Source organism: Sorex fumeus, unplaced genomic scaffold (assembly GCF_029834395.1).
Source record: "Sorex fumeus unplaced genomic scaffold, SorFum_2.1 ptg000226l, whole genome shotgun sequence".
Classification (NCBI taxonomy): domain Eukaryota; kingdom Metazoa; phylum Chordata; class Mammalia; order Eulipotyphla; family Soricidae; genus Sorex; species Sorex fumeus.
In genome coordinates this window covers 1,594,572-1,713,118 of record NW_026606283.1, presented here as the reverse complement: position 1 = coordinate 1,713,118, position 118,547 = coordinate 1,594,572, and the positions used below count along the sequence as shown (strand labels likewise).

Genomic DNA, 118,547 nt, shown 5'->3' with positions numbered 1-118,547 from the left:
GCTTGGCCAGAAATACCCTCTGACGGCGGGGACTTTGCTTGGGGACCCAGCCCAGAACTTGTGCTCTGGAGATGGACGTCCAGATGTTTCTGCTGACCCCAGGGGCTTGGAGACGCACCGGAGGAGCGGGTGGGCCTCTTGGCAAAGGAGGCCCAATTTGGATGCGGGATGAGGTCTAATTAGGAGCAAAGAGGAAAGGGAAGGACCTAAGATACGAAGCGGAAGTTAGAGGTGATGGCCTGGTTTTCTTGCCCAGAAGCAGCAAAGGTGGAAAAAAAAAAAAAAAAACGGGAGCAGCCCAAGGCCTGGGATGAAGTCAAGTTTGCAACGCGTGTTCTGTCATTTCTGGAAAAAACCTGGGCCTGGCTCACGCGGGGTCTGGGTTAGATTTGCCGCTTCTGAGCATTTCCAAGCAGGAAGTTTGGGGTTGGGTCACCTGTGTCAGGGTTGATGATTACGGGAGGGCCCCCAGAAGATTCCGATGTCAAATGTAGGGGCGGCTTTGCTCTCTCTCTCTCTCTGACTTTCTGGGGTTCCGGGACAGTGGAAGGGGGGCCGGGGTCAGGGCAGGGGAGGGGAACCAAGCATTTCAGGAGAGACAAACATTGAACTTGAGTTCGGGTCAACATGCGGTTTTATGCAAATCTTCCTCTTGTCCAAGATCACGCAGGAAAGTCCCTCCTTCCTTTTTTTTATTTTATTTTATTGCTTTTTGGGTCACACCTGGCGATACTCAGGGGTTCCTCCTGGCTCTGCACTCAGGAATCACTCCTGGCAGTGCTCACGAGAATATATGGGATGCTGGGAATCGAACCCACGTCTGCCGCATGCAAGGCAGACGCCCTCCCCGCTGTGCTATTGCTCCAGCCCCAAGTTCCTCCTTTCTTAGTCTTTATTCCTCAAAGTCAAATGATGCAAATCACCTTAGATTTTTGGAGAGAACGAGGGAGACTTAGTGTGGAAAATGACCCAAATAAAGGTCTTCTATAATTCTGATCCCTTCAATGAAAGAGAGCCAAGATGCACCCCCGAAATGCCATTTGGACAGAGCTCCCCAAAGTGGGTAGGTCAACCCCAGCCCAGTGCTCAGGGAACTCTCCAGAAATCTCTCTTCGGGAGAGGCTGTGTGTCTGTGTGTCGCATGGCTGTTCATGTTTGGGGATGCATACAACTTACACCTTATACCAATGTCCTCCAGAGCAGTGTAGGAACTTTCTAGAGAATCGGTATCTCTCTGTGGAGAACACAGGCCCACAAAAATATTTTTCAAAAGGGCCAGAGCAATCGCACAGCAGGGAGGGCATTTGACTTGCACGCAGCCGACCTGGGTTCGATCCCCGGCATCCCATAAGGTCCCCTGAGCACCACCTGGAGTGATTCCTGAGTGCAGAGCCAGGAGGAACCCCTGAGCATCGCTGGGTGTGGCCCAATAAGAAAAAAATAGAATATTTTTCAAGCTTTACCACAATAAGTGCTGGAGCAATAGCACAGCGTGGAGGGCATTTGCCTTGCACATGGCCGACCCGGGTTTGATTCCTCCGCCCCAGCCCAGCAAGCTACTGAGAGTATCTCGCCCGCACGGCAAAGCCTGGCAAGCTACCCTGGATGTATTCGATATGCCAGACACAGTAACTACAAGTCTCATGATGGAGACGTTACTGGGCCCGCTCGAGCAAATTGATGAACAACAGGAGGACAGTGCAACAATGCTACCACAATAAGGGGCACTCACTGAAATTAGAAAAAAAAATATGCAGATGGGGCTGGAAAGATAATACAGAGGTTGTGGTGCTTACCTTGTAAGCAGCTAACCTAGACTCCATCCCCAGCACTGCACAGAATCCCCTGAACCCACCAGGAGTGGTCACTGAGCACAGAGCCAGGAGCAAGCCCTAGGCATCACCAGGTGTGACCCAAACACCAAAACCAAGCACTGTAGCAATGTCCTCCCATTGTTCATCGATTTGCTCGAGTGGGTCCAGTAACGCCTCCGTTGTGAGACTTGTTGTTGCTGTGTTTGGCATCTTGAAGACGTCACGGGGAGCTTGCCAGGCTTTGCCGTGCGGGCGAGATACTCTTGGTAGCTTGCCGGGCTGGTCCGATGGTAGTGGGTTATCAGAACTTATTAACACTAGGATCACCAAAACCAAAATGTAGGCAAAATGATCAAGGGGGTGGGGGGAAGAAGGATAGTTATTTATATAACTTTGAAATTTTTTCGGATCACGGATCACGGTCCTCCCGTTGTTCGTCGATTTGCTCGAGCGGGCCCAGTAACGTCTCCATTGGAGACTTTGTTGTTACTGTGTCTGGCATATCGAATACGTCACGGGGAGCTTGCCAGGCTCTGCCGTGCGGGCGAGAGACTCTCGGTAGCTTGCCGGGCTCTCCGAGAGGGGCGGAGGAATCGAACTCGGGTCGGCCAGGTTGGCTGCGTGCAAGGCAAACGCCCTACCGCTGTGCTAAAATTTGAAGTTTTAAATTTTTTTTCTTTAAAATTCAGAGCCCCCAAAAGGAACACACTACAAATCTTGCAGAAGTTATTTTTTCTCTTTTTCCTTTTTTTTTTATTGAATCACCATGAGCTTGGAGGTTCTAGCAGCGATAGCACAGCGGGTAGGGCGTTCGCCTTACAAGCGGCCAACACGGCCGACCCGAGTTCGATTCCTCCGCCCCTCTCGGAGAGCCCGGCAAGCTACCGAGAGTATTCGATATGCCAGACACAGTAACAACAAAGTCTCCAATGGAGACGTTACTGGGCCCGCTCGAGCAAATCGACGATCAACGGGAGGGCCTTTTACCTTTACCACCATGAGCTATAGCTACAAAACTTTCACGTTTGAGTTTCAGTCATACGATGATGGAACACCCGTCCTTCCACCAGGGCACATTCTCCACCGCCAAAGTCCCTAGTAACCCCCCCATCCCACCCCTCCCCTTGCCTCCATGGCAGACATTTTTTTCTCATACTCTCTCTCTACTTTTGGGCATTACGGTTTGCAATACAGATAATAAGAAAAAAGAAATGACTTGTCAAATTCTTTTTTTTTAACCTTTTTTTTTAATTGAACCACTGTGAGACAAACCCTTACAAAGCTGTTCATGTTTGGGTTTCAGTCATACAATGATCAAACACCCGTCCCTTCACCAGGGCACATTTCCCAGCACCAGGGTCCCCAAGTTCCCTCCCATCACCCTCACCCCAGCCTGCCTCTATGGCAGGCGCTTTTCTCTCTGTCCTTCTCTCTATCTCTGTCTCTGTCTGTCTCTGTCTCTGTCTCTGTCTCTGTCTCTCTCTCTGTCTCTCTCTCTGTCTCTCTCTCTCTCTCTCTCTCTTTGGGCATTGTGGTTTGCAATACAGATACTGAAAAGGTCATCAGGAATATCCCTTTACCTACTTCGAACCCTCAGCTCTTGTCCAGCGTGACCCTTCCTAGCTTATTACTGTCATCCTGGTCCCTTCTCTCTGTGACCCGCCCTCCACCCCACACACACTCGTGGTTGATTCCAACCACTGACCAGTCCTCCTAGCCCTTGTTTGCCCTGGTCGTGGGTATTAGTCGTCTACTATATATTTATATTGTGTGTATAGGGTTCTCTGTAATATTCCCTGTTACTTTAAAAATGCACGGCAGAGCCTGGCAAGCTTCCTGTGGCGGATTCGATACGCAAAAAAAAAAAAAAAAAAAACAGTAACAAAGTAACAATAACAGGTCTCATTCCCCTGACCCTGAGAGAGCCTCCAATATGGCAGCGTTGGGAAAGACGAGTAAGGAGAGGCTGCTAAAATCTCAAGGGCTGGGTGAATGGAGACGTTACTGGTGCCCGCCCGAGTAAATCGAGGAACAATGGGATGACGGTGGTCCCACAAATGAGTGCCGTCATTCTACATCGGTCCGTCTCCTTCTGTCTCATTTCACTCAGCACTATCCTCTCTGTGTCTCTCCATTCATAAGACGTGCCACATTCTGAAGAAAGAGAAAACCCGAACGATCTGCAAGCCTTAAAGAGTTGGAATCGAACGTTAAAACTCATTTTTAGGGGGCTGGAGCCAGAGCACAGCGGGGAGGGTGTTGGCCTTGCACCGGTCAACCCGGGTTCGATCCCCCGCATCCAGGGGTGACTCCAAAAAACCAAAACAAAAAAATAAAAATCCAACTCATTTCTACCACCGCTTTCCCCCCAAATAGGCAGCATTGTTAGAAGTGGAAAACAAAGGATTTTTTTTCTTTTTCTTTTCTTTTTTTTCTTCTTGGGTTTCATCCAGCAATGCTCCTGGCCCTACACTCAGGAATCACTCCTGGCAGTGCTCAGGGGGGACTATGGGATGCCACGGATCGAACCCAGGTCGGCCGCGTGCAAGATTCCAGCCCCAACCCCTGCCTCTTGATTTTTCTTTGAAGCCAAAATATTGGGTGGGTCGTTTACTTGAATTATCCATGAGCTCTGGGGAGACTAGCCACAGCCAAGCAATTAGTCTCTGAAATCCTTGTGCCCTGGGGGTTATTCAGACCCTGAGATTCTAGTTCAGTTCAAAAGAAAATCCTTCTGGGGCTGGACGATAGGACAGCAGGTAGGGCATTTGCCTTGCCCGCGGCTGACCCGGGTTCAATCCCCGGCATCCCATAGGGTCTCCCGAGCACCGCCAGGAATGGTCCCTGAGCATGGAATTTGGAGTCAGTCCTGAGCACTGCTGGATGTGGCCAGGAAGAAAAAAAAAGGCAAGTTACCATAAGCACCAGAATATCTCCTGGGCCCCAAGTTTTGGGTGCTTTTGTTTTTGTGTTTTGGGTCACACCCGGTGATGCTCAGAGGTTACTCCTGGCTCTGCACTCAGGAATCACTCCTGGTGGTGCTCAGGAGACCAGATGGGGTGCCAGGGATCGAACCCGGGTTGACCGCATGCAAAACACCCTATCTGGGTGCTACTTTTTCTTTTCTTTTTTTTTTTTTTGGCTTTTTGGGTCACACCTGGCGATGCTCAGGGGTTCCTCCCAGCTCTGCACTCAGGAATTACCCCTGGTGGTGCTCAGGGGACCATATGGGATGCTGGGAATCGAACCCGGGTCGGCCGCGTGCAAGGCAAACGCCCTACCCGCTGTGCTATTGCTCTAGCCCCATTCTTTTGCTTTTCTTTACTTTTTGTTTTGTTTTGTTTTTTTGTTTTTGCTTTTTGGGTCACACCCGGCGATGCACAGGGGTTCCTCCTGGCTCTGCACTCAGGAATCACTCCTGGCAGTGCTCGGGGGACCCTATGGGATGCTGGTAGTCGAACCCAGGCCAGCTACTTGCAAGGCAAACGCCCTCACCACTAGGTGCTTCTTAAGTTTAAGCAGGACCCAGGGGTAACCCTGAACTATGACCAGGAGACAGGACTGCTTTTCAGGCTGCGTGGAATGGGGGGGGGGTCTGGCAGGGGGTGAAGTTCAAAGTAAAATTTCTGAACCTTCCCGCACCCAAGAAATGTAACTCGGGCAAGCACTGCCTGGGCCCCCCAAACCCCCACAAGACCCACAATGGGGATGGTTCTGAGCTGGTGATGTGCCTTTGTGCCTTCAGAAATCTTTGAGAGGGTCAGCCTTTGTGTGACGAGACCCCACGTGTGGCGGTGAACCCCGGCTTCAGAACCAAGGTTCTAGCCCGACCCTTTTCCTAGGGAGCAAGATAAAAAGACGTTGGATTCCCCGCTAAAGCAGGTTTGTTTCGGTTTTTTTTTCCCATGATGACCTGCATCACTAGGGGAACATGAGAAGGCACAGGGGTGGGGTGGGGTGAGTATGAGCCACCAAGTTTGCCCCCACGGTTGTTGTAACTGATTTCCTGTGAAATTCCCCTGCAGCTCACGGGAAGTGCCTCCGAGCTGTGCCCAGATTAAAACTGAGGCTGGTGACATTGTTTTAATTGATGTCTGGACACCCCTCCCCCGCCCCCTGTTCCTTATCACCCTCTGTGTCCACTCCCATCCTGAAGGACGGCGCCTGTGAGTGGCACTCTCTTCACTCCGGCTCTGAGTTCACCCACCTAGAAGTGATTGAGCTGGGGATGGAGCGGTTGCCATGGTTTCTCCCATCACTAATTCCCTTTTCCGGGTGGGAATCATGGATTCCCGCGCAGGAAACTTTGTACAGAACAGCGTGTTCTTGTCTCAGAGATACTCGGAAATCAGTGTCTCAAGGGGAAGCGTAAGATTGGACCAATCTTGGGGCTGGAGCGATAGCACAGCGGTTAGGGCGTCTGCCTTGCACGCGGCCAACCCGGGTTCGATTCCCAGCCTCCCATATGGTCCCCTGAGCACCACCAGGGGTGATTCCTGAGTGCAGAGCCAGGATCAACCCCTGTGCATTGCCGGGTGTGACCCAAAAAGCAAAAAAAAAAAAAAGAAAAAATGATTGGACCAATCTAACGAGACAGACAGGGCCTTGGGGAGAATTTGACTTGTGTCTCAGGATGAAGAACGACTTGTAATTCCATAGCAAAGAACCAAAGGGGTCTTTGACATCCCTGCCTTCCTGTGAACTGGGGGGGAGTCGGTAAAAGTTTCTGTGCACATATACGTGTGTGTGCGCGTGTGTGCGTGTGTGTGTGCATGTGTGCGTATGTGTGTGTATATGTGTGGTCTGTTAAGTGACTCTTTGTTGAAGAGTTCCCCTATCTTTCTGAGTCTACCACAGTCCTGCTGATGGGCAAGACAGGGTTTTGGGGGATTTTATGGGGTATTGGAGATAGAACCAAGTCAGTCTTATGCAAGGCCTGAGCCCTGACCTCTGTACTTTCTCGCTGGACCCAAGATGTCTGTCTATTCACGGGAGCATGGTTTTTGTTGTTTTGTTTGCTTCTTCAGTCACATCCGGCTATGCACAGGGGTTCCTCCTGGCTCTGCACTCAGGAATTACTCCTGCCGGTGCTCGGGGGACCCTATGGGATGCTGGGGATTGAATCCAGGTTCACCGCATGCAAGGCAAATGCCCTACCCACTGTACTGTATCTCCAGTGCCCAGGAACATGTTTTGAATATATGGTTGGCCACGAACCATATATTGCAAAAATGCCAAGAATAAGTCTTGAATCTGTTTTTGCTGGAAATGCCCATAGAAAGCTAAGCATGGATACGACACTTCTGAGCGGTCGGATAATCATGATATTGATTATATTGATATAATATAGATAATCATGATCTTGGTTATATCGGGTGATCTTTTTTTCTTTCTTCCTTTTATTTTGGGGACCCACCCCAGCTCCCCACAAGTGCTGTGCTCTGATCCCCAGCCACATTTGTGTCTCTCTTTGTTCTTTTTGGCTTCAGTCTGATTTATAAGAGACTATAGGACTGGACTGGAGCCATAGTACAGCAGGTAGGGCAGTTGCCTTGTATGCGGCTGGCCCGGGTTCGATTCCCAGCATCCCAGAGGGTCCCCCAAGCACCGCCAGGAGTAATTCCTGAGTGCAGAGCCAGGAGTAACCCCTGAGCATCGTCGGGTGGGACCCAAAAAGCCGAGAGGAAGAGAGAGAGAGAGAGAGAGAGAGAGAGTATATAGGACTTTCTTGATTCTATTTGGGCAAAAGATTCCCCTGCTTCCTTGGGCAAATTTGTTTCTCTGAATCCCATCCAGACGTCACACGGAGCAAACACCAAACTCCAGCTCCAGAAAGAGAAGAACTCTGACTCAGCACAGTTAAAGCATAAACAAGACCATCCTAAATCACTTTGTTTCCTTTCCCGGTCTCTCTCCATTGTTGGAAGGAAGCAAATTCTCAGGAGTCTCTCAAGCCTCTTCACAAGACATTTCCCTTTTTTAAATTTTTTTCAGGAGCCAAGATTAGAGAATTATTTGCAGATTGAAAATGAAATAAAACATTGGATTTGATTTCTTCCCGCGAACTGACTTTGTGCATCTGTAATCATTTTTTTAAATCTTTGTTAAATTTGTTTGCTTTTTGGGTCACACCCGGCGATGCACAGGGGTTCCTCCTGGCTCTGCACTCAGGAATTATCCCTGGCGATGCTCAGGGGACCATATGGGATGCTGGGAATCGAACCCGGGTCGGCCGCGTGCAAGGCAAACACCCTACCCACTGTGCTATCGCTCCAGCCCCTGTAATCATTTTTAATGCCTCTGTAAAGCTAAGCTGGATACTTTTGATACAGTTTGATAATAACGATATAATGGGCGATCTTTCTTCCTTCCTTTTATGGTTAGGAAACACCCAGCTTATCACCTCTCTAACTATATTGACACTACTGCCACTAATCCCTTGTTTATTCGTTTATTTATTTTGAACTTGGAGCGATAGCACAGCGGTAGGGCGTTTGCCTTGCACGCGGCCCATGTGGCCGACCCGAGTTCGATTCCTCCGCTCCTCTCGGAGAGCCCGGCAAGCTACCGCAAGTATCTCGCCCGCACAGCAAAGCCTGGCAAGCTCCCCATGACGTATTCGAGATGCCAAACACAGTAACAACAAGTCTCACAATGGAGACGTTACTGGGCCCTCTCGAGCAAATTGATGAATAACGGGAGGACAGTGCTAACTTTTTATTGAATCACAGTGAGATCCTTACAAAGCTGTTCATGGTTGGGTGTCAGTCCTACAGTGCTCCAACCCCCGTCCCTCCATCAGGGCACATTTCCCAGCACCAGGGTCCCCAGGTTCCCTCCCATCACTCTCATCCCCTGCCTGCCTCTATGGCAGGCATTTCTATTCTCTGTCTCTCTCTCTCTCTGTGTCTCTCTGTCTCTGTTTCTCTCTGTCTCTCTGTCTCTCTCTCTCTCTCTCTCTCTCTCTCTCTCTCTCTCTCTCTCTCTCTCTCCCCTTTTGGCCATTATGGTTTGCAGTACAAATACCAAAGAGTTATCAGGAATATCGCTTTGCCGATTTTAACCCTCAGATCTTGTCCAGTGTGACCCTTCCCACCTATTATTGTCATCCTGGTCCCTTCTCTATCTTACTCATCCTCTGCCTCACACATCCTTGTGGTTAGTTCCAACCACTGACCAGTCCTCCTGGCCCCTGTTTTCCCTGGCCATGGATAATAAGATATTATTTTTTTACTATAGCTCTGGAGTACTGTCCTCCCGTTGTTCATCGATTTGCTCGAGCGGGCACCAGTAATGTCTGCATGGTGAGACTTGTTACTGTTTTGGGCATCTCCAATATGCCATGGGGAGCTTGCCAGCCTCTGCCATGCGGGCGGCATACTTTCGGTAGCTTGCCTGGCTCTCCGAGAGGGATGAGGGAATTGAACCCAGGTCGGCCAGGTACAAGGCAAACGCCCTACCCACAGTGCTATCGCTCCAGCCTCTTTTACTATATATATATTTTTATACACCACAAGTGAACACAGTCATTCTACATCTGTCCCTCTCCTTCTGACACTTTTCACTCAGCACATGATCCTCTATGTCCATCCATTTACAGGCAAACTTCGTGACTTCATTTTTCCAGTTGCATAGTATTCCATTGTGTAGACATGCCATAGTTTCTTCATCCATTCGTCTGTTCTTGGTACTCATAATCCCTTGTTTAATGTCACAGCTGGTGTGTGTGTGTGTGTGTGTGTGTTTGTGTGTGTGTGTAGGGGGCTGAGGGTTCTTGAATATTTTTTGATTCTCCTCGACTTGTTCTCCAATGTGACATTGGGTCATGGTAGCATGACCAGGCCTCTGAACGGAAGGAGCTTCTGTATAGCTGGACAGGCACAAGTGGTCAGTGAAGAGAGGCAGGACCCAAGGCCCCTGCCACCGGCTGGACACTGAGCATCAGGGAACACATATAGAGCCGCCGCCTGCATGGCTAAGCGTGGACCTTGTATCGAAGACATAAACGGTCATCCAGGGTTTACTGTGTCCAGCCCCAAGTGACAGGGACGGTGCTGGTCAGTCCAGCAGGCCGTGGCTCCGAAGCAAAAGCCAGTGGGCAGTTCCCTCTGTCCCCATGTCTCTGTCTTATGCCTGTGTGTCAGGTTCTACCAGAAATACCATTCTTTTTTTTATCTGATGTCATGCTAATTCCTACTTTATTAAGTTTCTGTTTCAGGGTTTAGTTATAATTGTTATTATTATAGCTTGAGTGATAGCACAACCGGTAGAGCGTTTGCCTTTGCACGTGGCCGACCTGGGTTTGATTCCTCCGCCCCTCTCCGAGAGTCCGGCAAGCTACCGAGAGTATCCCACCCGCACGGCAGAGCCTGGCAAGCTCCCCGTGACGTATTCGATATGCCAAAAACAGTCACAACAAGTCTCACCATGGAGACGTTACTGGTGCCCGCTGGAGCAAATTGATGAACAATGGGAGGACAGTGCTACAATGCTATTATTATTATTTTTTAAAGATTTTTTAGTGAATCACCCTGAGATGCAGTTACAGACTTACAAACTTTCGTGCATACATTTTAGTCACACAATGATTGAGCACCCATCCCTCCACCAAGTGCCCATTCTCCACCACCAATGTTCCCAATATCCCTCCCATCACCCCAGAAATGTCATTCTTCTTTCACGCAGTGGACCCCAACACCTGGAATACCACTCCTGACCCCATGAGGACCCTGCTGGCCCCCAACTCCCAAACCCTTTGGCCACTTTCACTTTCCAGAACAAAGTAGGTATTTTCGTTATTTTGCTTTTTTTTTTTTTTTTTTTTTTTTGCTTTTTGGGTCACACCCGGCAATGTTCAGAGGTTACACCTGGCTCTGCACTCAGGAATTACTCCTGGCAGTGCTCGGGGGACCATATGGGATGCTGGGGATTGAATCTGGGTCGGCCGCAGGCAAGGCAAGCACCCTACCAACTATACCACAATTGCTTGTGCCTGGAGATACTTAATTTTTTTAGCCGCAACTAGAAATGCTCTACGCTCCAACAGTATCACTCCTCGGAATTGATTTGAGGACGACGAAAATGCTCATTTGAGGGCCTGGAGCGATAGCACAGTGGGGTAGGGCATTTGCCTTGCACGCGGCTGACCCTGGTTCAATTCCCAGTATCCCATAAGGTCCCCCGAGTACCTCCAGGAGTAATTCCTGAGTGCAGAGCCAGGAGTAATCCCTATGCCTAGCCCGGTGTGATGCCCCTTCCCCCCCCAAAAAAAGAAAATGCTCTGCTAAAAGTAGTCTATAGACCAAACATGATTGCCACTCAGTGCCTCTCTTGCAAAACACAGTACCCAAAAGAAGAGAGAGAGAACAAGGGGGAATGCCTTGCCACAGAGGCAGGGTGGGACGGGGGGATGGGGGGTGGGAGGGATGCTGGGACCCGTGGTGGTGGAGGATGGGCGCTGGTGGAGGGATGGGTACTTGATCATTGTATAACTGAAACCCAAGCACCAAAATTTGTAAGTCTACAACTGTACCTCATGGTGTTTCACTAATAAAATAAATAAATAAATAAATAAATTTTAAAAAATGCTCATTTGAAAAGTGCCCTTGGGTCACAGCAACAGACACGGATTGGATCTGGTGCCCTCTGAGGACAAGGGAATGAAGGGTTGGTGAACTCCGAGGAAAGCCACAGAGTGAAGACAGAGAGGAAATGGTTCTTGGGCAAGAACATGGCCAGAACTGGATAGGATTAAGTTACAGGAAATAAGTCCAAAATCCAAAGGTCGGATCACAGCAATTGTCCAGCAGGGAGGGCATTTGCCTATCATGTGGCTGACACGGGTTCGATCTCCAGCATCCCATAGGGTCTCCCAAGCCCCGCCAGGAGTGATTCCTGAGTGCAGAGCTGGGAGGAATCTCTGAGCAATGCCTCCTACCCCCCCCCAAAAAAAAACGAAGATCCTGGAGGAATGATTTCTCCGCTACGGAAACAAAAATCACTACAGCAAATAAACAAGTCATCCTGAAGGCAGCTGTTGGGTCGAAGCTATGACAGCCCTTGGCCATCAGTCTGAGCCGGTCACCTGTCTTCGAGAAGGAGTGTCCTTCCATGCCCACACGCTCGTCACCAGCTCTCTTGGGGACAGGTCCACTTTGACTCACCTCTGGGGCCCACAGCACGGCTCAGCCAACAGCTTTGAGTGGGTGCGCCTCGAATGGAAAGGAGAAATCCGGCGATCTGGGAGTGGGGTGGGCTGGAGGTGGTGGTACATGGTCATAGGTAGGGTCACGGTGTGTGTGTGTGTGTGTGTGTGTGTGTGTGTGTGTGTGTGTATGAGTGTGTGCACGTGTATATGTGATGCCCATGCCTTCTCTATTTTTTCACTTTTTAAAAAATTTATTTTTAATTTTTTAATTGAATATCCATGAGAGAGATCATTACAAAACTGTTCATAATCGGGTTCCAGTCATAGAATGATCCAGCACCCACCCTTCCACCAGTACACATTTCCCATCACCAATATCCCCACCCAGTATTCCCACCATCCCCCAAGTCCCCGCCCACCCCCACCTTCCAGCCTCCCTCAGTGGGAGACACTTTTCTTGGTTGCTCTCTCTCTTTGTGCATTATAATTTGTAATACAGGTGCTAGGAGGTCATGGTGTTTGTCTGGGGCATTCGGTACATTTTTTTTCTCTTTGGGTCACACCCAGTGATGCTTAGGGGTTTCTCCTGGCTCTGCACTCAGGAATCACCCCTGGCAGTGCTTGGGGGACCCTACGGGATGCTGTGGGAGTCGAACCCAGGTCGGCCGCGTGCAAGGCAAACGCCCTCCCCACTGTGCTATCACTCCAGCCCTGGCATTTGGTATTTTTATCTGGACCATAAGGCTGGAGTAGCTTTTCAATTGGGTGGCCTCATTGGGGTGTGGATGTGACTGCCCAGGCTTCGGGAAGTACAGGGAGGTGGGGGGAGGTAGCCCATTCCAACCCCAAGAAAGCCTGGAGATTTCAGTCACAAAACCCACATACCCAAATTTTCAGCACATCTTATCTTGGTGAGGTCCATCCTGAGACGGTGCAGTCAAGCAGTGATTTTGAATTATTCGTGCCTTCTCCTTCGATTAGGTTTTCTGAAAGTCTGTGTTTACCTTCTGAAATCTTTGCCAAAATGACAAATTTCCTTGGCTTTTCCTCCCTGCAGATCCCTGGAGTGCCGAGACAGAGAGGAACAACAGCAGAGCGTCACCCCACAAACAGTTCCCGAAGCTTGCAGGGGTCACAAACAAACATCTCCATCCTGTGCCCATCAGTTCTGGGCCAGACGCTTACGCCCCGGTGCCCCTGGTCTTGAAGGTTCGGAGAGGGCCATGTAAGCTGTGGCGAGGCTGGTTTTCACCTTCATTAGCACAGTGGGTAGGGCGTTTGCCTTGCATGTGGCCGACCTGGGTTCGATTCCTCCGTCCTGCTCGGAGAGCCCGGCAAGCTACTAAGAGTATCCCGCCCGCACAGCAGAGCCTGGAAAGATCCCCATGGCGTATTCAATATGCCAAAAACAGTCACAACACGTCTCACCATGGAGACGTTACTGGTGCCCGCTGGAGCAAATCAATGAACAACGGCATCGTGAAGGGAAAGGCCAGATGATGAGGGGTGGGGGACTATTTCCTCACCCGAGGCATTTTCCCCTCCTCTTGTGCGCATACAAACTCTCTATTTCATTTCCTTGCAAACACAGACTAACAATGGGAGGAAAGGGTCTATGTTTTCTCTCTTTTTACAACCCGGCCTCATCACAAAGGGACACTCTGCCTCATTCTCTGGTGTTCCTATTAGATTCCACAACATAACTGTTTTTTTTTTCTTTTTGGGTCACACCCGGCGATGCTCAGGGGTTACTCCCGGCTCTGCACTCAGGATTCACTCCTGGCGGTGCTCAGGGGACCCTATGGAATGCCGGGGATTGAACCCGGGTCAGCCTTGTACAAGGCAAACGCCCTCCCTGCTGTGCTATCGCTCCGGTCCATAAAGCCCTTCTTGCTCTTAACAAACTAAGTCGGTTTGAGTCATCACTTTTTTAAAAAAAATTTTTATTAGTGAAACACCATGAGGTACAGTTGTAGACTTACAAATTTTTGTGCTTGGGTTTCAATTATACAATGATCAAGTACCATCCCTCCACCAGTGCCCATTTTCCACCACCACGGGTCCCAGTATCCCTACCACCCCCCATCCCCCCATCCCACCCTGCCTCTGTGGCAGGGCATTCCCTTTTGTTCTCTCTCTCCTTTGGGGTATTGTGGTTTGCAAAAGAGGCATTGAGTGGCAATCATGTTGGGTCTATAGTCTACTTTCAGCATGCTTCTCTCATCCTGGGAGGATCCTCCCAACACCCTTAATTTGGTGCTCCCTTCTCTATCTGAGCTGCCTTTTCCCCTAGCGTGTGCGGCTGGCCTCCAAGCCATGCAGTGAACCTTCTGGTACTAATCTCGGCCACTCTTGGATGTTAGTCTCCTATTTTGTTACTTTATGTTCCCCAGATGGATGCAATCTTTCTATGTCTGTCCCTCTCTTTCTGTGAGTCATCACTTCCAAATCACTTCACGATCCCTTCCCCTTCACCACAGACACCTCTCTACCCATAGCTTTTGTCCTGGCCTCCCTAATTATTTTTCACGGCTATATATATTTTTCTTTGGCGGGGGGCGCTTTTTGCTCCAAACCTGGCAATGCTCAGGGCTGACTCCTGCCTCTGCCCTCAGGGATCACTCCTGGCTGGGCTCCGGGGACCCTATAAAATGCCGGGGATCAAACCCAGGTCAGCTGCATGCCAGGCCAACACCCTCCCCACTGTGCTATCACTCCAGCCCCATTTTGGTGTGTGTGTGGCTTTTTTTGGCCATTTGTCTCCAGGAGCAAAAAGTACAGCCCCGACCCCACCCCCTTTCCTTCGTCTGTTCCCTAGTTAAGTGTTTATTCAGGGACGTTTCACAATGCTGCAAAGAAGTGATTAAGACTCAACCCATTTCCAGCGGCCGGATCCCACCACCCCAGCCTCTCAGCCCACTTGCAGGAAGCTTGTCTGCCACCCGCTCAGCCTGGAAAGTCCAGGAGTGATTCACCAACCAGGCTCCAGCAGGGACCCTTGGAAGCCACTGCCCTGCGATCCTTCAGCGACACAGTTCTCCTCCTCAACCAGTTTCATGCCTGATTATCAGTGTCCTGGTGGCTTTCTGGGAAACGGAGAGGAAGTGACCTTTCCAAATGCCCCCGACAGCTACACATATAAGCACACCAGGACAGGAGGTGAGAAGGACCAACCCGGGGCAGAGATGGTGAGTGTGACTTTCTCTCTCTTCTCAGGGACATGGCAGAGTTGGGGCAGGTGGAGACGCAGGTGGGGATGCCAGGCAGCCCGGGGAGTTTGGGATACCCCTAACCCCAGCTTTGCTGGAATCTCCCCAATCACCGTGTGCATTGAATTCTCTCTCTTCGCTTTTGCGACACAGAAACTGTGTTTTGGGGGGCCAAGGGGATGGGGATGGGTCGCTCTTCTAGGTTTGCTGTTTGGGGGACCTCATCTCTTTGACCTTTTTCCTCTGAGAACTCCATCCATCGCCGTCTCTTCAGATGATGGTAAAACGTCCTTCTTCTGCCCGATTTCTCTTCTCTTGGGTTGAATTCTAAGGCAGAGAACTTGGGGCTCCCATTTATCTCCCCCAGATCTCTGATGGGGCACACCGGGACACTGAGGTTCTCATCTCTGCCCTCCGTCCTGGTACTATTAAGGACTCCGTTTTCTTACCTGCCAAATGGAGAGATTTTGACCCTGAGTGTCCCTGGGACACATTTGTAGAAAGTCGCTCTGTCAGGAGGATTGTCCCACGGCTTGGAAGCCGATCTCATGTGCTGGGGGGAAAGGCAGCTGGGATGGAGAAGGGACCACTAAGTCAATGATGCTTGGAGGGCTCGCTCGGGATGGGAGATGTGTGCTGAAAGTAGATGAAGGACCAAACATGATGGCTGTTTAGTGCCTATATTGCAAACAATAACACCCAAAAGGATAGAGAGAGAGAGAGAGAGAGAGAGAGAGAGAGAGAGAGAGAGAGAGAGAGAGTAAGAGGGAATATGTCTGCCACAGAGGCAGGGGGTGGGATGGGGTGGGGGTGATGGGAGGGATACTGGAAACCTTGGTGGTAGAGAATGGGCACTGGTGGAGGGATGGTACTAGAACGTAATCATGAAAATTTGGAAGTCTATAACTGTATCTCACAGTGATTCGTTAAAATAAAAAAAAATTAAAGAAAACAGATAAAAAGTGGCATTGAAAGAAAGATGGCATTTGGGTCTAAGCACAGGGGGTATCAGTCTGTGTCAGTTATTATGGCCATGAGAAAGAGAAGCTTCCTGGGGTTCCATGGGATTTTGGAACCAGGGGACAGACTTGGGAAATTAGGCACTCTTGAACTCGTGGACGATATTCTAGAAACAGTGCATGCTGCTTGTTCCGGGAATATCTCACGGGGATGCAGGCTTCAGAATCCCACCCTCTCGCTAGATGCAGAGTCCCTAGGAGGGACCGGATGGGAGAAGGAAGTCAGCCACGTGTCACTCTCCGGAGTGGTCATTGCAGTGCTCGGGGGTAGGCTGATCTGTGCTGGGGAGAAGGGATGGGAGGGTGGGAGGAGCAAAGTCTCTGAGCTTGTCCTGAGTTTGAACCCTGTGTCCCAAGAACAAGAATCGATCCCCGTCTTATCTTTTGCATCTCCTACTTCTTCCGAATTGGCCAACTTCTGGATTTCTCTCCCTGGTTCCTCTTCCCTTTGGTGAGACCCCTTCATGTCAGGCTATGTTTGACATACTACAGGAGGGAAAATCTGGGTGGTTCTGAGGAAAGATACAGCTTCTCTTCCCAGATGAAAATGCAAAAATGTGGGGCCGGAGCCATAGCACAGCGGGGAGGGCGTTTGCCTTGCACGCAGCTGACCCGGGTTCGACACCCAGCATCCCATAGGGTCCCCTGAGCACCGCCAGGGGTAATTCCTGAGTGAAGAGCAGGAATAACCCCTGATCATTGCTGGGTGTGACCCCCAAAAAAACCCAACCCCCATATTCTGGTGTATATATATAACAAGTGTATATCGAGACATTTTCATGAGCCAATTTATGTTGTTGGGTCTGGTATATCAGCTTTCTGAGGAAGGTTGTTGCAAAATAATAAGGGCAGAATATGCATGTGCTTGGCATTTTTCTTGCATAAAATATATTGGATCAGGGGCTGGAGCAATAGCACAGCAAGGAGGGCATTTGCCTTGCATGCAGCCAACCAGAATTTGATCCCTGGTATCCCAGCTGGTCCCAAGCACTGCCAGGAGTAACTTCTGCAGAGCCAGGAGGAACCCCTGAGCATTGCTGGGTGTGGGTCCCCAAAAAAACAAAATAAATTAATAAATTTTATTTTACTTTTACTTTTATTTATTTATTTTTTTGCTTTTTTGGGTCACACCTGGCGGTGCACAGGGGTTCCTCCTGGCTCTGTACTCAGGAGTTACTCCTGGCGGTGCTCAGGGGACCATATGGGATGCTGGGAATCGAACCTGGGTCGGCCGCACGTAAGGCAAACGCCCTGCCCACTGTGCTATCTCTCCAGCCCAATTAATAAATTTTAAAAGTTCTAATTTTTTTTGGCTTTATGGGTCATGCCTGGCAATGCACAGGGATTACTCCTGGCTCTCTGCACTCAGCAATTACTCCTGGCGGTGCTCAGGGGACCCTATGGGATGCTGGGAATTGAACCCGGGTCAGCCACATGCAAGGCAAACGCGCTACCTGCTGTGCTATTGCTCCAGCCTCAATTTCTAAAAATCTTTTTATAAGAATAAAATAAATTGTATGAAAAAAGAAAATACCAGTGGCCCTAAGTATTCATTCAATAATTATTCACTGGCAGCATGAAGACACAAACCCCTGTCCTTTGCAGCCAGGGTCCCAGAAGGGGAGTCTTTCCATGAGAAAGCTAAAACATTGGGTTCCCTCTTCTCCCCATGGAGAGAGGCCAGGGAGGACCTCAGTGAACTCAAGCACAGTGACTAGAATATTCCAGGCCACCGTGATTGCGCAGGGATACTTCCTAGGACGCCTTCTTTGTTGCAGGCAAGCTGTCTGAGAACCTTCTGGAACCAGAGACAGCAGCGGGTGTTCTTCAGAGCTGTTCAAGCCCTCTGTTTCACGGCCCTGATCTCAGGTAAACGTTTCGCTCTGCCTGGCTCGGGGGTGGGGTGGGGGGCCTGGGTTGAGGCAGATGCAGATGTCGGTGTTCCAGCTCCACAGTTAGGAAGGGTTTGGAGAGAGAGTACTGTGGGGAAGGTCAGCCCCATCCCTGACACTGCATAAGGCTCCCGGGAGCACCACCAGACGCAGGTAGACAGTTACCACTATGCTTTGTAACTTGGGAGTTGACTGACTCCCAGTGATATTCACCCCTGGGCATCTGTTCTCCCGACTTAAGCTTCAGTTGCCCTTACTTCCTTGTACCCCAAAAGCAGGGTCTGACGAGGGATTGGATGGACCCAGGGCAAGCTGTGAGTGACCCTGGCATTGAAATGGGCCTGGCCACAGCGCCTTAATACTTAACTATAAGTTAAGAGCATGGTCCTGGCCACAACATCCAAAAGGAGAGAGAGAACAGGGAATGCCCTGCCACAGAGGCAGGGTGGGATGGGGGGATGGGGGTGGGAGGGATACTGGGATCCATGGTGATGGAAAATGGGCACTGGTGGAGGGATGGGTATTTGATCATTTTATAATCAAAACCCAAGCACAAAAATTTGTACGTCTACAACTGTACCCTGGGGCTGGAGCGATAGCACAGCGGGTAGGGCGTTCGCCTTACACGCGGCCAACATGGCCGACCCGAGTTCGATTCCCCCGCCCCTCTCGGAGAGCCCGGCAAGCTACCGAGAGTATTCGATATGCCAGACACAGTAACAACAAAGTCTCCAGTGGAGACGTTACTGGGCCCGCTCGAGCAAATCGACGATCAACGGGAGGGCCTTTACCTTTACCTTTACAACTGTACCCCATGGTGTTTCACTAATAAAAATTGGGGGAAAAAAAGAGCACGGTCCTGGACAAATTCGGTCATGATCCAGAAAGTAACATCTAGAATAGGACCCTGCTAGGGTTAGGAAAGATTAATCTGGCCTGAGCACTGTAGTCTGAGATTTATAACGAGATGCCCCCAGGAGAGCCACCCTGTACAAGCTTCATGTATGTATTCCTGTGTCTATACAAAAAGGACATTGCTCTGAATTAAGTGTGCCAAGGACTTAAAGGGCAGAGAAAAGCAATATTTGCAAAATCAGAGATTTCTGAGGAATTTGACCTTTACAAATCACACAGGTACTACTTAGGGGAAAATGGTGATTAACTGGTTGGGGAAGAGAGCACAGAGCACAGAGAAGAGGTTACAGACAAACACAGATGAACGGGAGCACTGTGATGGGAGCAGCCCAATAAACCTAAGCTCCCTGTGGCAAGGCAGAAAGGACAAACCAATGTTATCCTGCGTACACCCACCCCCAACCCACATAGTTCTTTCAGAATCCTTTTCTCCAAAGAAAACGCGTCACCAGGAAAGCGCGAAGCACCCCGTGTCATTTGGGCATTGCCGGTGTACAATAGCGTTTCTAAGATGTTACAAGGAGGGGAGGAAACCAGAGTCCCGGAAGGCCACTTGGCAGAGGCCACCAGTGCCAGGAAGCTGTAGAGCAAACATTTGGGCAGGGCGGAGGTGTTAGAGAGGAAGAAATAAAACTGTCCCCTAGGACCCATGAGAGAGGGCCGGTCAGGAACCTGCGACTCAGACACAGGAAAGGGAACCGGCTAGGCCCGAGCAGCTGGTAAGCTCCTTTCTGCTCTGGGGGGCTTCAAACTCCCGCTGGCTCTGATAACAATGTCATTACCCCCCGCCCCGTGCCCTCTGTTCTTCGGGAGGGCACATTCTTGACCCGATTTGCTACTCAAACACTCCCCAACGAAGGGCTCTTTTTTTTTTCAAAACATAATTTATTTTTTTTCTTTTGGGGTCCCACCCGGCGATGCTCAGGGCCGACTCCTGGCTCTGCACTCAGGAATCACTCCTGGCGGTGCTCCGGGGACCCTATGGGATGTCAGGGATCAAACCCGGGTCAGCCGCTTGCAAGGCAAACGCCCTCCCCGCTGTGTTATTGTTCCAGCCCAAAAAGACTCTTTGGGACGCTATTTTAATGAGCGCTCTGAGACAGAGGAAGTAGGGGTGATTCAAGAGCAACAGGGTAGGGCTGGAGTGATAGCACAGCGGGGACAGCATTTGCTTTGCACGTGGCCGACCCAAGTTCGATCCCCAGCAACCCAAAGGGTCCCCCGAGCACCGCCAGGAGTAATTCCTGAGTGCAGAGCCAGGAGTCAGCCCTGAGCATCGCCAAGTGTGACCCAAAAAGAAAAAAAAAGAATCAGCAGGGTAGAGGAGAGGAGTGGAAGGTAAAGACCCCCAGAGGGTCAGAGAGGAAGGACGGGGGTTGGTACTCGCTTTGCATGTGGACAACCCAGCACTGTGATCCTTGAGCACAGAAGCAGGAGAAAGCCCTGAGCAATTCAGGTATGAGACCTCCAACGAAAAAAAAAACACACACAAAAATATAATTTAAAAAAATCTTAATTAGGAATCAAATAATTATACTGAGGGGTGGTCCTCATCTCCTGGGCAGGAGTTCGTCATGTGTGATTCAAGATTTGTACATGCTGTTAACTGCATAGCCAGGAGGCCGCCTGGTCTCAGGGAAGGGACCGCTTAAAGTCCCTTGGTGTGCCTATGATTGCAGTTTCCTATCAGATGATGTCTGAGGAACCCCAATATCTTCCCTGGACTTCATGCCAAAGACTGTTCTATCTGACTCATGCTAGATAAGAAAGCCTCCAAGATGGTCGCTAAAGGTGCTCTTGGAAACCTCCCCTTCCTGGGGCCAATCGCTTTGGGTACTTTGCCCAGGTCCCCCTGGCCGGAGCAGCTGGTGTAAATGAAGACCCCCGTTTTCCTGCCCAGTTCTCCGCTTTGGTTCCATAAACTTTGGTTAGAAACCTTGGTTCCATAAACATTGGTACTCCTACACAATGGAATAGTATGCAGCTGGTAGAAAAGATGAAATCATGAAATTTACATATAAATGGATCAATATGGAAAGTATCACGCTAAGTGAAATGAGTCAGAGAGAGAGGGACAGACATAGAAGGACTGCACGCATCTGTGGAATATAAAGTAACAGAATGGGAGACTAACACCCAAGGATAGTAGAGATAAGGGCCAGGAGGATCGCTCCACGGCTTGGAAGCCAGCCTCACATGCTGGGGGAAAAGACAGTTCAGACAGAGAAGGGACCACTAAGGGAAGGATGCTTGGAGGGCTCAATAGGGATGGGAGATGGGTGCTGAAAGTAGACCATGGATCAAATATGATGTCCACTTAGTACCTGTATTGTAAACAATAACACCTAAAAGGAGAGAGAGAGAGAGAGAGAGTAAGAGGGAATGTGCCTGCCACAGAGGCAGAGGGTGGGAAGGGGTGCAGGTGGCGGGAGGGATACTGGGAACATTGGTGATGGAGAATGTGCACCGGTGGAGGGATGGGTGCTCGATCATTGTATGACTGAAACGTAATCACGCAAGTTTGCAAGTCTGTAACTGCATCTCACAAAGATTCGTCAAAAAAAATATTAATAATTTTTAAAAAAGGTTTCTAACAAACTCACCAGGCGTGGCAGACTGGTCCTTGGATGGCCAGTTCCCGGCTGGGGGGGCTGCCAACCTCCTGTTTCTGTCCTCAGAGCTGACCCATCACCCAGGGGTGTCCGCCTGGACCTACCACTATAGCACCAAGGCTTACTCCTGGAACGCCTCCCGCGCGTTCTGCAAGAAGAGCTACACGGACCTGGTGGCCATCCAGAACAGGCAGGAGCTCGAGTACCTCAACAAGGTCATCCCGCCCTTCAGTTCCTACTACTGGATCGGGATCCGCAGGGTCAACGACACCTGGATGTGGGTGGGGACCGGGAAGGCCCTGACGCAGGAGGCGGAGAACTGGGCCGACAACGAGCCCAACAACAAGAAGAACAACCAGGACTGCGTGGAGATGTACATCAAGCGGCAGACGGCGCCCGGCACGTGGAACGACGAGCCCTGCTGGAAGAAAAAGCGCGCGCTGTGCTACACAGGTGGGTAGAGCGCGCTCCGCGCTCCCATTGGTTGGGCTTCAGGACTCGCCTCCTCTGATTGGCCAGCATCACCGCCCGCGGCCCGCCTCCCTGCCTGCATCCCTCCTGCCGCCCAGGAAGGATGTCAGAATACTGGCCTTGGGAAGGGGAAGAGCAATTTGCCTTTTAATTATAGGTTATAACAACCGCAACAACAATAATTTTATATATTCATATAAGAATAATATTTTTTATTTATTATTCTCTGGTTCTTGCTCTCAGAGAACCTGCCACGCTACTGAGAGTATCATACCCGCATATATGCCTGACTGGGAACACCTGGAAAGGTGATGAGAGGCTGCCCCAAAAGCTTCCATCCCTCTCGGAGAGCCCGGCAAGCTACCGAGAGTATCCCGCCCGCACGGCAGAGCCTGACAAGATACCCGCAGTGTACTCGATATGCCAAATACAGTAACAATGAATGGTCCTCATTCCTCTGACCCTTGAAGATCCCCCAATATGTCATCGGGCTACGCTTGCACTTGACAGGGACGAATAGAGACATTATTGGGCCCGCTCGAGTGAATCGATGTGAATCGATGAACAACAGGGTGATAGTGATGTTATTATTATTATTATTATTATTATTATTATTTGCTTTTTGGGTCACACCCGGCGATGCTCAGGGGTTCCTCCTGGCTTTGCACTCAGGAATTATTCCTGGCGGTGCTCAGGGGGCCCTATGGGATGCTGGGAATCGAACCCGGGTCGACCGCATGCAAGGCAAACGCCCTTCCCACTGTACTATCGCTCTACCGCCTATATTTAATATTATTATAGGTCCTGGAGGTCTCAGTTGCACGCTTGTAGAGTCCTAGAATACCATTCGTATTTCAAGATCCCCAACCACTATCTCACACCCTTCCTCTCCCGTTCTTAGGTCTATTGATCATGTCTCAGGATCAATACAAGGAGTATTGAGGGACTGGAGCGATAGCGCGACAGGGAGGCATTGGCCTTGCATATGGCTGACCCGGGTTCAATCCCCGGCTTCCCATAGGGTCCCTTGAGCACCTCCAGGAGTGATTCCTGAGTGCAGAGCTAGGAGGAACCCCTGAGCATCACAATATCACAATATCACAACCATCCTGTTATTCGTCGATTGCCTCAAGCAGGTCCCAGTAACGTCTCCTTCGTACTAGCCCTGAGATTTTTTTTAAAAGTGCCATATTCAAGGCTCTTTCAGAGTTAGGAGAATGAGACCCTTCATTATTACTGGTATTTGGCATATTGGATACGCCACGGGGAGTTTGCCAGACTCTGCCGTGTGGGCAGGTTACATTCGGTAGCCTGCCAGGTTGTCCAAAGTAGGAATGAGATGATAAGATGTCACGCGGCCGCATTTGCGGCCGAGCGCTTCTGGGAGCTGAGTGTGATAATCTCTGGATCCTAGCCATTGTTGGGGTTACACGGCAGTTGGTGGGTGTAACTGGATAAATAGATAGATAGATAGATAGACCCACAACTAGGTATAGAACACCCCTACACCTGCCTGGTTTCATGCTGTGCTAGTATCCCAACTGCTTCTGGAACCTTCTGGAACCATCCAATCTACTGGCCTCCTCCCAAGCTTCCTCTCTCTGCCGGCATTTGTTCTCTTGAGCTCCCAGAACCCCAAGTGTTCTGTGATGTCGTGCACGAGACTTGGGGCTGGCGACTCAGACGCGAACCCCACTTTTCTTTGGGGGCTTCCTGAGTCTGATGTGGGGGTGTCTCTGTCCTGGTCAGCCTCCTGCAACGAACTGTCATGCAGCCGGCAAGGCGAGTGTGTGGAGACCATCGGGAACTACAGCTGCGCCTGCTACCCAGGGTTCTACGGTCCAGAGTGTGAATTTGGTGAGATTTCCCCCCCCTCCGATTCCCCATCTGTGGTGTGGAAAGCGGGGTGGCCCCCGGCCGGCCACTGGAGGCCAAGTCCTCTGCCGGAGGAAAATTAAAAGCTAGAATAAAAGACTGGAGCAATAGTACAGCAGAGAGGGCGTTCGCCTGGCACACAGCCGACCTGGGTTCGATTCCCAGCATCCCACATGGTCCCCTGAGCACCACCAGGAGTAATTCCTGAGCATAGAGCCAGGAGGAACCCCTGAGCATTACTGGGTGTGACCAAAAAAGAAAACACACACACACACACACACACAAAGAAAACCACCTAGAATAGAGAATAGAGAGTGGACTAATGAAGGCTAATACCATTCCTGCGTCCTTGGATGCTAATCCTTAGCACATTCGATCACGATCACGACCATCCTGTTGTTCGTCGATTGCCTCGAGCAGGCCCCAGTAACGTCTCCTTCATCCTAGCCCTGATTTTTTTTTTAAAGTGCCATATTCAAGGCTCTTTCAGGGTTGGGAGAATGAGACCCATCATTGTTACTGGTGTTTGGCATATTGGATACGCCACGGGGAGTTTGCCAGACTCTGCCGTGTGGGCAGGTTACATTTGGTAGCCTGCCGGGTTGTCCAAAGTAGGAATGAGATAATAAGATGTCGCTTCCAGGAGCTGGGTTTTATAGTCTCTGAGTCTTGGCCGTTGATAGGATTACACGGCGCCAGGGGGCAGTTGGTGGGTGTGACCCCCGCCTACTGGAATTTGGAGGATCTGGGTGGAGGATGCTCAGCCCTGATCCAAGCAGGCTTGGAGATCTCAGCCCCGGGACCCGCATGCCTTTGTCCCTCTGCCGGTACCTTCATGCATCGGAGCTGTTGGAGCCCTGGTCGGGGTGGGGAGGGAAACTCAACCCGCTCCCCTCCAAGGGGCCCCAGCGAAGACAGCCAGGCGCGGGGGCTGGAGACTCCTTAGCACATTAGCTCAGAAAAAATCCCAATGGTGCGGGAAAGAGAGTAGAACAGGAAAGCGATTTGCCTGAACACAGAACCAGGAGTAAGCCCTGAGCACAGCCAGGTGCGACCCCCCCAAATCCAAAAGATAAAAGTGCAAACCACACCCCAAACAGAGAGAACTCCACCAGACTCCCTTGGGTTTGGGAGAAAAGCCAATGAATGCTTCCAGCAGCCAACCCAGGTTCGATCCCCAGCATCCTATCAGGACCCCCGAGCACTGCTAGGGGTGATTTCTGAGCCATGTCCAGATGGACAGGTGGGACAGGTTAGGGGTCTGGGAAGGACATATCGGTCCAGCGCCACCAATCTTGAGCTTGTCTCTGAGTTCTCAGTGGAACTGACTCAACATCCCGTCCCCGCAGTGAACGAGTGTGGAGAACCGGAACTTTCCGAGCACGTGCTAGGAAACTGCAGCCACCCGCTGGCAAACTTCTCCTTCAACTCCAAGTGCAGTTTCCACTGTGCTCCAGGGTACACACTCAGGGGGCCCAGCGAGTTGCAATGTTTGGCCTCTGGAATGTGGACAAGCACCCCCCCAGAATGTGTAGGTACGTATCCCCCCTGCTTCCTGGAAGCTAGACTCTCAGAGGAAAAAACATTTTCTGCAGGAGAATCAAAGTCAAGGGCTTGGGGTATATTTGACTGGAATTCCAGGTGAAACATGTGCAAGGCAAACACCCTCCCTGCTGTGCTATCTCTCCAGTCTGTTAGTCTACATATTTTTTAACTTTTTTTTTTTTGCTTTTTGGGCCCCACCTGGCAATGCACAGGGGTTCCTCCTGGCTCTGTACTCAGGAATTACTCCTGGCGGTTCTGGGGGGCCATGTGGGATGCTGGGAATCGAACCTGGGTCGGCCACGTGCAAGACAAACGACCTCCCCACTGTGCTATTGCTCCAGCCCTTGATAGTCTACATTTGGGGGCCCAGAAGGAGTTGGTGAAAAGTATTAATACCTGTGGGGCTGGAGCAATAGCACAGCGGGTAGGGCGTTTGCCTTGCATGCAGCCAACATGGCCGATACAGGTTCGATTCCCAGCATCCCATTGGGTCCCCTGAGCACCGCCAGGAGTGATTCCTGAGTGCATGAGCCAGGAGTAACCCCTGAGCATCGCCAGGTATGACCCCAAAAAGCAAAAACTAAATAAACAAATAAAATTTTTAAAAAAGTATTAATACCTGTGTGCAAAACTGCCTCCCATCATCTGAGCTGGAGTGATGGGGAGGGCATTGGCCTTGTATGCAGCCGACCCAGGTTCGATCTCCGGCATCCCAAAGGTTCCCCCGAACCCCGCCAGGAGTGATTCCTGAGTGCAGAGCCAGGAGGAACCCCTGAGCATCGCCGGGTGGGACCCAAAAAGAAAAACAGACAAGGCTGTTGTAGAAAGGGGCAACGGGCGGAAGTTGGCGTGTCTCACCCCCGGCTTCTCTCTCCTCAGCCCTGCGGTGCCAGGACCTGTCGGCCCCTGCCAAGGCACGGATGAACTGCTCGCACCCCGATGGGGACCTCCGGTTCCAGTCCACATGCAGTTTCTCCTGTCTCGAGGGCTTCGTCCTGGTGGGCGAGCCCGTGTTGCACTGCTTGGCCACGGGGGGCTGGAGCGACCCTCTCCCCACATGCCAAGGTACCTCGAAAACTCACCAGGGAGTGTGTCTGTTTTTTTTTTCTTTTTGGGTCATATCCAGTGATGCACAGGGGTTTCTCCTGTGCTCTGCACTCAGGAATCACTCCTGGCAGTGCTCAGGGGACCGTAGGGGATGCTGGGAACCGAACCCAGGTCAGCCGCGTGCAAGGCAAATGCCCTCTCCACTGTGCTATCGCTCCAGCCCCACGTGTCTGGTTTTTTATTCGGTTTGGGATTCACTCCCAATGGTGCTCGGGAGACCAGCTGGTACTGGGGGTCAAAATGGGGACTCGCCCCTGCAAAGCCATCACTCACAGGCTGCATTTGGGGGTGTTGGAAATGGACTGGGAGGTTCAGAGAGACGGTCATGGGGCTGGGGAGACACACAACACAGCCTTGCACATGGCCGGCTCAGGTTCAATCCCCGGCACCGTGTAAGGTCCTCAGAGCCCCACCAGGAGCGATCCCTGAGCACAGAATCAGGAGTCAGCCCTGAGCACTGCTGGCTGTGACTCCCAAGTAAAACCAAAATGTTTCATGGGGAACCTGCCACTCTCCCGCGCCCCCCCGGGTCTAAAGTTTCCCCTAGGGAGATGGGAAATGACAGTGCAGGATGGATGTCCCCTGGCTGAGAGACTCCTTACTCCGAGAGCCCCGGGGTCCCCTGGTGGGACAGTGATTGTGGTGCGTGGGGGTCTAAGTCCCAGGTGCCCCGTGCCAGCCCTCTTCACCCACTGCTGCGGGCAAAGGGAGACGGGGCTGTTTGCCTTGTTGCAGCCAACCTGGGTTCGATTCCCGGCATCCCATAGGGTCCCCCGAGCACCATCAGGTGTAATTACTGAGTGCAGAGCCAGGAGTCAGCCACGAGCATCACCAGGTGTGACCCAAAAAGCAAAAAATAAAATCAAATCAAATATGAAGCCAATTTGTTACATGCCTGCAGAGCCCAGAGCTTCTGAGCACAGGGGACCTTGTTCGTTTGGTCTTGCAGCCATCACATGTCCAGAACTTTACGCCCCCATGGAGGGCAGTCTGCGCTGTGCTGGGCCCCCTGGACAGGCCGTTGTGGGCACCACCTGCTACTTCTCCTGCCATGAGGGTTTCCAACTGGAGGGCTTCGACCACGTGGACTGCACCGCGGCCGGGAGCTGGACGGCCCCACCACCCACCTGCACAGGTAAACTGAGGCAGCTCCCCTTCTAGAACCTTCTGCCCGCAGAAGGCACCAGCTGGTCTTCATGCAGCCCTTTCTCGCCGCAGGCATAGTGTTAAGGAGGACCCCGGAGGTGCGCTGCCCGGTCCCCCGCATCCCCGCACAGGGCACCATCTCCTGCAGACACCATCTGGGGCGGTTTGGGCTCAATACCACGTGCTACTTCGCCTGCCAAGCGGGGTTCAGGCTGATGGGCCGGAGCGAACTGAGCTGCAGGGACCCGGGACAGTGGACGGCGGCGACGCCCACCTGCAGAGGTAGCGGGGCCGGGAGCAGGTCCCTCCCCCGGGGTTCTCATTCTGCGCCCACGGGGCCAGGGTGACCCCGGGAGATGCCCAGAGATGCTCAGTGGACCTTGAGGGGCTGACGATGAAGAAGCGTTGGGAGCGCGTTACGCGTGATGGGGTGATGGAGTGTTTAGGCCACTTCTCAGCTCCTTCCTGAGGGTGGCAGCTGTCCTGCTGTGTAGGATGCTGGGAGGGCCAGCAGGGGAGCTGGACGTGAGGCAGTGTCCTGTCTGATCTTGGACAGCAGGACCCTTCCCCCTCCTTCCTCCTCCCCTCCTTTTTTCCGTTGTGGAATGCCCACCTCTCTCTCTCTCTCTCTCTCTCTCTCTCTCTCTCTCTCTCTCTCTCTCTCTCTCTCTCTCTCCCCCTCTCTGCTTTTTTGAGTCCCACCCAGCATTGCACAGGGGTTCCTCCTGGCTCGTGCACTCAGGAACCACTCCTGGCGGTGCTCGGGGGACCCTATGGGATGCCGGGGATCGAACCCGGGTCGGCTGCATGCAAGGCACACACCCTATCTGCTATGCTATCCCTGCAGCCCCACTGGGCCTCCAATTTTCACTCTGAAAGGGTTCAGTGACCCCCAAGCTATTTTTTTTCTATTTGGACCACATCCGGCGATGCTCAGGGCTGACTCGTGGTTCTGCACTCAGGGATCACTCCTGGCAGTGCTCGGGGGACCCTATGGGATGCTGGGAACCGAACCCTGGTTGGCCGCGTGCAAGGCTAATGCCCTCCTTGCTGTGCTATTGCTCCAGCCCTCCCCCCCCCTCTCTTTCTGCAGCTGTGACCTGCTCCGAGCTGCAGGTGGCTGGACCCCTGGTGGCCAACTGTTCCAACCCCTGGGGCAACACCAGCTACGGCTCTTCCTGCTCCTTCCACTGTCCTGAGACACAGTTCCTGAACGGCTCGGCAAAAACAGTCTGCCAGGCTGATGGCCAGTGGTCCGCCCCGGTGCCCCTCTGCCAAGGTACCTCCCCTCCCCCGCCCTCCGCTTCAGGAAGTTTCCCGGAGAGATAGAATGGGAAAACAGAATTTCTCTGACTTTTTCTTTTTTCGCTTTTTGGGCCACACCCGGCAATGCTCAGGGCTGACTCCTGGCTCTGCACTCAGGAATTACTCCTGGTGGTGCTCAGGGGACCCTAGAGGATGCCGGGGATCGAACCCGGGACAGCTGCCTGCAAGGCAAACACCCTCCCCGCTGTGCTATCGCTCTGAATTTCTATCTTCCGGGTTTCCCCTGTGTGTGGTTCCACAGTGGATCCCAGCTGACTTCCTGGTCACTAGCAGAGCCTTGGGGACTTAATCAGGAGCCCCCCCAGAAGCCCCTACCATCCTTGAGGGGTTTCTGAGCTCTCCTCTGCGAATCTAACCCTCCCATTTCTTCCCCCTCCTGGGCAAAATGCCAGAGAGTTTTCAAATAACTAAAAGGATATTTCCTCTTTTTTTTTTATTTTGCTTTTTGGGTCATACCCGGCAATGCACAGGGTTCCTCCTGGCTCTGCACTCAGGAATCACTCCTGGCGGTGCTTGGGGGACCCTATGGGAGGCTGGGAATTGAACCCGGAATCCGGGTCGGACGAGTACAAGGCAAAGCCCACCCTGCTGTGCTATTGCTCCAGGCCCCAAGGCCACTTCCTCGAGGCCTAACTTATGTCTCAAAAGAACTTGACTCTGCAAAACCTTTTCAGCGCACCCTCAATCTGCATCCATGAAGCCCATCTCCCTTCAGGTTTATTTCATTCGTATCCATAACACTTTCCCCTCGTCGCTTATTAAAACTACTTGTTGGGCTGGATAGAGGAATAGTCCAGCAGGTTGGGCCCTGGTGCTAAATGCAGCGAACCAGGGTTCAATCCCTACTACCCCTTAGGGTCCCCTGAACCCCACCAGCAAACAAAAACAGAAGGGCTTAGTGGTGTAGAACTGAATTTGCAAACGTCCTCCCTGCTGTGCTCTGGCTTCCGCCCCAATTTTCTTTTTCTTTTCTTTTTTTCTTTTTTGGGAGCAAACCCTGAGCTTCAAATGTGTGGAGCTCTGTTGCTAAACTGAGGCAGGCAGGTAGATGGGTGAGGGCCCGCGGCAGTGGGATTTCTGAGGAGTCATAAATTCACTAACACTGAAGCTGCAAGAATGAAGACTTAGGCCTGAGGGTTGGACCCCCATCGAGACACAAACTGAATCAGAGAGAGAGAGAGAGAGAGAGCAGTTAAGGACCTAAAGGAGATTCATGACACCTGAAAGACCCCTACCTCTGCCAGAGAAACTCCAGACCAAGGCAACCGCCCTTGGCAACCAACCTAGCAGCGAACTCTTACCTAGCTAGAAAGCCCCACATGGGGGCAGATTGAAGAAACTCTATAAAGGCCACCTTGAACAAAGGAAGGGCACACAGATACTTCCTGAGCCCATGTGCTGCCTTGCACGTGGCTGACCAGGGTTCGAATCCCAGCATCCCATATGGTCTCCTGAGCACCGCCAGGAGTGATTCCTGAGCGCAGAGCCAGGAGTAACTCCTGTGCATTGCCGGGTGTGACCCAAAAAGAAAAGGAAAGGAAAAGAAGAGAAAAGAAAATTGGGTTCCACCGCCAGTTCTCTTGATGCTTTCTGACTGGGCTTTTGGGGGCTGCTAGCACTGTCAGGGATGGAGTGATAGCACAGCGGGTAGGACACTTGCCTTGCATGCAGCCGACCTGGCTGACCCGGGTTCAATTCCTCCGCTCCTCTCAGAGAGCCTGGCAAGCTACCAAGAGTATCTCGCCCACATGGCAAAGCCTGGCAAGCTGGTGACGTATTCAAGATGCCAAACACAGTAACAACAAGTCTCACCATGGACACGTTACTGGTGACCACTTGGGCAAATCGATGAACAACGGGAGGACAGTAACAGTGACAGGACCTTGGATGACCCTGCCTGACCTCCTAGCTCAGGACTCCCCAAAACCTTTTGGGCAGAGGGCATTTCGGCACAACCCAGCACTCATCTTTTTTTTTCTTTTTGGGTCACACCCAGCGATGCACAGGGGTTCCTCCTGGCTCTGCACTCAGGAGTTACTCCTGGCGGTGCTCAGGGGACCCTATGGGATGCTGGGAATCGAACCCGGGTCAGCCGTGTGCAAGGCCAACGCCCTCCCCACTGTGCTATCGCTCCAGCCCCCCCCCCAGCACACATCTTAAGTGGCACCTTCTCCGTGTCTGTCTCTTGCAGTGGGACCGCTCACCACCCAGCAAGTTCTGGCTTACGTGGGGGCGGCAGTGGCCCCCACGGCTGGTCTGCTGACGGGGAGCCTATTCCTGGTTCTGCTCCGGAGACGCAGAAGACAAAAAGGTAACTAAGAAGACACCTTCTCCCTCCGCCTTCTCCACGGGAGCTGGTGTCGAACGATGGGACCACAGCATTTGTCGCTCTGGTTCCAAGACATCTGTATCAGCGGGGGTGGGGAAGATTCACCCCTTTTTACTCCCTTTGGTGTTCGGGCGACCACGCATTTGGACAACGTCAAGATGGGTGATTTTTTTGGGGGGGGTCACACCCAATGATACTTAGGGGTGACTCCTGGCTCTGTGCTCAGGAATTACTCCTGGTGGGGCTTGGGGGACCCTATGGGACGCTGGAAATCGAACCCAGGTCAGCCTCATGTCAGGCAAACGCCCTCCCTGCTGATCTATCACTCTGGCCCTAAGATGGGCGTTCTTGAGTGACGGTTGCTGCTCTTGGGGGATGCTTCACCCCGCCCCAATAAAATAAAATAATAAAGCTTCTGCTCTGGAACTCTGCCGCGCAGATGGAACCGGAAGTGATCCCTCCCAAGCACGCCTCCTCCTGGTACTGGTTTGCTGGTGCAGTTGGTGATTAGAGGAGGTGATGGGTTAGCTGGAGGCTGGATTATCAAATGCAGTTCCCCCCCAAAAAATGGGTTTGGAGAATCCACCATGGCAATCACCCCACCAAGATAATATTAGCGCTGGAGGCAGGAAGCCGGGATGGAAGGAGAGGTTCGCAGGGAGAGAAAGAAAAAGGGAGGAGGAAGCGGTGAACTCGAAGCAACATTTCATTCTGGCCAGACACAGGTGAGGTGGTGGGGAGAGACACTTCCCCAAGCCTGCAGTGAAAGTCACCTGCCAATCAGCCTGCTCGGTGCTCCCTAGCCCAAGAGACCTCCTTCCCCATCTCGTTTGCTTCTGTGAAACAATCGTGTGTGTCTCTGACTTGTTTCAGATGATGGAAAAAGCCCCCTGAACCCTCATAGGTAAGAAGGGATTTTTTTTAAATTTCTATTCCTTTTATTGGTTGTCACTGTCACTGTCATCCCATTGTTCATCGATTTACTCAAGCGGGCAACAGTAACGTCTCCATTCGTCCCAGCCTTGAGTTTTTTTTTTTTTTTAGTTTTTATTTTCATTAGTGAAACACCAGGAGGTACCGTTGTAGACTTACAAACTTTCGTGCTTGGGTTTCAGTTATACAATGATCGAGTACTCATCCCTCCACCAGTGCCCATTCTCCACCACCAATGAACCCAGTAGCCCTCCCACCCCCCCACCCCATCCCCCCCACCCTACCCCACCTCTGTGGCAGGCCAGCCCTGGGATTTCGGCAGCCAATCCTTACTCGTCTTTTCCAACGCTGCCTTATTGGAGGCTCTTTCAGGGTCAGAGGAATGAGACCCGTTATTGTTACTGTTTTTGGAATATCAAATACGCCCCGGGTAGCTTACCAGGCTATCTAAATTAATATTATGTTATATATTATATTATATTATATTATATATTGGCTATCTACAGATTATTATTGGCTATATAAATTAATTTGATTTTTTAAGTTTCATTTATATAGTCATTAAATAGTAACCAGATATCACTATAAATTTAACAATACTATATTAAATAGTAATCGGAAAGGGTGGATGTGGCAGAGTTATAATTACTTCATATTCATTCCACTTTTTTTTTGCTTTTTGGGTCACACCTGGTGTTGTTCAGGGGTTTCTCCTGGCTCATGCACTCAGGAATTACACCTAGCGGTGCTTGGGAGACCATAAGGGATGCTGGGAATCGAACCCGGGTCGGCTGTGTGCAAGGCAAATGCCCTTCCCGCTGGACTATCATTCCAGTCCCCTCATTTCACTTTCATATCAATAAAGAATTATTTTCCCCTGGTGTTTTGGGGGACACACTTGGCAGTGCTTGGGGGGCCTTTGGCAGTGCTCAGGGGACCATGTGATGCTGGGGATGGAATTTGGGGCTCTCTGAAGCAATGGCACAGCAGGGAGGGCGTTTGCCTTGCACGCAGCTGACCCGGGTTCGATTCCCAGCATCCCATAGGGTCTCCCGAGCACCGCCTGGAGTAAGTCCTGAGAGCAGAGCCAGGAGGAACCCCTGTGCATCGCGGGGTGTGACCCAAAAAGCAAAAAAAATAGAAAGAGCCAAGCCCGTGATCCAGCCCTCTGAGTCATTTTCCCAACACTGAGATGGGGGATGTGTCTGATGCTCAGGGTCTTCTTCCTGTTCCATGCTCTGAAGGTTCTTAGGAGACCTAAAAGGGGTTTCAAGACCCCACCTGGGGCTCCTACGTGCAAAGCAGGACTCCCATTTGAACTGCCTCCCCGGGCCCAAGCTGGGAAGGCTTCATGACTGCGTCCATGTTCTTTCTTTAACTTTTTTCTTGGCTCTGTGTGTGAGGATCATTATACTGGGGACTCCCTGCTTTAAGAACAAATCTTGGGGCCTGAGCGATAGTACAGCGAGGAGGGCATTTTCCTTCTATGTGGCGTATTCGAGATGCCAGACACAGTAACAACAAAGTCTCCAATGGAGACGTTACTGGGCCCGCTCGAGCAAATCGATGAACAACGGGAGGACAGTGACAGTGACAGTGGCCAACCCAGGTTCAATCCCCGGCATTTCATAGGGTCCCCCGAGCCCTGCCAGGAGTGATTCCTGAGTGCAGAGACAGGAGTCAGCCCTGAGCATCGCCGGGTGGGACCCAAGAAGCAAAAAAAAAAACCAACAACAAAAACACCAAATCTTCACTCATATCTCCTTGACTAACACGAATGCAGAAATGCAGAGGGAATAGGTCCTAACTGCAATAGATACAATAGGTAAGGTAGGTAAAGGTAAAGGCCCTCCCGTTGATCGTCGATTTGCTCGAGCGGGCCCAGTAACGTCTCCATTGGAGACTTTGTTGTTACTGTGTCTGGCATATCGAATACTCTCGGTAGCTTGCCGGGCTCTCCGAGAGGGGCGGAGGAATCGAACTCGGGTCGGCCGTGTTGGCCGCGTGTAAGGCGAACGCCCTACCCGCTGTGATACAATAGGTAGATAGTAAATGTCACATTAGAACACTGCAGGAAAGCGATTAAGAACAGAGACGAACACAAAGGGAGCACTGTTTGTGCGACAAGAAGACGCCGAGTCACGCAGCTCTGGGCTGGCAAATGCTGAGAGAGAGTGAAGCTTGTGTGTTCCAAGAGAACCACCATGGAATGTAGGTTGCATGTGGCCAACCCCAGTTAGACCCCCTGACATCACGTGCGGTCCCCCGAGCACCACCAGGAACAACCCCTGAGCACAGAGCCAGGAGTATTCCTAAGCACCAAAAAAGCCCTTCCCTTGGGGCGGGAGAGATAGCAGGTGAGGCGCTTGGCTTGCATGCAACCAAACCTGGTTCGATCCCTGGCATCCCATATGGTCCTCTGAGCACTGCTGGGAATAATTCCTCAGTGCAGAGCCAGGAGTAAGCCCCGAGAATCAGCAGCTGTGGTCATAAAATAAAAAACAAAAACAAATAAATAAAAAAACACCACGCCTACTCTCAATTAAATTAAAATAAAAAGGCAGCAGGCAATATTGTATTAGTCACTCAAATGGTATCAGAGACTCTGCCAAACAACAGCCTTATTTTTTTTTAATTTAATTTTTTTTTATTAGTGAAACTCCATGAGGTACAGTTGTAGACTTACAAGTTGTTGTGCTTGGGTTTCAGTTACACAATGATCGAGTACCCATCCCTCCACCAGTGCCCATTCTCCACCACCACGGGTCCCAGTATCCCTCCCACCCCCCATCCCCCCATCCCACCCTGCCTCTGTGGCTGGGCATTCCCTTTTGTTTTCTCTCTCTCCTTTTGGGTGAACAGCCTTATTTTTTGGTCAAAATACTCTAGCAAAGAGTTGGAAGCCCTACAAGTTTTCCCTCCATCATGAGGCAATTCTGTTTACAGCAACTCATCACATTTCTATTAAAAGCTGTCAGATGCCAGGCTTGGAGAATTTTCACTGCACGAATGCTTCCACCAAAACCCAGACAGCAGGTTGAAATTGCACAGACACAGGATAATTCTTTGGGGGGTCCAGAGCCAACTCAATGTGATAGCACTGTAGCACTGTCCTCCTGTTGTTCATCGATTTGCTCCAGCGGGCACCAGTAACGTCTCCATCGTGAGACTTGTCACTGTGTTTGGCATATGGAAAACGCCACGGGGAGCTTGCCAGGCTCTGCCGTGCAGGCGGGACACTCTCGGTAACTTGCCGGGTTCTCCGAGAGGGAGGGAGGAATCAAACCCTAATCAAGGCAAACGCCCTACCCGCTGTGCTATGTAATAAACCCCGTTAAATTCAGTTGAGGAATACTCAGGATAAAAATTTTTTAAAAACGCCACTAGGGGGCAGTACTGCCATTCTTGGAAAATCTTGCAGTAAGAATGGGCTCAAGTGGTGAATCCCATCCACCCCTTCCTCTCCCCGCCCAGTGGGGCAGGAAGAAGGTTCTGGGGCTTAATGGTGGCACTGCATAGCCCCCTGAGCCCAATGTATCCCCCACAGCTAACCAAAAGTCAGTAACTTCCTGTGGGGGGTAAACTGGAACTGAGGGCTGGACAGTTCCGCAGGTGAACTGAATTCCATCCCCAGCACCGCCTAGGGGACCCTCTAACCCCGCAAGCATCACCAGGTATGATCCCTGAGCACAGACTCAGGAGTAACCCCCGACCCCCAAATCCAAACAGTGGAAGCAAAAGAAAGGAACGAGGGGCTGGAGTGATAGCCCCTTGAATGAGGCCGACCCGGGGTTCGGTTCCCAGCATCCCATAGGGTCCCCCGAGCACCGCCAGGAGTGATTCCTGAGTGCAGAGCCAGGAGGAACCCCTGTGCAGCGCCGGGTGTGACCCAAAAAGCTAAACAACAACAACAAAATAATAATTAAGACGTGGGGGCCAAAGTGATAGTACAGTGGAAAAGGCACTTGCCTGACACAACAGCAGACCCGGGTTCGATCCCTGGCATCCCATAGGGTCCCCTGAGCACCGCCAGGACTGATCATTGAGTGCAGAGCCAAGAGTCAACCCTGAGCACCGCCGGGTATGACCCCATTAAAAACTATTAACTTAAAAACGTGAAGCACAGCATTGGTTGGTCAGAGTTGTTACGGGGAGTCTCATTTCTTTTTCTTTCTGTTTTTTTTTTTTTTTTTTTTGCTTTTTGAGTTACATTCGGCGATGCTCAGGGGTTCCTCCTGGCTCTGCACTCTGGAATCACTCCTGGCGGTGCTTAGGAGACCATGTGGGATGCTGGGGACCGAACCCCGGGTCGGGCCGCGTGCAAAGCCAACACCCTCCCTACTGTGCTATCACTCCAGCCCTGAGGAGTCTCATTTCTTGGTGATCTTTTTTCTTGCCCATTTGAAGCAGATTTCCCAGGCTGGAGAGACAGGGCAGGGGTTCGGGCATTGACCTTGTCTGCAGCCAACCCTGGTTCCATCCCCAGCCCCACACAGTCCCCCAAGCACTGAGCCAAGAGCAACCCCTGAGCACTGTGGGTAGAAAGCAAACCCGACCCCCCTTCCTAAAAGCAAGCAGGAGACAGGGTGGGGACAGGATAGGTGATGGTCATCTTGTGTTTCTCTTCTTCAGCCACCTAGGAACAGACGGGGTGTTCACGAACGCGGCGTTTGACTCGAGCTCTTGAGGTAAGGAACTCATATGAGATTTTAATTAATTTATTTATTATTATTTTATTTTACAGATATAAAAGTACAGAAGCAGAAACTCATATAATTGATACTATAACAGAGGGCTGGAGTGATAGCACAGTGGGTAAGGCCTTGCACACGGCCAACCCGGGTTCAATTCCGCCGCCCCTCTCTGCACAAGCTACTGAGAGTACCTCGCTTGCAAGGCAAAGTCTAGCAAGCTCCCCGTGGTGTATTTGATCTGCCAAACACAGTAACAACAAGTCACACAATTTGTTGTGCGATGTTACTGGTGCCCGCTCGAGCAAATCGATGAACAGAGGGAGGACAGTGCTACAGTGCTATTTTATTTTTTAGTGTGTGGGGGGGTCATATCTGGTGATGCTCGGGGCTGACTCCTGGCTCTGCACTCGGGGATCACTCCTGGCAGTGCTCAGGGGACCCTATGGGATGCCGGGGATCGAACCTGGGCCGGCCGCGTGCCAGGCCAACGCCCTCCCCCGCTGTGCTATGGCTCCAGGCTGCTCAGATGAGATTTTTAAACACAGTTGTGGAGAGAGAAAGCAGGAAGAGGGTAAAACTGGATTCCTTCATTTTTAGAAGCAGGAGATCGATTTTAAATATTTTAAGCCAGGAGGGGAACTGAATGGCCAGGAGGGGCCGGGGTGACCATGGAGGGGTGCTGGGCAGGGGACCTCACTTCCTTAGGCACTGAAATGTTCTGATAAGACAAAACTTGCTTGGAGACAGGATCTTTGCAGAGCCCCAAGGAAGGCTGTGGTGAGCCTTGGAAGGTTGGCCTTGCTGGAGACTCCCCAGGTCACACCAAGTGGGGGGAATTTTTCCAAACTCCCCTGGAGGCAATCTTAAGGAGCTCGAGAGAAATCTGATGCTTTCTTTCAGAGCAAAATAGCCTCCAGGGCAGCCTCTCTGGATTCTAGAAAGATCTTCTGTTAGCGGGTAGGAAGCAAGAGAGACGCTTGCTCTCAGGAAAAAGATTTTTTTTTTCTTTCTGGGTCACATCTGGCGATGCTCAGGGCTGACTCCTGGCTCTGCACTCAGGAATCACTCCCGGCAGTGCTCAAGGGACCCTATGGGATGCTGGGGATCAAACCCGGGTCAGCCACGTGCAAGGGCAAACACCCTCCCCGCTGTGCTATTGCTCCAGCCCCCCAATGAGTGTTTTTATGGGGTTCTCCCAGGGCACTGGGGGCTCTAGCTGGGCCCCATCACTTGGGATGCAGTTCATGGCCTTCTGAGGTTGGTTTTGGTTGGTTGGTTGGTCTTGCTTTCGGGTCACACCCGGCGATGCTCAGGGCTGACTCCTGTCTCTGCACTCAGGAATCACTCCTGCCAGTGCTCAGGGGACCCTATGGGATGCTGGGAATCGAACCCGGGTCAGCAGCATGCAAGGCAAGCATGCTTCGTGCTGTGCTACCACTCCTGCCGAGGAAAGAGAATTTATTTCCTGCCCTCTTGGCTTGTTTCAGAGAAATGTCCGTCCTCCCTCGCCTCCCCCAACTCCCCGGGGCCCTGGTGGCTTCCTTCCCTGGACGTGCGACAGCGTCACCCAGGAAACCACTGCAGGTGCATGAGGCCCCGCGGGATCCCGGAGAGAGACTCTCAGCCTGAACACCTCAGCCCTCGGCACTTAGATCCCTGGGTGGCAACGGACAGCGGCCAGACCTGGCCAGTAAGCAGCGAGCTCCGTGCAGACACAGTCTCTGGGGATTCTGCTCTCCCCTCTTCTGACTTGGGGGGGCTTGTAATAATCTCGGGGGTCTCCCCTAGCTGCTATTGACAAAACCCAAGTCCCTCCCCCTCTGCCCACGGACTCCCACATGGGCCCCACGGGGGCTGAAGAAACCCAGGAGTCAAGACAGGAAGCATGTGACGCCGAAGACCCCCCACTTCCGGCCACCCCTCCCTCCGATGCCCCCAAAGACCCCCAGACCAATACCCCACATGCATCAAGAGAAGACGCACAGCTGCCCACGACACGTCACATTAACACACTGGAAGTTTTACTGCATCAAAATCACGTGTCCACTTGGTTCAAGAGTGTGTTTTGGTTTTTATTCTGTTTTTGTTTGTTTTTTTTTTTCTTTTTGGGGTCACACCCGGCGATACACAGGGGTTCCTCCTGGCTCTGCACTCAGGAGGTGCTCAGGGGACCTTATGAGATGTCAGGGATTGAATCTGGGTGGGCCAGGTGCAACGCAAACGCCCTCCCCGTTGTGCTACCTCTCTCTGATCCCACCAAATAACTATTTTATTTCTGCGTTTTGGGTCACACCCGGCGATGCACGGGGTTCCTGCTGGCTCTGCACTCAGGGATCACTCCTGGCGGTGTTCAGGGGACCCTGTGGGATGTCGGGAATCTAACCTGGGTCGGCTGCGTGCAAGGCAAACGCCCTCCCTGCTGTGCTATCACTCCAGCCCCTTGGTTTTTATTCTGGCCAGCAAGGGACATGGGGAGCACGCCAAGTGGTCACTCTCCAACACGGAGCAGCCAGGAGTACACACGGTCCTCGTGGGGAGAAAGTGGCCAGTGGCCACCCAACTGAGTTGGCTAAGTGGGGTTGGAAGGGACCTAGGCATTCTGGTGGCTGGGGGGGGATGGCTGGAGTACTCCCCAAACAGTGCTCTGGACAGTGCTGTAAGCTGCAGGGCCTCAACCCTCAATCAAAGGAGACATTTTACAAAAAAAAAAAAATACAGGGGCTGGAGTGATAGCACAGTGGGGAGAGCATTTGCCTTGCACATGGCTGACCCGGGTTCGATCCTCGGCATCCTATAGGGTCTCCCGAGCACCGTGAGGAGCTCTGAGCATTGCTGGCTATGACTCCGACCAAAAAAAAAAAAAGCAAAAAAAAAACCCCAAAAAGCAAAAAAAACAGTCCAGATACCTGGGAAGGGGCGGGGGGCAGGCACAGATTAAAATCTGTCTCAGGGTCACTGCAACCGTGATCACTGTATCTAAGATTATGGATAGGGGGGTGAGGGAATGAGTGAGTTTTTACAAGGGAAAGAAAAAAAATGATTGCACTTATATATGGGATATAAGAACACAGTAGGAGACTACTACCCACGGACAATAGAAGAGGGCCCGGAGGAAATGAGCACAGTTGGAAATGAGCATTCTGGACAAGAACTGAGTAGTGCTGGAAGGAGGAAAGGGATTTGCAGGATAATCTGACAGTGCCTACACTGCAAAACACAGTGCCCAAAGGGGGGGGGGAGACAGTGGAAGGGAGGGAGAAAGAGAGGGAGAGGGAGGGAGGGAGAGAAGAAGAGAGAGGGAGAGAGAGGAGGAGGGAGAGGGAGAGGGAAAGAGAGAAAGGGAGAGAGGGAGAGAGAGAAAAGAGAGGGAGAGGGAAGGAGAAAGGGAGCAGGAGAGAGGGAAGGAGAGAGAGAAGGAGAGAGAGGGAGGAAGGGAGAGAGAGAGTCTGCCATAGAGGCAGCCCGGGGACGGGGGTGGCAGGAGGGAACCTGGGGACTCTGGCGGGGGCAGATGTGCCCGGTGAAGGGCCGGATGTTGGAACATTGTCTGACTCAAACTCAGTCATAGACATCTCTGGAACTGCATTTCTCCGGATGATTTAACTTTAAAAAAAAAAAAAAAAGATTAAAAAAAATCTAAAGAAATCTATCAAAGTTAAAAAAAAATGGAAAAAAAAACACAAGAAATTAAAGGAAGTCGGGGTTCATCTCCATGAGAATAGAAAGGGACGCGGGCTAGCAGGGGGTCGCCCACCCCAACCTAGTCCCCCAGCCTGGAGGGTGCCAGGGCCAAGCCCCCTCCCCCATCTCCCCGCCCCAAGGGCGCAGGTGTGGCTGCAGGTGATGGGCCCCGCCCCCCCGCCCCTGACCCCTGCTCTGCAGTGACCTCACGGCCAGCGTCTGGCCAACCCCGGGGACACGGGGGCGGGGTGAGGGCCACCCCTGCTGCTGGCCGCGGTCACTCCCGCAGAGCCGGAGGCCCTGGCCAAAGCGACATGACCGTCCTCTGCCCGGCCGTCTGGCTGCTGGTGGTCCTGGCCGGGGGCTGGGGGCGCGTCCAGGCGGCCCAGCTCCGGCAGTTCTATGTGGCCGCCCAGTCCATCAGCTGGACCTACCTGCCCGAGCCCCCGGAGCCCAGGTAAGGGGGGCGGACGGGCTCCTCCAGCTGCCCAGGGCCCCCGAGGGCTTTGCTGGTGGCCCCAGCAGGTGACTGGCCCCCGGAGAGGAAGGAGAAGAACTTTGGGGGGCGCAAGCCGGACCCCCCAGCCAAGCAGTCTGAGCCAGCCAAGCAGGCTAAGACCCTCAGTGACTGTTCACTGCCTTCCCGGGGGAGTGGACTGCTGAGCGCTGGTGCCTGGCCCTGGTGGGCTGCCAGGTTCTGCGCCTCCGTTTCCTTCCTTCCTTCCTTCCTTGCGGACTGGCCTTCAGGGTTTTCAGCTCTCTCCCTCCTTCCCTCTCCCCTCTCTCTCCCTCTCTCTTCCTCTCTTTCCCTCTCTTCCTTCTTTTCTCCCTCTCTCTCTTCTTCCCTCTCTCCCTCCCATCTCCCTCTCTCTCTCCGTCTGCCTCTCTTGTTCCCTCTCTCCTTCTCTCTCTCCCTCTCTCTTCCTCTCTTTCCCTCTCTCTTCCTTCTTTTCTCCCTCTCTCTCTCTCTCTTCTTCCCTCTCTCCCTCCCATCTCCCTCTCTCTCTCCGTCTGCCTCTCTTGTTCCCTCTCTCCTTCTCTCTCTCCCTCTCTCTTCCTCTCTTTCCCTCTCTCTTCCTTCTTTTCTCCCTCTCTCTCTCTTCTTCCCTCTCTCCCTCCCATCTCCCTCTCTCTCTCCGTCTGCCTCTCTTGTTCCCTCTCTCCTTCTCTCTCCCTCTCTCTTCCTCTCTTTCCCTCTCTCTTCCTTCTTTTCTCCCTCTCTCTCTTCTTCCCTCTCTCCCTCCCATCTCCCTCTCTCTCTCCGTCTGCCTCTCTTGTTCCCTCTCTCCTTCTCTCTCTCCCTCTCTCTTCCTCTCTTTCCCTCTCTCTTCCTTCTTTTCTCCCTCTCTCTCTCTCTCTTCTTCCCTCTCTCCCTCCCATCTCCCTCTCTCTCCCCGGCTGCCTCTCTTGTTCCCTCTCTCCTTCTCTCTCTCCCTGTCTCTCCCTCCCTCTCTCCCTCCTTCCCTCTCTCTCCCTCTCTCTCCCCATCTCCCTCTCTCTCTCTGCCTCTCTTGTTCCCTCTCTCCTCTCACTCTCCCTCTCTCTCCTTCCTTCCCTCCCTCCCCTTCTCTCTCTCCCTCCCTCTCTCCCTCTGTCTCCCTCTCTCCCTCCCTCTTTCCCTCCACCTCTCTTTCTCCCTATCTCTCCCTCTCTGTCTCCCTCCCTCCTCCATTTCTCTCTCTCTCTCTCTCTCTCCATCTGCCACACTTTTTTTGGGGGGAAACTTATTCTCTATCTTATTTATGCCATTGTTCACTTATGCTCTTGGGGGGTGGATACACCCAGGGATGCTCAGGGCTTCCTCCTGGCTCTGCACTCGGGGATCACACTGAGTGTGGGGAGAGGGACCCTCTGGGATGCTGGGATCGAACCCTGCCGCTGTTCTGTCCTTCGCAGACTAACTTTCCTGGCTGACTTTCCCAAGCCCCTTCTCTGTCCTCGCCAACGCCCCCCTCCCCCCACCACACCCCACCCCTCCTTTTTCTTCTCCTCCTTCCCTCTTCCAGAGACTCTTGTTTTTCTGCTTCTCCATCACCCCCTGGAAAGTTGGAGCCGCCCAAGCCAAGCTACTTGGGTGATTAAAAAGCCAACGTGAGTAAGAGGAGTTCCCAGGAATAGAACCGGATCTCGGAGCTGTGAGTTTTCCTCACGAAAAGTTAAAAATAAGGGTGTGCAGAAAGCCAAATATTGGTCTTTTCAGTATTTTCCAGTCAGCTGTCTTCTTGTTTGTTTTCGTGTGGCTCAACTTTTTTTTGTTTTGTTTTGTTTTGCTTTGCTTCACTTAACATCACGGTTAAAATGATTGTGAAAGACGTGTTCCTCTTTTTCTATTACAAAACCACAGTGATGTGCCAAGAAATCATCTCAGAGTTGAAGAGGCTTTGAGGGTATTCAGACCAGTCACACCCCATTTAAAACGTCTTTGTCACTGGGTGACTAGGGAAGCTCTAAGGTGCCCTCTTGGCCTTATAATAAACATCTAAGACCCTTCTTTAAAAAAATAATAATTCAACATTGCATGTGTGGGGTGAACACGATAGTCACTACTCTACGGAAGCTGACATGCAACATTGCATGTGAAGGAGATATCTCTAGTTCACTCATCATACCCATGCCCCTGTCAACCACCCATAATCGAAATCCCCAAAAGATAATAGTCTTTCCTGCTCTAGAAGAAACCCAAGGGTGGGTGAACTCTTTGGCTCTTTTTTTCTTTCTGGGTCACACCTGGCAATGCACAGGGATTCCTCCTGGCTCTGCACTCAGGAATTACCCCTGGCGGTGCTCCGGGGACCACATGGGATGCTGGGAATCGAACCCTGGTTGGCCGCGTGCAAGGCAAACGCCCTCCCTACTGTGCTATTGCTCCAGCCCCATCTCCTTGGGAGTTAAAGGCAAAAACATAAGTCGATTCAAAACGGATTAGCTCCCTACTGAGATGTCTCTGGACTCCAACCATTTACAATTTTAGAATTCCAGAGAGGTCCGGAATTATGACCTCTCATCAGATTCATAATAGGCAATGGAAAATAAATGATCTAGCATCTGCCCCTGGCAAGGAGAGCTGGAATGGTCGTGGGAAAATTCAAAATAGTGGTGGTGGGAAGGTGTCATGGTGGTGGGATTGATGTTGGGATATGTCGTCAATTAATGTGAACACCCTTGTGAAAAGAACATTTTTAAGGGGGCCGGGAGTGATAGCACAGCGGAGAGGGTGTTTGCCTTGCAAGCAGCCGACCTGGGCTCAATCCCCAGCATCCCATGTGGTCCCCCAAGCACTGCAGGAATAATTCCTGAGTGCAGAGCCAGGAATAACCCCTGAGCACTGCTGGGTGTGACCCAAAAAGCAAAAATAATAATAATAACAATAATAATATTTTTTAAAAATGAAGAAAAATTGAAAAAAAATAAGTAGACATCTAGAGGCAAAAGTACCCGAAGTTTAAAAAAAAACTCACATAATTCAGTCTCTCCAGGGCTGGGGTAGATAGTCCTATGCCCTGGTTCCATGACTCAGTTTCTCTGTTTCTGCAGTGGCAACCAAAACAGAGTCTAAACCTCGAAGGGGAACCCAGGGTTCCTCGTGAACTTTTCCATCATTCAATCATCAGAGCTGCAATTCTGGCTGCTCACACCAGGAACTTGCTAGAAGTTCCCTTGCCCTGCTAGCTGATCGCAGTTTACCCCAAGGAAATCAGTCCATCTAGAAAATTCTACGCTTGCCTGAGTTGAAGTGGCTTTGGACATATAACTGACATCCCTCCACTTAGTTTATCCAATCACCTCAGGACAACGCTTCTGAGAGTTGATTTGTCTTCTAGAGTTACGCAAATGATCTGGCCGGTAGGATGTTCGTGGTGATACTAGAATAATTGAGATAGAGAACTGATTGAAATCAGAACTGTGTCTGTTGCCATTGTGGATGTCACTGTCACCGTCACTGTCCTCCCGTTGTTCATCAATTTGCTCGAGCGGGCCCAGTAACGTCTCCATTGTGAGACTTGGTTGTTACTGTGTTTGGCATATCGAAGACGTCACGGGGAGCTTGCCAGGCTTTGCCGTGTGGGCGAGATACTCTCGGTAGCTTGTCGGGCTCTCCCAGAGGGGTGTAGAAATCGAACCTTGGTCAGCCAGGTTGGCCGCATGCAAGGCAAATGCCCTACCCGCTATGCTATTGCTCCAACTCATCGTGGATGTCCGGTCCGGTCCTCCCATTGTTCATCGATTTGTTCGAGCGGGCCCAGTAACGTCTCCATTGGAGACTTTGTTGTTACTGTGTTTGGCATATCGAAGACGTCACGGGGAGCTTGCCAGGCTTTGCCGTGTGGGCGAGATACTCTTGGTAGCTTGTCGGGCTCTCCCAGAGGGGTGTAGAAATCGAACCTTGGTCAGCCAGGTTGGCCGCATGCAAGGCAAATGCCCTACCCGCTATGCTATTGCTCCAACCCATCGTGGATGTCTGGTCCGGTCCTCCCATTGTTCATCGATTTGTTCAAGCGGGCCCAGTAACGTCTCCATCATGAGACTTGTTGTTACTGTGTTTGGCATATCGAATACGTCACGCCAGGCTCTGCCGTGCGGGCGAGATACTCTCGGTAGCTTGCCGGGCTCTCCGAGAGGGGCAGAGGAATCGAACTCGTGGATGTATTATAGATTATTTAATAATGCATCTATTATGGACTGGAGCGGTAGCACAGTGAGTAGGGTGTTTGCCTTGCATGCGGCCGATCCAGATTTGATTCCTCCGTCCCTCTCAGAGAGCCTGGCAAGCTCCCCATGGCATATTCAGTATGCTAAAACCACTAACAACAAGTCTCACTTCATGTTCCTAGAGCGAGCACACATCATTGGGCTACGCTAACATGCAACAGGGATGAATGGAGACATTACTGGTGCCCGCTCGAGCAAATCGATGAACAACGGGCTGACACTGCTATAGTGCTACAGAGAAATGATTGAAATCAGAACTGTGTCTTTTACCATCATGGATGTATTATAGATTATTTAATAATACACCTATCATGATTGTTCCAGGCTGCAGGAAAATGGTTTCTGATATTTTCCAAAGGAAACTTGTTCAATCATCTGTATGTATATCATGATAGATTTTTTTTCCCTCTAGGGTTCAAGCCTTATGAATTTATTAATTATTTAGTTAGTTTTTGGTCCACCTCCAATGATGCTAGGGAGTAACACCAGCCTCAGGGTACTTTCCCTGCAGTGTTTGGGGAACCGTATGCCAGGCATAGAACCAGACTAAACCGCGTGCATGGAAACTGCCTTCACCCCTGAACTATCTCTACAGTAAATTTCTTTTTAAATGTGTGATTTTTATTGTGCATAGCTTATCTAAATAGTCCTCATAAGTGGACAGTTCACCTTGAAATTGTTTCACTTCCCATCCTTTGAAACTTTCTGTTCCATTTATATTCCAACAGGGCTGGAGCGATAGCACAGCGGTAGGGCGTTTGCCTTGCACGCAGCCAACATGGCCAACCTGAGTTCGATTCCTCTGCCCCTCTCGGAGAGCCCGGCAAGCTACCGAGAGTATCTCGCCCGCACGGCAGAGCCTGGCAAGCTCCCCGTGACGTATTCGATATGCCAGACACAGTAACAACAAAGTCTCCAATGGAGACGTTACTGGGCCCGCTCGAGCAAATCGACGAACAACGGGAGGGCCTTTACTTATATTCCAACAGCAAAGTTGGTTGTTTGCATTTGAACCCACCTGTCTCTCTGCACCCACCATCCCTTTACACGGTGATACCTGTTTACACAAGCACATCTATAAGCCCACAACTCCAGCCTCCTTTTTCTCAGTAACAATTCTTCGTTATCACCTATATTTCACTGTCAGGGTGAAGAGGAGGTGTGTTCTAGATGAACTGAAAACACACACACACACATACACAAACACACAAATAATACAGATTTCCACAAAAGGAACCCACACTAACCTAGACCCCAGGATCTGGCCTCCCAGTGCTCTAAAAGGTCATTTAACTCCTTTTCAAGGTCCAGCTTTTATTTATTAGGGAGGGTGGAGGGGGTGGGGTCACATCTGGCGATGCTCAGGGCTGACTCCTGGCTCTGCACTCAGCAATCACTCCTGGTGGTGCTCGGGGGACCCTATGGGATGCTGGGGATCGAACCAGGGTCAGCTGCTTGCAAAGCAAATGTTCTTGTCTCTCTAGCCCCTCAACCCTCTGCTTTCCTGACACCTGACACCAAACCCTCTGTTTGCATGTGATCCTGGTGGCCATCCCTCCAAAATCTTCCTCAGTTCCCCCTTTTACTCTACTCTCAACATTCACGTAACGTTAAGAAAAGAAAAGCACCATCAGGAGTGATTCCTGAGTGCAGAGCCAGGAGGAACCCCTGAGCATCGCTGGGTGTGACCCAAAAAGCAACAAAACAAAACAAAATTTAAAAAAAAACACAAAATTTTTTTAAAAAGCAAGGAAAGCATCACTGTCACAGCCCACTGGAAGACAGTGAAGACTGAGTTCCAACTTGCTATGTTTTGGGCTCACACTCAGTGATGTTCAGGCCTCACTCCTGGCTCTGTGCTCCGGGATCACTCCAGGAGTACCCAGGAGTCTTACGAGATGCCAGGGATTATGCCTAGGACAGCCACCTGCATGGCAAGAGTCCTACCCACTGTATTGTATCTGAAGACCCTGAAAACCAAATTCTGTGGCATCTTTCTTCTGGCTAGCTGGCAGGCATTGAAGATTCTGCCAAGCCTTGGAAGTGTGCGTCCGCTGAATACTGTCTGTGGGAGGGAGACGTTCTTATTTTCATCTCACGAGCAGAGAAATGGAGGGACCCACATGAACTTTGCGAATAAGTGGATCCACATGGAAAGTATCATGCTAAGTGGAATGAGTCAGAAAGAGAGGGACAGACTTAGAAAGATCACACTCATCTGTGGAATATAAAGCAACAGAATGGGAGACCAGCACCCAAGCGTAGTAGAGATAAGGACCAGGAGGTTTGCTCCACGGCTTGGAAGCCGGCCCCACACTCTGGGGGAAAAGGCAGCTCAGATAGAGAAGGGACCACCAAGTAAAGGGTGGTTGGAGGACCCTCTTGGGATGGGAGATGCGTGCTGAAAGTAGACTCTAGACCGAACATGATGGCCACTCAGTGCCTCTCTTGCAAAACACAGGACCCAAAAGAAGAGAGAGAGAACAAGGGGGATGCCCTGCCACAGAGGCCGGGTGGGATGGGGGGGGACAGGGGGGTGGGAGGGATACTGGGATCAGGGGTGGTGGAGAATGGGCACTGGTGGAGGGATGGGCACTAGATCACTGTATAACTGAAAGCCAAGCACAAAAATTTGTAAGTCTACAACTGTACCTCACGGTGATTTACTAATAATTTTTTTTTTTAAAAAAAAGGAGAGACCATGGCTGGAGCAATAGCACAGCGGGTAGGGCGTTTGTCTGGCACGCGGCCGACCTGAGTTCGATTCCCAGCATCCCATATGGTCCCCTGAGCACCACCAGGAGTAATTCTTGAGTGCAGAGCCAGGAATAACTCCTGTGCATTGCCGGGTGTAACCCAAAAAGCAAAAAAAAAAAAAAAGGAGAGACCCAGTGAATCCTGCTCAAATTTATTTATTTATTTATTTATTTTGCTTTTTGGGTCACACCCAGCGATGGTTAGGGGTTCCTCCTGGTTCTGCACTCAGGGCTCACTCCTGGCGGTGCTCGGGGGACTCTATGGGATGCCGGGGATCGAACCCGGGTTGGCCACGTGCAAGGCAAATGCCCTCCTTGCTGTGCTATCGCTCCGGCCCCTCAGATTTTAATTTATTTTTTTAATCATTTCAAACCTAAACTTTAGCTTCCCATTGTCATCTTGAAGGCTGGAGAAAGTTGGCCCCAAGTCAGAGGATTAGTTGCGGGCAGCCTCCGTTGGTGAAAGAACGCTAATTGCAACAGAATGTTCTCGAAAGAACCAATACCTCTTTTATTCATCTCACTTATAATAAAAGCTGGGGTCTCTGCCCGGCAGTGGAACAAACTGTCCTTCCTATCACCAGTCCGGGGCCGTGGGAAGCTATTATTCTTGTAATGTGAGACTTTCATGTCAGAAACCTTTCACACAAACTTTTTTTGTTTGTTTTTTTTTTTGCTTTTTGGGTCACACCCGGCGATGCACAGGGGTTCCTCCTGGCTCTGTACTCAGGAATTACTCCTGGCGGTGCTCAGGGGACCACATGGGATGCTGGGAATCGAACCTGAGTCGGCCGCGTGCCAGGCAAACGCCCACCCCGCTCTGCTATGGCCCCAGCCCCTCACACGGTTGAATTTTATTTCCAGTTTGAATCCTGTTGCCACTTCCTTTAAGAAGACCGTTTTCAGAGAATATGAAGCATATTTTAGGAAAGAGAAACCACGATCTAAGACTTCAGGTAAGCCTAAAACATGCATTTATTATTATTTTTTAGGGGGGCCCACCCCCAAGGGTGCTCACGGCTTACCCCTGGCTCTGTGCTCAGGGATCACTTCTGGTGCGCTCAGGGGGTATCAGGGTTCGAACCCTGATCCGCCACGTGCAAGGAAAGCACTCTACCTGCTGCAGTATCTCTCTGGCCCCGATTTTGTGATTTTTTCTTTAGCACGGGTAACATTACTCGTGAGGCTGGGTGCTTTGGGGGTACCTTTGATTCAGGTTATTGGGGTTCACATTGGTGCCCACCAAGCCGGGCAGGGAATTCTGAGCTCTGCAACTGCAGTTAGTTGCGTGGTCATGAAGCAGCTGGGTTGTTTTGTTTTGTTTTGTTTTTGAATCACCGTGAGCTGCAGTTACAAAGCTTTCCTGTTTGAGTTTCAGTCACACAGTGATCAAACGCCCATCCCTCCACCAGTGCACATTCTCCATCACCAAGGTCCCCAGTACACCCCCTCCCTATCTAACCCACCCCTTGCCTCCATGGCAAACAATTTCCCCCAGACTCTCTCTCTCCTTTTGGCCAGCATGGTTTGCAAAACAGACACTGAGAAGCCATCACGTTTGGTCCTTGATCGACTTTCAGCACACACCTCCCATCCCGAGCGACCCCTCCATCCATCACTGACTCAGTGATCCCTTCTCCATCCCAGCTGCCTTCTCCCCCAGCTCATGAGGCAGCTGCCAACCATGGGCCAATAGAAGCAGCTGTTTTATTTATTTATTTTTTATTTAAAAGTTTTTTTCGATTTATTTTACTTTTAGTCAAAATAAAAAATGAATGCAATATGTTATAGGTAAAGGTAAAGGTAAAGGCCCTCCCGTTGATCGTCGATTTGCTCGAGCGGGCCCAGTAACGTCTCCATTGGAGACTTTGTTGTTACTGTGTCTGGCATATCGAACACTCTCGGTAGCTTGCCGGGCTCTCCGAGAGGGGCGGAGGAATCGAACTCGGGTCGGCCATGTTGGCCGCTTGTAAGGCGAACGCCCTACATATGTTATAGAACATATCAAAACAAGTGTGTATTTATATTTTGTTTGGATTATACACTTCTTTCTGATAGATATAAAGAAGTCTATAATATATGTCTCTGTCCTCCCATTGTTCATCGATTTGCTCGAGCGGGCCCAGTAACGTCTCCATTGGAGACTTTGTTGTTACTGTGTCTGGCATCTCGAATCCGTCACGGGTAGCTTGCCAGGCTCTGCCGTGCGGGCGAAATACTCTCGGTAGCTTGCCGGGCTCTCCGAGAGGGGCGGAGGAATCGAACTCGGGTTGGCCATGTCGGCTGTGTGCAAGGCAAACGCCCATATATAAAGTTTGTTTATAATCTTTTGGTTAAAGTATTGTTTAAAATATTACTTTATAGAATCAATGTAATTTTTTAAGTAAAAGAGCAAGCGTAATTTTAATTCTTTAATATATTTCTTTGTTTCAAATGTTGGCGAACTTTTAATATAAAAGAATGGACTCTGGTTGCATAGAAGAGCATTAATAATCACAAAAAACAGTCAAGTTTTATCACTTTTTTAAAAAATATTATTTTATCCATTTCTGGTTTCTTGCTAAGAATTGCTAAAATATGATAGCAATTTGTGAAAATGCCAACATGAAAATGCCAACAGCTTTCTTCCTGTTCACATTTTATAGAATAGTATAATTTATTTTCCTTTTTCAGATTGCCAAAATAAAATGTATCCAGAGATTTTTTTTTCTGAGTGAAAGTTTGAATCATTACTTTTTCTTTTTCTTTCTTTTATTTTTTAATTTTTAGTAGTGAAACACCATGAGGTACAGTTGTAGACTTACAAATTTTTGTGCTTGGGTTTCAGTTACACAATGATCGAGTACCCATCCCTCCACCAGTGCCCATTTCCCAGCACCACAGATCCCAGTATCCCTCCCACCCCCCATCCCCCCCCATCCCACCCCGCCTCTGTGGCAGGGCATTCCCTTTTGTTCTCTCTCTCTCTCCTTTTGGGTCCTGTGGCTTGCAAGAGAGGCATTGAGTGGCAATCATGTTTGGTCTATAATCTACTTTCAGCATGTAGGAGCAGCTGTTTTAAATCCTGATCCCAAAGCGAAATAAGACCACATGATTCCATTTTCTTTCATCGTCTATAAGTGAGTGCTGTTGTGGGCAGGACACAGAACGGGTACCAAGAATGGTGGACATCACTGGGGCCAAACGGTAGACAGGGCAGCCTGGATTAATTTGAGCTCATCAGATGTTCTAGGGCAGCTGAACAGAATGAACAATTCCCTTTTTTAATTTTATTTTCATAAAGTTGTTCACGATGATTTATTACATTCAATATTCCAACACCAATCCCATCACCATCACACCTTCCCGCCACCATTCTTTCCGATTTTCCCAACCACCACCCAAGCCTGTCCTCATAGCAGGCCCTAAATAATTTATATTGTATTGCTTATTATGAATAATTTGCTAAACATGATCAAAAAAGATTTCCTTAGAAGACAGTGTGTGAAGATTGTTGTATCTCATTCTGGAGCCATTAAGCCTTTGTATGAAAGATTACTAACATGTTACAGGTTATGGCTAGTGTGTTAATATTTTCTTTCTTTCTTCTTTTTTCTTTTTGGGTCATACCCAGTGATGCACAGGGGTTCTTCCTGGCTCTGCACTCAGGAATTACTCCTGGCGGTGCTCAGGGGACGCTGTGGGATGCTGGGATTCAAACCCAGGTTGGCCGCGTGCAAGGCAAATGCCCTCCCCGCTGTGCTATCACTCCAGCCCAATATTTTCTTAATTAAGATTGATTGTCTTCTACTTTATATCCCATCCAATGTGGTGTGCTACTCTTGGAATATCAGTGGCAAAGAGTATTCGATGTTGCACCCATGTGCTCCAGGAATTCCAAAATTTTGAATGGGGTGATACAGCTGGAAGTTAAATTTTTAACTGGGTGGTGACTTTGGGGTCCAGAAGCATCTCTGCAGCCTGTTGATCTCTTTTGAGATTTATTTATGAGTCTCTGGATCATGGCCAGTTAAATGAGCTGATATGGTGACAGAGGCAGTTCGTGGGTGTGACTGCCAGGCTCCCGGAAGAACAGGAAGATGGGGGGGAGGTTGCCCATGCCCGACTCTGTGAGAACCTGGAGATTTCTGTCACAAAACCCACACACCGGAGTTTTTCAACAGATTCATTCCTGGATGAGGCTCATCGAGCCTGTGAAGGCATGAACAATTCAAGGCAAACAATCCCAGGCTGACTCCCTGGGTCCAAGTGAGGGGTGGTAGAAGCCTGGTTCTTTCGCACGGCCATCGCTTAATCCCTGGAATGGAGTGTGAGCTACACAACAGTACTATTGCTACAGAAAATCTCCCCTTGCATTCCTCCTCAAGGAGGGAGAAAATTGAACGGGTTTCTAAACTGGACTACCGCTTCAGTCTGAGGTGATTCAGCAGCAAGCAGGGCACCCACGGACCCAACTGGACATGGGTACAGGGAAAACAGCCCAGAAAACGCATTTTCCAGGCTTGGGAGAAGAGGGAGCTGGCAGGGCTCTGAACCCAGGGAAACAGAATCCGAAAGTTGGCCGTGTGTTGGACGTTGGATGGGGTCCCCTCGCACCCATGCCAAAGGGGAGGGTTTTTTATTTATTTGGGGGAATTCACAAGGCAGTGCTCAGGAGGCCTGGGGTCCCACCAGTGATCGTGTGTGTGTGTGTGTGTGTGTGTGTGTGTGTGTGTGTGTGTTCTGGGTTTTTTTTAAAAAACCCTTTTTATTTTTCATTTCTTTTTTTTTAATTTTTTTTTAATGAATCACCATGAGATGGGCTAGAGCAATAGCATAGCAGGTAGGGCGTTTGCCTTGCACGTGGCCAACCTGGTCGACCCGAGTTCGATTCCTCCACCCCTCTCAGAGAGCCCGGCAAGCTACCGAGAGTATCTCGCCCACACGGCAAAGCCTGGCAAGCTCCCCGTGACGTATTCGATATGCCAAACACAGTAACAACATGTCTCGTGATGGAAATGTTACTGGGAGATGCTGGGAATCGAACCTGGGTCAGCCATGTGCAAGGCAAATGCCCTACCGGCTGTGTTATTGCTCCAGCCCTAATCTTTGATGCTTACATTTTAGTCATACAATGATCGAGTACCCATCCCTCCACCAGTGCCCATTCTCCACCACCAATGTTCCCAGTATCCCTCCTGCTACCCCCAACCCACCCAACCCCCCCTTTTTTTTGCTTTTTGGGTTACACCTTTTTGGGTCAAACACTGGGGTTTCCCTGGCGGTGCTCAGGGGACCATATGGGATGCTGGGAATCGAACCCGGGTCGGCCATGTGCAAGGCAAACGCCCTACCCGCTGGTCTATCGCTCCAGCCTCAACCACCAGCAACTCTTGATCAGTCAAGCTGGTGGTTCAATGCTTGGACCCTGGGGGGGGGGGTGACCCCAAATACCCTCCAATACTTCTCTGAGTTCACCCATGGGTCACGCCCACATTCTAGTTTCTGATGAAGTTGTCGGTCTTTTAGCAGCCAGTTTCAGGCACTTTACTGGGGTGTCCACCCTCCATGACACCCATTCCGTGTCCTGCCCACAGCACCCAGTTCTAGATGGTGAGAGAAAAGTAAAATCGTGGTCTTTTTTTTTCTTTCTGGGTCACACACGGCGATGGACAAGGGTTACTCCTGGCTCATTCACTCAGGAATTACCCCTGGAGGTGCTCAGGGGACCCTATGGATGGTGGGAATCGAACCGGGGTTGGCCACATGCAAGGCAAAAGCCCTCCCCACTGTGCTATCGCTCCAGCCCCGATCACAGAGTCTTACTTCTCCATCACCTCCTCTCCACCTCACCCTTTCAGCAGACACCATTCTAGAAGGTTCTGGCAGAGTCACGTGCCACTGGCTTGCAGGCTATGGCTGGTGCTTGAAGTGACCTGTCCAGCAAGCTGTGGCAGACATGTGGGCAGGCTGTGAGCTGTCCTTTCTTTCTTGGGCTATCAAGAGCTGCCTTTACATGGGGTGAGGCTTCGGGACCAGTCCTAACTCAGTAAAGACAATGCGAATAAAATCTAGAGGCTGGCTTCAAGCCTCTCTGCCTTTTTTCAAGAAAGATTAATGAGGGGCTGGAGCAATAGCACAGCGGGGAGGGCGTTGGCCTTGCACGCAGCCAACGGACCGGGTTCAATCCCCGGCATCCCATAGGGTCCCCTGAGCACCACCAGGAGTAATTCCTGAGTGGCCGACCCGGGTTCGATCCCCGGCATCCCATAGGGTCCCCTGAGCACCAACAGGAGTAATTCCTGAGTGCAGAGCCAGGAGTAACCTCTGAGCATGGCTGGTTGTGACCCAAAAAGCAAAAAAAAAAAAAAAAGAAAAGAAAAAGAAAGATTAATGAACTGTGTCCCCAAAGGACTTTTGAACAGCCCCAGGAAGTCCTGTGGGGCTTCCTGGAACCAGAGCCAAGGGGTGGATTAGCAGATCTCTTGGACCTTTTAATGTTCCCCCATCCCTGGGTTGCCTTTCTGGGACCCCCCCCCCCAAAAATAACTCCGCTCAGTTCTGGGAGCCGAGGAGAGCCTGAGAGAAAAGGTCTATCTCAGATGCTGAAGGGATGCGGACCCCTTTTAGGAAAACACACTTTTGTTTCGCTTTTATCCACGAACCACAGGTTAGGCCAAGCAAACACCCCAAAGCAGCTCTTGGCCTGAGAGCTTTTGTTCCTGAATGGCTAAGTCAGCGGGTAGGAACTGTGTCCAGGAGTCAATGGCACAGACCGCCTCTGGGCTCCCCCATGACGCTGAGCAGGTGGGGTGCAGCCCCTGGGGGGGCCCTGGGGATCCGGGACTTGAGGCTGGCAGCCTGGGCTCAGGGTCCAAAGAGCTGGGGCCAGGGGCTCCCTTCCGGGACCAGCTCAGGACCAGACCTCCTGCCCCCAGTCCTTATGGGCTGGCAGACCTCAGAGCTCACCACCAGGCACCCTCGAGTGACAGGCAGGACAATGGCGTTTTTTCTCCTGAGTCATCCCAGACAATGACAGTTTTTGTTTTTGTTTGTTTGTTTGGGGGTCACACCCGGCGATGCTCAGGGCTGACTCCCCAGTCTGTACTCAGGGATCAATCCTGGCGGTGGCTCTGATGACCACTGGGGATGCTCGGGATGGAGCCTGTGTTGGCAGCGTGCCAGGCAAGCTCTTGGACCCCGCCCCGGTGACTTCTTTGTAATGCTCTCTCCAAAGGGCTCCTGGGACCGACGCTGTTTGCTGAGGTTGGGGACACCGTGAAAGTACACTTCAAGAACAAAGCCGACACGCCCGTCAGCATTCACCCTCAAGGAATTCAGTACAGCAAATTCTCAGAAGGTACGAGAATTTCCCCTCCTCTGCCCCGTCTCCAGTTCCGAGACCCATGTCAAACGAGAAACCCCACGAGAGAAAAATCGCCGTCCCTGAGAACTCCAGAAGGTTCCGGAGCCATCTAGATCTCTGGAAATCCAGAAGGTTCCGGAACCATCTACATCTCTGGAAATCCAGGCAGTTCCAGAATGATGTAGATCTCTAGAAATCCCGAAGGGGTTGGAACCATGTAGGTCTCTGGAAATCCAGAAAATTCTGGAACCATGTAGATCTCCAAAAATCCAGGAGGTTCTGGAACTATGTAGATCTCTGGAAATCCAGAAAGTTCTGGAGCCACGTAGATCTCTGGAAATCCAGAAGGTTCTGGAATCACGTAGATCTCTGGAAATCCAGAAGATCTAGAGCCATTTCTGGAACCATCTAGAAGGTTCTGGAACCATCTAGATCTCTGTTTTTGCGCAGAGTTCTAATTCCTTATCAGATGGGTAAGTCGCTTCCTCTTCTGAGTTGCAGGATATTTCCCAGGACACCAGCGCAGATGCTGTTGATGGGGTGGGGTGGGCTGACCTCCTGCTTCTGGGAAGTCGGAGAGTAAATATGTTTGGTTTTGTTAAATATATTTAACAAAATATATTTAACGGGCTGGAGCAATAAATAAATATATTTATATATAAATATAAATAAATATATAAATATATAATAATATATATATTTAATAAATATATAAATATTAATAAATATATAAATATATTTAACGGGCTGGAGCGATAGCACAGCAGGTAGGGCGTTCGCCTTACAAGCGGCCAACATGGCCGACCCGAGTTCGATTCCTCCGCCCCTCTCAGAGAGCCCGGCAAGCTACCGAGAGTATTCGATATGCCAGACACAGTAACAACAAAGTCTCCAATGGAGACGTTACTGGGCCCGCTCGAGCAAATATATTTGGGCTGTTGCAACGACCCAACGTTGCCCTGTAGAGCGAAAGCAGCCCCGAGGGTCTGAGCAGGGCAAGGTCCCAACACGATGACAGGCCCCTTGGCTGGAGTCGGCCTCAAGTCATACTCGGACACCGTGATGATGTGTAATGGTCAGTGACAATTACTCAGTGGCACTGAGTAGCGCTGATGTCAGTCCTGGTGGTGACAAGGCAGAGTTTATGGCCCGGGACAGGGCTGTGACCGGACCGTGGGAGATATTTCATATGTGATTATTTCATACGTGGCCAGGGTTACCATCCCTGCTGCCCAAAGCAAACAGAAAAAGAGCTGGGCTCAGACGAGAGCTTAAGAACATGAGTTCTGGGGGGCTGGAGCGATAGCACAGTGGGGAGGGCATTTGCCTTGCACACGGCTAACCCGGGTTCGAGTCCCCGCATCCCATAGGGTCCCCTGAGCACTGCCAGGAGTAATTCCTGAGTGCAGAGCCAGGAGTCAGCCCTGAGCATCGCCAGATGTGACCCAAAAGGCAAAATAAATAAATAAAAAAATTTTAAAAAAAGAACATCAGTTCTGTCGCCTTGCATGTCCCGGAACCAGATCCAGTCCCAACATGGCATGGTCCCCAGGGTGCCCCTGGGGGTGACAAAGCAGGGCGCAGCCCCAGCACCATTGGTGTGGACCAAAATAAGTAAATCAAAGAACAGAAGCTTTGGGTCAAATTCAAGCTTATTTTTGGGGCGGGTTGTGGGGGGCATAACTGACAGTGCTCAGGGCTGACTCCTCGCTCTGTGCTCAGGGATCACTCCTGACTGCTCAGGGGACCATGCAAGATGCCAGGGATCGAACCTAGGTCGGCCTCGTGCAAGGCAAACGCCCTTCCCGCTGGGACTATCGCTCCAGGGCCCACATTCAAACGGGACAGTTTCCGGTCTGGGCATCTCCAGGCTTCTGACTCACATCTCTAGGCAGGGGTGGTCGCAAGGGCCCAGGTTTGCTCTGAGTGAGCTCAGATGGCGTCTGGGCACCATTCCTGGGATCCCTCGACGACGACAGCAAAGCTAACGATGATGACAACAAGTGCCAGAGCGATGGCACAGTGGGCAGGACACTTAACCTTGCACACAGCCAACCCGGGTTCGATTCCCAGCATCCCATAGGTTCCCCGAGCACTGCCAGGAGAGATTCCTGAGTGCAGAGCCAGGAGTCAGCCCTGAGCATCACCAGGGGTGATGCCTCAAACACCGCCCCCGCCCCCTGCCAAAAAAATATTGATAATCATGATAGGTACAATGGAAACAGGGGCAAAAGTGACCCCATCCACCCCAGAACTGTAAATAGCTGCAGTGATCTTTGTTCTGATTCTCGGAAGCAGACAGGGTTCTCGTAAGAACAGGTCAAATAACTGTATGCGGGGGGGGGGGGGGGGGGGGGGGAGGGTGGGCAGTGAGGTGAGGCCCCGGGTTCAAGTTCCGCTTGTGGTCCCACTGCAGTTCCACGGGACTTGGTCTTATCAGCAACACAACGAACAAGAACAGCCCTCACCAAAAGTCATACTCATGTTTCACTAAATATTGGTGTCAGTGTTTCAAACCCTGGGGCTTTCAGGACTTACCTCTGGTCTAGTCATGTACCACCGAAGAGAGAAACTGGATAGGAGAAGGACTCCCAAGTGCAATCTTTTATTTTATTTTATTTTATTTTATTGCTTTTGGGGTCTGCGTGCAAGGCAAACGCCCTACCGCTGTGCTATCGCTCCAGCCCCCAAATACAAGCTCTGACCCAAATCCTGACTCACACACTTGGGAGCACTGTGACTTTTGGGAAGTTGCCATACCTCTCTGTTCTTGGTCATCCTCACCTGCCCATTGAGCGAGTCATCACAAAAGTGGGCCCCAGCGGTAGTCCAGTGGGGAGGGCATTTGCCTTGCATGCGGCTGACCCAGGTTCAATCCCCAGCATCACATAGGGTCCCCTGAGCACCGCCAGGAGTGATTCCTGAGTGCAGAGCCAGGAGTCAGCCCTGAGCATCGCTGTTTCCTGGGAAGATTTATGCGGTTGGCTTGAAGGGGAGAGATTGGAAGCGTGAGGTGTGATGTTGCAGGGATCTTAAGGCTTAGGTAAAGTAGCGTACATGGTCCTCCTGAGCTCCTCAAACCCAACAGTGACTAAACTAACCAGCTGGGCTCCCCCCAACCCCCTACCCCCGTCCTTACATCAGGAATTCAGCAAAAAAGACCTTGGGAAGGGCTGGATTGATAGATAGCACAGTGGGGAGGGCATTTTCCTTGCACATGGCCGGCCCGGGTTCAATTCCCAGCATCCCATCGGGTCCCCCGAGCGCTGCCAGGAGTAATTCATGAGTGTAGAGCCAGGAGTAACCCCTTGCAGTGCCGGGTGTGACCCAACAATTTAAAAAAATAGGCCTTGGGAGTTGGGAACGGGGAAAACTGTTCTTTCAAGCTCCCTGGCTGGAGCCAAGGTTGCTGGACTTTGTGCCCTGGCCAGGCCGGCCAATCAGCTGTCCCACACGGGCCCGTTTCCCCAATGTTTGTCCTTCCCTCCCCCCGCAGCCCTGGTCCACTTCTGGACCTTGGCTTCAAAGGCTCCCAGGCACACTTCCTCCTACCCGAGATTGACTTGACTTACCGGAATAATTGGATTGCTTTGCCCCTCGAGTGATTCAACCCTGATTACGTCAATGGCATCTGTCCACTCTGACACCTGTGGGCTGGCAGCTGAAGGCACATGGGCCCAGGCGCCAGTAGCCCGAAACAAGGGCAGCGGAGACCAGGGTCTCCCAACTGTCCCGCACCCGTGGGCCGGCTGGCAGGGGGCCGTGGGCTGGTGAATGAAGATCAGTAGATTCCATACTCTGGAAAATGAACCTGTTATTACTTGGTTGGTTGGTTGGTTGGTTGGATGGTTGGAAGGTCACACTCACCAATGCCAAGGGGTCACTCCTGGCAGTGCCCAAAGAAGCGTGTGGTGCTGGGCATTTAACTGAGCTTCCTGCATGCAGACCCAAACATGCTAGCCCATTGAACTATCTCCCCATGCATTTTTTGTTTCTGACTTTTGTTGTTTTTGGGGGGGAGGAGGAGGGAGAATCTGGAGGACCTATGGGGATGCCATTGAACCCGGGTGGGTTGCATGGAACCTTCTGGATTTCCAGAGATCTACATGGTTCCAGAACCTTCTGGATTTCCAGTGATCCACATGGTTCCAGAACCGTCTGGATTTCCAGAGATCTACAGGGTTCCGGAATCTTCTGGATTTTTTTCAGGGCTGGCGATTTCTCTATGGTGGGGTTTCACGTTTAATACGGGTCTGGGGACTGGAGATGGGGTGGGGGAGGGGAGGTGCTCAGGGCTTACTCCTAGCTCTAGGATCATTCCTGTTGGTGCTCAGGGGATTTATGGGGGGGTGCCAGGGAACCGATGGGGGTGCCATCAAACCCCATGCATGCAAAGCAGGCATCCTACCTGCTGGACTATTGCGCCAACCCTCGTTTGGTTCTGACTCACGGGGCGGCTATCTCCACTGAGCGGTGCTCAGGGGCTCTCCCTGCTTCTCTGCTCAGGGGTCACTCCTGGCCAGGCTCAGGGGGCCATATACAGTGGCTGGGGTTCCAACTGGGGTGAGGGGTGCTCAAGGCAGGCAAATGCCCGACCTCCCACTCTCTCTCTGTCTCTCTTTGTCTCTCGCTGTCTCTCTCTCTGTGTCTCTCTCTGTATGTTTCTCTCTCTCTGTGTCTCTCTCTGTCTCTCTCTGTGTCTCTCTCTGTGTCTCTGTCTCTCTTTGTCCCTCTCTATCTCTCTGTGTCTCTCTATCTCTCTGTGTCTCTCTGTATCTCTCTGTCTCTGTCTCTCTGTCTCTCTTTGTCTCTCTCTGTCTCTCTTTGTCTCTCTCTGTCTCTCTTTGTCTCTCTCTGTCTCTCTGTCTCTCTTTGTCTCTCTCTGTCTCTCTTTGTCTCTCTCTGTCTCTCTTTGTCTCTCTTTGTCTCTCTCTGTCTCTCTTTGTCTCTCTCTGTCTCTCTGTCTCTCTTTGTCTCTCACTGTTTCTCTGTCTCTCTTTGTCTCTCTCTGTCTCTCTTTGTCTCTCTCTGTCTCTCTTTGTCTCTCTTTGTCTCTCTCTGTCTCTCTTTGTCTCTCTCTGTCTCTCTGTCTCTCTTTGTCTCTCACTGTTTCTCTGTCTCTCTTTGTCTCTCTCTGTCTCTCTGTCTCTCTCTCTCTCTCTGCCCCTGGTACCACTCCTTAATGCTGTGGGTGTCCGTGAGACCTTGTAACTACACAGACATCACGAGCATCCAGAGAGTCTTTCCGGAGAGGGAAGCCCCCACCCCCGTGAGAGAGCCCCGGGTCCCTGAGAACTCCCAGCCACAGTCTCACCGTGCTCACTGCCCCCCCCCCCCCCAGGGGCGTCCTACCGAGACCACACGTCCCTGGCAGAGAAGCTGGACGACGCCGTGGCTCCTGGCCAGGAGTACACCTACGAGTGGACAATCCATGAGGACAGCGGGCCCACGGCTGATGACCCCCCCCTGCCTCACCCACATCTATTACTCCCACGTCAACCTCATTCGGGACTTCAACTCGGGGCTCATCGGACCGCTGCTGATCTGTAAGAAAGGTAAAGAAATCGAGGACGTGCAGAAGTTCACCTCCCCAAAATGTCAGAATCCCCTTATTTCCTCCCCTGTCAAGCAGCAAGGAGAGACTAGAGCAGGCCACAGTAACGTAAGCTTTTAAAATTTATTTTATTGTTTTATCTCTCTGGGTCTCTTTGGGCAATGCTCAGGGATTTCTCGTGGCTCTGCACTGAGGAATCACACCTGGCGATGCTCAGGGCCGACTCCTGACTCTGAACTCAGGGATCACTCCTAGTGGTGCTTAGGGGACCGTATGGGACCCGGATCGAACCCGGGTCAGCCACGTCCTAGGCAAACGCCCTCCCTGCTGTGCTATCGCCCCAACCCCTTAAAATCTATTTTATTTTATGTCTCTTTGGGTCACACCCAGCAATGCTCAGGGATTCCTCCTGGCTCTGCACTGAGGAATCACTCCTGGCAGTGCTCGGGGGACCATATGGGATGCTGAGAATCGAACCCAGGTCAGCCGTGTGCAAGGCAAACACCCTGCCCGCTGTGCTATCGCTCCAGCCCCAAATCTGGGTGATTCTGATAAAAGATACAGTTCCTCTTCCCAGACAAAAAATGCTGACCAGGGTTCGATTCCCAGCATTCCACAGGGTCCCCTGAGCACCACCAAGAGTAATTCCTGAGTGTAGAGCCAGGAATAACCCCTGAGCATTGCCAGGTGTGACCCAAAGAGAAAAAAAAAGGACTCAGCGATTCCATTTTTCTTTTTTCATTTTTCCCCCAAAAAGCAAAAAAAAAAAAAAAATCACCCAGACTTTTCATCCTTCAGTATGTCAACACAGCCTGACATGGAGGGGGTCTCACGGAAGAAAAAAGGAACCACAGAGAGAAATCTAGAAGCTGGCCAAGTTAGGTCAGTCACATGCAAGAGGAATGCCCTCCCTGCTGTGCTATTGCTCTGGCCCCTTCAAACCTGTTTTTTTTTCTTTTTGGGTCACACCCAGCAATGCACAGGAGTTACTCCTGGTTCGTGCACTCAGGAATTACTCCTGGCGGTGCTCAGGGGACAATATGGGATGCTGGGAATCGAACCTGGGTCGGCTGCGTGCAAGGCAAACGCCCTATACACTGTGCTATCGCTCCAGCCCCTCAAACCTATTTTTATTTATTAATTTTTTGTTTTGCTTTTTGAGTTACACCCAGCGATGCTCAGGGGTTTCTCCTGGCTCTGCACTCAGGAATCACCCCTGGCGGTGCTCAGGGGACCCTATGGGATGCTGGGAATCGAACCTGGGTTGGCCGCATGCAAGGCAAACGCCCTATCCATTGTGCTATCGCTCCAGCCCCCAAACTTATTTTTAAAAGTTCGCCATGAATGGTGTTTCCGTTAGCCTGGTCTTCACTACATGTACAATGACCGGGTTCACTGTGGAGTTGATCCTGGCTTCACCCCCTGAGTTAAGGTAACTGGCTTTTCCCCAGAGAACACTTTGAGACACTTTAAGCAATGCCTTGAGCATTGCCTAATTTTTTCTCTCTGTGCTTGATTCAATGTCCCTGCCAAGTCCCATTGGGCAAAGTCATAAAGTTTCTAAGAAAACACTTCCGGTGGCCCCCAGATTCTAAAAACGTGCCCACAAGAGCCAGGGTTTAGTGAGATCAAGACAAACTTCTCATTTGGGGAGGGATGGAGGGACACCGGAAGTGCTCAGGGCTGACTCCTGACTCAGGAATCGCTCCTGGTGGGCTCTGGGGATCCATGGGATGCTGGGAATCGAACCCGGGTCAGCTTCATGCAAGGCAAACGCTCTCCTCACTGTCCTATCGCTCTGGCCCTCAGGACAAGCTTCTTGATGTTGACAGGGTGATGCTGGTTGGCTTTCGGCCTCTGCTCTGTGAGGGCAGTCGGGTCTCCTGTGTGTGTGTGTGTGTGTGTGTGTGTGTGTGTGTGTGTGTGTGTGTTGGGGGGGTGGTCCTTGAAACCTCGTCTCTCCCTCTCCCAGGAGCCCTGGCCGAGGACGGCACCCAGAAGATGTTTGACAACCAGCACGTGCTGATGTTTGCCGTGTTTGATGAGAGCAAAAGCTGGACGCCTTCGCCCGCTCTCATGTACACGGTCAATGGCTACGTGAACGGCACCATGCCAGGCAAGCGGCCACCCAGGGTGGGGGTGGGTGGCAGGACTACAAAGGGACCCTCAGGCCAGTCCCTTAGCAATCTCTAGGTGCCCAAATTAGCATGTCCATCTCGGGACTCAAAAGTCTTCTCTTTTTTTTTATTTTTTGGCTTTTTGGGTCACACCCGGAGATGCTCAGGGGTACCTTCAGGCTCTGAACTCAGGAATCACTCCTGGTGGTGCTCGGGGGACCATATGGGATGCCGGGAATCGAACCTGGGTCGGCCGCATGCAAGGCCAATGCCCTCCCCGCTGTGCTATCGCTCCAGCCCCAGGCTCGAAAGTCTTAATCTCCCAGTGGCCATAGGGATGTGCTACCGGCTCACATGCCCATCACTCCGACGTCCACTGTCCAACGTGCTTCCAGGAAACCACCATTGGCACATTCACCACCCACCCCCACCTCACCTTCTGCCTCCTTTATAGCTCTATTTTTTTTTTTTGCTTTTTGGGTCACACCCGGAGATGCTCAGGGGTTCCTCCTGGCTCTGCACTCAGGAATCACTCCTGGCGGTGCTCGGGGGACCAGATGGGATGCTGGGAATCGAACCTGGGTCGGCCGCGTGCAAGGCCAACGCCCTCCCCGCTGGGCGGTCGCCCCAGCCCCTCCTGCACAGCTCTGGCTCTGTCGGTGGCTGTTTCCTCCCAGAGGACTGGACTAATGGCCCTCTGTGCCCCCTCTCTCCCCTGCCCCCCACCCCCAGATGTAACAGCGTGCGCCCACGACCACCTCAGCTGGCATCTGATCGGGATGAGCTCGGAGCCGGAGCTGTTCTCCATCCACTTCAACGGCCAGGTCCTGGAGCAGAGCCGCCGTCGAATCTCCGCCGTCACCTTGGTCAGCGCCACCGCCTTGACCGCCAACATGACCACGAGCCCGGAAGGAAGATGGGACATTTTGTCCCTCGTCCCCAAACACTTCCAAGGCAAGAGACTCCTCTGACAGTCCCGGCGGCTGACCCTGGGCTTTCGTGCTTTCTTCCTCCTCGCTCCGTCCCTCCTCCTCCTCCTCCTTTTCTCCCTCCTCCTCTTCCTCCTCCTCCTCCTCTTCCCCCTCCTCCTCCTCCTCATCTTCATCCCCTCCTCCTCCTCTTCCCCTCCTTCTCCTCCTCTCCCTCCTCCTCTTCCCCCCTCTTCCCCTTCCTCATCTTCCTCCTGCTCTTCCCCCTCCCCCTCCTCCTCCTCCTCTTCTCCCTCCTCCTCCTCTCCCTCCTCCTCCCCCTTTCCCTCCTCTTCCTTTTCCTCCTCCTCCTCCTTCTCCTTCCCCTCCTCCTCCTCCTCTTCCCTCCTCCTCCTCCTTTTCTTCCTTTCCTCCTCTTTCTCTTCCTCCTCCTCCTCCTCCTTTTCCCCCTCCTCCTCTTCCTCCTCCTCCTCCTCTTCCCCTTCCTGCTCCTCCTCCTCTTCCTCCTCCTCCTCTTCTCTTCCCCCTCCCCCTCCTCCTCCTCTTCTCCCTCCTCCTCCTCTCCCTCCTCCTCCCCCTTTCCCTCCTCTTCCTTTTCCTCCTCATCCCCCTCCTCCCCCTTTCCCACTCTTCCTCCTCTTCCCCCTCCTCCTCCTCCTTTTCCCCCTCCTCCTCTTTCTCCTCCTCCTCTTCCTCCTCCTCTTTCTCCTTCCCCTCTTCCCCCTCCTCCTCCTCCTCCTCTTCCTCCTCCTCCTCCTCTTCCCTCCTCCTCCTCTTCTTCCTTTCCTCCTCTTTCTCTTCCTCCTCCTCCTCCTCCTCATCCCCCTCCTCCCCCTTTCCCACTCTTCCTCCTCTTCCCCCTCCTCCTCCTCCTTTTCCCCCTCCTCCTCTTTCTCCTCCCCCTCTTCCTCCTCCTCCTTCTCCTTCCCCTCTTCCCCCTCCTCCTCCTCCTCCTCTTCCTCCTCCTCCTCCTCCTCTTCCCTCCTCCTCCTCCTTTTCTTCCTTTCCTCCTCTTTCTCTTCCTCCTCCTCCTCCTCCTCCTCCTCCTCCTCATCCCCCTCCTCCCCCTTTCCCACTCTTCCTCCTCTTCCCCTCCTCCTCTTCCTCTTCCCCTTCCTCCTCCTTCTCCTTCCCCTCCTCCTCCTCCTCCTTTTCCCCCTCCTCCTCTTCCTCCTCCTCCTCTTCCTCCTCCTCCTCCTTCTCTTTCCCCTCTTCCCCCTCCTCCTCCTCCTCCTCTTCCTCCTCCTCCTCCTTCTCCTTCCCCTCTTCCCCCTCCTCCTCCTCCTCCTCCTCCTCCTCTCCCCTTTCAAGCTCCCCTGCCCATCCCAGACAGGCCTGCCCCAAGCCCTGAGTGAAATTTCCATAGTGCGATTTTCATCTTCCATGGCTCGTAGACTGACAGCATAAAGTCAGACTGAGGAAGTAGGTGAATTTATGAAGGGATTTGTTTTTTGTTGTTGGTTTTTTTTAAATAAAAACACACAAAAGCTGGGGGGCTGGAGCGATAGAACAATAAAACAATGGGTAGAGCATTTGCCTTGCACGCCGCCAACCCAGGTTCGATTCCCAGCATCCCATAGGGTCCCCTGAGCACCGCCAGGAGTAATTCCTGAGTGCATGAGCCAGGAGGAACCCCTGAGCATCGCCACATATGATCCAAAGAGAAAAAAAAATTAAAATGCGCACGCGCTCACACATACACACACACACACACACACACACACACACACTCACACACACACATACACAGAGCTGTAGAGATCTCTACTTCCTCCAAAGAAAAGGGAGGAAGGAAATGAGTGTGTCATAGAGATATTCCCTCTGGAATATGGAACTGCAGAAAAAGTCCTCCAGGCTGGAATTAAACAGGCATCTGCAGAGAAGTAACCCATGACAGCAAGTGTAGAATTTCGGGGGAAAAAAAGGTTTTTTTGTTTTGTTTTGTTTTTGGTTTTTTTTTTTGGTGTTTTTTTTTTTTGTTTTTTTGTTTTGTTTTGTTTCATTTTTTTGCTAATAAAATGAGCCAGAAAGATTTGCTGGGGTGGCTCGTTTGTGGAAGATTTGAATAGCTGATGAGTAGATCTTTTAAGAACGTAAGATAGTAAAGGGGTAGGGCGCTTGTCTTGCATGTGGCTGACCTGGATTTGATTCCTGGGTACCCACACAGGGTCCACTGGGTGCTGCCGGGGGGTCGATTTTTTCTTCTCTCTTATTTTGATGGGGTCCAGGTGCTATGGATAAACACACTCAGAGGTGCTCAGGAGTTACTCCTAGCTCTACATTCAGGGATCACTCCTGGGGGCTCATGGGACCACCTTGGGAGCTAGAGATCGAGTCTGGGTCATCCACGTGCAAGATCAAACTATCTCTCCAGCTCTCGTCTTATCTTTTACACCAAATTACATTTCTCTCTTTTTTAAAATTTTTATTTATTTATTTATTTATTTGCTTTTTGGGTCACACCCAGTGATGCTCAGGCTGGCTCTGCATTCAGAAATTACTCCTGGTGGTGCTCAGGGGACCATGTGGGATGCCGGGGATTGAACCCGGGTCTGCCGCATGCCAGGCAAACGCCCTCCCCGCTGTGCTATCGCTCCAGCCCTCATTTCTCCTCTTCAACTCTTTTGTTGTTTGTTTTATTTGGGGCCAGAATTTCTTTCTCCCAACTCGATACTCTGGGGTAGTTCTTGGTAGTCGGTAACTGTGAGGCAGTGGAGGGCGGTGAACTCTTACGTCCAGCATGCAAAGCGTGCTGAGTAACTAACCCTCTGAGTCTTTCCTCCAAGCTCACGGTCTCTGTATCCCTCAGCCGGAATGCAGGCGCATATTGACATTAAAAACTGCACCAAGAAGACCAGGAAGTTGAAAACCCTCTCTCGGGAGCAGAGGCGACACATCAAGCGGTGGGAGTATTTCATTGCGGCAGAAGAAATTATTTGGGACTATGCACCCGTCATTCTCACCAGTATGGACAAGTGAGTCAGGGACCCTTAACCTCCCTGGGGCATCTCAAGGTCTCTTCCACGATAATGTGGAAAGGCAGCAAGGTGATGAGGCAAAAAGGCCTTCAGGAAGTGATGAGAATAGTTTGAAAACAATCCAAGCGGAGTTTACTCTTTCAGCGAGTGTAGACCTTTCCCCCGAGATAAGCCAGGATTTGGACACTCTAGCAAGTAGAGACTTGGGAAGAAAAGCGAAAGGTTATCTCCAACCAGTCACCTCTAATTTGAGCAGGAAGTTAGCTAAAAAGTTTCTCATTTTGTAACTAGACCAAAGATGACTGCACTTCAACAAACCACATTAAGATTTTTTTTTCTTTTTGGATCACACCCGGCGATGCACAGGGGTTACTCCTGGCTCTGCACTCAGGAGTTACTCCTGGCGGTGCTCGGGGGACCCTATGGGATGCTGGGAATCGAACTCAGGTCGGCCGCGTACAAGGCAAACGCCCTACCCGCTGTGCTATTGCTCCAGTCCCAAGATTTTTTTTTTCTTTATCAGATTAACATTTTAGTTCCTCCAAGAGCTAACCTTCCCAACACAAAGGTTTTGTGTGTGTGTGTGTGTGTGTGTGTGTGTGTGTGTGTGTGTGTGTGTTTTCCCTTCCCACCCCACTGGGGTCTCTGCTTCAGAAACTGGTTTCACTTTTAACATTTTTCATTTGAAGAAAATATAGATCTCTTCACTTGGATAATTTCTCAAACCAAATTGGAAAACATTATAAGAAGGTTGTGTACAGACAATATCAAGATGCCTCCTTCACCAAACGACTGGAGAACCCCAATGCCCAAGAAGATGGAATCTTGGGGCCTGTTATCAGAGCTCAGGTCCGAGATACGCTCAAAGTAAGTTACACAGAGAGAGAAGAAATGAAATTGTGAAAGACAGAGGCTAAGTACAGCTCAATCCTTTTTCCACCAAAGGTAGATTTTCATATTTCCTTGCTGCTAGCATATACTTACAGCCTTCCTTGCAGTACAAAGAATCCAAGACACTTTATAAAATTATTCAGAAATAGCACCGTGAGTGAGTCCAATTAGGATAAATCACTCCTGTCCCTGTTGGGATCACAGTTCCTATCCCTGTTGGGATTACACTTCCTATCTCTGTTGGAATCACACTTCCTGTGTCTGTTGGGATCATACTTCCTGTGCCTGTTAGGATCACACTTCCCATTCCTGTTGGGATCGCACTTCCTGTCCCTGTTGGGATCACACTTCTTGTCTGTTGGGATCACAATTCCTGTCTCTGTTGGGATTATTCAGAACAGTTAAAGAATTGACTTGTCCTGCTACTGAGATTTAAGATTTCCCTGTTGGATACTTAAGACTCCTCAAAATGCCTTGGAACTGTGTGGACACCGGTGAAGGGATTGGTATTGGAAATTGTGTGCCTGAAACCCAATCTTGAATAGCTTTGTAATTCATGGTTACTAAATTTTTTTTTAAATCTTCCCATTGGAGTTCATCACAGACCTTTAACACCATTGGGTAAACCCAATTCTTCCTCCTGTGTTCTGGGTACATAGTTAGGCTGATGATAAAAGGGTTGGTTTGTAACAAGAACACCAAGTATACTGCAGAGAATTTTTTGTCAAAGTTATCTCAGCAAGCGAGCAAGCTTTTGGTGACTGGGCAGCCCTAGTCAAGATTCAGAGTGGGAATTGCCTATGGATAAGGGACCGGTCAAAGAATTTGGCACTCAGTTTGGTGAGTGAGGTTCTGTTTTTGAAGGTTAATTCAAACGAGAATTCTGATGCTATGCAGAGTATCCCTGGGGTGAACCGGAAGCATTAGTGGATTATGACTCCCTTTATTTAAAACCAGAAAAAAAGACAAAAAGCTGCCTTTCTCTTTCCCTTCCCAGACTTCTGGTCCTTTAACGGGTGTGTAAATACACCTCTTCAGAATTCATAATCGGTTTATTCATTCCCACCTAAAAAAAATATTTCCAAGGAAGTGGTTCTCAGAGGTCTGGAGATCACCACCTAGAGGGGAGACGGAGCAGGTTCAGAGGCAGGTGTGATCACACTGAACATTAAGGAGCAGAGGGTGGAGAGTGTGATGAACTGTGAAGGCACTTCTTAAGTCGGGATTCTGGGGCTGCCTTCAATACCCGGCATCCCATAGGGTCCCCCCAGCCCTGCCAAGGAGTGATCCCTGAGCACAGTGCCAGGAGTCAGCCCTGAGCATCCCTGTGCATGTCCTAAAAACCAACAATAAAATAAAACCAGATTTCTGAGTCCCACCTTCCAAGGTAATGAAAACGCTTCCCATCACTTCCACTGGGGGAATGGAGAAATTTGTGTCAGTAAACAAGACAGTGTGTAAATCTCTCTTTCTCTCTCTCTTTCTCTCTCTCTTTCTCTCTCTTTCTCTCTCTCTCTCTCTCTCACACAAACACACACACACACACTCTTAATTCTCCCAGATGGACCCTTATATTCTGACCTCATTTAACATTGCAGATCGTGTTCAAAAACATGGCCAGCCGACCCTATAATATTTACCCTCACGGAGTGACCTTCTCGCCTTATGAAGATGAGGTCAACGCTTCTTCTACGTCAGGTCTGACCCCCTTCCTTTCTCCTGAATGAAGCAGCTGACTTCTGCGAGGCTGCCATAGCTTTCAACCATGACTTTTGCCTAGCGGTACATTCTGCTGGCCTCAGGGGGCACATACGTCAGGGTCTCTTCCTGCAGGAATTCTGTCAACTCTTCAAAAACACAATGCTATACCCTTGCTGCTGCCAGGGCTGCAGTTCTCGAGTGGATTTTTTTTTTGTTCCATTTGCCTGCAGGTCAGAACTCCGTCACGAGACCAGTTCAGCCAGGAGAAACGCTTACTTACAAGTGGAACATCCTCGAGAGTGACGAACCCACGGAAAACGATGCCCAGTGCTTGACCAGGCCATACCATAGTAACGTGGATTTCACCCGGGATATCGCCTCTGGCCTCATCGGGATTCTGCTAATTTGTAAGAGCAGGTCGCTGGACAAACGCGGCGTCCAGGTAGGCTGCCCTTCTGTTTTCCTTCCAGAAATTCCAGAAATGTTTTCCGACTAGAACAGTCAATAATGTGGCTTTGCTGTGGAGAGAACGGTAAATACCAAGTAAGCCTCTTTTGTGCAAATATGAAACACGGATTCCTCTGGTGATTTGAAGAGGAAACTCTGAGGGAAACGCAGTTGACAGGTATCAAGTAGGTGTAGGGACCATAAATCAATATTTTTCTAGAACATGTTCTTTTTGCCACCCAAAGTCTAGAGTCCGTCCTCTGCCATACAATTGGCCCCTTTCATCGGATTTATTCACGTCTTCCTGGGTGACCCCTGTAGAGTTTTTGTAGCCGGTGTGGTTTGGCTGTGTTGTCCTTGTTCATTCTTTGCTTCTTCAGGGTATGGGTGAAATCCTCTGCTCTTCTTTGACTTATTTCATAAAAGTATTGGGTCTTCCGATTCTCAAAAAATTAGAAATTGAGCTCCCATTTGACCCAGCAGTACCACTCCTGGGAACATATCCCAGAGAGGCAAAAATGTATAGTCGAAGTGACATCTGCACTTGTTTGTTCATTGCAGCACTCTTTACAATAGCCAGAAACTGGAAGAAACCTGAATGCCCAAGAACAGATGACTGGTTAATGAAACTTTGGTACATCTACACAATGGAGTACTATGTAGCTGTTAGAAAGGATGAGGTCATGAAATTTACATACAAGTGGTACAACATGGAAAGTATCATGCTAAGCGAAATGAGTCAGAAAGAGAGGGACAGACATAGAAAGATTGCATTCATCTGGGGGATATAAAGTAACAAAATAGGAGATTAATACCCAAGAATAGCTGAGATCAGCACCAGGAGGATTACTCCATAGCTTAGTGGCCAGCCGGGCATTCTAGGGGAAAGGGCAGCTCAGATAGAGAAGGGAGCACCAAATAAAGGGTGTTTGGAGGATCCTCCCAGGAGGGGAGATGCATGTCGAAAGTAGACTATGGACTGAACATGTTTGCCACTCAATGCCTCTTTTGCAGACCACAACACCCAAAAGGAGAGAGAGAACACAGGGGATTGCCCTGCCACGGAGGCAGGGGGGGATGGGGGGATGGGGGTGGGGGGGACATTATCCATGGTGGTGGAAAATGGGCACTGGTGGGGGGATGGGTATCTGATCATTGTATAATCGAAACCCAAGCACAAAAAATTGTAAATCTACAACTGTACCTCATGGTGTTTCACTAATAATATATATATATATATATATATATATATATATATATATATAAAATAGCTGAGAATCAGAAAAGAAAAAGTATTGGGTCTTCTGGGGCTTATTACACATAGGAGGCCCTCATTTTTTTCTTTTGTTTTTTGTTTGGAAGCCACACCCAGCAATGTTCAGGATCTACTCCCAGCTCCACATTCCATCCTGGAGGTGCTTGGGGGACCAGGGAATTGCACCCAGGTCAGCCTCATACTAGGCAAGCTCCCTACTGCTGTATTATCACTCCAACCCAATTCTCCCCCCGACCATTTTTACCACGATCACTGTGTAATGATCACTGTTTCCTTATAACTCATCTGTCAGTGAGCAGACAAGCTGTTCCCAACTCAGCAACTGTGAAAACGGTGGTGATGAATGTATGTTCATTCATTCATCGAGGTAGAGTTTTGGTTCTTCAAAAGTAGGATGGTTGGGGCAGGAGCAATAGCACAGCGGGTAGGGCATTTGCCTTGCACGCAGCCAACATGGTCGACACAGGTTCGATTCCCAGCATCCCATATGGTCCCCCGAGCACCGCCAGGAGTGATTCCTGAGTGCATGAGCCAGGAGTAACCCCTGAGCATCGCTGGGTGTGACCCAAAAAGCAAAAAAAAAAAAAAAAAGTAGGATTGTTGGGTTTAATGTCTTTTTTTTAAATGAATCATCACAAGATACAGTTACAGACTCACAAACTTTCGTGCTTACGCTTCAGTCATACAATGATCGAGTACCCATCCCTCCACCAGTGCCCATTCTCCACCACCAATGTTCCCAGTACCAGTATCCTGCCCGAATCCCCCACCAACCCCCCCCGCCCCCTGCCTCTGTATCAAGCAGATTCCTCTCTCTCTCTCTCTCTCTCTCTCTCTCTCTCTCTCTCTCTCTCTCTCCTTTAGGGTGTTGTGGTCTGCAATGCAGATGTTAAGTGGCCGTCATGTCCAGTCTAGAGTCTGCTATCAGTACACATCTGCCATCCCTGCTTGGAGCAGGTCTTCCAAGCACCCTTTACTTGGTGCTCCCTTCTCTGTCTGAGCTGCCTTTTCCCCCAGCATGTGAGGCCGGCTTCCAAGCCATAGAGCGATCCTCCTGGCCCTTGTGTCTAGTACCTTTGGGTGTTAGTTTCCCATTCTGTTCCTTTAAGGGCTAGAGCGATAGCACAGCAGTAGGGCGTCCGCCTTACAAGCGGCCAACATGGCCGACCCGAGTTCGATTCCTCCGCCCCTCTCGGAGAGCCCGGCAAGCTACCGAGAGTATTCGATATGCCAGACACAGTAACAACAAAGTCTCCAATGGAGACGTTACTGGGCCCGCTCGAGCAAATCGACGATCAACGGGAGGGCCTTTACCTTTACCTTTATATTCCACAAATGAGTGCAATCTTCCTATGTCTATCCCTCTCTTTCCGACTCATGGTTGAATGCCCTTTGGATTCTTCATTTTAAAGAGCTGCCATGCTGTTTTCCTTAAGGCCGTTTACATTCTCACCAACTGTGTGTGATGATTCTGTTTTCTCCATATCTTTGCTGATGTGTTTCTTGCTTTTGGGACACCATCTATTCTCACGGTTGTAAAGCGATACCCCCCATTATAGTTTTGTCGTTGTTGTTTGTTTGTTTTACTTAGTAGTTTCAAGCATTTTTTTAAAAAAAATTTTTATTAGTGAAACACCATGAGGTACAGTTGTAGACTTACAAATTTTTGTGCTTGGGTTGCAGTTATACAATGATCCAGTACCCATCCCTCCGCCAGTGCCCATTTCCCACCACCACGGATCCCAGTATCCCTCTCACCCCTCATCTGTCCATCCCCCCTTGCCTCTGTGGCAGGGCATTCCCTCTTGTTCTCTCTCTCTTCTGTTGGGTCCTGTGTTTTGCAAGAGAGGTATTGAGTGGCAATCCTGTTCAGTCTAGAGTCTACTTTCAGCATGCTTCTCCCATCCTGGGGGGATCCTCCCAACACCCTTTATTTGGTGCTCCCTTTTCTATCTGAGCTCCCTTTTCCCCTAGCACATGTGGCTGGCCTCCAGGCCATGGAACAAAATTCCTGGTACTAATCTTGGCCACTCTTGGGTGTTAGTCTCCTATTTTGTTACTTTATGTTCCCCAGATGAATGCAATCTTCCTATGTCTGTCCCTCTCTTTCTGACTCATCTCACTTAACATGATACTTTCCATGTAGTACCACTTGTATGTAAAGTTCATGACTTCATCTTTTCTAACAGCTACATAGTACTCCATTGTGTAAATGTACCAGAGTTTCTTTAACCAGTCATCTGTTCTCGGGCACTCAGGTTTTTTCCAGATTAGTTTAGGTTCGCATTTTCCTGGTAAGAGATGACTGATTTTAGTAGGCAGGGGATAGGCTCTTAAACCACACACAAATGGTAAGGGAAAACGCAAAGCCAGAGATTAAACGGGGGTCAACTGCATGCAAGGCAAGCACCTTAACCGCTGTACTGTCTCTCCAGGCTGATTATATCTAAAAAATATAAAAAATATCAACAAGTAGCAGGCTAGAGAGATAGGACTTTTTTTTTTTTTGCTTTTTGGGTCACACCCTGCTATACACAGGGGTTCCTCCTGGCTCTGCACTCAGGAGTTACTCCTGGCGGTGCTCAGGGGACCATATGGGACGCTGGGAGTCAAACCCGGGTCGGCCGCGTGCAAGGCAAACACCCTACCCGCTGTGCTATCTCTCCAGCCCAACAGAGATAGTACTTTAGGGAGGGCATTTGTCTTGCACGGGGCCAACCCGGGTTCCATCCCCGGCATCCCATAGGGCCCCCTGAGCACCACCAGGAGTGATTCCTGAGTGTATGAGCCAGGAGTAACCCCTGAGCATCACCAGGTGTGTCCCCTCCCAAAAAAAATCAACAAGTATATTCAGAATATAATTGTTGGCCATCTGTGTGGAAGAGAAGAGAAATGTCTAGACATTTTAAGAGAAATGTTTATTCCCAGTTTTTGAGCATTTTTTAACTGGGTTGTTTGGCTTTTGTCACTGAGCTGTGCAGATTATTTCCGGACTCTGTATATTACTTTTATTTATTTATTTTTTACTTTTTGGGTCACACCCAGCAATGCACAGGGGTTACTCCTGACTCTGACTCAGGAATTACTTCTGGCAGTGCTCAGGGGATTATATGGGATGCTGGGGATCGAACCCGGGTTGGCCAGGTAAACGCCCTCCCCACTGTGCTATCACTCCAGCCCCAGACTCTGTATATTAACAGCCCTTGTGAGAGGTGTGTTTTTTCAAATAGTTACTTCCATTCCGTAGATGGTCTCTTTGTGTTAATAGACCTTTCCACTGTGTTGTAGCTTTGTTTTTTTGTGTGTGTGTTTTTTTTTGTTGTTGTTGTTGCTTTTTGGGGTAACACCTGGCAATGCCCAGGGGTTACTCCTGGATCTGCACTCAGGAGTTACTCCTGGCGGTACTCAGGGGACCATATGGGATGCTGGGAATCGAACCCGGGTTGGCCGCGTGCAAGGCAAACGCCCTACCCTCTGTGCTATCTCTTCAGCCCCTTTGGTTTTATTTTTAACTGTTTTATAGCTCTCTTTGTGAATTCTTGCTTTTACTCCCCATTTCCCCTTGGAAATTCCAAAGACATCTCCATGGCTGAAGTCACGAGATTTGTGGCCTCTCTCTGGTGACTTGCGGTGGTGTCGTGGCCACTGGCATCTGTTCTCTCCCTGGAGATGTCCAGTCTATAGAGCCATTCTGTCCTTGGCTTTGGTTTTGCATTCCACATTTGTTGGTATTGGCTCTGTGCTGAGGTCACATGGTCCCACCATTGTCCCTCTCACCCCATGCCTTATTCTCCTCCTATGACATTACAGGGCTGAGAGACCACCTGGGACCCACAGATTTGGGTGCAAATCCTTGTTCTTTTTAGACACTTGCACTAGTGAGCGAGAAGAGAGACTCCCCTTGGCAATGCAGTTTTTTAAAATTATTTATTTATTTATTGAATCACTGTGGGAAAAGTTACAAAGCTTTCAGGTTTAAGTCTCTGTCATGCAATTATCAAACACATTTCCCTTCACCAATACTTTTTTTTTCACCACCAAGAACCCCAATAACCCCCCCCAACCCTCCCAATGCCTGTGAAGCAGATGAATTCTAGTTAACACTCTATCTACTTTGATTAGATTTGTTTTGACAAAAGATGCACCATTGTTATTTAGAATTTATACCCCCAAATCAGACATGCTGAAAAGGCATTGTGAAATAATACTTTTTCTACAGCTGGTAACAAGAATCAAATGATGTCGCACGGCGCGATTTTGGATTTCTGGTATTTTACTTATTAAGCCTGGAATTATTTCTGCTGAGAGTCAGATAATTATGAGATTGGTTTCTATCCTCTGAAGCCATGGCCATACCGGAGAGCCATTCATGGGGGGCAACTCGTGATCTCGGTAGGGCGTGAAGGATGAGTTGGGAACGCCCCCCCTTCCCATGAGGTTTCAGTCGCCCCACCACGACTGGCTCATACCTGGCTTTCCACAAAGCTCCGAAGGCAATGCAGTTTTGAATGAAACTGGACCTCAATGGTTGTTCATCACCGGCGAGAATTATGCAGAAAATCATGAACAAAGATTTGACTGTTCTAATGTTACCATGATGGAAGAATTATCATCACATATTATCATCTTAGATGCTTAGTCCGTTGGGCTCAGTAGTATCACTGTATCACTGTCATTCCGTTGTTCATTGATTTACTCGAGCGGGTGCCAGTAACGTCTCTGTTCGTCCCAGTCCTGAGATTTTAGCAGCCTCTCCTTACTCATCCTTCCCAACGGTGCCATATTGGAGGCTCTTACAAGGTCAGGGGAATGAGACCCGTTATTGCTACTATTTTTGGCATATCAAATATGCCACAGGTAGCTTGCCAGGCTCTACCATGTTGGTCTCAGTAGTAAGCAAAGAAATTCCATCCCAAAACATGCTGAATAAACCCATGTACCTAGACAAATCAGAAATGAATCTTTGGTAGAAACTGATTTTTTTTTTGCATATCATGCACCTCCTATGTTATCCTTTGGGGCTACTTGGAATTTACCCGATCACTCAAGCCAAAAGGTGTCCCATTCCGGTATCAACCAATTTCAGTATTTTCCTAGGAGGCTATTTTCGTCTCTAAACTTTCTGATCTGCTCCATTTGCTTTTGTGTGTTATCTTTGGCCTGAGCAAGTGCCTCAGACACAATGAAGTCTCATAAACGCCTGAGTTTGTGGCTTCCGTGGGTCCCAAGGGCTGTACCATTTGAGTTTCTGAGAACTCAGTGTTTTCAGCCATTGACCGGAACCTTCGGTCACCAAGCATAACATCTCCCCCTGCAGAGGACAGCGGACATTGAACAGCTGGCTGTGTTTGCCGTGTTCGATGAAAACAAGAGTTGGTACATTGAGGACAACATCAACAAGTTTTGTGAAAATCCTGACGAGGTGGATCGTGCTGACCCCAAATTTTATGAGTCCAACATCATGAGCAGTAAGTGGGAACAATCTTGATTCATTCTGTCTCATCCCCCCAATCACAGTGTAACCGGGCTCAAAATCCACTACTTCCGATTCAGGGAAACTGTTCCCAGGGGTATTCCAGCAAGAGGTTAAAGGTGTGTTATCCCTGAAAGTTGCCTCGTCCCCGTTTCCAAACGTGTACAGATGTGTGTATATGCATGTGCATGTTTGCAGAGAGAAAATGGGAGGTGCATTGTTAGACCAGGTAACAAGGGTCCTTGCCGTGTGAATATAAAATATATGAACTCAATACTTGTAACAGGCTGGAGCAATAGCACAGCAGGTAAGGTGTTTGCCTTGCACACGGCTGACACGACTGACCAGGGTTCGATTCCTCCACCCCTCTCGGAGAGCCCGGCAAGCTACTCAGAGTATCTCACCCACATGACAAAGCCTGGCAAGCTCCCCGTGACATATTCGATATGCCAAACACAGTAACAAGAAGTCTCACAATGGAGACGTTACTGGGCCCACTCGACCAAAATCGATGAACAATGGGAGGACAGTGCTGTGCTCTGAATACTTGTAACAAGACTACTGATGATATCAGTGCCGAGAAGGACCCATCAAAATTGCAAAATGTGCTTTGAGGTTGTTTCTTTTTTTTGTACTTTTTTTATTTTTGTAAAGTTGTTCACAATATTTGATTACATTTAATATTTGAACACCAATCCCACCACCTTGACACCTTTCCACGACCATATTTTGAATGTTTCCATCTTGAACCCCAAGCCCTGCCCCCAAAGCAGAACTGAAGTGATTCATTTTGTATTGCTTGTTATGAATAATCCGCTAAAAACGATCCAAAAACGCTTTCTTAGAGGAAAGTGTGTGAAGATTGTTGTATTTCACCCAGGAGTCATTCTACAAGAGATTAGTAACATGCTGTTAAAGGTTGAGCCTTATGTGCACATATATATATATATATAAAAATATATATATATATATTTCCCCCTAAGATTGGTTGCCTTTAAACCGCATTAAATGTGGTGTGCTACTCTTTGTATATCAGTGGTAGGAAGTATCAAACGTCCTGTGGCCGCATTGATTCACTCATGGGTGAGGCCCATCCAAGAATGAGTCTCAAGAATGACCATGGTGGGGATTGAGTTCCGGAGGTTTTCAGCTGCTGGGGCTGGCTCCATCGGGGTGGGAAGGGGAACCTGAATGAAACTGAGACTTTTTCTTAAGGGGCCTGACTTCTTCTGCAAAGACTCAGTGAGTCCAAATGATGAATTTCCAACATTCTTTTCCTTCAGATGGATGATCCTAAATCATATCCTCAGTTGATCTGCAGAATATCACTAAAAGTGGAGGGCCCCCGAAATATTTATTTATTTACGTTAATTTATTTTTTATTTTAATGAATCATTATTGAGATACAGTTACAGACTGACGAGAATTTTTGTGATTACATTTCAGTCATACAATGGTCGAACACCCATCCCTCCACCAGTGCCCATTCTCCACCACCGATGTTCCCAGTATCCCTCCCATCACCCCCACCCCTTCCCACCCCCTGCCTCTGTGGCAGACACATTCCCTCTTTCTCTCTCTCTCTCTCTCTCTCTCTCTCTCTCTCTCTCTCTCTCTCTCTCTCTCTCTCTCCTTTGGGTGTTATGGTTTGCAATACAGGCACTAAACAACCATCATGTTTAGTCCATAGCCTACTTTCAGTACTCATCTACCATCCCGAGCAAGCCCTCCAAGCCTCATTTACTTAGTGGTCCCTTCTCCATCCCAGCTGCCTTTCCCCCAGCACATGAGATTGGTTTCCAAGCCGTGGGGGCCCCGAAATATTTAACAGATAGTCAACCTATGAAAGAATAAACCAACCACATGGAGGGCTGTGTATAATTTTTTTTTTGATGGGAAGGTTGACTTTTTGGGTCACACCCAGTGATGCTCAGGGGTTCCTCCTGGTTCTGCACTCAGGAATTCCTCCTGGCAGTGCTCAGGGCACCCTATGGGACGTTGGGGATCGAACCCGGGTGGGCTTCATGCAAGGCAAACGCCCTCCCCGCTGTTCTATCACTCCAGGCCCAGGCTGTGTCTATCTTGACCTCACCCTGGGCCGGTGCAGGGGACCTGCTCTCAGTTGAGAGGTTTAAGTGTCATCCCCTTACACCTTACACCTAGGCCAGTCTTTCATGAGCAGCCATAGCTCTGGCCCAACTAAAGCATCATAGCATTCCTCTGGGCATCGCTAGGCTCCATACCCTTTGGCTGGCATAGATCTGACATGAACCGATTACCCCCTTTCAGCAATCAACGGCTACGTGCCCGAGAGCATACCCACTTTAGGATTTTGTTTTGATGACACCGTCCAGTGGCATTTCTGCAGCGTGGGAACCCAGGACGACGTTCTGACCATTCACTTCACCGGCCACTCCTTCATCTATGGGAAGAGACACGAGGACACCCTCACCCTCTTCCCCATGAGGGGTGAATCAGTGACTGTCACCATGGATAACGTGGGTAAGAGCCAGGATCCGCATGGGACCATCTCTGGTCTAGAACAAACTCTAGAGCCTTCTGGGGCCACCTCAGGTCTAGAACAAACTCTAGAGCCGTCTGGGGCCATCTCTGGTCTAGAACAAACTCTAGAGCCTTCTGGGGCCACCTCAGGTCTAGAACAAACTCTAGAGCCTTCTGGGGCCATCTCTGGTCTAGAACAAACTCTAGAGCCTTCTGGGGCCACCTCTGGTCTAGAACAAACTCTAGAGCCGTCTGGGGCCATCTCTGGTCTAGAACAAACTCTAGAGCCTTCTGGGGCCATCTCTGGTCTAGAACAAACTCTAGAGCCGTCTGGGGCCATCTCTGGTCTAGAACAAACTCTAGAGCCGTCTGGGGCCATCTCTGGTCTAGAACAAACTCTAGAGCCTTCTGGGGCCACCTCTGGTCTAGAACAAACTCTAGAGCCGTCTGGGGCCATCTCTGGTCTAGAACAAACTCTCGAGCCTTCTGGGGCCATCTCTGGTCTAGAACAAACTCTAGAGCCTTCTGGTCTACCCCAGATCTGGGCGTCTTTGCAGTCTTCTGGTCTACTCCAGATGTGGGCATCTCTCCCTGATGTTTTTCAGGTGTTTCTTTCAGTGTTTCTTATGATCCCTAGTTAGGGAATTAATTTCTTGAGTGACTCCTGACCTTGAATAAAATTTTTCATTTCTACCTCCTCGGGACTAAGTGAAAAATCAAGGCTCTCAAAGGCATAAAGTTGAAGGGGGAGCAAAAGAATTCAACCACGAAAGAGATTTGCTTCCATTAAATTGTATTTTAAAGACCTCTTCCTCACCTTCCAACTAAAGTCGGAGGTCACAGCTATTATGCCTTAAGGGCTGCCTTTAGAGGCGATATAGTATCATGGAAACCACAATGCTTTTAATGTTTATCAAATCTCTGTGTGGGCTTGGAGTTATTATTGAGGTAATAATGTGATCGTGTGTATTCAATGGAGAAACAGACCAGCTATACCTTACTGAATCTCTTTGATTCTGCGTTGTCACCTGGCCAAGTTCCAGCTCTGCTCGACACTCAAAAAGGAGATTTCAGTGCTCTAGAAAAATCATTCCCTTTCAAAGACGTTCACGATTGTCCTGGACCCACTGGAATTCTTTGAGGGCTTAAAAATATCTGAATGTCTCTGTTTTTAGGGGTTGAGATATCATCGTTCTCCCCTGAACTCCAATTCCCTTTGTGTTTTTTTGTTTTCTTGTTTGTTTATTGGGCCTTGGGTGAGGGGTGGGGGCAGACACAGCTACTCCTTACTCTGTGCTCATGAGTCACTCTCAGCAGTGCTTGGCATCAAGCCAGAATCAGCCACATGCAAGGTAAGTCCTTGACCCCAGTGCCATCTCCTCCGTCTCCCCAACCCTATTTCTCTAACAAGATTTATAACTAAAAAACAGTTTTTGGTATTGGAAGTCCATTTCACTCTCGAATCCTGCCTTTCCAACTCTGTCGTGAAATAATCGCTCCCAAACTCTGTGCTATGAGCTTTCTCCCTGATCTCTCCTGAGCCATAGTTTTGGCCTATCTCCTGTTCAACGGGTTAAATGTGAAAGCAGTATCAAACTTCAGAGCTTCCTGCATGCTTCCTACTTCTTGGGTCATTGTGAAAGAGCCACCAACCACTTCCAGAACCTCCATCGTCTCCAGACCACTATGGAGTATTTTTTTAATTTTATTTTTATAAAGTTGTCCACAATCATTTTTTAAAATTTTTAATTGAATCACCATGAGATACACTTACAAAGCTTTCATGTTTGAGTTTCAGTTATACAATGACCAAACACCCATTCCTCCACCAGTGTGTATTCCCCACCACCAATGTTCCCAGTATCCCTCCCATTCTAGCCCTCCCCCTGTCTCTATGACAGACAATCTCCCCCATACTCTCTATTTTTGGACATCATGATTTGCAATATAGATATTGAGAGGTTAACAAGTTTGTTCCTTGATCTACTTTCAGCACACATCTCCCATCCCGAACGATCCCTCCAACCATCACTGACTTAGTGATCCCTTGTTATCCCAGCTCATGAGAGAGGCTTCCGACCACGGAGCAATCTTCTTGGCCCTGGTCTCTACTGTCCTTGGGTGTCAGTCTCATATTCTGTTATTTTATATTCCACAAATGAGTGCAGTCCCTCTATGTCTGTCCCTCTCTTTCTGATTCATTTCACTTAGCATGATACTCTCCGTGACCATCCACTTAGAAGCAAATTTCATGACTTCATCTTCCCTAACAGCTGCATAGTATTCCATTGTGTAGATGAACCGAAGTTTCTATAACCAGTCTCCTGTTCTCGGGCACTCAGGTTGTTTCCCAGATTCTGGCTCTTGGTTCACAATCCATTTATTACATTCAATATTCCACACCAATCCCATCACACTTCACCATCCCACCGCCATTATTTTGAACTTGCCCACCATCACCCAAGCCTACCTAAAGGCAGATGATAAGTAATTTATTTTGTATCCTTTTTATGAATTACTCACTAAAAATTACCATGGAGTATTTTTTGTGGGTGACCAGCTGGGGTTTTTTTTCCAATTTTTAAAATTATATAAAGTAGTTCACAATATTTGATTACATTTAATATTCTAACACACTCCCACCACCAACTGGAGTACTCCAGAGCAAAGTTTATAGGGAATTACCTATGCCCTTCGATCCCATGGTTCCTCACCTTCGACTGGACTCGAACCCACTGTTCTCCCCGTCTCTCTTCTTTTAGGAACATGGATGTTAACGACCATGAATTCCCATCGAAGAACCAAGAACCTAAGACTACGCTTCAGAGATGTCAAGTGTATCCGGGACGATGACGAAGACTCGTATGAGATTATCTACGAACTGGTTCCGGCCCCGACGTCCATGTCAACGCGGAAAATGCACGACTTTCCAGAAAACCCTGAGGAAAACGATGACTATTACCAGGACTTCCTGGCTTCAGAACTGGGAATCAGGTCATTCCGAAATGCGTCGCTCTCCCAGGAGGAAGAGGAGTTCAACCTGACCGCCCTTGTTCTGGAGGACTATCATGACTCCACTTCTCTCTGGATCCAGACAAGCGATGCCTCTGAAGCATCTTCTCTGAGTAACAGCAGCAAGTCCACGGCCAATCACGAACCCCAGGAGAGCCCTACTTTCCCAGAAGGCACTGCGGCTGGTCCCCGTTCTGAAGGCGTTGGCTTAGACGAGGCCCACCCGTCTGCAAAGGAGCAGTCCAGCCCTTATTCTGAAGACCCTGTAGAGGACCCTTCACAGTCAGAAGTTACCGACATACTCTTGCTCCCCCATCCAGAAGGTCCAAGAGGATTTAGACACCAAGGGCGCAGGAAACCCCAAAGCTTCAAGACAGGGAGAGAAGGGGGACCTTCGAAAAACCGGTCTTCCAAGATGGGTTTAACAGCAAATCCCAATGGAAAACAGTCAAGCCAAGACAGCGCTTCTCCCGTGCAGTCCGAGAAGGAAGTCCACAGCAAACCATTAGTCTTCAAACTCAAGAATTCATCGGAGATTTTGAACAAAACGTGGCGGTTGGCGTCTGAGGAAGCCAGCTATGAAGTCATCCAAAATGCAGAAGAAGACACGCCTGGTCGTAAGCTCGGGCACCCCGAGACTGGCTCAAGGACCTGGGGAGAAAACGCCCGCCTCACCAACCAGCACCGAGAGCAGAGAGACCACCTAGAATTTTCTGGAACGAAACACAGACCGCTCCATGCTGGACAGGACGGGAGACACGGTGGGTTGAGGAAGAGCTCGCTTTTCGTAAGGACACGGAAGAAGAAAAGGGAACAGAAGTTTCCTCACCATGCTCCTCTCTCTCCTAGAGGCTTCCCTCCTCACAGAAGAAGTCCCAGCACAACAGACAGGACACCGGTTCCTTCCCCATTGGCCCACACACTCAATAGAACCTCTCTCCTCACAGAACTCAATCAGACCTTACCCGTGATTCTTGACCCGAGAATTACACATTCACTTCTTGACAAGAGTCAACAGTCACCACATGACACCAGTCAGATGAGCTCCCCTCCAAATATCTCCTCAGCGGTGACCCCAGAGGAACAGATTCAATCATCCCCAATTCAAGATCAACCAGTCTCCACCTCAGACCCTACTCACAGAGCTTCTTCAGGGTTCAACCGGTTGCCCAAAAATGAGTCCTTTTCTACTCACTTTGATAAAAGATTGTCTGCCTTGAAGCCTGAAGTCAGGCCAGCAGCCTTCTCTCCAAATGTCAGTCAGTCATCCCTCTTAGGCCTCCGTAAGACCACCCTTTCGCCAGATTTCGATGAAACCACCTTCTCCGAAGACCTTGGTGAGAACACTTTTCCCCCAGACCTTGGTGAGACCACTTTGTCCCCAGACCTCAGTGAGACCACCCTTTCCTCAGACCTCAATGAGACCACCTTTTTCTCAGACCTTGATGAGACCACCTTTTCCTCAGACCTCAGTGAAACCACAATTTCCTCAGACCTCAGTGAGACCACCCTTTCCTCAGACTTTAGTGAGACCACTCTTTCCTCAGACCTCAGTGAGACCACCCTTTTCTCAGACTTCATTGAGACCACCTTTTCCCCAGACCTCAGTGAGACCACCTTTTCCTCAAACCTTGATGAGACCACCCTCTCCTCAGACTTTGATGAGACCTCCCTCTCCTCAGACCTTGAGAACACCCTTCCCGTAGACCTTGATGAGACCACCCTTTCCTCAGACTTCGATGAGACCACTCTCTCCCCAGAACTGACCCTGGAAAAATTTTCCTCAAACTTCAGAGAGGTAACCCTTTCCCCAGACCTCTCCCGGGACACCATTTCCTCAGACCTCAGTGAGGTAACCCTTTCCCCAGACCTCTTCTGGGAGAAGACTTCCTTCGATCTCTATGAGGAGACATTTCCCCAAGACCTGGGTGGGTTGATGTTCCCCCCAGACCTTGACTGGAACACTCCTTCCTCGGACTTCAGTGAGACAACACATACTCCTATAGGCAACACATGGTCTCCTACCGAGACAGTGACATCTGGCCTGACCCAGTCCCCGCCTCTTCCAGAACGTGGTCGGATGTTGCCCACTCCTGACCGCGACCAGAAGCCATCTCCAGGGTTGAGTGACCTTGGACTGAGAGACTTGAACCCACCAGTGATCGTGGGCCTCAGGAAAGATGACGGAGATTATGTCGAGTATGTTCCCAGGAGGAAGGTGGTGACCAGTGAAGAGGAAGTTGTGGAAATGGATTACGTGACCTACGATGACCCTTACCAAACTGACATGCGGACCGACATCAATTCCTCCAGGAACCCGGAACACATTGCCGCCTTTTATCTCCGGAGCAACACCGGAAACAGGAAGTACTATTACATTGCGGCTGAAGAGATAGTCTGGGATTATGCCAAATTCGCACAAAGGTCGGGCTGGCTTTCTTCTTCTATACTCTCAGTTTCGAACTCCTGCTGAAAATAAAACTAATAGCCACCATCCACAGAGCTCATTCTGTGCCCCTTGGGCTAAGTACAATGCAGTTCCTCTGTTGCACTGTGCCATTTTCTTGTCAACCTCAATATTAGTTTCCCTGTTTTTTTTTTCTTTTTAGGCCATATCCGGCAATGCACAGGGGTTACTCCTGGCTTTACACTCAAAAATTACTCCTGTCGGTGCTCGGGGGACCATATGGGATGCTGGGAATCGAACCTGGGTCGTGGTTCAATGCCACGAGCCCCCTATGTGATCACCAAAATGATTTCATTGAAGCTGGCACCAAATTCAGATTGGGGGTGGGGTGGGGAGAAAACCTCCTTTTGCCTAGATGTGTTGTGAGCAAAACATTTTTTTTATTTTTTAAAAATATTTATTTGCTTTTTGGGGGATCACAGCCGGGGATGCTCAGGGGTTACTCCTGGTTCTGCACTCAGGAATCACTCCTAGCGGTACTCGGTGGACCCTATGGAATGCTGAGGTTCGAACCTGGATTGGCCACGCACAAGGCAAACGCCCTCCCCACTCCAGTCCCCAAACGTTCTTTTTAATGCTTAGTTAACAAAGTATTATAGTCTCTGGGAAATGCTTAGTCTGAGTTCATGAGGTCCCCGGTGACAGAGCTCATGGGCAAGTATGGACTTGGCCATCGTCAATAATGGTCTCCTGTAAGAAATTAAACTGTTGAGGCTGGAGCAATAGCACAGCAGGGAAGGCATTTGCCTTGCACGTAGCCGACCCAGTTCGATTCCCAGCATCCCATAGGGTCCCCTGAGCACAGCCAGGAGTAATTCCTGAGTGCAGAGCCAGGAGGAACCCCTGTGCGTTGCCGGGTGTGACCCAAAAAGCAAAACAAAAGAAAGGAAAAAAAGAAATGAAACTGTCATTCCAGTGAAATGGAGAATGAAGACACAGCTGACATGCCAGAAAACACAGTATACAAGAAGGTGGTTTTCACGAAGTACCTGGATAACTCATTTACCAAGCGAGACCCCCGGGGCGAGTATGAAGAGCACCTGGGCATTCTCGGTCCCGTCATCAGGGCCGAAGTGGGTGACGTGATCCAGGTGAGTCATCCACTGAGCCCGGCTCAGAAAGTCAAAGAATATTCCGCATGTGATCGAGGATTGCTCACGTACCAAGAGGGCAGTAGGTGATTCCATAATAAACCAAGGATTTTCGTTTCTTTTCAGAGGTAGTTTAGTCAGGTAGTTTTCTTCAAAAAAAAAAAAATGACCCCTGAGTGTTTTTTTTTAATGTAAGAATACTCCTATTTGGGGCTGCAGTAATAGCACAGGGGATAGGGCATTTGCCTTGCACGCGGCCAAGCCAGGTTCGATTCCCAGCATCCCATATGGTCCCCCAAGCACTGCCAGGAGTAACTCCTGAGTGCAGAGTCAGGAGTAACCCCTGAGCATCACCGGGTGTGACCCCAAAAAAAAAAACAAAAAAAATAAAAAAGAGGGGCTGGAGCAATAGCACAGCCGGTAGAGTGTTTGCCTTGCATGCAGCCAACTCAGGTTCGATTCCCAGCATCCCATGTGGTCCCCTGAGCACCGCCAGGGGTAATTCCTGAGCGCAGAGCCAGGAGTGACCCCTGTGCATCGCCGGGTGTGACCCAAAGAGCAAAAAAAAAAAAAAAGAGTGCTACTATTTATTCAGCCATTGATTAAGCTGATTGAATTGGGCATGAACTCCACATCACTTTTTTTATTCAGTAAGCTAATATTATTTTTTATTATTTTATTTATTATTATTATTTTCTTAATCACTGTGAGATAGAGTTTTAAAGCTTTCTGTTTGAGTTTCAGTCATGCAATGATCGATCACCCATCCCTCCACCAGTGCACATTCTCCACCACCAAGATCTCCAGTATCCCCCCATCCTGTTCCTCCTCTTCCTCCTCTTGCCTCTAGGGCAGATAATCTCCCCCATGCTGTCTTTTGTATTGCTTGTTGTGAATAGCATAAGAAATTGTGGGAAAAGAAAGGAAGGAAGGAAGGAAAGAAAGAAAGAAAGAAAGAAAGAAAGAAGCCAGGTCTGGAGTAATAGCACAGGGGGCAGCATTCAACAACCTGGGTTCGATTCCCAGCATCCCCTATGGTCCCCCAAGCACCGCCAGGAGTGATTCCTGAGTGCAGAGCCAGGAGGAACCCCTGAGCATTGCCAGGTGGGACCCAAAAAGCAAAAAAAAAAAGTCATGCAGCCAAGAGAACAACCACGTGCTACTGGAACTACTGGAATTCTACACTTTTAGATAATCAGGGTCTGGAGAAATCTCCGCAGTAAGCTGCTTGGTTCCGAGATTCTTTTGTGTGTCTCTGGATCATGGTCGTTAAGGACCTCAAGTGGCAGCCAGAGACAGTTTGTGGAGTGACCTCCAGGCTCCCATGGGGTCAGGGGATGAGAGGGACCGGCCCATCCCCTATCCTGTGAGGCCTGGAGTTTGCTGTCACTGAACCCGCATACTTACACTTCTCATTGGGTTCTGGAAGTTGGTGGCCGCCAACCCCTTTGTGTTTTTATTTATTTATTTATTTGCTTTTTGGGTCACACCCGGCCATGCTCAGGGTTTCCTCCTGGCTCTGCACTCAGGAATCACTCCTGGCGGTGCTCAGGGGACCCTAGGGGATGTTGGGAATCGAACCTGGGTTGGCCGCGTAAAAGGCAAACGCCCTCCCCGCTGTGCTATTGCTCCAGCCCCCACTTCATGTTTTTAAAACTCTGGAAATGGAACTTGAAGGTGGAACCCAAAAGACTCAAACTCAAACCAAGGCCGGGTAAATCCCAAGGGACCCGTTTTAGAACAGGTGTCGGTATTCAGTAAAACAATGCCGGGAGGTGGTGACTCAAAGCATCAGCGTGCGTGAGAGAAAGGCCCACACTAAGTCCCAGGCATCACATGGGCCCCCCAAGCAGTGCTCTGAACAAGTCCAGAGCAGGAAGCAGCCCCTAGTCCCACTGGGAGTGACCCAAATACCCACGAACTCCCCGCCCCCGCCCCAACCTCTCACCAATTTTTTTTTTTACCTTTGGGTCACACCCGGCGATGCTCAGGGCTAACTCCTGGCTCTACACTCAGGGATCACTCCTGGCGGTGCTCAGGGGACCCTATGGGATGCTGGGGATCGAACCTGGGTTGGCTTCATGCAAGGCAAATGCCCTCCGCACTGGACTATGGCTCCAGCCCCTCTTGCCTTTTTTTTTTTCTTTTTGGGCCACACCCAGCAGTGCTCAGGGGTTCCTCCTGGCTCTGCACTCAGAAATCACTCCTGGCGGTGCTCGGGGGACCCTATGGGATGCTGAGGATCGAACCCGGGTCGGCCACAGCAAGGCAAATGCCCTCCCTGCTGTGCTATCGCTCCAGCCCAATGTTTTGTTGTTGTTGTTGATTATTTGTTTGTTTGTTTTAATTAAAGCACTGTGAGTTACAGGGTTTTAAAAAAATTGATTTTTGTTTTTTTGGGGGTCACACCCAGCAGTGCTTGGGGGTCCCTCCTGGCTCTGCACTCAGGAATCACCCTTGGCGGTGCTCGGGGAACTCTAAGGGATGCCGGGAATCGAACCTGGGCTGGTCACATGCCAGGCAAACGCCCTCCCCTCCGGCCCCTCGAGCCAGTTTTCTTTTGGGGTCCCACCCGGCGATGCTCAGGGGTTCCTCCTGGCTCTGCACTCAGGGATCACTCCTGGCGGTGCTCAGGGGACCCTATGGGATGCTGGGGATCGAACCCGGGTCGGCAGCATGCAAGGCAAATGCCCTCCGCACTGGACTATGGCTCCAGCCCCTCTTGCCGTTTTTTTTTTCTTTTTGGGCCACACCCAGCAGTGCTCAGGGGTTCCTCCTGGCTCTGCACTCAGGAATCACTCCTGGCGGTGCTCGGGGGACCCTATGGGATGCTGAGGATCGAACCCGGGTCGGCCACAGCAAGGCAAATGCCCTCCCTGCTGTGCTATTGCTCCAGCCCAATGTTTTGTTGTTGTTGTTGATTATTTGTTTGTTTGTTTTAATTAAAGCACTGTGAGTTACAGGGTTTTAAAAAAATTGATTTTTGTTTTTTTGGGGGTCACACCCAGCAGTGCTTGGGGGTCCCTCCTGGCTCTGCACTCAGGAATCACTCTTGGCGGTGCTCGGGGAACTCTAAGGGATGCCGGGAATCGAACCTGGGCTGGTCACATGCCAGGCAAACGCCCTCCCCTCCGGTCCCTCGTGCCAGTTTTCTTTTGGGGTCCCACCCGGCGATGCTCAGGGCTTCCTCCTGGTTCTGCACTCAGGAATCACTCCTGACAGTGCTCAGGGGACCCTATGGGATGCTGGGGACCGAACCCGGATCGGCTTCATGCAAGGCAAACGCCCTCCCTGCTGTGCTATTGCTCCAGCCCCTCATGCCAATGAAGTCGTTGGTCCAAGTCACCTGGAGTGAGTCAGCACTCACCGTGCCTCCCGGGGGACTTAACCGCTGCCTCCTCTGGGCCCGCCGAGTGGCTCCCGTGTAGGTCGGTCCCTCAAGGTCTCAGCCTGGTCCTTTGTCTGTCCCTCAGGTGCGCTTTAAGAACCTCGCCTCCAGACCCTTTTCTCTGCACGTCCACGGGCTCTCCTACGAAAAGTCGTCCGAGGGCAAGACGTACGAAGATGACTCCCCCGAGTGGTTCCGTGAGGACAACGCCGTGCCACCCAATAGTAGCTACACATATGTGTGGCATGCCACCGACCGCTCGGGCCCCGAGACTCCGGGCTCCGCATGCCGCGCCTGGGCCTATTACTCGGCCGTGAACACGGTGGGTGCCGCCCGTCTTCGGCCACCTGAGGCAGGATCCTCCTGGGTGGTCTTGGCGGACAGAGGAAGACACTGGTGTTTGGTGGAGGGGGCGGGGAGGGGGGCCTGTCTGCCCACAAGACAGATGCCCTTATCATTCCGATTTTCTTTTCTTTTCTTTTTCTTTTTCTTTCTTTCTTTTTGGGTCACACCCGGTGATGCTCAGGGGTTCCTCCTGGTTCTGCACTCAGGAATCAATCTTGGCGGTGCTCAGCGGACCCTAGGGGATGCTGGGGATCGAACCCGGGTCTACCACGGGCAAGGCAAACGCCCTTCCCGCTAGGCTATGGCTCCAGCCCCAGTTGTCATTCTAATTATCATCTGCTTTTTTGTTATCCGAGTTTGGGTCACGTGGTTCCCCACGAATGAGGTTTGTGATATAGATGGACATCTGGACTGTGGTCAAGACACTCCACCAATTGTCCTGACCTTCCTTCCGGTCCCATCAGCTTGGTATTCGCGATTTAATCAAATGTTATCATCTGATAATCTCTTCCCACGTTTGATTGCCTGCTAGAGCATACAAAGTGAGATCAGGGACCAGAGCGACAGGACAGTGGAGAGGGTGTTTGCATTGCACACGGCCAACCTGGGTTCGAGATCTCCAGCATCCAGTATTGTCCCCTGAGCACCAGCAGGAATGGTTCTTGAATGCAGAGCCAGGAGTGACCACTGAGCATCACTGGTTATGACTCAAAAAGCAAAAAAAAAAAAAAAAAGTGAGATCATTTGTATTTTTTCTTTTCCCTCGGATTTATTTTATTTGACACGATAGCCTCCTGCTCTATCCAAGTTGCCATGGCCACGTGATTTCATCATTTTTTATAGCTGCATAGTATTTCGTGGTATATCTGTACCTTTGTTTATTCTTTTCTCATTTATCCATTGTTGGACATTTGGGTTGTTTCATTTATTCTTTGCACATTTCATTCCTCATTTGTTTCATTCATGCTTTTCCTTCGTTCATTTTTTCTTTTTTTTTTTTCTTTTTTTTTTTTTTTTGCTTTTTGGGTCCCACCCGGTGATGCTCAGTGGTCACTCCTGGCTCTGCACTCAGGAATTACTCCTGGCAGTGCTTGGGGACCCTATGGGATGCTGGGAATCGAACCCGGGTCAGTCACTTGCAAGGCAAATGTCTTACCCGCTGTGCTATCGCTCCAGCCCCTATGGATATGGATGGATCAGATATTGATCAAGGTGCTGAACTGGGTGATGGACCAGATATTGATCAAGGTGCTGAACTGGGTGATGGACCAGATATTATTATTTTATTATTATTATTATTTTGCTTTTTGGGTCCCACCCGGCGATGCTCAGGGCTGACTCCCGGCTCTGCACTCAGGGGTCACTCCTGGCTCTGCACTCAGGAATTACTCCTGGCAGTGCTCAGGGGACCCTATGGGATGCTGGGAATCGAACCTGGGTCGGCCGCATGCAAGGCCAACGCCCTCCCTGCCGTGCTATCACTCCAGCTCCTTTGTTCATTCTTCACTCTTTTCCCTGTGAGGGGCATTTGAGGCCCCACCTAGCTTGACCCTAAGCACTGCTGTGAGCATAGCTCTGTGTGTATCTTTTTAGATGTCACATTTTTGTATTTGTGGGGGTAGAAGTCAAAACGTGGAAATGTTGGGACAGGAAATTCTTTTTCTTTCCATTTTTTTTTTCAAATTCCTGGAATTCCTTTTTTCCCCCCCTTTTATCCCTTATTTTGGAAACAGCTACAGAGTGGAGACTTAAGGGGCTGGAGTGATAGCACAGCGAGTAGGATGTTGGCCTTGCACGCAGCTGACCCGGGTTCGATCCCCAGCATCCCATAGGGTCCCCTGAGCACCGCCAGGAGTGATTTCTGAGCGCAGAGCCAGGAGGAACCCCTGAGCATCGCCAGGTGTAACCCCAAAAAGCAAAAAAAAAAGTGGAGACTTAATTTCAGGGGCTGGGGAGATAAGCTCCAAGAACTAGGCTGGCAGGTGGCCCGAGAGGCCCCGAGTTTGATCCCTGGTATGGCATGGTCCCCTGAGGCTTTGAATGCCTCCTCCCAGTGAAAGTCTTCTTTCAGATATAGGAGAGAGAGCACAGACTTAAATTTTTCAATTCTGCTTCCGGCTCCAAAGCTCAGTTCCCCAAATTCCTGATAGGAAGACGCACGACACATCACTCAGCATCACCTGTTCAATGCGTTAACGTGGTTTTTTTTTTCCACACTGGATTGTTGCCGGAATTGGGCAGGCCAGTCTGGCAACACCCTTAAAGCGGATGCGTGATTATTGCCGTCGTAACGGTTTCTCTCGTTGAGGTGAAGCACCCACGATAGCACTGTAGCACTGTCTTCCCGTTGATCATCGATTTGCTCGAGCGGGCACCAGTAACGTCTCCATGGTGAGCCTTGTCGTTACTGTGTTTGGCGTCTCGAAGACGCCACGGGGAGCTTGCCAGGCTCTTCGAGAGGGACGGAGGAATCCAATCCGGGTCAGCCACGTGCCAGACAAACACCCTACCCACTGTGCTAACGCTCCAGCCCAAAGCATCCACTAGAGGCAGGAAATAAGAATGTCACCGACCTGGAGGAGAAACAGATTCAGAGAGTCGGGAAAGGTTCCCTTTGCTCTTGTGGAGGGGGGAGGGGAAGTATCCGCAGGTACTGAGTTTTATTTTCTGCTCACGATTCGGGGGACCATGCGGTGCCATGGATTGAACCTGGGGCTCCTCCACGTGCTACGCACATGCTAAGCACATGCTAAGCACATGCCAAGCACCTGCTCCAAGCCTTTGAGCCATCTCCCCGGTCTTGAGAAGGCAGGTTTCCTTCTCTGTTGCCTTCCTGACTGTCAGCCTGAAAGGAGGGGTTGTGGGGGAGAGAAGAGGGAGGGAGAGAGAGGGAGAGAAGGAGAGAGAGAGGGAAGGAGAGTGAGAGAGAGGGAGAGAGGGAGAGAGAGTAAGTGAGAGATAGGAAGAGAGTGAGAGAGGGAGAGAGAGATGGAGAAGAGGGAGAGAGAGTCAGAGGGAGAAAGGGAGGGAGAGAGAGGGGGATAGAGAGATACGGAGATAGAGCGAAAAAGAGGGAGAGAGGAAGGGAGGGAGAGAAGGAGAGTGGATGAGAGAGAGGGAGAGAGAGTAAGTGAGAGATGGGGAGAGAGAGGGAGACAGAGAGAAAGGGAGAGAATGAGAGACAGAGAGGGAGAGAGAGTCAGGGTGAGGGAGGAGATAGAGAGAGGGACAGTGAGTGAGAGGAGAGGAGGAAGAGAGGGATAGAGAGAGAGGGAGAGAGAGGGAGAGGGAGAGAGCAAACAAGAGAGATGGAGAGAGAGGGAGGGAGAGAGAGAAAGAGAGAGTGAATGAGAGAGAGGGAGAGAGACAGAGGAGAGAGAGGAAGAGCCAGAGAGACGGAGAGACGCTGAGGGACTGAGGGACGGAGGGAGGGCCAGAGAGAGGAAAGGCAGTGAGCCGCAGGTGACCGTCCCGTCCCCAGGAGAAGGACATCCACTCCGGCCTCATCGGCCCGCTCCTCATCTGCCGCCCGGGGACGCTGAACAAGGAGACCAACCTGCCCCTGGACAGGCGCGAGTTCGTGCTGCTCTTCACGGTCTTCGACGAGAGGAAGAGCTGGTACCACGAGAACAGGCCGCAGAGGCCCTGGGACCCCCCGGCCACCGAGGAAAGCCCCGCCCAGGAGTTCCACAGTATGACCCCACCCTCGCCCCCTGCCCCCGCCACTCCACGCAAGGCATCTGAGCCACGGGGCGCCGCTGGGGGGGGGGAGTAATTTCAGCAAAACACCTGGTGTGTTCAGTTGATTGGGCCCCCCCCGGACAGTGCTCGGGGGGTCCCTCCTGGTGGGGTTGGGGGGGCCCTCGTCGGGATCTCTGCAGGGGGGAGTGGAGGAGAGAGAGAGACTGAGGGTTGTTTTTCGGGGTTTCTGCAAACCCCCAACAGCCAACAGCGCAGACTGTAGCCGGTGAGGGGGGGAGGGATACTTGTGAGTCCAAGCAGAGACGAGAGGGACGAAAGTGATGGTCTGCCCCATAGAAGGACAGGCCTTTAACGGGAGGAAGTTTGTTCATTTTTGTTTGTTTTTTGTTTGTTTTTTGTTTTTTTGGCTTTTGGGGTCCCACCCGGCGATGCACAGGGCTGACTCCTGGCTCTGCGCTCAGGAATTACCCCTGGCGGTGCTCAGGGGACCATGTGGGATGCTGGGAATCGAACCGGGGTCGGCCGTCTGCAAGGCAAACGCCCTCCCCGCTGTGCTATGGCTCCAGCCCCATTTTACGGGAGGAAGTAATCACCCCCCTTGCATCTGCCCGGAAGAGAGGCCTCCTGGCCACCCGGTCCTAGGGGCTTCCCAGGGGGCCTCCAAGTCTTCGAGACCAAGGCGAGACTAAGAACTGTGCAGGAGGAAGAAGGGAGAGGCAAGGCTGGTGGGTGTAGACCGGGAGTGGCATGTGGCCACTGGCGCCATTTGGGGGTGTTTTGTCTATAAAGGGTCAATGGATGCGAATTCGGCTGAAGGACTCGGATTCGCTTGTGGTGGTCCTAGAAGCCAGAGTGGAGAATGGGGTGGAGAAGGATGTGGGGGAGCCCTCAGGAGCCCCAAGTGTGATGGAGGGGTTGAGTCTGGCCGGAAACGGTCAAGCATCCACTGCTCGGTGTCCTGGAAAGAAGGAAGGGCGACTGGGGCCGGAGTGAGAGCACAGCAGGGGGGACGTTGGCCTGGCACGCGGCCAACCCGGGTTCGATCTCCGGCATCCCATAGGGTCCCCTGAGCACCGCCAGGAGTGATTCCTGAGTGCAGAGCCAGGAGTAAGCCCTGAGCATCGCAGGGTGGGACCCAAAAAGAAAAAAAAATGGGGCTGGAGCGATAGTACAGCGGGGAGGGCGTTGGCCTTGCACGCGGAGGACCTGGGTTCGATCCCCGGCATCCCACAGGGTCCCCCGAGCACTGCCAGGAGTAATTCCTGAGTGCAGAGCCAGGAGGAACCCCTGAGCAAAAAAAAAAAAAAAAAGAGGAAGGAAGGAAGAGCAACTGTTTAAGGGATGGAGAACCCTGTGTGTGTATGTGTGTGTGTGTGTGTGTGTGTGTGTGTGTGTGTGTGTGCCATCTCCAAGTCTGTGCCACTTCCTCCCTCCCTCCCTCGGTCCACCCACACCCCCAGGCAGTCTAATTTGGGGGGTTGAGGAGGGACCATATTTTCTATCCTCAGGGACAACTCCAGGCGCTGCTTGGGGGAGCGTGTGGTACCAGGGATAAGACCCAGGGTTCCAGCATGCGAAACCTCGAAACCCTCCCCTTCATCCCTGCCCCGCTTTTGGTTTGGGGATGGGGGACCCACACCCACCAGTGCTCAGGGGGGCCTTGGGGGGCTCCTCTGGGACTTGTTTACTGGGGCCCACCCCCGACGGTGCTCAGCCATCACTGGGATGCCGGGGATTGAACGGGGACCCGCCGCGCTCGCCCTCACGCTGACGGTTCTTCCCGGCTGGCTTCTCTGTCCTTCCAGCCATCAACGGGCTCATCTACAAGGTGCCCGGCCTGCGGATGTACGAGCAGGAGTGGGTGCGGCTGCAGCTGCTAAACGCGGGCAGCTCGCGAGACATCCACGTGGTGCATTTCCACGGCCAGACCCTGCTGGAGAACGGCACGCAGCAACACCAGCTGGGCACCTGGCCCCTGCTGCCCGGTAAGGGGCGCCGGAAGCACCCGGAGGAGGGCGTGGGGGGCTGCGACATCCCTTCCCGCCACAGTTGCCTCGGTTCTGGCAACACCAGCACTGTCACTGTCCTCCCGTTGTTCATCGATTTGCTCGAGCGGGCACCAGTAAGGTCTCCCTTGTGAGACTTGTTGGGACTGTGTTTAGCATCTCAAAGACGCCACAGGGAGCTTGCCAGGCTCTGCCGTGCGGGCGGGACACTCTTGGTAGCTTGCTGGGTTCTCTGAGAGAGACGGAAGAATCGAACCCGGGTCGGCCGCATGCAAGGCAAATCCCTGTCTGCAGGCAGTGTAGACGGAGCGGGTTGGTGCAGACGTACATGCAGTAACCTTTGCAGGGTGGTGGAACTAGGTGCCACGTCTAAGGCAGCTTCTTCCAAACCATCGGGCGCCCCCGGGTGATTTAATTTAAGTAACGGGCCTGGGTGTTTTGTTTATTTGCAGGCCACAACCGACAGTGCTCAGGGATCATTCCTGGCGGGGTTCAGGCCCCGTGCAGGGTCTTAACTCCTGAATCTGCTCCCCAGCCCTGTATATGGTGTTTCATGCATTTGGGGGGGTGTTGCTTTTTGGGTCACACCCGGCGATGCTCAGGGGTTCCTCCTGGCTCTGCACTCAGGAATCACTCCTGGCAGTGCTCGGAGGACCCTATGGGATGCCGGGGATCGAACCCAGTTTGGCCACATGCAAAGCAAACGCCTCCCCGCTGTGCTATCGCTCCAGCCCCTATGGATGGATTAGATATTGATCAAGGTGCTGAACTGGGTGATGGACCAGATATTATTATTTTATTATTATTATTATTATTATTATTTTGCTTTTTTGGGTCACACCCAGTGATGCTCAGGGCTGACTCCTGGCTCTACACTCAGGAATCACTCCTGGCAGTGCTCGGGGGACCCTATGGGATGCCAGGGATCGAACCCGGGTAGCTGCATGCAAGGCCAACACCCTCCCCGCTGTGCTATCGCTCCAGCCCCCAGGTTTTGCTTTGTTTTAAGTGTACTTCTCATCTTGCCTAAAAAAGAACCAGATGGCTCCTAAGTTCTTTTGGTTTTTTCTTTTGGGGTCCCACCTGGCGATGCTCAGGGCTGAGTCCTGGCTCTGCACTCAAGAGTCACTCCTGGTGGTACTTGGGGGCCCTTATGGGATGCCGGGGAATCAAACCAACCTTATGGGATGCCGGGGATCGAACTTGGGTCGGCTGCATGCAAGGCCAACGCCCTCCTGCTGGACTACTGCTCCAGCCCAGCCTCAGCTCCTAAGTTCTAAAGTGTTTTGCAACAGAGGGAGTCAGAGTCTCTGATTCTGTCCACTGCCCCTGGATGGAATCGATTTGCCTTTGGCTTTCCATCGTAGGCTCCTTTAAAACTCTTGAAATGAAGGCATCGAAGCCCGGCTGGTGGCTTCTCGACACGCAGGTTGGACAGAACCAGAGGGCCGGCATGCAGACACCCTTCCTCATCATAGACAAAGGTACTGTCATATGTGACTTTCAGCAGGAGGTGACTTTGAGGATGAGTGCCCATAGCTGAGATTAGAAACATTCCACCCTAAGCTCTCTGGCTTTTCAGCCATAAGTAGGGACCGTCATTTCTTTCATTCCGATACACGGTCTGATTATACTGTGTCAGGAAACAACCCAAGTGTCTCCCTCCCCATGAATTTCTCCACTGGGGGTTCAAGAGAAAGCATCCTGCTTGGAAAAGTACCAGGAAGCAAATTTCCAGGCTCCTGGAGAAGGGGAAAGATGCCTAAAATTCATCAGCGATAGAGATCATCTTTGAACTTAGCATTTCAGCATTTAAGAAATACAGCCTCATCTATCCTTCAAAATTCACATCCAATTCTCCATTTTTCATCTATCATTCATCTGTCCATTATCACCATCTATCTACCCATCCATCCATCCACCCATCCATCCATCCATTCATTCTTCTACCCATCCATCCATCCATCCTCCATTCCATTCATCCATCCACCCATCCGTCCACCTATCTATATACCCATCCATCCATTCATCCATCCATCCACCCATCCACCCATCTACCGATCCATCCACCCATCCATCCACCCATCTATCCATCCATCAATCCACCCATCCATCCATCCACCCATCCATCCATTAATCCATTCAGCTAGCCAGCCAGCCATCCACCCATCCAGCCATGAACCCATCCATCTATCCATCCATCCATTCATCCACCCATTCACCCATCCACCCATCTACCCACCCATCCACCCATCTACCCACCCATCCACCCATCCATCCACCCATCCATCCATCCACCCATCTATTCACCCAACCATCCACCCATCCACCCATGTACCCATCCATCCATCCACCCATCCATCCATTCATTCTTCTACCATCCACCCATCTATCCATTCACCCATCCATCCATCCTCCATTCCTTTCATCCATCCACCCATCCATCCACCCATTCATCCATCCACCCAGCAATCTACCCAGCTTTCCACCCAGAAAGCCAGCCATCCATCTGCCCTCCATCCATCCACCCACCCATCCACCCATCCACCCATCCACCCATAAAGTCACCCACACATCCATCCACCCACCCATCAATCCATTAATCCATCCATCCACCCATCCACCCATCCATCCACCCATACATCCACCCATACATCCACCCACACATGCATCCACCCATCCACCCATCCATCCATCTGTCCAAGCATCCATTTACCCATCCACCCATCCATCCACCCATCCACCCATCCATCCACCCATCCATCCATCCACCCATCTATCCATTCACCCATCCATCCATCCTCCATTCCTTTCATCCATCCACCCATCCATCCACCCAGCAATCTACCCAGCTTTCCACCCAGAAAGCCAGCCATCCATCTGCCCTCCATCCATCCACCCACCCATCCACCCATCCACCCATACAGTCACCCACACATCCATCCACCCACCCATCAATCCATTAATCCATCCATCCACCCATCCACCCATCCATCCACCCATCCATCCACCCATACATCCACCCATACATCCACCCACACATCCATCCACTCATCCACCCATCCATCCATCTATCCAAGCATCCATTCACCCATCCACCCATGTACCCATCCATCCACCCATCCATCCATCCATCCATCCACCCACCCATCCACCCATCCATCCACCCATCCACCCATCCATCCACCCATCCACCCATCCATCCACCCATCCATCCATCCATCCATCCACCCACCCATCCACCCATCCATCCACCCATCCATCCATCCATTCATCCATTTACCCATCCATCTATCCACCTGTGCCTCACTTTTAAGATGCCTGCTTGAGTCCAAGCAATGCATCACCCTACATATAGGTCAGTGGCTGGTATTTTCTTACACGATCACAAAGTAAAAAAACTCTAGACACTTTCAGCCCATCTGTGTGGTAGGTCACTTTGAAAAGTAACCACATAGTGAAATTTGTATTCTCCTCCAGGACATCACTATCGCTAATAAATTATCAGCCTTGCTGGTGCCTTTACTATTTGCTGATCAGACCTAGCTAAGTCAACAAAGCGAAGGCCAAGAGACCTAACTTATGGCCCCACCAGAAATATCAGATCTAGTTGGGGGGGGAGGGCATTTTTACTTCGTTGTGTGTATTTTCTAATCCAAAAACCATCCACCATCCTGTCTCGATTTTTCATGTTCGTAGAATGCAGGATGCCGATGGGACTCAGCACGGGCATCATAACTGACTTGCAGGTCACGGCTTCTCAGCACCAGAGTAAGTGGCAGCATCGTAACTAACCCGGAGAGCCACCGGCAGCTCGTGCAGTCTGTTCAGTCCTTGTGTTGCCCTAGGATTTTCACAACACTGTGATCCAGATCCATCAGGGGTGCTCGTGGGGTCAAGGGCGTGGTAGCTGGCAAGACCTGTGGGCGCTCGGTCAAAGCTAGCCTTTGCCTCCTAGCGTCTGGTGCTCGCAAAGATTGTGCCAAGGAAGCCCAGGAGCTTGGGTTGCCGGGCATCTGGGCATAGATGCCCAGATGCCCACCACCTACAGGCACCCAGGGGGAGGAGCGAATGGAGGCCTACATGCAGACTTCCTGCTGTTTTCCCAACCTCCCACTTTTTTTTTAAGTTTTTTTAATGGATCCCCATGAGATGCAGTTACAGACTTACAAACTTTTGTGGTTACGTTTCAGTCATACAATGCTCAGTACCCATCCCTCCACCAGTGCCCATTCTCCACCACCAATGATCCCAGCATCCCTCCCACCACCCCAACCCCATCCCCCCACCCCACCCTGCCTTTGTGGCAGGGCATTCCCTTTCGTTCTCTCTCTCCTTTTGGGTGCTGTGGTTCACAAAAGAGGCATTGAGTGGCAATCATGTTCGGTCTAGAGTCTACTTTCAGCACGCATCTCCCATCCCGAGCGGACCCTCCTAGCACCCTATACTTGGTGGTCCCTTCTCTATCTGAGCTGCCTTTTCCCCCAGCATGGGAGGATGGCTTCCAAGCCGTGGAGCAATCCTCCTGGTCCTTATCTCTACTATTCTTGGGTATTAGTCTCCCATTCTGTAACTTTATCTTCCACAAATGAGTGCAATCTTTCTATGTCTGTCCCTCTCTTTCTGACTCAGTTCACTTAACATGATATTTTACACTTATATGCAAATCTCATGATTTCATCTTTTCTAACAGCTGCATAGTATTCCATTGTGTAGATATACCAAAGTTTCTTTACCCATTTTTCCGTTTTGGGGCACTTGGGTTTTTTTTTTCCAGATTCTGGCTCTTGTGAACAATGAACATATAGGTGCAGGTGTCATTTCAACGATACTTTTTTTGCCTCTCCGGGATATATTCCCAGGAGTGCCAACCTCCCCACTTCTCTCTCACCCTGGGCTTCTTCCTGCATGGAGCCTTCCCTGCAGACACTATCACGACCCCCAAAGCCCCCTGTCCTCTGCCAACCACTCAGCTCCACAGGAACTGCATTTCTCACCCACTTCATGCCATTCCTCCTAACTCCCTCACTCACACAGTGCCCATCTCAAGGGCAAGAGGTCAGGCAGTCCCCAGGAGTAGGAGGTTTCCAGAAACACCCACATCCCTACCTGCGACAGGGGCGGCCCCCTAGGGAGCTGCCTTCCCCCACCCCCCCCACCTTGTTACCTTCACTTTTACACCAAACCAATTTTTGTCACCCCTTGGAATCAGATTATTGGGAGCCTAAACTAGCAAGACTGAACAACGGCGGATCCTATAACGCTTGGATCGCAGACAAGCCTCTGGAAGAATTCGCCCTGAAACCTTGGATCCAGGTATGTCTCGTTAGCCAGGTAACAGTTCCTGCTATTGTACCAATAAAAAGGACGCTGACACCTGCCCCTCCCCCAGCCCCCAAAAAGGAACTGTGTCTGGGCTGGAGATAATCCAGGGGGGCGGTCAAGAATTGGCTTTGCATACTGCCAAAGCTAATTTGGTCTCCAGTTTCCCCAGGAATCTTGAGAATCACCAGGAGAGCCCCTGAGAACCACTGGGTCAAAATGACACAAAAAGAGGGCAGGAATGATAGTATAGTGGGTAAGGCGTTTGCCTGGCACGCGGCCGACCCGGGTTCGATTCCCAGCATCCCATAGGGTCCCCTGAGCACCGCCAGGAGTGATTCCTGAGTGCGGAGCCAGGAGTGAGCCCTGAGCATCGCCGGGTGGGACCCAACAAGCAAAAAAATATAATAATAAAAAGAAAGAGACACAAAAAGAAATGAAAGGGGGGCTGGAGCGATAGCACAGCAGGGAGGGCGTTTGCCTTGCACACGGCCGACTCGGGTTCGATTCCCAGCATCCCATAGGGTCCCCCGAGCACCGCCAGGGGTGATTCCTGAGTGCGGAGTAACCGCTGTGCATCACCAGGTGTGAACCAAAAAGCAAAAAAAAAAAAAAAAACAGTCACAATTCTCACAATGGAGACGTTACTGGTGCCCGCTCGAGCAAATCGATGAACAACGGAACAACAGTGCCACCGTGCTAATCTTATTCCGGGGATGTAATCTTTGATAAAAAGCATCTGTTTTTTTTTCTGCTTTCCTTGTTCCTGGAAGAAGCCTAAGTCACTCAGAAGGCCACAAAGCCTGTCTTGGAAGTTCTTTGGCTAAGTGGGTCCTAACAGGGAGAAAGTATAAAGAAACTAACTCACCCCTAATCACACACCGCTAGACCGTGAGGAAGCCAGAGACGCAACCCAGATCCTCCGAGCTCAGAAAACGGGCCACATCTCCTGGTGCATCTCATTGGCTCTTCACTCGAATGCTAGTGGCTGTGGGGTAAACTGAGGCAGGGTGGGACTCGTACCCCCCATCTCCCCGGATGCTGCTATTTCCCAGACTTCCTCCATCCCAGGTGGACATGCAGAGGGACGTCGTGATCACGGGGATCGAGACCCAAGGCGCAAAGCACTACCTAAAACCGTACTACACCACCGAGTTCCAGATGGCTTACAGCTCCGACCGCTCCAACTGGAGGATCTTCAAAGGAAGCAGCCCAAAGAGCAAGATGGTGTGTGTGTGTGTGTGTGTGTGTGTGTGTGTGTGTGCATGTGTGCGCGCGCGCACGCGTGCCCCTCCTTTCTGAACCCCAAGACCCGCCGTAGGGTCTTTGTGTACATCTCAAGGGTGCCTGCATGATGCCTTGATAAATGGGTAAGTGATGACCGTGTGTGTGTGAGACAAAGAAACGGAGAGATAGCACAGCGAGGAGGGCGTTTGTCTGGCAGGCGGCTGACCCGGGTTCGATTCCCAGCATCCCATAAGGTCCCCCGAGCACCCCCAGGAGTGATTCCTGAGTTAGAGCCAGGAGTGAGCCCTGAGCACTGCCAAGAATGATTCCTAAGCACAGAACCAGGAGTGAGCCCCGGGCACCGCCAGGAGTGATTCCTGAGCGCAAAGCCAGGAGTGAGCCCCAAGCACTGCCAGGAGTGAGCCCTGAGCACTGCCAGCAGTGATTCCTGAGCGCAAAGCCAGGAGTGAGCCCTGAGCACCGCCAGGAGTGATTCCTGAGCACAGAGCCAGGAGTGAGCCCTGAGCACAGAGCCAGGAGTGATTCCTGAGCGCAAAGCCAGGAGTGAGCCCTGAGCACTGCCAGCAGTGATTCCTGAGCGCAAAGCCAGGAGTGAGCCCTGAGCACTGCCAGGAGTGAGCCCTGAGCACTGCCAGCAGTGATTCCTGAGCGCAAAGCCAGGAGTGAGCCCTGAGCACAGAGCCAGGAGTGATTCCTGAGCACAGAGCCAGGAGTGAGCCCTGAGCACAGAGCCAGGAGTGAGCCCTGAGCACAGAGCCAGGAGTGATTCCTGAGCGCAAAGCCAGGAGTGAGCCCCAAGCACTGCCAGGAGTGAGCCCTGAGCACTGCCGGCAGTGATTCCTGAGCACAATGTCAGGAGTGAGCCCTGAGCACTGCCAGGAGTGAGCCCTGAGCGCAGAGCCAGGAGTGAGCCCTGAGCACAGAGCCAGGAGTCAGCCCTGAGCATCGCCGGGTATGACCGTTGGCAGGCATCAAGGAACGGTGTTCGTCAGAACGGGCCACCAAGACTTCTGCACTTAGCGTTCATTTTTCTTTGGTTCTTTGTGTCGATGCCCGAAAGAAACGTCCCTCTCCCCCCTCCCACTATGACTCTTTGGGTCCAGACCGGTCTGGTTGGTCTCCTTGGAAACGGGGCATCCTTGGTACTACCGTGCTCCGACTATACTTACAGCCCCGCGCAGCGCTGACACCCCAGCGAGCTTCCCTCTCTCCTTCTAGCATTTTTCTGGCAATTCGGACGCTTCGACAATCAAAGAGAATCGGCTGGACCCCCCGGTGGTGGCGAGATACGTGCGGATCTCGCCGACCCGCTTCTACGGCAGGCCGGCCCTGCGCCTGGAACTGCAGGGGTGTGAGGTGAATGGTAAGAGATCTGGCGGTCTCGGGGGATTCTCTCCCGGGGAAGACCCCGAGCGGGAGTGCTGCTCCGTTCTCTGTAGCCCCTCAAGTTCCGGGAACGTTGCAGGAAATGGAAGTTCCACTCAGGTGAGCTCTGTGTGCGAACGAGCCCGGGGCGGGTTCTAGCAGGGTTCTGGACGGTACTTGGGCAGGGAGACTGAGCCCCAGCCCCCAGCACCGCCTTCCCCCAAAACAAAACCATAGTTAGAGGACTCCAATTCGGCACCCTCTTTCTCGGCTGCCTCCGGGACAAACTGGCCGGTTTTGAGCTAAAGCAATAGGGCAGCAGGTGAGAGCACTCGCCCCGCACACAGCCGACCTGGGTTCAAGCCCTGAGCACAAAGCCAGGAGTAAGCCCTGAGCAATGCTGGGTGTGGTTAAAAAGGGAATGAGAGAGAAAAGGAGAGAGGATGAGGAGCGGAGAGGAGGGAAGGGGAGGGGAGGGAAGGGAAGGGAAGGGAAGGGAAGGGAAGGGAAGGGAAGGGAAGGGAAGGGGAGGGGAGGGGAGGGGAAGGGAGGGGAGGGGAGAGGAGAGGAGGGAAGAGAAGGGAAGGGAAGGGGAGGGGAGGGGAGTGGAGGGCAGGGCTGGGGAGGGGAGGGGTGGAAAGGGGAGGGGAGGGGAGAGGAGAGGAGGGAAGAGAAGGGAAGGGAAGGGGAGGGGAGGGGAGGGATGGGGAGGGGAGGGGAGGGGTGGAAAGGGGAGAGGAGGGGAGAGGAGAGGAGAGGAGGGGAGGGAAGGAAGAAGGGAGGGAAGGAGGCATAATGCAGTCGGTAGAGCGTCTGCCTTGCACCCAGCCAACCCGGGTTCGACCCCTGGCGCCCCGTATGTCCCCCTGAGCCCTGCCAGAAGCTTGGTTGGTGCCGTTGCCCACTCTGGATGGTTCGGTACAGGGCAGGAGCAGGTCCTCTCTGGGCTCTGCTGGAGGACTCTGGGACAAGCCCTTTGTGGGGTTGGGGGGTCCCGGCCTCTCCTTGGGTGGAGGGACGCGCCCTTGGCTCCGGGCGCCACATGACAGGTGCATTTCTGAGACGCAAGAGGGCTGGGAGGTGGTGCCCGGTGTGAGGGCACCTCTCCCCTGCAGGGGCGAGGTGAGCGGAGCCCTCGCAGGTCCATCTCGTGTCAGACCACTAGGCTTCAGGGCCCCAACCTAGCAGGCTCCTGCTGGTGCATTTGTCAGTGGGCGACACTCAGGAACCTTCCGGGGCACGTGGACAGCCCGTGGACAGCCCTGCCCCCCGCGATGTGCGACTCAGAGCTGGGTCCTGCCCCTCTGCATGGACTCTTCAGTGGGTGCTTCACGCTGGCGTCATCTTCCTCCCAACAGGCTGCTCCACGCCGCTGGGGATGGAGACTGGGCACATCAAGGACGAGCAGATCACAGCTTCGTCCTTCAAGAAGTCCTGGTGGGGGGATTACTGGAAGCCCGCCCGGGCCCGTCTCAATGCGCAGGGCCGCGTGAACGCCTGGCAACCCAAGGTACAGAGACCCGGGAACAGGGCTGGAGCGATAGCACAGCGGGGAGGGCGTTTGCCTTGCACGCGGCCAACCCGGGTTCGATTCCCAGCATCCCGGAGGGTCCCCTGAGCACTGCCAGGAGTAACTCCTGAGAGCAGAGCCAGGAGTCAGCCCTGAGCATCGCCGGGTGTGACCCAAAAACCAAAAAAAAAAAAGTGAGCCTTGAGGGGCTGGAGCGATAGCACAGCAGGGAGGGCATTTACCTTGCACGCAGCCGACCCGGGTTCGATCCCCGGCATCCCCTAGGGTCCCCCAAGCACCACCAGGAGTGATTCCTGAGTGCAGAGCCAGGAGGAACCCCTGAGCATCACCGGGTGCAGCCCAAAAAGAAAAAAGAAAAAGAAAAAGCCCCGGGAACAGCATTCGCTTCCCTCCAGGAACATGCGTGCAGAACGCAGACAGACACACACCACCTGCCCGTCCCAGCAGATTTAGATTCTAAAAACATGCCAAGGAGACAGACGGAAAACACTTGAGGCTCCGTGAGCAGTCACTCTCGCTGTTAGAATGACAGAGCCCCTTCAGCAGGGAGAAGGTAGCAATACGCAATCACTCTCACTCTCACCCCATTGTCCATCGATTTGCTCGAGCGGGCGCCAGTTACGTCTCCATTCATCCCTGTCTTGTGCTAGTGTAGCCTGGTGGCATATTGGGGGGCTCTTTCACGGTCAGGAGAATGAGCATGACTCTGTCTCAATAAAACTTTATAGACGAAAATAGGCGGCTGAGGGGGGGCCAGAACATTAGTACAGCGGGGAGGGCATTTATTTGCCTGGCACATGGCTGACCCGGGTTCGATCCCCGGCATCCCATAGGGTCCCCTGAGCCCTGCCAGAACTGATTCCTGAGTGCAGAGACAGGAGTGATCCCTGAACACTGCCAAAAAGTCAAAAATAAAAAATAAAATCTAAGGTGCTTACACAATCATTACCTTGCCCTAAAATAACCCAGGTTCTTTTTAAATTCTTTTGAGGAAGAATTGTTCTTATTTATTTTTTTTTGCACGCCACCCCCTTTTTCTTTTGCTTAAGTTATTAATACTGTGTAGCTCTTCCCAAAATATGATCCTAGTGGGGCCAGAGTGATAGCACAGTGGGTAGGGCATTTGCCTTGCACGCGGCCGACCCGGGTTCGATTCCCAGCATCCCATAGGGTCCCCTGAGCACTGCCAGGAGTGAGCCCTGAGTGCAGAGCCAGGAGGAAGCCCTGAGCATCGCCAGGTGGGACCCAACAAGCCCCCATCCCTCCCCCCAAAAAAGGACTGAGAGTCAAATTTGGCCAAGGATTGTAGTTTGCCAATTTCTGGCTGAGTTTAATTAACACCCTTTAAGTCTGAACTGGAAGGGAGGAAATCCCTTCAGCGCCCGCCCCCTGGCGGCAGACTCAGGAACTTCATCCTACCCACAAACTAGTAGGGGGCTTCCCCCCCCCACAATTTTTTTTTGTTTTGTTTTTTTGGCGGGGGGGGGTCACACCTGGTGATGCACAGAGGCTACTCCTGGCTCATGCACTCAGGAATTACTCCTGGCGGTGCTCAGGGGACCCTATGGGATGCTGGGAATCGAACCCAGGTCGGCTGCATGCAAGGCAAATGCCCTACCCGCTGTGCTATCACTCCAGCCCCCTCCTCCCATAATTTGAGCTAAGCCCGGGATCTCATTTTGCAGCAAGAATGAAAGAAAATTTAAAAAAAAAAAGATCAGGGACTGGAGCAATAGTACAGCAAGGAGGGTCTTTGCTTTCCACGTGGCCAACCCGGGTTCGATCCCCGGCATCCCATAGGGTCCCCCGAGCACCGCCAGGAGGGATTCCTGAGTGCAGAGCCGGGAGTCAGCCTGAGCATTGCCGGGTGTGACCCAAAAAGAAAAAAAATAGCTAAGGAATGAGAAATAACAAGAAATAACAAGAATAAGAAATCGGGGAGTTTTTTGTTTGTTTTTGGTTTTGTTTTGTTTTTGAGCTCTGCACAGCCCAGTGTCAGGAAAGCGAAGCCCGGCACAGCCGTCTTAACTGCGTGTCTCTGTCTTCACAGGCCAACAACCACAAACAGTGGCTGCAGATTGACCTGCTTAAAGTCAAGAAGATCACGGCCATCGTCACCCAGGGGTGCACTTCGCTGTCCTCGGAGATGTACGTCAGAAGCTACACCATCCAATACAGCGACCAGGGAGTGAAGTGGAAGCCGTACCGGCAAAAGTCCTCCATGGTGGACAAGGTGCAATGTCCAGGGCTGCACAGAGGGCCCCCGGGGGGTGGGGAGCGGGGGGCTGCGTGATGAAGCCGGCATTGCCAAGGACTTGTTGCCTTTGACCGAGAAATGCCGCGATGCTCTGCGCTTCTGTTCTTTTTTTTTTCCTTTTTGGGTCCCACCCAGCGATGCTCAGGGGTCCCTCCTGACTCTGCACTCAGGAATCACTCCTGGCCATGCTCAGGGGACCCTATGGGATGCTGGGAATCGAACCCGGGTCAGCCGCGTGCAAGGCCAATGCCCTCCTCGCTGTGCTATCACTCCAGCCCCTTTATTTTTTTTATTTGCTTATTTATTTATTTATTTATTTAGACTCTGTGTTTCCAAAAGCCTGGCTCTGTCTGGTTTCTTATTTGACGGCACACCGAACTCTGTCACCATTCAAGCCCAGGGTCCCTGAAATCACAGTTGAAATTTAGTCAGTTCCAGCTAAATCCCAGGTGCTTATCAACCTCTTGCCCTGGGGTAAGTTTGGCTGGAGCGATAGCACAGCGGCAGGGCGTTTGCCTTGCACGCAGCCAACATGGCCGACCCGAGTTCGATTCCTCCGCCCCTCTCGGAGAGCCCGGCAAGCTACCGAGAGTATCTCACCCGCACGGCAGAGCCTGGCAAGCCACCCGTGATGTATTCGATATGCCAGACACAGTAACAACAAAGTCTCCAATGGAGACTTTGCTCGAGCAAATCATTTTTTAATTTTTTAATTTTTATTTATTTATCTATTTTTGCTTTTTGGGTCACACCCGGCGATGCTCAGGGGTTCCTCCTGGCTCTGCACTCAGGAATCACTCCTGGCGGTGCTCGGGGGACCACATGGGATGCTGGGAATTGAACCCGGGTTGGCTGCATGCAAGGCAAACGCCCTCCCCTCTGTGCTATCACTCCAGCACTGATTTATCTTTTTTAAATCTTCACAACTGGAGCTGCAGGGATAAGGCAGGGTTTAAGGGGCTTGCCTTGCACCTAGCTGACCCGGGTTGGACGCTGGGCATTACAGAGTCCCCTGAGCACAGACTCAGGAGTCTGGGTCACACCCGGCGATGCTCAGGGGCTACTCCTGGCTCATGCACTCAGGAATTACTCCTGGCTGTGCTCGGGGGACTCTATGGGATGCTGGGAATCGAACCCGGGTCAGCTGCATGCAAGGCAAATGCCCTCCCCACTGTGCTATCACTCCGGCCCATTATTCCCCCTACTATCGGATACTAGAGAATCCATAATTCTAAGCATCTAGCATCTTTGCCCAACAACACACATAGACTTGGGTCCTTGAGCAAAAGTGGCTTTTCAGCTGCAACCTGGAATCTGTGTCTAAATTCTCCCATCCCCCACCCCCAAAATTCAGCCCAGAGGGACACAGCGGGGAAATCCCACAGGGCCCCAGTTCCTCCACCTGGTAGTGGGTCATTTCTGTAAGAAGGAATCGAGGGGCTGGAGCCATAGCACAGCGGGGAGGGCGTTGGCCTTGCATGAGGCCAACCCGGGTTCGATTCCCAGCATCCCATATGGTCCCCTGAGCACCGCCAGGAGTGATTCCTGAGTGCATGAGCCAGGAGGAACCCCTGAGCATCGCCGGGTTTGACCCAAAAGGCAAAAAAAGAAGGAAAGAAAGAAAGAAAGAAAGGATCGAAGCTCTAACACCATCCTGAATGCTTCCCTCCGATCTTGCTTCCAGATTTTCGAAGGGAACAGCAACACGAAAGGCCACGTGAGGAACTTTTTCAACCCGCCCATCATCTCAAGGTTCATCCGCATCATCCCCAAGTTGTGGAATCAGAGCATCGCGCTCCGCCTGGAAATTTTCGGCTGTGACATTGACTAGAGTAGAATCCCCTGGGCGTGGGCGATGCCTTTTATAGCTCTTTTCAGCAGTGCTCACGTCCCCCTGTCCCCTTATTTCCTGCTAGCAAATATCGAGTTTATATACAGAACCTTTATCGTGTGACCCTGGGGCACCTTAAGGGACCCAATGACTCACTATTCAGTCTGCATAAAACTGAAGGCTGGAGCAATAGCACAGCGGGGAGGGCGTTTGCCTTGCACGCGGCCAACACGGGTTCGATTCCCAGCATCCCATATGGTCCCCTGAGCATCACCAGGGGTAACTCCTGAGTGCAGAGCCAGGAGGAACCCCTGTGCATAGCCAGGTGTGACCCAAAAAAGAAAAATAAAAAAATTTAAAAAAAAAACTGAAGACAGGTCGAACGGATCAAGAACCTACAAGAAACTGGTTCATCTCCTGCTGTGATTAAAAGTACGTTCTACTCATCAAAGTGTCCACACGGTCTCATTACTGTTCTTTGGCGACTTGCTTCAAGGGATTCGGCTACGTCTTTGTTTTGCTTTAAAAGAACTATGATTTGGGGCCAGAGTGATGGCCCAGCGAGGAGGGCATTTGCCTTGCACACGGCTGACCCCGGTTCAATCCCCGGCATCCCATAGGGTCCCCTGAGCACTGCCAGGAGTGATTCCTGAGTGCAGAGCCAAGAGTCAGCCCCGAGCATTTCTGGGTGTGGCCCCAAACTAAAAACAAACAAACAAACAAAAACCTATGATTTAAGAGCAAAGGAGACCAAATTTCCCCTTTCTTTTTTCTTGAGAGCAAACAGAAGAGCCCAGTGCGAAGGAAAACCCTGTGTGTGGAATACCCATTTGGGGGGCTTGGGGGCCCACCCAGCAGTACCCAGGGCTGACTCCGGGCTCTGTGCCCAAGGATCACTCCTGGCAGGGCTTGAGGCATCCTATGCGATGCCAGGGATCGAACCAACGATAGCAATGTGCACAGTAAGCACCTAACCCTCTGTCCTGTCTCTCCAAGCCCTCAAGCAGTATTTCTGCCTAAAGGGTTTTGATTAAGGTTGACAAGAGGAGGAGGAGGAGGTGAACACAGAGAGGTTATTAATGTATCATTCATCGCAACATTCATAACGCAAGCGTGGGACTGGAGTGATAGCACAGCAGGTAGGGCGTTTGCCTTGCACGCGGCCGACCTGGGTTCGATTCCCAGCATCCCATATGGTCCCCTGAGCTCCGCCAGGAGTGATCCCTGAGTGCAGAACCAGGAGGAACCCCTGTGTATCGCCAGGTGTGACCCCCCCCCAAAAAAAAGAGCAAAAAAAAAAAAGCAAATAAATGCAAGCGTGATCTGCTAAAATTAAAATTCCAACATGATATTACGAATCATTTTAAATTCATGGCTTCGTGAATCACCTCTAGACATTTCATTTACACAAGCACCTTTATTTTATTTTATTTTATTTTGCTTTGCTTGTCTGGGTCCCACCCAGCAATACACAGGGCTGACTCCTGGCTCTGTACTCAGGAATCACTCTTGGCGGTGCTTGGGTAATGCTATGGGACGTCGGGGATCGAACCCTGGTCGGCTGCGTGCAAGGCAAATGCTCTCCCCACTGTGCTATCGCTCCAGCCCTAAGGCCTTACTGCTGTAATATCTCTTGTAATATCTCTAACCAATATAACCCATTATGCAAACTGAGTTGTTGCTTTTTAGCTTTTTTTTTTTTGTTTTGTTTTGTTTTTCTCTCTCTTATGTTGTTGTTGTTGTTGCTTTTTCCTTAGGGATAAGAGGGCTGGGTAAATTTGGCATAGGTCCTGTTTTGATCCCCAGTATACACCCCCCCCAAAAAAAAAGTGTGGTCAAATAGCTCCACCAAAAAATGTTTGAAGTGGTCAGCTTTAAAGTATGCGGTTAAGGGCACTCTGGTGTGACCACAGTTCCTTGGCCATCAAGACTGCCCAGTTTTCTGCCTCTGCCCGCTTTCCCCTCCTTCGCCGTTTTTCTGCCTATGGCTTCGGGTTTTCCCCAGAAGGTGGCGATAGTTCTGAATACTTTACGGTTGCCTGTTAAATTCCCTTGAGGCAGGCACAGTGGACTCAAACAAAACACAGTGGACTCACGCAGAGCCTGAAAGCGTCTGAACCCTAACCTGGATTTCGAAACACAAATCTGGCTCGGGGCAGAGTCCTGAGGTGTCACCTGAAAGAACCCCACAAAAATCCAGTTCATGCCCCCTTGATACGCCCCCCGGAGTCCAGAGACTCCCCTGCTAAGGAATCCCAGATGACTGTAAGTCACTGAAAGCCTCAGGTATCAACAAAACAAAGTCAACATCTGCCCAGATCTCTTGGCGGTGCAGGCAGGAGGCTTGGAGAAGGAAGAGTTGAGTAACCAGCTGCTAAAATACAAAGACGGTTGGTCATGGTGTGAGAATCCAGTGCTTACAAACCGTTATAGCACCTGCCGGGCGTCACAAGGGTCTTTAAAAAACAATTGAGGGGCTGGAATGATAATACAGCAGGTAGGACATTTGCCTTGCACACAGCCAACCTGGGTTCGATTTCCAGCATCCCACATGGTCCCCTAAGCACCGCCAGGAGTGATTCCTGAGTGCAGAGCCAAGAGGAACCCCTGAGCATCGTCGGATGGGACCCCAAAAGCCAAAAAAAAAACCACATAACATAACAAAACAAAAAAGAATCAGGGCTGGAGAGATAGCACAGTGGGTAGGGCGTTTGCCTTGCACGCAGCCGACCCGGGTTCGATTCCCAGCATCCTATATGGTCCCCTGAGCACCGCCAGGAGTAACTCCTGAGTGCAGAGCCAGGAGTACCCCTGTGCATCACTGGGTGTGACCCCAAAAGCCAAAAAAAAATGGCTGACACCAGAAGATGCTCTGGGGTGGGCCTGTTTTAGGGGAAGGTGGGGAAGGCACTTTCTTGCAAGTGGCCGTCCCTAGTTTGATCCCTAGCACTGCCAGGAGTGGCCCCTGAGCACAGAATTAGGAGTAGCCTTTGGTTCTGCTGGGTATGACCTAAATAGCTTCAACGATAGCACAGTGGGTAGGGCGTTCGCCTTACACGCGGCCAACATGGCCGACCCGAGTTCGATTCCTCCGCCCCTCTCGGAGAGCCCGGCAAGCTACCGAGAGTATTCGATATGCCAGACACAGTAACAACAAAGTCTCCAATGGAGACGTTACTGGGCCCGCTCGAGCAAATCGACGATCAACGGGAGGGCCTTTACCTTTACCTTATCCCACCCACAAAAAAAAAAAAAAAACACAAATAGAAAACCACAAAAACTGGGCCAGAGCGATAGCACAGCGGGGAGGGTGTTTGCCTTGCACACGGCCGACCCGGGTTCAATCCCCAGCATCCCATAGGGTCCTCCAAGCACCGCCAGGAGTGATTCCTGAGTGCATGAGCCAGGAGGAACCCCTGAGCACTGCCAGGTGTGACCTTCCCCCCCCTCAAAAAAAAGAGAAAGGAAAACACACACTTTAACGTTTAAGGGATCAGAGAGATAGTACAGGGTTAAAGGGCTCACTTGCGCGAAACACCCCACGTAGGGTCCCCTGGGCCCCACGGGGAGGGACCCCCAAGCACAGAGACAGGAGGGGTCTGTGAGCACCGCAGAATGTGACCCCACCCTGCCCCCTGCCTGTAAAGTTCTTTCTCTTACCCAGGGCAGGCGTGGACTTAGCTACAAGGGTTTTCATAGCAGATATCAAAAGAAAAACCCACTTTAATAGTGCCCCCTGGAGGTGTTCAAAAGGAGCACTCCTCTTGATACTAAAATTATTATTATTGCATTATTATTGTTATTGCATTGTACCCAGCAATGCACAGGGGGTCCTCCTGGCTCATGCACTCAGGAATCACTCCTGGTGGTGCTCAGGGGACCCTATGGGATGCCGGGAATTGAACCCGGGTGAGCTACGTGCAAGGAAAACGCCTCCCCGCTGTGCTATCACTCTGGGCCAATTATTATTGTTACTATTATTATTATTACTCATCCTTCTCAAAGCTGCCATATTGGTGATGCCTTCAGGGTCAGGGGAATGAGACCCATTGTAATTACTGGTTTGGGCATATCGAATACACAACGGTTAGCTTGCCAGGCTCTCCGAGAGGGATGGAGACTTTTGGGGCGGCCTCTAATCGCCCTTGTAGGTGTTCCCATGGTTCCAACCATATTTGAACCCTATCAAATATGGTGCGGCAATTCTGGAAGATGGGTATTAAGTGTCTTATAATGTGCCGGTCTGGGGGCTGGAGTGATAGCACAGCGGGGAGGGCGTTTGCCTTGCACGCGGCCAACCCAGGTTCGATCCCCAGCATCCCATAGGGTCCCCCGAGCACCGCCAGGAGTGATTCCTGGGTGCATGTGCCAGGAGTAGCCCTTGTGCATCTCAGGGTGTGTCCCAAAAAGGAAAAAAAAAAGACAAAGTGATACAAAGTGTCATAGTGTTTTGAAGGTGATACAAAGTATCATAGTGTTTAATGGGTGATACAAAGTATCATGGTGTTTACAAGGTGATACAAGGGCTGGAGCAATAATACATCAAGGAAGGCGTTTGCCTTGCACGCGGCCAACCCAGGTTCGATTCCCAGCATCCCATAGGGTCCCCCGAGCACCGCCAGGAGTGATTCCTGGGTGCATGTGCCAGGAGTAGCCCTTGTGCATCTCAGGGTGTGTCCCAAAAAGGAAAAAAAAAAGACAAAGTGATACAAAGTGTCATAGTGTTTTGAAGGTGATACAAAGTATCATAGTGTTTAATGGGTGATACAAAGTATCATGGTGTTTACAAGGTGATACAAGGGCTGGAGCAATAATACATCAAGGAAGGCGTTTGCCTTGCACGCGGCCAACCCAGGTTCGATCCCCAGCATCCCATAGGGTCCCCCGAGCACCGCCAGGAGTGATTCCTGGGTGCATGTGCCAGGAGTAGCCCTTGTGCATCTCAGGGTGTGTCCCAAAAAGGAAAAAAAAAAAGACAAAGTGATACAAAGTGTCATAGTGTTTTGAAGGTGATACAAAGTATCATAGTGTTTAATGGGTGATACAAAGTATCATGGTGTTTACAAGGTGATACAAGGGCTGGAGCAGTAATACATCAAGGAAGGCGTTTGCCTTGCACGCGGCCAACCCAGGTTCGATTCCCAGCATCCCATAGGGTCCCCTGAGCACTGCCAGGGGTGATTCCTGAGTGCAGAGCCAGGAGTATAACCCCATGTGCGTCGCCAGGTATGACCCAAAAAAGCAAAATAAATAAATAAATAATAATAATAATAATAATAATGTGCTGGTCCGGAAAGCGTCATAGAGTGTGGCGGCAGCTGGGTAGTGGAGGAATTGTTATTATTATTATAATTGTGTTATTATTATTATTGTGTAGTGCTTGCCCACAAGCCCAGGGTCTCTCACACAGGCAAAGCATCCAGGTAGGAGGTCTGGTTTTAGTGACCGCTTGTTCATTGCTTTGCCATAGTGGTAGCTTCAGAATATTTCGGGGCTGGCTGTCATGCTCCCCTGTGGGACGATGGACTCAAACAAAACGTCTCTCGCAGAACTTGAAAGCGTTTGGACTCTCACCTGGATTTTGAAACACAAATGTTTGGAGGCTTTGGGAGACAAGCTGTTTGCTCGTGTCTAAGCCAAAGCTCTGCAAATAAAGCCAGGTTTATATTCGACATCCCTGCCCACGCCCCTATGTGCCCATTCCCAGAACCCCCGTCTCCACGGCGCCCTGCTGTTCACCCCATGCAAACTTGCATGGCAAGGAACCTGCCTTTAAATTATAGGTGTTCAAGTAAAGGGTGTTGGGAGGATCCTCCCAGGATGGGAGAAGCATGCTGAAAGTAGACTATAGACCGAACACGATTGCCACCCAATGCCTCTTTTGCAGACCACAGCACCCAAAAGGAGAGAGAGAACAAAAGGGAATGCCCTGCCACAGAGGCGGGGTGGGATGGGGGGGTTGGAGGGATGTTGGGAGCACTGGAGGTGGAGAATGGGCACTGGTGGGGGGATGGGTACTCGATCATTGTATAACTGAAACCCAAGCACAGAGATTTGTAAGTCTGCAACTACACCTCATGGTGTTTCACTAATAAAAATTTAAAAAAAAAAAAAAGATTTAGTAGACTTTCCTGAAAAAAAAAAAAAACATAGGTGTAGCTGCTTTACTTTTATTTATTTATTTATTTTGGCTTTGGCAGGGGGGGGGTCACACCTGGCGATGCTCAGGGCTCACTCCTGGCTCTGTGCTCATGACTTACTCTTAAGGCTCTGGGGACCATCTGGGCCGCAGGGAATCGAACCCAGGTCGGCCACATGCAGAGCAAACGCCTTATCTGTCTCCCCAGCTCCTTCTCTTTTTAGTTTTCTTTTTTCCTCTTATTCATCTTTCTCTTTTTCTTTTTTTTTCTTTTTTTTTTTTTTTTTTTTTTTTTTTTGCTTTTTGGGTCACACCCGGTGATGCTCAGGGGTTACTCCTGGCTCATGCACTCAGGAATTGCTCCTGGCGGTGCTCAGGGGACCACATGGGATGCTGAGAATCGAACCTGTGTCAGCCATGTTGGCTGCGTGCAAGGCAAACGCCCTCCCCGCTGTGCTATCACTCCAGCCCTCTCTTTTTCTTTTCGTTTTGATTCTTGCTTTTTCTTTCTTCCTTGTAGCCTTCCCTCCCTCCTCTCTCCCTCTCTCTCTTTCCCATCCTCCCTATGTCCCTTCCTTCCTCCCTTCCTCCCGTGCTCCCTTCCTCTCTCCCTCTTTCCCTTCCTCCCTCCCTTCCTCCCTCCTCCCTTCCTTCCTCCTTCCTACCTCCCTCCCTCTCTCCTTCCCTCCCTCCCTTCTTTCCCCTTCCTCCCTTCTCTCTCTCCCTCCCTCCCTCCCTCCATCCCTCCCTCTCTCCCTTCCTTCCTTCCTTCCTTCCTTTCTTCTTCCTTCCTCCCTCCCTCCCTCCCTCCCTCCCTCCCTCTCTCCCTTCCTCCCTTCCTTCCTTCCTTCCTTCCTTCCTTCCTCCCTCCCTCCCTCCCTCCCTCCCTCCTTCCTTCCTTCCTCCCTTCCCCCTTCCCTCCCTCCCTCCCTCCTTCCTGCAGGCATCAGGGTCACTTCCTGCTGTGCAGAAGGGAAGAGGATGGAGCAGTGGTGGGATGGATTTGAACCCAGGGCTTCCCCACCTGGGCAGGGCACATGCCTTGCCTCTGACTCACGCCTGGCACCCCTCTCTGCTCTGTGACCTTTGATCGGCTTCAGTCTTTGGACCGTGAAGGATTTGTTAGTAAACGTTAGTATCACTCCTGCTCTTTCTTTTCTCCTTTCGTTTTCTCTTTCCTTTTCCGAGGGGGGCTGGGGGGAGGGAATGACACCTTTTATGACGCCTCCTGTGCCTTTGTGTCGGCTTTTGTGTTCAGTCTTGCCTTTGTGTTCACTGTTCAGCAAGGCCTTTGTGTTCAGTCTTGTCTCATAGCCATGAGCAAACGTCTCTTCAGTCGGGACATGTGGAGATGCCTTGGTGAGGGTCACGGTTCTAGGTGCTGGACAAAAGCAGCCCCAATAAATCCCTTTTCTAATGGAGTTAAAGAGTGGGTAGGGCATTTGCCTGGCACGCAGCCGACCCGGGTTCGATCCCCGGCATCCCATAGGGTCCCCCGAGCACCGCCAGGAGTGATTCCTGAGTGCAGAGCCAGGAGGAACCCCTGTGCATCACCGGGTGTGACTCATCCACCAGCCCCCAAAAAATAAAACTCAAAAATAGAAAGTATATCAAGGGGCTCAAGTGATAGCACAGAGGGCAGGGCTTTTGCCTTGCATGCGTGGCCAACCTGGGTTCGATTCCCAGCATCCCATAGGATCCCCTGAGCACCGCCAGGAGTGATTCCTGAGTGCAGAGCCGGGAGTCAGCCCTGCGCATCGCCAGGTGTGATCCAAAAGGCAAAAAAAAAAAAAAAAAGTATCTCAAGAAAAAATCCAACTTTGGGGGCTGGAGTGATAGCACAGGGCAGGAGGGCGATGGCCTGGCACACGGCCGACCCGGGTTTGATTCCCAGCATCCCATAGGGTTCCCCGAGCACCGCCAGGAGTGATTCCCGAGTGCAGAGCCAGGAGTCAGCCCTGAGCATCACCAGATGTGGCCCTAAAGTACAAAATAAAAAATAAATAACTTCTCAGCACCCCCTTCACCTGCAGAGAACTGTGCTGGCCTCAGCTGGAATGCGCTCCTTTGTTTGGGGGGACACACCCACTATTTCAGAGGTTTCTCCTGGCAGAGTGGTGAGTAGGAGCCGTGACTGAGTCACGGGCAGAATCTCCCAGGCTCACCTCGGAGTTGAGGTGCTGCAGGTACTTCCCCATCCGGGGCCAGAGAAGGCGCCCCTCCTGTTACTCCCCTACAGTATGTTCTAGAAGAAAGACGGGTGCCTGATAGGAAAGAATAGCACAGGGGCTGGAGCTATAACACAGCGGGGAGGGCGATTGCCTGGCACATGGCCGACCAGGGTTCGATCCCCGGCATCCCATAGGGTCCCCCGAGCACTGCCAGGAGTGATTCCTGAGGGCAGAGCCAGGAGGCAGCCCTGAGCATCGCCGGGTGGGACCCAAAAAGCAAATAAAGAAAAGCACATAGGGGGGTCTTCAGAGAGACAGTGGGTCTCCCTCTGTCTCCGACACTCTCGGCCACGTTCTTCCTTGGCAGGAAGGCGAACTTCAGAAGGAGGCGTGAGTGAGTGGGCGAGACGTGACACAAAGCAGGGCAGGAACGGGAGGACGTGTCAGAGCCACTCGCCGGGATGTGGCACGGAGATGCTGACAAGCTCATGACCTAGTGCCAAGGGAAGATCTGGGGCCACCAGGGAACCCCTGAGTCAGGAACACCACCCCCACCCCCCCCCCACCCCCCCCCCCACCCCCCCCGCGACCAGTGATAGTGACTCTGACTCAACCCTGGAGGGTGTCACAAAAGGTTCAAATCCCCTTTACAAAACCAGGCCACGCATTTTTCTTTTTCTAAACAGCTCTATGCATTCTTTCAAAGAGAGAAATTAGGGGCCAGTGCAATAGCACAGCAGGAAGGGCGCTGGCCTTGTAAGTGGCCAACCCAGGTTCGATCCCCGGCATCCCTTAGGGTCCCCCGAGCACGGCCAGAAGTGATTCCTGAGTGTAGAGCCAGGAGACAGCCCTGAGCATCGCCGAATGTGACTCAACCACCAGTCCCCAAAAATAAGAATCAAAAATAGAAAGTATATCAGGGCACAGCAGAGTCTGGCAAACTCCCCGTGGCGTCCCCAATATGCCAAATACCAGCAACAATGATGGGTCTCATTCTCCTAAAGAGCCTTGAATATAATCTCAGGGCTAGGATGAAGGAGACGTTACTGGGGCCTGCTCGAGGCAATCGACGAACAACAGGATGGTCATGATCGTGATCGTGATCAGTTCATGGCAGGCCGGAGCGATAGCACAGCGGGGAGGGTGTTTGCCTTGCACGTGGCCGACCCGGGTTCGATCCCCAGCATCCCATAGGGTCCCCCGAACACCACCAGGAGTGATTCCTGAGTGCAGAGCCAAGAGTAACCCCTGAGCATCGCTGGGTGTGACCCCCCCCAA

General features: G+C 51.1%; 2 protein-coding genes across 5 annotated transcripts; both read left to right on the top strand.

The window, feature by feature from the left end:
• Window positions 1–14,863: 14,863 nt before the first annotated feature.
• Window positions 14,864–39,069, top strand: SELP (selectin P). 4 transcript variants are annotated; one of them, XM_056108565.1, is made up of 13 exons: window positions 14,864–15,149; window positions 17,968–18,058; window positions 21,675–22,061; window positions 23,829–23,936; window positions 25,304–25,489; window positions 26,379–26,564; window positions 27,556–27,741; window positions 27,825–28,034; window positions 28,846–29,031; window positions 31,270–31,389; window positions 32,281–32,311; window positions 36,973–37,028; window positions 38,522–39,069. In XM_056108565.1, exons 1-12 carry the CDS (start codon window positions 15,018–15,020, stop codon window positions 37,025–37,027), a joined length of 1,878 nt encoding a protein of 625 aa, XP_055964540.1. In that variant the 5' UTR covers window positions 14,864–15,017; the 3' UTR covers window position 37,028; window positions 38,522–39,069. The 4 variants fall into 4 exon arrangements, with proteins under 4 accessions (XP_055964540.1, XP_055964543.1, XP_055964542.1 ...); XM_056108568.1 differs by lacking the exon at window positions 26,379–26,564; XM_056108567.1 differs by lacking the exon at window positions 28,846–29,031.
• A 1,945-nt stretch (window positions 39,070–41,014) lies between these two features.
• On the top strand, window positions 41,015–109,955 carry F5 (coagulation factor V). Its single transcript, XM_056108563.1, is given in 26 exon segments — window positions 41,015–41,172; window positions 49,046–49,137; window positions 55,398–55,520; window positions 60,868–60,986; window positions 60,988–61,081; window positions 63,053–63,196; window positions 63,930–64,151; window positions 66,936–67,101; window positions 67,794–67,971; window positions 69,594–69,693; window positions 69,927–70,138; window positions 76,737–76,887; window positions 79,182–79,394; window positions 82,157–84,830; window positions 85,790–85,964; window positions 89,438–89,674; window positions 93,179–93,389; window positions 95,205–95,384; window positions 96,773–96,889; window positions 99,105–99,176; window positions 100,618–100,721; window positions 101,799–101,954; window positions 103,194–103,338; window positions 104,699–104,850; window positions 106,922–107,104; window positions 108,813–109,955. Coding segments are annotated over 26 exon segments (6,510 nt in total). The 5' UTR covers window positions 41,015–41,029; the 3' UTR covers window positions 108,960–109,955.
• Window positions 109,956–118,547: the final 8,592 nt, after the last annotated feature.

Coding starts and splice junctions, on each gene's coding strand:
- SELP (XM_056108565.1), top strand. CDS start 15,018: ATGCCTGATTATCAGTGTCCTGGTGGCTTTCTGGGAAACGGAGAGGAA. Junction 15,150..17,967: donor ACCAACCCGGGGCAGAGATG/GTGAGTGTGACT, acceptor TCTTTGTTGCAG/GCAAGCTGTCTGAGAACCTT. Junction 27,742..27,824: donor CCCACCACCCACCTGCACAG/GTAAACTGAGGC, acceptor TTCTCGCCGCAG/GCATAGTGTTAAGGAGGACC.